The 144,179-nt window shown below is 39.1% G+C and overlaps 6 protein-coding genes across 16 annotated transcripts; 2 read left to right on the top strand and 4 right to left on the bottom strand.

Moving 5' to 3' along the window:
• Nucleotides 1–31,975: 31,975 nt before the first annotated feature.
• LOC119629893 (uncharacterized) lies at nucleotides 31,976–32,587 on the bottom strand. The gene has a single exon (XM_038017418.1). The coding sequence runs from the start codon at nucleotides 32,585–32,587 to the stop codon at nucleotides 31,976–31,978; it is 612 nt and encodes a 203-aa protein (XP_037873346.1).
• Nucleotides 32,588–63,250: 30,663 nt separating this feature from the next.
• Nucleotides 63,251–64,306, top strand: LOC101735796 (large ribosomal subunit protein uL14m). Its single transcript, XM_004928292.5, has 2 exons — nucleotides 63,251–63,761; nucleotides 63,999–64,306. The coding sequence occupies exons 1-2, from the start codon at nucleotides 63,578–63,580 to the stop codon at nucleotides 64,265–64,267; spliced, it is 453 nt and encodes a 150-aa protein (XP_004928349.1). The 5' UTR covers nucleotides 63,251–63,577; the 3' UTR covers nucleotides 64,268–64,306.
• A 1,412-nt stretch (nucleotides 64,307–65,718) lies between these two features.
• Cnb (calcineurin B) lies at nucleotides 65,719–85,225 on the bottom strand. 4 transcript variants are annotated; one of them, XM_062673526.1, is made up of 7 exons: nucleotides 85,039–85,225; nucleotides 84,473–84,512; nucleotides 84,187–84,222; nucleotides 74,099–74,262; nucleotides 70,663–70,797; nucleotides 70,048–70,173; nucleotides 65,719–66,897 (listed from the first exon to the last, which is right to left on the bottom strand). In XM_062673526.1, the coding sequence occupies exons 1-7, from the start codon at nucleotides 85,039–85,041 to the stop codon at nucleotides 66,874–66,876; spliced, it is 528 nt and encodes a 175-aa protein (XP_062529510.1). In that variant the 5' UTR covers nucleotides 85,042–85,225; the 3' UTR covers nucleotides 65,719–66,873.
• Nucleotides 85,226–85,580: 355 nt separating this feature from the next.
• Ef-1g (elongation factor 1 gamma) lies at nucleotides 85,581–92,092 on the top strand. Of its 3 annotated transcripts, none has more exons than XM_021349256.3 (11): nucleotides 85,581–86,048; nucleotides 86,519–86,616; nucleotides 86,730–86,879; nucleotides 86,964–87,030; nucleotides 87,451–87,593; nucleotides 88,077–88,217; nucleotides 88,767–88,940; nucleotides 89,504–89,637; nucleotides 90,160–90,329; nucleotides 90,591–90,733; nucleotides 91,642–92,092. In XM_021349256.3, the coding sequence occupies exons 1-11, from the start codon at nucleotides 86,000–86,002 to the stop codon at nucleotides 91,777–91,779; spliced, it is 1,407 nt and encodes a 468-aa protein (XP_021204931.1). In that variant the 5' UTR covers nucleotides 85,581–85,999; the 3' UTR covers nucleotides 91,780–92,092.
• A 1,183-nt stretch (nucleotides 92,093–93,275) lies between these two features.
• LOC101740102 (titin) lies at nucleotides 93,276–111,900 on the bottom strand. 6 transcript variants are annotated; one of them, XR_002430848.3, is made up of 7 exons: nucleotides 111,473–111,778; nucleotides 111,201–111,331; nucleotides 107,953–110,710; nucleotides 106,742–106,994; nucleotides 97,998–98,097; nucleotides 96,724–96,857; nucleotides 93,276–96,379 (listed from the first exon to the last, which is right to left on the bottom strand). XR_002430848.3 is itself a non-coding variant. In XM_012692242.4 (6 exons), exons 2-6 carry the CDS (start codon nucleotides 111,294–111,296, stop codon nucleotides 96,828–96,830), a joined length of 3,237 nt encoding a protein of 1,078 aa, XP_012547696.2. In that variant the 5' UTR covers nucleotides 111,297–111,331; nucleotides 111,798–111,900; the 3' UTR covers nucleotides 93,276–96,827. The 6 variants fall into 6 exon arrangements, 5 of the variants coding, with proteins under 5 accessions (XP_012547696.2, XP_037873289.1, XP_062529734.1 ...); XM_012692242.4 differs by lacking the exon at nucleotides 111,473–111,778 and adding an exon at nucleotides 111,798–111,900 and having other exon boundaries at nucleotides 93,276–96,857; XM_038017361.2 differs by lacking the exon at nucleotides 111,473–111,778 and adding an exon at nucleotides 111,798–111,900 and having other exon boundaries at nucleotides 93,276–96,857; nucleotides 111,213–111,331.
• A 4,972-nt stretch (nucleotides 111,901–116,872) lies between these two features.
• LOC101739970 (protein stoned-B) lies at nucleotides 116,873–143,220 on the bottom strand. Its single transcript, XM_004928393.5, has 16 exons — nucleotides 138,845–143,220; nucleotides 135,289–137,559; nucleotides 133,740–135,226; nucleotides 133,492–133,660; nucleotides 132,913–133,058; nucleotides 132,272–132,440; nucleotides 131,145–131,360; nucleotides 130,513–130,657; nucleotides 129,707–129,835; nucleotides 128,875–128,980; nucleotides 127,833–128,001; nucleotides 127,074–127,188; nucleotides 123,214–123,377; nucleotides 122,338–122,492; nucleotides 120,895–121,102; nucleotides 116,873–119,996 (listed from the first exon to the last, which is right to left on the bottom strand). The coding sequence occupies exons 2-16, from the start codon at nucleotides 137,526–137,528 to the stop codon at nucleotides 119,861–119,863; spliced, it is 5,754 nt and encodes a 1,917-aa protein (XP_004928450.1). The 5' UTR covers nucleotides 137,529–137,559; nucleotides 138,845–143,220; the 3' UTR covers nucleotides 116,873–119,860.
• Between the last annotated feature and the right edge of the window lie 959 nt (nucleotides 143,221–144,179).

Here is a 144,179-nt window from a genome sequence, read left to right as displayed (position 1 = left end):
GGTCGAAAGACGAAAGTCTATGACCATTATTTGTGTTGCCAATGATGACGATGATGCCATGATGATGATACGGCAATGAGACGTGGTTGCTCAGAATGAGCCTTAGCAGAAGACTTAAGGTCACCCAAAACATAATGGAGATAACTATAGGTACTCGGAGTTTCTTTGCGAAATCGAATCAGGAATGAGGAGATTCGCAGAAGAACTAAGGTAAATAAGCCCGAAGGATCGCAAGATTAAAGTGGCAGTGGTCAAGACACAATAATTAGATTGTACTCTTCTACCCACTTATGTAAAACTCTCCCTCTTTAAGAACGGCTAGCTGGTAGATAACTCAGTTGTTGAGTTAAGCTCGCCATTTTATAACTTTTCGCAATTATTGTATTGTATACAATAAAAAAAGAATAAAGAATACTCGTAGAAAAGATGGCCGCTGGGGCCAGAAAGTTCTCGAGTGATTACCGCATACAGGAAAGTGTACTTTGGGCAGTCCTTTCAGAAATTGGACGACCATCTAAAAGTCCCGGGAACCCACTGAATGCGGTGAAGGACCGGCTATTGTGGCAAACCTTGGAGGAGACCTATGTCCAGCAGTGGATGTCCGTGGGATAAAAAAAACAAATCTTTTTTCAATAGTCTCAAGTGAAAAGATGACCTATGCACTTCACCTATGACATATCATACAATATTCAAATTTCATTTTAGTACATTCTCGCCGAAGAGTCAGAATACTGTTACGGCACAATTTCACTACATCAACACGACCTGAGAGATACGTTCGTAGACTTCTTACCGTTTAAATAAAGTTTCGTGTGGATACTTTTAAATTTGACGTCATTTGTGGAGTGTACATATGTTTACGAAGCAAGAGTTGAATTATTTATGAACCGTGTTGAATAGTTTTGATGCAGTGCCTACATGCTATACAAAATTGTTTAGTTGGGTAACTGGTGAACTCACGACCCTGATGGTGTAAAGTTCTTACCGGAGTCTCTAAATATTAACACCGTAAATGCCGCCAATGGTAATTCTTTACTCATAATACCCAATTTTTGGTAATTATACAATAATTAAACAAAACCTATTCAACATGGGCGCCTAAAATCACGTGCTTCATAATGTTCTTCTTCTTTGTCCCATTCGGTGGGATCGACACAGGTAATTTTTCTATTCCATTCTCTTCTATCATCCGCTATCTCAACAGTCACTCCTCTGTCCCTTATATCGTGATTGCTTCGTGATATTGAGTTCACAATTTAGATGTCACTTATAACATATTCTTCAATCAGTATTTCGCAACCAATGCTCAATAGAGATCCTTTTTTTTCCTACCTATGTTGATAGCCTTGAGAGGCTATTTCAGCTTCACCCTAACGTGTGTAGGTGAGCTCACGGGGCTCAAACCGGACTGTTGCTAACACTGACCTTAGCAAGAGCAGTGCTTCGCAGAATCTACCACCGGATCGGAAACGCGACCCACTGAGAAGATCCGCGAGAAACTCAATGGGCTGTGTCTATGGGTTAATTCGCTCGTCGAGCTCTACGTCACAAGCGACGGGTTCAACGAGGACGGTGACAGGTGCTTATCGTAACTAAAAGCACCGTTAATGGATCAGGAGGATCTATAATGAAGTGCTTTGGGCGACGTCGACGGTTTACTATTGGGTCTACAGGATCGGGTATGTAGTTTCCAGCGGCCACGACAAGAGGGTTCTCATGTCGTGCCGCCTTCTCAAAATGGTGCAGCGATGCCGACTCTAGATACTTACTAACTGAATCGAGCTCCAGGTTATCGTGGAGATCCACGTTCCTCAGATATCATGGTGCTCCGACGGCTATCCTACAGAATCGTGATTGAATAACCTGAAGGGGCTTCTAGTTGGTACGGGCCACATAGAGATCCAGTGCATCAATTAACAAAACAGGAATTCTATATGCAATAAATTCGCGTAACATATGCTTGTTGCACACATGTGTAGGACCCTTCCAAAACTTCACAAACTTTCAACGAATATCGAATCGGTATCTTTGAATTTTTGATCAACATCGTACGTACGTCGTGATTTTCAATGGAAGTCGTTTGCCATGTATTTTTATTTATAAATATAGTATATATCGGCGCAACCCTGCTATTTAGTTAACTAGAATGGTTAGAGTTAACTGTTTCCTCAATGTTAATATGGTTGGATAACTGTTATAAGTCCAACGCATGTCAACAATTGTTTTAGGACTGTATTCAGGAAAATTAATGAACAACCTACCTCACTGTTGTATTATAAATACGATTGGCTGTTATCGCGCTACACAGTCCGATTTGAGTAGCCGAACCTCGCAGTTTTTATTATAGTACCGCAGAAATTTAATAAAAGGAATTGTTTGAAATAGTAAGTTTTAATTACTGTCACAATGGGTGGCAATGGCAATGATAAAGAGAATGACGTCAGCCACAATGACGTCATCATTTAAAAAAAAAAACAATATGAACCCAGTTTTTTCGTCATATACATACTTTATATAACACTAGTACTTAACTACCGTTTTTCTGGTGGCGGGACGTTTTGTGAGCTCGCATTGTACCACCACCTCTTCTATTTTTGCCGCAAGGCAATAACGCATCCCAATTTGAAGGCAAGGACTGTCTTTAGAAAATACCACTGAAACATCGACTTCATATCTTGGAGCTGAGCAGAATATCTTTCGACTACGGTCACAAAAACCTTCAAAGTGCATTAAAGAAGACTACCAATGTCAAAGGTTAATTTACCGTAGCCAATCGAAGGTAAACATAATAATATAAAAAAACTCCATTAATTTTACGAACAATATAAAGGATATAGATTGAATCCGCCGCCGAAGGCCATGACCAACGTACAGTGGTGTAATTTTTTTTTTAAACTGTAAAAGAAGTAAATAATAACACTAAAAGCATTTTCCGTCCTCCCACACTCCTAAAATTCACTATCTGATATTACAAAACGCTATTCATTTAAAACCCCTTAACTCTCTCCGCCATTTTCTCTAGTGTATGTAAAAATACTATTTCTATAGTTTGAGAGCTTGCTGATATTTTAATTCATCACTGCACTCAGTGACGGATTTAGGCTTGATGCCACCCTAGGCCCTATTTATCGCGCCGCCCTTAAAATTAAAATAAATTTTATTTAATTTTGATCCACTACTTTTATTTTAAATTTAAATTAATCTGAACTAATTTTCTAAGGAGGACTATCACAACTTTTTTGCGTCTCTGAAATTTAGACACTTCAAAAATTTTGCCGCCCCTTAAATCATACCTTACCAGGCCCTGGCGTGAGGCCTAGGCGTAACTCCATCCCTGACTACATTACATCAGATACCGATAAGCTCACATATGTGAGATTTGCGGCAACTACATTTCGCTACACTTCGAAATTAATCATTATGACAATGATGACTGAAACCTCAAGATTTATGTTGTGTCGTATGTCCCTTGGGGAGTGCTCTGTGGAAGTATTTGAGAAGATACCGTCATCAACGTTTTCAAGGTCGGACCACTCGCCACCGGAGCAGAGTTCGTCCTTAGGTGTCACTTGAACCGATTGTGCACATCCACAGTCCGTTATTAGAGGACTTTCCATTTTAAAAAAGCGGCACGACACGAGAACCCTCTCATCGCAGCTGCCGGTAACTGCATTCCCGATCCCGCGGATCGAATCGTGAACAGTCGACGTCGCCCAAAACACGTCATTTCGGATCCTGCCGATCCACTAACGATGCTTTTAGGTACCTCAAGCACCGGTCGTCGTTCTCTTCGAACCCGTCGCTTGCGACGAAGTTCTCGTTGAATAAATTAACTCATAGACACAGCCCACTGACTTTCTCGCCGGATTTTCTCAGTGGGTCGCGTTTCCGATCCGGTGGTAGATTCTGCGAAGCACTGCTCTTGCTAGGGTTAGTGTTAGCAAGATCATGAGGTTTGAGCCCCGTGAGCTCATCTACTTGTTAGTGTTTCGCTGAAATGGCCTGTTAAGACCATCAGACATCAAGAGTGACTGCTTTAGCACACAGTAAAAAAGTATATTCATTTTTATATATTTTATCTTTTCATTTTTTATATTTATCTTTGAGATTCTCATATTTTTTTTAATGACCCAGAACAACTTTGCTTGTCAACCGTTTTTGTTAGTAGCTATTACTGAACTGCTGTATTGTCGATATGTTACCTTGGAAATGGTAAATTTCTTTGTTTCAAAAATAAAAAGTGAAAGTAGGTATTACATAAAAGGAAATTAAATCTTACCACGATTATATGGAGCCATCAGAAGCCTTACATAATAGTATATATAATTATATCAAATTAAAAATACACTAGAAGAAGAAGCCTCTGAAACTACGCGTAATGTCATTGTTTTAAAACGAATGACGCTGCGATGGGAGGGAGTCATTACAGAGAGGAGATCATTACTGAGTTTCGTCGCCGGAACTACGGCTCTATAGACAAAGACCTATGTACGCGGCCATTTTTGTTTCAGCTTTTAATCCAAGAGCCGGGAATGATATTGTATATTTTTACTTCTATTTATTGCGTGGATATGTCAACCAGGTCCCGCATAGATAATACACATAAATTAGTTATAGATAAGCAACTCAAGCGCTCAACAAAAATGTTTACGGGCGTCGGCCACTAGATGGCTTCACTTCGATTAATTTCTCATTGCTCCTGTAAATGGTAGTAACATATGAACTATCCTATATTTTATTTTTATTAAAGAATTTTGTAAATTTTCATACACCACAAATTGATAAAATTTAATAAAGACTTGTATGATATATTAATTTTTTTATTTTCTGTCTTTAGTTAAACAATAATTAAATGCCTTAAGTTTAACAACATATAAGTTTAGGGGCGTCCGCTACAAGACGTCGATAGTTTCCATACAAAAAAAAATTGTCTTAAAGTATCGCTGTTTCAGGGCCTTGATATCCCGATCCATCTGGTGTTGAGAGTCCATAGTAACTACAAAGTTATTAAAGCAAGCTGAATTGGCAGTAGGCAGGCCACATAGCGCGAAGATCGGAAGTCCGATGGGGCAGATGGATCCTCGAGTGGAGACCACGTACTGACAAGCGCAGTGTCAGACGGCCTCCTACCAGATGGATCCATGACCTAGTGAGAATCGCTGGGTCACATTGGATACAGGTGGCAACGGACCGGCCGCACTGGATATCAGTTAGAGAGGCCTATGTTCAGCAGTGGACAGTGGACAGGCTGTGGTGATGATGATGATGAGTCATTACAAAATTTTAAGGGTCTGATTTTTTATTACACGATGCTATTCCTTCACTGTGGATATCGTTCGATAACAGTTTAGTTAACCTTATCAAGCGAATATTTGGTTAGAAAAATTAATATCTGTCTAAAGACATTGGAACACCGGCACTGTTGCATCGCTCGATACCAGTACACGGGACGTGTTATCCTTTAGACCACGATGACTGACCATCGAAGTTCGACAAAGTTGTTTTTTTTTTTCAAACAAGATCCGAAACTCTTATGAGATTACTGCGGCTAGGGGGCACGCGGGGTATGTGGAACATGACGGTCTGCAGATGTGGAAAGCAGAGCGCGTGCCCAAGGATATTTTTAGGGCCCTCCTCGGGCTATTTCAATTCGCGGCTACCACGACAGTATATCAGCAAAAAGCCAACTGATGCTCACAACATAAATATGTCGTAGTCGACCGTAAAATCTCATATGTCCTGTAAACACGAAATTGTTTGAATTCTTCCCAAAATAAAATTCAAAGCTCTCGTACCTACTGATGCTATGTAAACCGTAAGGCGCTTCCTTCGTTAGCAAATGCATTCAGTAATGAATGTTTTATGTACGAAAACGCGAAAAACTAAATGCACTGTGAATTAATGGAGATGCAAGTCGAAGGGGTCACACACTTCAGATTCTCTTGGGCTTATATCCAAAACGTTCGATAAATAATATCAGACGTTGTTGTAAGTTTTAATACGGCTCGATTTTGAATTAATAGATTCTTGTATTAGTGTTTTCATTTCAATATGTATTTACTGTATTTTTTTTAAATTATGTTCCGAAAGATATTACTCTATGCTCCGTAAAGATTTTAATGATGGTGGACAAGGGATACTCGGACTTAAAGTCAGTCGTTACTATTGACAGTGCCAATGAAATATTTGATAGAAATACCATCGGTGCTACTTATTCAGTTTGAGTTTCTAGCTTTTGTATCTAAAGTTCAAGTCGCCTTAACGGTTGGCGAATTTCGTGACTAAAGCTACTTTTGGGGTTTAAGCTCGCGTCTTTTATTCTCACGATGACCGGTCATCCGTGACCACGACAAAATGTAAAGTATACGAAACGTCGGAAGTAACGTATTGAAAGAAATATAAGTAAAATTTTAGCAACGGTAAACAGCAAAAGAGATGACAGTGTATTACCAACTTGGGCCTGCGACAACGTTTATTACTTATTACGAATACAAACATTTAAATAAACAAAAAAATTATAAATAATAACGCAAAAATCTTTGTCTACACGACACTATCACATACCTACAGATTTTTATTATTTCGTGCGAAGCTTTATATTATTTTTTTGCAAACACATCGTTCTTCACAAAGCAAGCAAGCATATACACCCCCACGCCGCTGATAATGAGCGCAGTAATCAACAGACCCTCATACATTCACTCCTCATATATATTACATACATTATTGTCTGCGTAGGCACATATCATCCATTGAAGTATGTTTTATTTAAGGAACCCTTTGCGTTTTTTCTAAGTTGTAATTTTTTTTTAAGGATGGCAATCAGCTTCATGCGACGCCATTATTTCCATCATTATAACATTAAATACATATAAATTATTAAATTTACAAGAGCGAAATGCCATGAGGTCGTTTCATTTAAGATTTAAATTAAATGGGATTAAATCGGAACTATTTCACTATCATTGACAGAGGAAGATATATTTCTAAATAAATAAAGCAAGACTTACATCAGGCTCAAATGTCCTTGGTTTTCAAAATATCGTTTTTTTTATTGCTTAAATGGGTGGACAAGCTCATGGCTCACCTGGTGTTATGCTGTTACCATCATGCATCAGTCGGATCCTGCGATACCGATGCTCTCACGATGCGACGCCATGTGGCACGGTGTTTCGCAGTGAGAGCAATCACTTATGTTGGAGTGAGTCACAGATTCTATGAGGTCAGTCCATCTTGTTGGAGATCGTCCGCGAGTTCTTTTGCCTTCGACTTTCCCTTGCACCACCAACCACTGCGCTGCGAAGTAAAGTAAAGAATATTAACGCCCACCTCTTTCCCACTGGCGCGGACGAACGCGCGATCTTGAAGAAAACCTCGGAAGGGCGCCAATCCAGTCCCCGGGCCCACCCTTATTATTGGTGTTTAGGTCTGCATTGGAATCCTACACAATAAAGTTACAGTAATCAATTCGAAAATTAATTAAAAACGTGATCCTAAAAACATAGCTGCCTAAGCTGTTGGAACTATTAAAAAAAATCATGGCTAAATACTAATAAATAAAGTCGAACGGTATTCCCCTAAACCGTTCGGCGTCTCCACTCCTCCATCCGCCCGATTGCAAGTGATTCAGACGACAAATAAATTGCCATTAGCAGTTGGATCGAAAGCCCCTTGCCCGCCCCGATTTATTGAGCACCGCTAAACAACAAGACTTAGATAAATGCATTTAGGAAGGTTGCCAAAGACGTGAAATTTATCGAAGCGCAAGAGATTGCGTTGGCGGTATTTCGAAAATGTTTTTGATTAGTCACTTAGGTAAAACGCTTTCCAGAACTACAGAGATTATTCGGTGCTTTCACTCATCAGGCTTTGCTTCTATGGGTCCATGACTAATAAGTCTTATAACTTCGATGGATTTAAAATATATTTTCCGTCTTTACAAATATCTGTCTCTATTCCTTCATGCAATTAACATTGCCTTCTACTCGATAGAAATATTATTTATTCTATTCAGTCCATTATAAATATAAATTGGCTGTATAAGCTAAAAGGCATAAGCCTTACATAGTGTCAAATTTATTAAGAATAGCTCTCACTGGCTGTCAAAACAATCTGTCACTTCCATAGATTATACACTTAATATGTCCATAGACCTATATAGTAAATATGTCACTTCCTTAACAATGAATTCGTAGGTAGCTCATAAAATGTGAATTTTCTAATCTTTTAATTTGATAATACTCTCAAAAAAATGTAAAGCATTTTCGCATTTATTCTGAAAATAAATTGCCACAAAATGTCATAGCGCGTTTGATTTTCAACGATCTGCACACTCGCCCATTCCCGAACTTCCATTGCCAGATCATATGCCATACCTTAATACTGCTCACTATTTATCCATTTGTAGTATCCACGCTGTATTGTTTTACTGAGGTGCCTATTGTTCTACTGTAGTTACTATCTGAGTACTAGTAGAGCACATTGTGAGTTAATATTTCCTGACGGTATTGTGAATACCATCTCCCTTCCTATCGCAGTGAACCAGCAACGTATCCCAATTTGAATAAGGAGTTCACTGTCGTCCTATAGGACTTTCTGTCTATAGACATCCATAGCCTTCCTCAAGGCTCAAAACAGTGACCGGTCCTGTTCTGCCGGCTTTCAGCTAATTTCTGCGACCTTCAACTGCCCATTGGTTCATCTAGTGGCAGATTCACCCACGCTGCATCTTCAGCTGCGCGGTGACCATTTCAGAACTTTTACGATCGTTTCCATTGAAGAATAGCATATTCCATATTCCTAGATGTTTTTACTAACAATAAACTTAACCTAATAGGTGCTCTAATAAAGAATGAAAAAAAATAGAGAATCGAAGCAAAACAGATAAAAAATAAATGAACATATAGAATATTTATGCAATATCAATTAGATTGCATTTATCGGTTTATGTTTTAAAAACTGCAATGAAGCTAGTACCTAATATTAGAAACTTTAATAGTGAATAAAATGGCGGACTGTAAGCGAATTATCGTATTAGACGCCGAACAAGGCACCCTAATACGTTAAGTGGAGTGTCAGGGCTGTGAAACTTTAATAAAAACGATACAATATTAACGTAATAATAATAAACATTGTTCCAATAGTTGTGTCAGTACACGGTTTGTAAGCGAAAAGTTTTGATCAACATCTTAAGAAACTTTCGTTATCCAGCTGGGTTAAGGGCCTCCTAATACAGAAAGCAGTTATCCTAGATACTGCACGCATTGTGAAGAGGTTTCTCACTCTGGAGTCCTAACCACTGATGGCTTGTGTCGTAGACACCGCCATCAGCGGCAGTCTATTTTAATAGGTATAGTGTTTTAAAAAAATTGTATTTTTAATATCTTTCTTAAAAAATATTATGTAATTAATAAGATTTTAAATAAATATAAATAAATAATAATAATACAGAATTAAAGGAAGAAATTACTAGAGTTAGGAAAATGAATAAAGTATATATTGTGCCACTGGTGCTTTCCAGCACTGGAGTCCAAATACCAATACCAAAGTACCTTCACCACTCCATCAAGCTATTAGATTTGCCCGAAAATATATTTTTTACCATTCAAAAAGCCATAATTTTAAATACGTAACGGATTGTTCGGAAGTTTTTGCAGGACGAAACATCAGACGAAACTAAAACTGGAAAATGAACACCACTTGGCGTAGGCCCGTGGTTTTTTGAGCATTTACCGAAATTTATAAAAATTCGAGAATAAAAACTTCGTACAGGATAATAAATAATGATAAAGCCTTTTATTCGGACCACAGATATACAATTATGTTTCTTAAGCTACTGTACTTAGAGTGATATATATGTATTTTACAAAATTAAAATTGTTCAAGTATTTGATGTTTCTTTACTTTCTGTGAGTCCATTTGCCAATTGGCAAAGGCCTCCTCTAACCTACTTCATTCTGATCTCTCTTTGGCTACTCTACTCTATCTTATGCCCACAACTTTCCTGATATCATCGTCCCGTCTTTTTTGTTGTCTGCCTCTTTTCCTCCTGCCTTCCTTTGGGTACCAATGTGTAGTTAATTTGCTCCATTTTTCCTTTCCTCTAACAACGTGCCCCGCCCACTTCCATACAATATTAACGTATATACTATAAAAACAATACAATATAGTTAATATTAACAAGCCGTATAAAATATCAACAGCTACTTGCACAGAGAGTGAGTCTGGCCGTCCAACGAGGTAACGTAGCCAGTATCTTGTGAACTGTGCCTCCTTCAAGCGCATTGGAAGACTTGTTCTGCTGTGCGAGTTGATATATGTTAAATTATTTTGATTAATTATATTATAAAATTATCGATAAAAAATCTAAAAATGCTTCAAATAAACGAGAGTACACAGCTAGTAGTCAACATGATTTATTTTCCTGCAATGAATTATGTACCGATATTAACGCGTATGACCATTGTCTTTGTCAAAATAAAATCTAATCTACTAGCACCCCTACTAGCAGTATGACTATTTTGCTATCTTTACAAAAAATTCTTAGCTAAACTAGTCGTTGTAGTCAAAAGTCGAAATGCCCACAGCAGATATTAATTTGACAACGACTATATGTTCCAATGACATCATTGCGATAAATAAAAGCCTAGATGATCAGTGACACGTCACCATAACACCTCTGGGAGATTTTATTGTCCTATAAGGAATACTCTCAATACGCTGCAACAGGGCATGTCCTTGGAATGAATTCCTTGCACCCTAAATTAAGGGAAGAATTCGGAATCTCCTTAAAGTATCTGGAATGTTTGCGCTCTGCTATAGTGAGCTATCAGTGGTATTGTCTTTAATATGAAAACCCTAAATATAACTCTTCTTCATGTATTTCCTGTAGAATATAACCTACTTCAATTGATCCCTTAGCAGGGTATACCGCTGTAATAAAATTTTAATTACTCGTAAACATGCTCGTGGTTACAACGTAATATGGAATCTGTGGACTCAATTAACCACTAACCAATTTGTGCAGCTTGGTACCAGAGCGTCTGTTTATCTTAGCTGGAAAAAAACAAGAGAAAGGCTTCTTCAACTTTTTCATTATCAGCCTCTTATCAATTATCTGCTGGCTGACTGTTTAATAAGTAATTGTGTTCCTTGTTTTCTGATGGCTCTGTCGTAATTGAAGATATGAGTGGATGAAGGGGATATGTCACAATTTGTTAATTTTGAGAAAACGGGCAACAAACTTCACTCAAGGCTATTTTTAGAGATTGCATTCGATCTCTAAAAATAGCCCTTAAACCCGGAGTTTTAAGGTCTTATATGGTTTATAGTCACATATAATCTTCATTCAATGTAAAAACTCAAAAATCTTCAAAATGGTATATATCCCCTTCATTAACTCGTGTCTTCAATTGTTGTTTAGCTATAGTCAATTTAACAGCGTGTAATAACTAGTTAGAGAATAAATATTTGTCTGTCGTTGTGCCTAGCTAGATTAATCGTCTGCTTTCGTGGAAAAAACAAAAGGCAGATTTTTTAAATTTTAGATTTATAATTATATCTAATAATAAAAATAAACGAATCTTACAACCCTAACACCAGAGCTAACAAGACCAAAAGTAATTTCCCCATCGACAGCCCTGCTGCGCTGTGCCACACAATATTAACAACCGCACATTATGAAAACCTTAACTCAAGTGAATAAAGTTTAATTTATTTGGAGCACTTGTTTTTATACTTGTGTAAGAAAATAGCACTTTACGTGATTATGGTAGATTATACGGAGCAGGGGAAATAACATTGATTCTATCTATTCAATAACATTTAACTTTTATCCCTGTTAAGTGAAAAATATGATGTAGCAATTGGGAGCTATGGAAATTAATTCAATTTTTTTTTTGTGAAACTTACGGGGCAACTATATTGTGGCTGGCCTTGTAATTATTGTCAAACTGATCATATCTACAACTCTAAACAAACATTGGGTTGCGATCTCTACCTAAAGAACATTCGAAGCAGGAAACATCGTAACCTTGAGGAAAATTCAGTTTGAAATTCATTCAAATTGATACAAGTCATCATGTACGAGACGAAGCTGAGTGAAGAAAATGCTGCAGACAGATAAGGAAATGAATGACAATATAAATGTGACACTAAAAAGAGATAAAGATATACGCCTACACGATTTAACCTGCGAGAGAATGAAATAGAATATTTTAGTCGACAATAGTCGGCAATCTGACTTTTGGACAATTATTGGTAAATCAGAAAAACGAATTATTGACTTTGTATTCCATTGGCAGTCACAAAACTCTTCGGAACGACATCTTAGATAAATAACAGGTTAACTATTAACCTTTATTTAATGCAGGTTTTGAACCGTATTCTTTGAAGGAGACGATTATATTCAAATCAATCTGTATTGACATATCAATTTTTTTTTTTTTTTTTGTCCAAATACACACCTTTGATAATAGACGACTCATTTGTACGTTTCCCCGGTACGACCCGTTAGCTGTGCACATTTTTTAAGTATTTTTTTTCGATAGTATTTGCTAGTGTTCACCGATAAATACGTGTTGATTGTATTTTTATTTCGGCTCGGTTAAGGTCCAAGAAATAACGATTGAACTCACATATTTCGTTTTAGAAATTAATACAAATTTCCTCATAGTTTTATGAATTCACGCAAACCTTTACACAGTACAATATCAATTATTTCTGACGTCATTATCCATTACGTCATCAAAACCCTAGAGCTAAACAAAAATTCGCCGCTAAACAAAAATGTTTTCTTATTTACATGTATAAAGATGCAAAGATATTCGCTTCAGAAAAATGTACACACAGCATAATGAGATAGTACGAATGATAATTACGGAGGTATATAAACCTGTGCGGAGACTCACCATTTAAAACAAGGGGAGGAGTCTGTAAGTACAGCCGGCAGAAAAATAATTTTGTTTCGTCTTAAATTAAGTTTTGTTTTGTGTAATGTTTAAATTAAACTATTTCAGAGCACAAAATATTCTCATTTAAATTAGGAAACGTCTAAAAATGAATAAATTCTTCTTCTATATTTAACCTACCTACCTAGAACCTACGCCATTTATGATAGTTAGTGCATAGCCCTGTTCAGTCATCAGTCAAGCCACTATCCTTTTCCTAATAGGTCCGAGCACTCAGACGTCCTTAACGAGGAAGATCAAATCAGAACCCAGTTGTAATAAGAGATCAAAACTTTTTTGAAGCTGTGGATGAACTCAACAACAGGTTAAGATGACCTCTACCCCGAACAGATGGAAACGGGTAATTAGTGTAGTACATGGATTAATGCGTTCATCCACAGTGCGCTTCCAGAGATCTTTTTTCCACGTACCATTCGGCTTTAGAATGAGCTCCCCTACACGGTGTTTCCCGAGTGCTATGACATATCCTTCTTCAAACGAGGCTTGTGGAGAGTACTTAACGGTAGGCAGCGGCTTGGCTCTGCCCCTGGCATTGCTGAAGTCCATGGGCCTAAGCGGGCAATAAAAATAAAGATGAAAAATGAAATAGTCTCAAATATTTCCTATTTCTACCCAGTAGAATGTCACGTACGAAGCACAGAGAAAACTTCTTCGTAGTCCGTAAGGCTATCAATAATACAATGCATAAGAGAATTTTAGAATTTTATTTGTCTAGATAATTTCTTATAATATTTGATGGGTTTTCAAGTATAGTTATTATATTATATTTATTGCACTATAATCTTTAATAATTAATAATGATAATAACTAACAAATCATGCAGGGTCATCCAGTCTCAATTTAGGATTCCCTGTGTTGTGGATACCAGAGTAGTGGTACATACTTATATACGCTTAAATATATATATTATATAGATAATAAGCACCCAGATAAAGAGCACGCAAACCTGTTTATCACAAGAATGCTTGCTCTATCTGGGAATCGAAGCCACGACAATCAGCGCAACGGTCAGGAGCGCTAACAACTGCATCACCTATAGTAGAATTATTTTGTCCGTGCAGTTTGGGTCATAAGACATAGCCCGACTAGGGCGGTGAGCATGTTGCGCGGGCGCAACGCCATTATCGATAAAAACAAATGAGTCATCGAAGGCAGGTACACGGTGGTGCCGGTGTGGTATACGAAGGGTGGTGAGAGATTGTTATGTTATGAGTCATTTGTACTTATCTGCAAATTATAGTACATTATGTTGAAGAGAAATGTGTTTTTATGCATTCGTTCTCTGAATTTCTTTAGTGACACAATGGCTACTCCTTTGTTTTGTATCAAAACTGCAGAATTTATTCAAAATAATATTTGCACGTGTTGTTATCAACAATGTGTTAAAAATTTTCACTGAAATAAGAATAGATCTCGAAAAGTTATAAAGTCTTAATTTCTGCCGTTCTTGTTAACTTGCTGCGGCGATATGTGGTGTAAGTGTTCGATTAGTGATTTTTCTTTCATTTTTATCACTAACCCACAAAATGACAAAACTAAATACACTATCGATAACGCTTATCGACAACAATAATGCGTATCACTATGCCCGTCCATAAGGCTCGTGAGTGGAAGAGGCTCGCTCCGATTTTTTATGACCCAAACTGCACGGACAAAATAATTCTACTATAGTCAGTCTGTTTTTACGATTTTATCTCGCGGTTTACATTTTGTTGCAGTGGTTGTACTAATATTACTGTTTAGAGTGTCTGTATTTTGATGGTAGCTTCAATAAAAACTAATTTCAGGGCGAAGCATTTTTTTTATTGTACGACACGTGCACGCACATCCAGAATTTTATTGTAACTCACACTAACTGTGTTGCCATACCTATTAGTGTGTTCCCACATTTAAAAACAATCATATAAGTTTTTATGTTTAGGATTGCCCTAAGCAATTACAAATAAAAAAACGCCAGTTTAAACCTTAAAACTAATTTTAATTGATTGATTGAAGCCAAATGAATGCTAATACTACTAGTAGGTACTTTAATTTGAATAAGTTTATCTGTAATAATTGTTGTATCGCTAATTATCGAAATTCCACCATTATTGGCGGCCCCCCAAAATTTAAATATAATATAAATATAAATAAAATAAATATAAATATTTACTAACAATCACGCCACGTTAACTGGTCCCGTGCGAAGTTCGTAAAGAACTTGTGTTACAAGTACCAGATAACGGAAATAAATATAATATTTTTATTATACACATACATATATTTAATATACACCCATAACCCTGGAAAGACATTTATATTTATCATACAAATATCTTACCTTGGCGGGATTCGAACCCGCGACCCCCTTGTGTAGTGACCATGCCACTTACCACTACACCAGACGGCCGTTAAATTTACATTAATATTATTTGTTACATTTTCTCTTTTATTTATCGGCCTCAATATGCCTGATGTAGGTACATCTATCCTCATATCTGTTCAAAATCGCATACTAATATTTCTAGCGGATACATGCGCTGAAGGAAATTCCATCGTGTAATAAAACATCAAACTGGCTAAGTTTATTTGCAAAATGGCTGGACCTAGGGCATATTGTAACCTTTCTTTCTTATTATGAAATTATCATTATTGTAACCCGCACGGATAAGTATTTACCACGATTCTGCCTATTTCTCATATTGTGGGCTCGTGTAAGCTAAGTCTTGATTCGGCCCGCCCGTAATAGGCCCGTCCATACACAGCGGCCCACTGAGTTTCTCGCCGTTCTCATTGGGTCGCGTTTCCGATCCGGTGGTAGATTCTGCGAAGCACTGCTCTTGCTAGGTCCAGTGTTAGCAACACTCCCGGTTTGAGCCGCGGAAGCTCACCTACACGCTAGGGTGAAGCTGAAATATCCTCTCAAGGCTATCAGCACAGATAGGAAAAAAAACATAAACAGCGTTCAACAAAAAACATATAAGTAATGTTTATTGATATTAGGACATGGGGTCAGAAATATACTAGATAAGAATAGTAAGTAAACTTTAAGAGGGATATTATAAATCTAAATGCAAAAGCATTTCTGGATAAAAAAAAATCGTTTTTTTTTTTATTGCTCAGATGGATGGACGAGCTCACAGTTTTAAGGGTGTTTACGAGTCACGAATAACCAAAGTAAAGGTATCATTTCACCCCCGATTACTTTCTTTAGACAACCCATACCCTGGGCCAGGAAGGTCAAGTACCTGGGCGTTACCCTGGATGCATCGATGACATTCCGCCCGCATATAAAATCAGTCCGTGACCGTGCCGCGTTTATTCTCGGTAGACTCTACCCCATGATCTGTAAGCGGAGTAAAATGTCCCTTCGCAACAAGGTGACACTTTACAAAACTTGCATAAGGCCCGTCATGACTTACGCGAGTGTGGTGTTCGATCACGCGGCCCGCACACACATAGACACCCTCCAATCTCTACAATCCCGCTTTTGCAGGTTAGCCGTCGGAGCTCCGTGGTTCGTGAGGAACGTTGACCTACACGACGACCTGGGCCTCGAATCTATCCAGAAATACATGAAGTCAGCGTCGGAACGGTACTTCGATAAGGCTATGCGTCATGATAATCGCCTTATCGTTGCCGCCGCTGACTACTCCCCGAATCCTGATCACGCAGGAGCCAGTCACCGTCGACGCCCTAGACACGTCCTTACGGATCCATCAGATCCAATAACCTTTGCATTAGACGCCTTCAGCTCTAACACTAGGAGCAGGCTTAGGGACCCCAGTAACCGTACTCGTCGAACTCGACAAAGAGTTCGCCGTGCAACCTAACCCATGAATCAGCTCGCTGAGTTTCTCGCCGGATCTTCTCAGCGGGTCGCGATTCCGATCCGGTAGTAGATTCATTCGCGAAGCAGCTGCTCTTGAGCTGTTAGGTCTCCTTCGAGGCGCTCGAGTAGCTGTTAGCAAATCCCACCCCTCCTGGCGGAGCCTTTGCTCGCCCATCTGTCCTGGTGAAACTGGAAAGGCCTCCGGCCACCAGTAATCCTTCAATCATAAAAAAAAAGGTATCATTTGTTTAAAATTGAAGTTTGGACACATTGAAAGTAATCGTTCTTATGCTTGGTAGAGACACCGGAATCATTCGGAAAAAGAAAATATGTAATATATAATCACATCGAGTGGACTTATATTTGAAAGCGATCTCGTTCAGATAACGAAATTTAGATTATTAATTGCGACCTTAGTTGCAATACAGACTTTGTAATTAAAGTAAATCAAAATACAAACATACATTAACTCACAAACACAACAATACACATAGTTTTTCTTTTTATTGCTTGGATATGTGGACGAGCTCACAGCCCACCTGATGTTAAGCGGCTACTGAAGCCCATAGACATCTACAACGTAAATGCGCCAACTACCTTGAGATATAAGTTCTTAGGTCTCATTATACTTACAACGGCTGCCCCACCCTTCAAACCGAAACGCATTACTGCTTCACGGCAGAAATGGGCGAGGTGGTGGTACCTACCCGCGCGGACTCACAAGAGGTCCTACCACAAGTAATTACGCAAATTATAATTTTGCGGGTTTCATTTTTATTACACGATGTTATTCCTTCACCGTGGAAGTCAATCGTGAACATTTGTTAAGTACGTAGGTATTTCATTAGAAAAATTGGTACGAATGCACCCGAACGTCTTATCCTATAGGCCACGACGACTTTTCTGTCTTCATCTTTCATAATATCGCACTCTCAGTTGTTTATAGTCATAAATATTCAAATATTTGTCCAAACAATTAGTGTAAAAGACAAAGTTAATCCAATACCAGATGCGATAAAAGTATTTATTTTCATATTATAAAGATCAATTTGGGACTACCAAATGTGCGTTAGAAATAAATTATAATTTTTTATTGCATTTATGGCTCACTATTTTGACGATATTGGCCTTCACATAAAAGATTGATGTATGGGTTTTTTGTAGAACTATATGAGATAAATATTTCCATAATACATTATGTACGTGTAACTCCAACGGTTTTTGCAGCCCACGCCAGAATAGCTCACAAATGCCAGATTTTTTCTTACTTACTTGACACTTATCGTTATATTTTAGGTAATTCACACTATATCTTTATAGCCTATCTCTTATTCTGATGTGTAAGCTATATTTTTTGTAAAGTTTCATCAAAATCCGTTCAGTAGTTTTTGCGTGAAAGAGTAACGAACATACATTCATACAACCTTTCACATTTATAATCTTAGTAGGAGGATATTTTAAGTTATAACGTGTTAAATTTAGAACATCTTACTATGATACAACAGAATAATTATTGCTTACTTCAATAAGTACACCATAAAAATTACAATTAATAGAAATTTACCATTAATTATTAGAGTATGGTCAAAAACTTCCAGTATTTCAGTGCGCTCTCACCATTAATAATATAATAAATATTATATATTTTTACTATGTCGGTTTGTATAGTACATTGATTATGACGTATCATGATTTTTTTTGTTTCTTCATAACTGCTTAGATTATAACCGTTTCTCAGGCTCTTTCTACGGAATCAAACTCTGATTATTAATCAAAACCACTATAGTCACTGAACCTATCATCGTATAGAAAAATTTGAATATTAATTGATGACAGTGAGAGTCTCATGTAATTGTTATACATTGGAAGCAATGGTTAGTTTACGAAATAAATCATAAAACGTGTCGTGTTCGCATGTATGATTTACTAAAAACCCATTTTTATCTTACTATGAAATTATCATTGCTGAAAATTAAAAAAGCGAAAATAGTTAGAGTTTCAAGAAAATAAAGAGCGTTTTTGTTTGTAGCGGAACTAAAAAATAGAAAAATAATTCCTGTAAGTTAAAAAAAAAAGAATTAAAAAAAAAAATATTTTTTATCTTGAACAAAACGTGGGGTGTGTTTTAAGATATTTTGTATAGGCTACGTTCCCTCTGACATAGCCCACTGAGCTTCTCGCCGGATCTTCTCAGCGGGTCGCGTTTCCGATCCGGTGATAGATTCTGCGAAGCACTAGGGTTAATGTTAGCAACGTCATCAGGCTTGAGCCCCGTGAGCTCACTTACTCGCCTGGTTACGCTAGCATAGCCTCCTAGATCATAGGCATAAGTAGGAAAAAAGTACATTGTCTCGTTTTTAAACTCTCATTTATATTAAGATATAACTCGCATACTGTAAAGTCGGACCGTTAAGTTCTTAAATCCCATAGACACCACAACGCCACGGCACAACAGTTCATCTTTAGACACGAGGCCGCTAAATCGGACACGATTTGTCTAACAGAATATCACAACTTCATCTCTTCCCGTGAACTTTGTGAAGGCGTCATAAAGATTTTTCGACGAACAGGTAGCGCTATTCCCTGTCTAAATAACCAGCATAATGTACTTGGCATTTACTAGTGCTGTTAAAGCCCATACACATCAAGACGTTAATACTTTTTTATTGCTCTTGTAGGCATACGAGCATACGTCCCACCTGGTGGTGAGTTATTTCCGTTGTCCAAGTACGTCAGCAGTGCCAGGTGCAAAGCCAAGCCTCTGCCTACCCTTAAGTACTCAAAATACCGCTCGAAGTCACTATTACGACTGGCCGATTCTCCAAGCCGGAGCGTAGTGGATTGTATAGCCTAAAAGCAGGTACATATATAGTTATTTATATAACCTTCCTTAGTATAATTTTCCACCAGAGATCCGCGGCATTTACGATGACTTGAATATCCACTAAGAGACGGCACTTTTACAGATTCTTATATCAATCACAAATATTCTTCAGCCACAATGCTCATACGTGCCCTCAATGCTCAAAATTTCTACTATTTTCCTGCTAATTTCTGTTGCGTTTCTTTTAAAAACATATTTACGTATTTCTATTCGTGTCCAAGCTTCAGCTCTATACAGACGAACGATGAAACAATTCAGTGACTTCGAAACACTTCATTGACACGTATAAACACTTCGTCAAAAATCTTTCATCCCGTTTCAAAAGCCTGCAAGCCCACTTATGCAAAAAACCTTTTCAGCACATAATTATGCCGTATTACCATATTCTCGATTCCTTTGGTGGGGACTCAACAGCCCGGAAGCACTCGGGAAACCTTCATTAAGCAGGTATATACCCGCAAAGCGAGTACATAAGATTAAAACCCGCTTTCAGATCTCTCAAGTAATATTGTAAACGCAATGAACCAGCCCTCTATACCCGTCCTTTTCTAACACCAAGAACGTTTATCACTGTCCCTCTCGGAAATTTAAGGAATGATTTAGATGAAAAAACGCAATAAATAGTTGCATTCTTAGAGTTAACGTTTTCCCGCGTATTTTTATGTCAAATGCAAGCGCGTAACTAGAGAGTTTTTTTTTTGTTAATGTTGCCGGGGTGGGTTTCATTACCGCGTCGCACATAATGGAGTGTTGCTATAATGACTCCACGTTTTAATCATTCATGGAATATCTCGCGTGCAATGAAAATACTCGTTTGCCGTTTCTATTTTTGTTTTCCCGAATATATTTGCGTGTAAAATGAAATTTCCTTTTTTTTTAGAGCAGTCGTGTCTTATTCGTGTCTGGTGTTTCGTGTTTATGAAGTGATTCTTTCACTAGTTTTGATTAGCTTGATCTATATATCAACATATCGGTGTCTTTCAAACTAATTTTCGCCAACTTCATAACGTTCGATAAACTTAAAAATTTGCACAATTTACACGTACCTACTAATGGTTGTCTGGTAGTCGACATTCGAATTCGACTATAATTAATTGAAATTATAAGTTTGAACATTATTATGGTTCTTTTGTACAAGACTTTAATACCTTTTCAATCACAGATTTCGCCAAGAATACGTTATTGACAAATATTATTTAAACAATATTTAATCTATTCTTAATTTGACCACAGTCTATATATACCTGTGTATAATAACAAAAGTTTGACAATAAACAAAAAGTATACATTTATGTAAATACATGGTAGTGTGTGTAATGATTTTTTTTATTCGCTTTATGTATTTTTATGCATAATAAAAAAACATATTAACATTCTGCACTCCTTCTCTATAATTGTGGGAAACTTCATACTCCTCCGTACGCGCAATTTTCGTAAAAAGACAATAAAATAATATAAGTTTGGCTTAAAAAGCGACCAGTATCACCAAGATAAAATACTTTAATTCCCCGCTTGCTACATGAACATGTCTAGAAACTATCTTTACTTATTTCTTCTTAGCTACCTAAATTCAATTCCATATTTGAGTTGCATAAAATGATTTCCGATAAAACCGATTTCCGATTATCACGACAGCTTAAAAGTGTCATTAAAAACGTCCAAACATACTTTAAAATTACTTTTACAGCTTAAGTGCCCTTATATTTTCAACTTTTCCGAAATTTTACAGTTGTAGTGATCACGGGCGACGAAGACAATAAAATCAAAACAAATTCGTAATTTGGTAAATCTTCAAATTAAATTTAAAATAAATATACTTGAACGCGAACATTTTAAAACTGGTAATTCCTGGTGGCAGGGTCTATGGACTCCATTGAACACTTTACAGCAGATGCCTCGAGCCATCCTTCACCAATCGAACCAGTACAATAGAAAATAGGTCATAGGTCAAGAACATTGTCTATTGAATCTCGGAGCAGAAAAAAACCGAGAATTTGTGATTTCCGTAACTGAATTTAAATAATTTAAGTAATTCTTGAATGTTGGTAACGGAAATAAAGCTAGTAGTACCCTTTGATATTATTGTTTAAAATAATCCCGCATCATTTTTGATACAAAGCGATTTAATGCCTTAGGGCCCCTATCGATGGGTAGGTACTACAAACATGTTGTTATCGTTTCGTCAAAATACTTTAATACTTAAAAATATATTTTCTTCCTTTTTTTTCAAATAACCCAAACTATTACTAAATTTGTTATTATTATATTTATTATTATTATTGTTATTATAAATGGATGTGGTTTTAGAGTAGTTTATCTATATATTAATACGTGAAGCAAAAACTTTGTACCCCTTTTTACGAAATATGCGCAGACGGAGGAGTATATTTCCCACACATATAGAGAATATGGAGAAAGAGTGCAGAATGCTAATTTTTTTTTTAATTATGCCTTAATAATAAATTAAATCAATAAAACAAACATTACACACACTACCACGTATTTGACACACACACACACATATATATTATACTAGCTTTTGCCCGCGACTTCGTCCGCGTGGAATAGTTACTTTGGCATAACGCTAAATTTTACCTGCGACTTCATTTACAGTACTCAGAATTGGAACTTCATTACTGAACCGGTAGATGGCGATGAAGAAGCTAGATTTTGAGATTTTTTGACAATTTTTTTTTTAAATTTTCGTAAAAAAAAAATTTTTTTTCTTAATAAAAAGTATCCTGTGTTACTTCTAATGCCTCCAAGAATGTGTGTATAAAGTTTCATGATGATCGGTTGAGTAGTTTTCGCGTGAAAGCGTAACAAACAAACTTACATTAACATTTGTATATTAGTAGGGATACCTACTCTTTCAAACTCTGTCAAACCTTTGTTATTGCTTAAAGTCTGTAGTGAAATTGAGAATAGGATAATATTGTTTATCTATAATATTATTTGTCTATAGTGTAGTCTTGGCGAAATCTGTGATTATAGAAGCTTAGTATATTGAGTCTTTGACAATAGAACCATAATAATGTTCAAACTTATAATTTCAATTCATTATAGTCGAATTTCGACTACTGCGGGACCACTAGTACTTTTAAATATCTATGATATTGGATCACTGTCGTTCGCGGATGACGTTGATATGGAAAGAGGACGCAAGGCGACGTCAGTTATAGCTAATATTATGGCTCGCAGGGCAGGTTTGCATGTTGTACGGTACATGTGAAGGCATGTGACATGTGTAGCTTGTAGGTTAAGCACATAAAATGTCATATGCTTTGGAAATCGCCGTGGCCTAAAGGATAAGACGTCTTGTGCATTCGTACGTAGCGATGAAACGGTGTTCGAATCCCGCAGGCGGGTACTAATTTTTCTAATGAAATACGTCCATAAGAAATTATTCACGATTGACTTCCACGGTGAAGGAATAACAACGTATAATAAAAATCAAACCCGCAAAATTATAATTCGGGTAATTACTGGTGGTAGGAACTCTTGTGAGTCCAGACGGGTAGGTACCACTATCCTACCTATTTCTGCCTCAAAACAGTAATGCGTTTCGGTTTGAAGGATGGGGTAGCCGTTGTAACTATACTGAGACCGTAGAACTCAATTTCAAGGTGAGTAGCGGCATTTACGTTTTAAATGTCTATGGGCTCCGGTAACCACTTTACATCTAAGTAATAAAAAATATTCTGCGCATAACAGTATAATAATGCCTTAAGGGCACTAATGGGGCTGTTATCATAGTGTAGCGTGTCAGAGATGTTTGCGGGCGCTTAGATAGACAGCTTTTCGGCGATTATACGCCAGGAAGTCGCGTCTCTGATGAGACATTTGCTCGGCGGCTTCAACTGCTGCCTTTTTCGGCTGGAGATTAGTTCTTTAGTGCTCATTAGTCAGGGCCGCGCCGCCCCGTGTGCAGAGTGTGTGATGCATACATGCACCAAGACAATAAGGGCTACGCCACCGAAATTATTTATGTTACACTTACACAACAAAATATTCTTTGTAGTAGAGTATCGTTATGTAAAGATTTATAATAGGTGTAACTTATGACTTGTAAATAACAAAACATATAAGTGTAAGTTTCCCAAAATTTACGTCAAAACATTAAGTTAACAAATAGTTAATAAAAAAAATACATTGAAACATGAAGATTCGTAAAAATAGGGGGCGCTTCATGGGTTTTGCACACAGGCGCTGCTGGGGGTCTGCGCGAGCCTGTCATTAGTGCATAACTGGACCGGACTGAATGTCAGATACTACGGATCGAAACCAAAATACGCATAGGAAATCCCAATCCAATATATTATTTTTCTTTGTCTCTTCGGTTTACTGTCAATAGATGATGTGCAAAGTTCACCTGGACACTTAGTGAAAATGAAAAACCTAACAACATCTACTGATACAGGCATAGTGCTTTTTATATTTAAAAAAAAACAATACATAATGTACAACTGGCTTTACTATTGAACACCATGTGATCTCGTAACGTACCAAAACACGTTTGATTTCTTTTTTTTTTCTATTCTGTTTCCGCTGGTTTGGCAGAGGTTTGGAGCTCACGCAGCTTAGTCTGAGAGAATTTGCTAACACTAACCATAGCAAAAGCAGTGCTTCGCTGGATCTACCCAGGGGACCAGAATCGCAGTCTACTGACAACATGGCGCAAGAAACTCAGGGGGCTGTGTCTATGGTGACCTTATTTATTTACGAGCCACCGCATTAACATAATACACCAAGTACGGTCGAAAACGTCACGGCAATGTCTAAGCTGAAATAAGTTACGTTATTTATTTATACATATATATTTTTATTGCCCTAGAAGGCAGACGTGCGTACGGCCCACCTGATGGTGAGTGGTGGAAATTCAGCAATGCCAGGGGCAGAGCCAAGCCGCTGCCTACCGTTAAGTATTGTCCACAAGGCTCATTTGAAGAAAGATATGTCATAGCGCTCGGGAAACACCGTGGAGGGGAGTTCATTCCAAAGCCGGATGGTACGTGGCCAAAAAGATCTCTGGAAACGCAGTGTGGATAAACGCAGTGGCTCCAGGATGGATGAACTCTACTCCAATGGCGGGCGGTGCGATGGTAAAACGAGATGATGTGATCATCTCAAACAATTCCTCAGAGCACTCACTATGGAGTTTTATTATATTCAAGGTCCAGACTCGAGGAATGTGAACAAACTCGCACTGGATTCTTCGTAGTTGCATTAAAAACTATTTACACGGGCTAATCTCGCATTTATTTATTATTTCATTTTATTATTTCGGACGTTTCGGATACTATGCAGTATTGGTGGTCACAAGACACTAAGATGTCACCCGTGATTTACATTTCTATCGGCCAGTGTGTTATAGAGTCAGACCTAAGCCGCAGTGGCCTAAAGGATCAGACACCCAGTGTCACCGTAGTAACCACTCCAGTGATGAAGCCGTCGCAGATAGGTTTTTTTTTTCGGTCTAACGGATATCGCCGGTCTTCTGCATTCCACTAGGGATGGCGGGCGGGGCATGTCGAAGTCGAACCAACTAAAACCTCCTGCTGCTCAACAACCCACGTCCGAACCTCGCATAAGACATAACTCATGAAAAGTCAAAGGGAGAAAGTGAGGCGTTTAGTGCGTCGCAGATAGGTGCCAGATTTTCTAATACGCACTTTTATTTATTTATATAATAAAAAAATACTATTTTAGTGAGGCGTTTAGTGCGTCGCAAATAGGTACCAGATTTTCTAATACGCACTTTTATTTATTTATATAATAAAAAAAATACTATTTTAAGGCTACTTATAAATAGAAAATCTGTGGTAGCTCACCGCTAGTTGGCAGCATCCCCCGAAGGCTGACAGCATTTCCACGCTGGATAGTAATGCTAATTATTTGTGCAAAATACGTACCAGCCTTCTGATCTCCCGAGGCCTTAAATAGTTTTTCTTAAGGTCCTTAAAAAAGCCCTAAGGCCCCAGGGGCCTAAAGTTTCTACCCCAAAAGGAACAAAAATGAAATCTTTGGAAAGATTTTCATATTTCCGCTATTTGACTTACCTACTTAACATCTACTCACAAACTACTATCACCATAAAACAATACACATCTATACTAATATTATAAAGCTGAAGAGTTTGTTTCTTTATTTGAACACGCTAATCTCAGAAACTGCTGGTCAGGTGTGAAAAATTATTTCAGTGTCAGATAGCTCATTTATTGAGAAAGGCTATAATGAGTAAGGCATATTTTAAGCTTAAACGGGTGTTACGTTCCATTCTGCATATTTCTGCCGCGAAGCAGGCACGCGTTCAGGTTTTAAGGGTAAAACAGTTTCTATACAGTATAACTGAGACTTCGATCTCTCAGGGCGTGATATCTATGGCGCCTCATTCATCCATCGATGCAAACGAAAAAAGATCCAAAAACAGCATTAGATATACGTCAATGTGATACGGCATCAGATAAACCAGAAAGAAGACACTCTTAGTTGGAAATTATAACTTATCTTTGACGATAAGCAGTATTGAGCGGAGATGAGATGTGTTTTTGGGATATTAAGACAGTCGTAGACACAATTAAAATTAATTTTACGGCTTAACCTAGATCTAATAAATTTTTTTAGTTTTTTATAGATTCCGACTTTTCGAATAGTTTACAATTATCATGGTCACAAACGAACCTTTTAGTCCTGGGCTTATTTTAACATATTTTGACGGAAAGGCTAAAAGGATTTTGGAAAATAAAAGTACCTTATAAAAATTTTAACTTAAAAAAAGAATGCAAAAATCAATGCTAATTAAATAAAATTGTTATTTATAAATGTTATTATAACTTATTAAAAGTTTTATACAATAACTACTAATACCTACAATCAAACTGCGCAATCGTCGATATAATGACTCTCCGCACTTTATACGCATTAATAGAGAGTCGATCTATCGACGGTTCGCACTCAAAGGATTAATAACGCTATAGCGAGATATAATAAACAGGAGATTGTACCTCAAAAGTTGTTTGAAATGTGAACGTACTGTAATGTGTGAATGTTCTGCTCGGGTCATTATGACCTCGTACCGCAGTCGACGCCTTGTGGTAACAACTTTATTTCTCAAAACAACTGATTAAGGAGCCACCAGGGCGAGAGGAGAAATGAACCTACCTAAATATATTGAAACAGCTGAAGTTGGATTAAAAAAATCAGTCACAACCAATTTTTTAAGATTTATAGGTAGACTAGCTGTAGCCGTCTGCTTCGCTGGGCATTTAAAATTAACATTATTATTTCTCAACCCCACAAAGATTCTCATCATTAACGCCACCGCAACTGGTGTAGGGAGTCCAACACCCATACAAATATCAGCCTATTCATTAAGTACATGTATTTTCTACATGGATACCAAGATTCAAGTCAATCGGATGCACGGTTCAGTAGTTATAACGGAACATCCGTAAAAACCACTGTAGATTTATATATTAGTATAGATGAAGTCCGCAATTGCACCTTATGTTGCCTTTTTTCCCTACCTATGCTGATAGCCTTCAGAGGCTATTTCAGCTTCTCCTTGATGTGCTCACGGGGCTCAAACCGGGAGTGTTACTAATACTAGCCCTAACAAGAGCAGTGCCTCGCAGAATCTACCACCGGATCGGAAACGCGACCCACTGAGAGGATCCGGCGAGAAACTCAGTGGGCTGTGTCTATGGGTTAATTTACTCGTCGAGCCTTTCGTCACAAGCGACGGGTTCGACGAAGACGATGACCGGATGTTGCCTTAGTTTATTGTTGGTGATGAAGCGGTCAGATCATCATCCACAGAGTGGTACAGCCAATATAAGTGCTATGCTTATTGCAATATAAACTGAAGGAGAATACCTTAGGCATTACGTCCGCCAATGCAGATAAATACATGAAGTGTAGGTAATTAATGAAAAAATGAAAATAAAACGTAGTTTTCCCTAACATTTATAGGAGTTAGTATTGTTTTTTTCTCTCTCGTGAATATTATATAGCCAAGATATCATTTATTCTATAATAAAATCAATTTTGTTCTGTAATTGATTTATGTCGATACGTGTTGATTCATAATTGAATCCCGAAACTAATATAAAACATCATCTTAAATGACATAAGTAACATAAAGTTGTGATTCTCAATATTTAAAAATTTTAAAAATACTTTTTTGTTTACACTACTAAACATTCGCGGCGTGCCTTTAAAATTATGCAATTTTAAATTTCAAACATTCAATAACAAGCCGCCTTAATCACGTAAATCGCCCTAAAGACCTCAATTACCAATTCATAATACGACCGAAATATCTTCAGAAGACAAATTTCGAGGAGCATTCAGACGAAATAAAACGAGATTTCAAACTTAAATGTAGTTCGTTAGGCGTAAAAATCGCGTTCCTACCGACGGCGATGGAGCTGTGTGCACAAATTATGCAATTTTATTTCAATTTGCCGGTCTTTAAGAAAGGAGCGGTGTGGGGAAGCAACCCCGTCTACCTATCGTACATACGCAACCACACACTTTTTTCATTCGCCCCCCCTTAACATAAAACAAACAAATATGCACCCTACCTCGTCGGGTTTGAGTCGAAAAATAAATGTAAACATTTTGATTAAATTATTTCACCATTATTTGATACCACCTCTTTCAAAATGGCGGCAAAAAAATTACGCACGCCTTATGATTTGAGATGCAGAAATTGCGCGCTGTTTCGATTAATTCGATGGATGGGGTAAGGGCGTGAAGTCTCCGCGATCCTGGCAGCACTGGAATCAGCCTCACGAGAAATCAAATTAACGACTTCACACTCGCTCACTCACATAATACAATGTCAATCACATAAGTAAATATGAATTTGTGAACATTTCGCCTTAGTTTTAAAGAGCATCAACAAAGAAAATTATTGTAAAGTTATCCCAATAATTCCTAATTACCTACCTCCAAAAAGTTTCGTAAATGCATTTTTATATTACCTACATCTAATTATTATTCTCATACATGAGATATGTGTCCATTGCACGCTGTAGAAAACTATAGAAAAACTTGATATATAAATAAAAAATTAAAATCCTAAGCAAAAAACAACTGGGTAGACAACCAATGAGGTGGACCGGCGATTTGGTCAAAAGGCTGGTCGGGACAGGACGCAAAAGGCAAGGGACTGAAAAGAATGAAGTGCATATGAAGAAACCCACACTTAGCATTATGTGGACACGGGTCGAAGAAGAAGAACAAGCAAAAAAGGCTACCTTTTTTTAGGATTGAAGGATTCCTGGTGGCCCGGAGGCCTTTCCAATTTCATCCATGCAGGTGGACGAGCAAAGGCTCAACCAGGAGGGGTGCGGTTTGCTAACAGCTGCCCGAGTGCCTCCGAACGAGACCTAACAACTCAAGAGTAGCTGCTTCGCGAATGAATCTACTACGGGATCGGAATCGTGACCCGCTGAGAAGATCCGGCGAGAAACTCATCGAGCTGATGAATGGGTTAGGTAACACGTCGACCTCGACCTCGAGTTCGACGAGTCGGATACCGGGGTCCCTAAGCCTGCTCCTAGTGTTAGATCTGAAGGCGTGAAAAGACTACCTGCTTCACTACGACAACCTTCAATCATATCACCAAATTCATAATTAAATTAATTAAAAGTATTTTGAAATTAAATAATTTGAAGTTTTAATGAATTGCATTCAATTCATTCGCTTCATTAAGTGAAGAGTTTTCTATATAAATATGTATTTTGAAATTGACGTTTTGTACAAAAACAATAATAATAACGATACAGTACAAAAACAATAATAAACCACTTATACTATTTAATCTCTCCATTACATAAAAAAATTTAATTAATTAAATTTTACATTAAACTTTTGACATTTCGTACGTTTCGTGTTTCAGACCTTTTTTTTTTTTTTTTTTTTTTTAACGCTGGGGAATCCATTTACGGATACCCGGTCGAGGGGGGTAACGGACCGGGTTATGTCGGACTCCGGCGCCTCCTGAGAGGAAGAAGGGGAGAAGAGAAGGACCGAGGTCCTTCACCTCCCCCAATTTCTCACAGGAGACTACGCCTTGAAAAAGGCGCGCGAAGCACTTGCCCCGCAGAACGACTACCGACTAAACCCCATCGAGCTCCACCACACCGACTACACGAAACTTACGGTACCGCGATGCGCGCCGAAAGTCTCGCCTTAGGCGGTACCCGTACTGATGTTAAGACGGGATTTCATCCCCGGGAAAATCCCGTAGAACCTCGTCTCGGGAGACACACCGTGAGCGGCGCACAGGAGCCACCTTGCACCGCTTCACCACCGGACCAACAGTCGAGTGCCGAGCGCCCCCGCACCCGGCACTCGATAGTCCCTACGAGGGCTGAGCGGCGGCCTCTCGCACGCGCCGTCCACCCCGCCTTCTGCGCTGAGGAGCCGAAGAGGGATCCCATTCCCTTTCGCGCTCCTCAGCCTCACGAAGCGCCATGACCAAGTCACAGAACCCAGCCATGGCCTCCCACGAACTCCGGTCCTCTACCATACGGGCGACGATAGCCCTCAAGGAGAGGTCCTGCCCCAACACCGCGACGAGGTTTCGCCGCGGGTGCTCCCACCGTGGGCACGCTTCTAGCGCGTGCTGGGCGTCATCGTTCGGGTGCCCGCACTGGTGGCAGCCCGGATGTGGCTCCCTTCCGCAGACTCTCCACAGATACCTCCCGAAGCATCCATGCCCCGAAAGGACCTGGGTGAGGCGAAAGGAGAGCTCACCGTGTCGCCGGTCCGACCATGCCTCCAGCACAGGCACCAGTGCCTCGAGCGTGCGCTGACGAGTGGCCGAAGTTCGGCCGAGCTCCTCCAGCAAGCGCTCTCTCCATTTGGCATACGCCAGACCACGCGCAGCACGCCTCCATCGATCGACAACCGACGGGCCGGGTGTCCGTTCCCGAGTCGAGGACTGTGTTCTCCGTCGGTATGTCGCGGCCAAGATTTCGGCCTCGAGGTCCCACGGTAAGGATCCGGCGAGGGCACAGGCCACATCCTGAGAGATGGTACGGTACCCCCTGATGACCCTCACCGCGAGCGCCCGCTGAGCTCTGAGCAGCAGAGCCGCGTTTCGCGCGGTAAGTGCGGGCGACCACACGGGAGCACCGTACAGGGCCATACTGCGCACCACCCCCAGGTACAGTCGCCGGATACCGGCGCTGCATCCACCGGTGTTGGGAAGAAGACGGGTCAGCGCACCCGCCGTCCCCATCAGCCCTGGAACCAGCATTTTGAAATGGTGGTCGAATCTCCATTTGCTGTCCAACACAAGGCCCAAATACTTGAGCTTCGGCTGGACAGCAATGGTGACACCCCCGACTACGAGATTCGCGCCTTGAGGCGGCCCCTCCCGAGCCGAGTGGAAGCACACTGCTTCGGATTTATGAAGGGCCACCTCGAGGCCGAGTCTCTTTATTCGACTCACCACAGTCGCTACACCTGCTACAGCTAGGATGGCTGCTGACCGGTAGTCGTCTCCGCGGGCCGTCACCAGCGTGTCGTCAGCGTAGCAAACCACTTCGACGCCACGCAGGTTAGCCCCACGGAGGACCCAGTCGAAGCCTATATCCCACAGGAGCGGACCCAGTACCGACCCCTGTGGAACTCCCCGCGACACTGTTTTCCGTCCCCACCCACTCCGCTCGGGGAAGATTACAGCCCGCCCTGAGAGATAATCTTCGATCAGATTGCGGAGACCGGTGGGCACGCGGTGAAATCGTAATGACTCCATGATAGTACTCCAGGGGATCGTGTTGAAGGCGTTGGCTATATCGATTGACACAGCCAATAGCACGCCTCCCCCAGAGCACGCCTGGTCGGTAAGGTCGCGGACGCGCAAGACCGCGTCCACGGTCGACCGACCTCTCCGGAAGCCAAATTGGTTGGACGCTAGATTCGGCCCAATATTCTCCAGGTGCTGAACAAGACGCTCGGCAACGATACGCTCAAGGAGCTTACCGGCCTCGTCCAACACGACTATCGGGCGATACCCGGAGGGCTCATCTCTAGGGCGACCGTCCTTTGGGATGAGCACCAGCCGGCCCGTACGCCACGGCTCCGGGAACCTGCCCTCTCGGAGGCACTTGCTAAAAAGCCTTCGAAGTGCAGGTCCCAAACCATCTTCAGTTAGGGCCAGAGCCCATGCCCTGCTCGACAGACCGTCAGGGCCGGGCGCTGTGCGCTTCAAGCGCATCTTCGCCACCACCGCCTTGAATTCCGCCTGGGACACACCTTCCAGCTCTCCGCCGTCAGCATCCTGCACCGCTGCCATTACAGGAGGGATGAAAGCCGTTCCGGATGAGTCCGGAAATAGACCCCCGACCACCCGGTACAAAGTCTCGGGCGGCAGTGTGCTGGTTGTAGGGGGAGCCCAAGGTCGAAGCGCATTGCGATGCGACACGCGACGTCCGGCGATGCGAACGTGACATCCACCACGGACCCGCCTAAACGTCTCACGCATGTGAATTCCGTGCCGCGGTTGAGTATGACGAGACCGCTTTCGACCAGCCACTCCTCCAGCGCCCTTCCTCTGGGGCACGTCCTCGAGGAACCCCAAGCCGATGATTTGGCATTGAGGTCCCCGAGAACAAGCATCTGCCGGGAGTGCGACCTCCTAGTGACGCGGCTGAGCTCAAGGAGGAGGCCTTCAAACTCAGCAAGTGTCCTGTTGGGGGAGAAGTATACTCCCACCACGATCATCTCGGCCCAGAGGACGGCGACGAAGCTGCGACCCCTCTCAACGACGGCGAACTCGGGCGGAGCGCCCACACAACCACGACGAATAATGGCAACCCGGCCGTCAAGGTCAGCTGCCCAATCGGGACCCGTAAGGACCCGGTATGGCTCTGCAACCACCGCAAGGTGGGTCAATCCCTCCACCATGCTCTGAAACAAAAGGTCTTGAGCCCTGGCTGAGTGATTGAGATTCCCCTGGAGAACACGAAGGACGTCTGTCATGACTGGGCGTCCATCGGTGTCGCCGAGGCCATACCGGGCCGACTCCGCGCGCTCTCAAGCGTGGCGAAATCCTGCCGTCGTTGTCTCTGTCTCGGGGGCTTGGCGCAAGCCTTGCCCCCGGAGACGTGGTCCGCCGGTCTGCCAGCAGAGACACAAACGGTGCAGTGCGGCGCCAGCGAGCAGCCAGAGGCCACGTGACCGGCCTGGCCGCACCGGTAGCAATCCCGGCTGCGGTCAACTGACGACGGGCAACGTGCGCTTACGTGGCCCAGCTCGTGGCACCGAAAGCACTGCAGCCTCCTAGCCTCCAACAAATGAGCGCGGAGTACGCTCCAGCCAATCCTCAGCTTGGGGACTGCTGCGATTTTCGCAGCTGTTGAGACCGGGCATCGAACTAAGACTTGGCCCATCCCGCCTGGACCGGACTTTATTTCCCTGACCTTGATACTCTCAGGCGGGCACCCCCCGATTTTGGCGAGCTCATCGGCGATCTCCTCACGCGACACCGAGTCGTCGAGGCCACTGATGCGCATCGCTGCAGTCACCGATGGCCTGGAGATCTCGACGCCCTCTGCGGGCAGAATTTCTTTCAGCCTATTCGCCAGGAGATCGGCCTTCTCCACTTGATCGCCTCCATCTACCACCAGGACCTTGGCACCGGTTAAAGAGGACCGAATCCTCTGGACCGGGATGCCTAACGATTCTAGGTCGATCTTTGCCCTCGCTTCCGCAAGGACGGACCGATATGTAAGGCCGCGGCTTGCGGCTTCTGGCTGTAGTTTTAATACCACAGCCTGAGAACGCGGAGCTCGAAGCCGCTTCTTCGTCCTCTTCTTTGAAGACGGTGCTTTCTCCTCCGGTGGAAAAGCTGCGACTGTTCTCACGGCCTCCCCCCTTGACTTAGCACCCCTACGGGTGACCGTGGACCAGCTTTCGGTTAAAACAACTGGAGCCGGAGGGAAGGCACCCAGTTCGGACAGGGGTGCTAGCACCGTGGTCTTGCGTCTAGGGCCTTGTGTCTTCTTATTCGCGGAGGGCGGCAATGCTGCTTGTACCGATGTTGATTCCAGCGTAGCATCAACGATGAGAGGAGGGTCTGGCGATTTCTCACAGGTCTTCCGTCTATCCGCCGCCAGGGGTGGCCTGATGCGAGGCTCCGGGGGCAGCCGCATCTCCAGACTCGCAAAGCGAGCGTCAACAAAAATTCGCCGCTAAACAAAAATGTTTTCTTATTTACATGTATAAAGATGCAAAGATATTCGCTTCAGAAAAATGTACACACAGCATAATGAGATAGTACGAATGATAATTACGGAGGTATATAAACCTGTGCGGAGACTCACCATTTAAAACAAGGGGAGGAGTCTGTAAGTACAGCCGGCAGAAAAATAATTTTGTTTCGTCTTAAATTAAGTTTTGTTTTGTGTAATGTTTAAATTAAACTATTTCAGAGCACAAAATATTCTCATTTAAATTAGGAAACGTCTAAAAATGAATAAATTCTTCTTCTATATTTAACCTACCTACCTAGAACCTACGCCATTTATGATAGTTAGTGCATAGCCCTGTTCAGTCATCAGTCAAGCCACTATCCTTTTCCTAATAGGTCCGAGCACTCAGACGTCCTTAACGAGGAAGATCAAATCAGAACCCAGTTGTAATAAGAGATCAAAACTTTTTTGAAGCTGTGGATGAACTCAACAACAGGTTAAGATGACCTCTACCCCGAACAGATGGAAACGGGTAATTAGTGTAGTACATGGATTAATGCGTTCATCCACAGTGCGCTTCCAGAGATCTTTTTTCCACGTACCATTCGGCTTTAGAATGAGCTCCCCTACACGGTGTTTCCCGAGTGCTATGACATATCCTTCTTCAAACGAGGCTTGTGGAGAGTACTTAACGGTAGGCAGCGGCTTGGCTCTGCCCCTGGCATTGCTGAAGTCCATGGGCCTAAGCGGGCAATAAAAATAAAGATGAAAAATGAAATAGTCTCAAATATTTCCTATTTCTACCCAGTAGAATGTCACGTACGAAGCACAGAGAAAACTTCTTCGTAGTCCGTAAGGCTATCAATAATACAATGCATAAGAGAATTTTAGAATTTTATTTGTCTAGATAATTTCTTATAATATTTGATGGGTTTTCAAGTATAGTTATTATATTATATTTATTGCACTATAATCTTTAATAATTAATAATGATAATAACTAACAAATCATGCAGGGTCATCCAGTCTCAATTTAGGATTCCCTGTGTTGTGGATACCAGAGTAGTGGTACATACTTATATACGCTTAAATATATATATTATATAGATAATAAGCACCCAGATAAAGAGCACGCAAACCTGTTTATCACAAGAATGCTTGCTCTATCTGGGAATCGAAGCCACGACAATCAGCGCAACGGTCAGGAGCGCTAACAACTGCATCACCTATAGTAGAATTATTTTGTCCGTGCAGTTTGGGTCATAAGACATAGCCCGACTAGGGCGGTGAGCATGTTGCGCGGGCGCAACGCCATTATCGATAAAAACAAATGAGTCATCGAAGGCAGGTACACGGTGGTGCCGGTGTGGTATACGAAGGGTGGTGAGAGATTGTTATGTTATGAGTCATTTGTACTTATCTGCAAATTATAGTACATTATGTTGAAGAGAAATGTGTTTTTATGCATTCGTTCTCTGAATTTCTTTAGTGACACAATGGCTACTCCTTTGTTTTGTATCAAAACTGCAGAATTTATTCAAAATAATATTTGCACGTGTTGTTATCAACAATGTGTTAAAAATTTTCACTGAAATAAGAATAGATCTCGAAAAGTTATAAAGTCTTAATTTCTGCCGTTCTTGTTAACTTGCTGCGGCGATATGTGGTGTAAGTGTTCGATTAGTGATTTTTCTTTCATTTTTATCACTAACCCACAAAATGACAAAACTAAATACACTATCGATAACGCTTATCGACAACAATAATGCGTATCACTATGCCCGTCCATAAGGCTCGTGAGTGGAAGAGGCTCGCTCCGATTTTTTATGACCCAAACTGCACGGACAAAATAATTCTACTATAGTCAGTCTGTTTTTACGATTTTATCTCGCGGTTTACATTTTGTTGCAGTGGTTGTACTAATATTACTGTTTAGAGTGTCTGTATTTTGATGGTAGCTTCAATAAAAACTAATTTCAGGGCGAAGCATTTTTTTTATTGTACGACACGTGCACGCACATCCAGAATTTTATTGTAACTCACACTAACTGTGTTGCCATACCTATTAGTGTGTTCCCACATTTAAAAACAATCATATAAGTTTTTATGTTTAGGATTGCCCTAAGCAATTACAAATAAAAAAACGCCAGTTTAAACCTTAAAACTAATTTTAATTGATTGATTGAAGCCAAATGAATGCTAATACTACTAGTAGGTACTTTAATTTGAATAAGTTTATCTGTAATAATTGTTGTATCGCTAATTATCGAAATTCCACCATTATTGGCGGCCCCCCAAAATTTAAATATAATATAAATATAAATAAAATAAATATAAATATTTACTAACAATCACGCCACGTTAACTGGTCCCGTGCGAAGTTCGTAAAGAACTTGTGTTACAAGTACCAGATAACGGAAATAAATATAATATTTTTATTATACACATACATATATTTAATATACACCCATAACCCTGGAAAGACATTTATATTTATCATACAAATATCTTACCTTGGCGGGATTCGAACCCGCGACCCCCTTGTGTAGTGACCATGCCACTTACCACTACACCAGACGGCCGTTAAATTTACATTAATATTATTTGTTACATTTTCTCTTTTATTTATCGGCCTCAATATGCCTGATGTAGGTACATCTATCCTCATATCTGTTCAAAATCGCATACTAATATTTCTAGCGGATACATGCACTGAAGGAAATTCCATCGTGTAATAAAACATCAAACTGGCTAAGTTTATTTGCAAAATGGCTGGACCTAGGGCATATTGTAACCTTTCTTTCTTATTATGAAATTATCATTATTGTAACCCGCACGGATAAGTATTTACCACGATTCTGCCTATTTCTCATATTGTGGGCTCGTGTAAGCTAAGTCTTGATTCGGCCCGCCCGTAATAGGCCCGTCCATACACAGCGGCCCACTGAGTTTCTCGCCGTTCTCATTGGGTCGCGTTTCCGATCCGGTGGTAGATTCTGCGAAGCACTGCTCTTGCTAGGTCCAGTGTTAGCAACACTCCCGGTTTGAGCCGCGGAAGCTCACCTACACGCTAGGGTGAAGCTGAAATATCCTCTCAAGGCTATCAGCACAGATAGGAAAAAAAACATAAACAGCGTTCAACAAAAAACATATAAGTAATGTTTATTGATATTAGGACATGGGGTCAGAAATATACTAGATAAGAATAGTAAGTAAACTTTAAGAGGGATATTATAAATCTAAATGCAAAAGCATTTCTGGATAAAAAAAAATCGTTTTTTTTTTTATTGCTCAGATGGATGGACGAGCTCACAGTTTTAAGGGTGTTTACGAGTCACGAATAACCAAAGTAAAGGTATCATTTCACCCCCGATTACTTTCTTTAGACAACCCATACCCTGGGCCAGGAAGGTCAAGTACCTGGGCGTTACCCTGGATGCATCGATGACATTCCGCCCGCATATAAAATCAGTCCGTGACCGTGCCGCGTTTATTCTCGGTAGACTCTACCCCATGATCTGTAAGCGGAGTAAAATGTCCCTTCGCAACAAGGTGACACTTTACAAAACTTGCATAAGGCCCGTCATGACTTACGCGAGTGTGGTGTTCGATCACGCGGCCCGCACACACATAGACACCCTCCAATCTCTACAATCCCGCTTTTGCAGGTTAGCCGTCGGAGCTCCGTGGTTCGTGAGGAACGTTGACCTACACGACGACCTGGGCCTCGAATCTATCCAGAAATACATGAAGTCAGCGTCGGAACGGTACTTCGATAAGGCTATGCGTCATGATAATCGCCTTATCGTTGCCGCCGCTGACTACTCCCCGAATCCTGATCACGCAGGAGCCAGTCACCGTCGACGCCCTAGACACGTCCTTACGGATCCATCAGATCCAATAACCTTTGCATTAGACGCCTTCAGCTCTAACACTAGGAGCAGGCTTAGGGACCCCAGTAACCGTACTCGTCGAACTCGACAAAGAGTTCGCCGTGCAACCTAACCCATGAATCAGCTCGCTGAGTTTCTCGCCGGATCTTCTCAGCGGGTCGCGATTCCGATCCGGTAGTAGATTCATTCGCGAAGCAGCTGCTCTTGAGCTGTTAGGTCTCCTTCGAGGCGCTCGAGTAGCTGTTAGCAAATCCCACCCCTCCTGGCGGAGCCTTTGCTCGCCCATCTGTCCTGGTGAAACTGGAAAGGCCTCCGGCCACCAGTAATCCTTCAATCATAAAAAAAAAGGTATCATTTGTTTAAAATTGAAGTTTGGACACATTGAAAGTAATCGTTCTTATGCTTGGTAGAGACACCGGAATCATTCGGAAAAAGAAAATATGTAATATATAATCACATCGAGTGGACTTATATTTGAAAGCGATCTCGTTCAGATAACGAAATTTAGATTATTAATTGCGACCTTAGTTGCAATACAGACTTTGTAATTAAAGTAAATCAAAATACAAACATACATTAACTCACAAACACAACAATACACATAGTTTTTCTTTTTATTGCTTGGATATGTGGACGAGCTCACAGCCCACCTGATGTTAAGCGGCTACTGAAGCCCATAGACATCTACAACGTAAATGCGCCAACTACCTTGAGATATAAGTTCTTAGGTCTCATTATACTTACAACGGCTGCCCCACCCTTCAAACCGAAACGCATTACTGCTTCACGGCAGAAATGGGCGAGGTGGTGGTACCTACCCGCGCGGACTCACAAGAGGTCCTACCACAAGTAATTACGCAAATTATAATTTTGCGGGTTTCATTTTTATTACACGATGTTATTCCTTCACCGTGGAAGTCAATCGTGAACATTTGTTAAGTACGTAGGTATTTCATTAGAAAAATTGGTACGAATGCACCCGAACGTCTTATCCTATAGGCCACGACGACTTTTCTGTCTTCATCTTTCATAATATCGCACTCTCAGTTGTTTATAGTCATAAATATTCAAATATTTGTCCAAACAATTAGTGTAAAAGACAAAGTTAATCCAATACCAGATGCGATAAAAGTATTTATTTTCATATTATAAAGATCAATTTGGGACTACCAAATGTGCGTTAGAAATAAATTATAATTTTTTATTGCATTTATGGCTCACTATTTTGACGATATTGGCCTTCACATAAAAGATTGATGTATGGGTTTTTTGTAGAACTATATGAGATAAATATTTCCATAATACATTATGTACGTGTAACTCCAACGGTTTTTGCAGCCCACGCCAGAATAGCTCACAAATGCCAGATTTTTTCTTACTTACTTGACACTTATCGTTATATTTTAGGTAATTCACACTATATCTTTATAGCCTATCTCTTATTCTGATGTGTAAGCTATATTTTTTGTAAAGTTTCATCAAAATCCGTTCAGTAGTTTTTGCGTGAAAGAGTAACGAACATACATTCATACAACCTTTCACATTTATAATCTTAGTAGGAGGATATTTTAAGTTATAACGTGTTAAATTTAGAACATCTTACTATGATACAACAGAATAATTATTGCTTACTTCAATAAGTACACCATAAAAATTACAATTAATAGAAATTTACCATTAATTATTAGAGTATGGTCAAAAACTTCCAGTATTTCAGTGCGCTCTCACCATTAATAATATAATAAATATTATATATTTTTACTATGTCGGTTTGTATAGTACATTGATTATGACGTATCATGATTTTTTTTGTTTCTTCATAACTGCTTAGATTATAACCGTTTCTCAGGCTCTTTCTACGGAATCAAACTCTGATTATTAATCAAAACCACTATAGTCACTGAACCTATCATCGTATAGAAAAATTTGAATATTAATTGATGACAGTGAGAGTCTCATGTAATTGTTATACATTGGAAGCAATGGTTAGTTTACGAAATAAATCATAAAACGTGTCGTGTTCGCATGTATGATTTACTAAAAACCCATTTTTATCTTACTATGAAATTATCATTGCTGAAAATTAAAAAAGCGAAAATAGTTAGAGTTTCAAGAAAATAAAGAGCGTTTTTGTTTGTAGCGGAACTAAAAAATAGAAAAATAATTCCTGTAAGTTAAAAAAAAAAGAATTAAAAAAAAAAATATTTTTTATCTTGAACAAAACGTGGGGTGTGTTTTAAGATATTTTGTATAGGCTACGTTCCCTCTGACATAGCCCACTGAGCTTCTCGCCGGATCTTCTCAGCGGGTCGCGTTTCCGATCCGGTGATAGATTCTGCGAAGCACTAGGGTTAATGTTAGCAACGTCATCAGGCTTGAGCCCCGTGAGCTCACTTACTCGCCTGGTTACGCTAGCATAGCCTCCTAGATCATAGGCATAAGTAGGAAAAAAGTACATTGTCTCGTTTTTAAACTCTCATTTATATTAAGATATAACTCGCATACTGTAAAGTCGGACCGTTAAGTTCTTAAATCCCATAGACACCACAACGCCACGGCACAACAGTTCATCTTTAGACACGAGGCCGCTAAATCGGACACGATTTGTCTAACAGAATATCACAACTTCATCTCTTCCCGTGAACTTTGTGAAGGCGTCATAAAGATTTTTCGACGAACAGGTAGCGCTATTCCCTGTCTAAATAACCAGCATAATGTACTTGGCATTTACTAGTGCTGTTAAAGCCCATACACATCAAGACGTTAATACTTTTTTATTGCTCTTGTAGGCATACGAGCATACGTCCCACCTGGTGGTGAGTTATTTCCGTTGTCCAAGTACGTCAGCAGTGCCAGGTGCAAAGCCAAGCCTCTGCCTACCCTTAAGTACTCAAAATACCGCTCGAAGTCACTATTACGACTGGCCGATTCTCCAAGCCGGAGCGTAGTGGATTGTATAGCCTAAAAGCAGGTACATATATAGTTATTTATATAACCTTCCTTAGTATAATTTTCCACCAGAGATCCGCGGCATTTACGATGACTTGAATATCCACTAAGAGACGGCACTTTTACAGATTCTTATATCAATCACAAATATTCTTCAGCCACAATGCTCATACGTGCCCTCAATGCTCAAAATTTCTACTATTTTCCTGCTAATTTCTGTTGCGTTTCTTTTAAAAACATATTTACGTATTTCTATTCGTGTCCAAGCTTCAGCTCTATACAGACGAACGATGAAACAATTCAGTGACTTCGAAACACTTCATTGACACGTATAAACACTTCGTCAAAAATCTTTCATCCCGTTTCAAAAGCCTGCAAGCCCACTTATGCAAAAAACCTTTTCAGCACATAATTATGCCGTATTACCATATTCTCGATTCCTTTGGTGGGGACTCAACAGCCCGGAAGCACTCGGGAAACCTTCATTAAGCAGGTATATACCCGCAAAGCGAGTACATAAGATTAAAACCCGCTTTCAGATCTCTCAAGTAATATTGTAAACGCAATGAACCAGCCCTCTATACCCGTCCTTTTCTAACACCAAGAACGTTTATCACTGTCCCTCTCGGAAATTTAAGGAATGATTTAGATGAAAAAACGCAATAAATAGTTGCATTCTTAGAGTTAACGTTTTCCCGCGTATTTTTATGTCAAATGCAAGCGCGTAACTAGAGAGTTTTTTTTTTGTTAATGTTGCCGGGGTGGGTTTCATTACCGCGTCGCACATAATGGAGTGTTGCTATAATGACTCCACGTTTTAATCATTCATGGAATATCTCGCGTGCAATGAAAATACTCGTTTGCCGTTTCTATTTTTGTTTTCCCGAATATATTTGCGTGTAAAATGAAATTTCCTTTTTTTTTAGAGCAGTCGTGTCTTATTCGTGTCTGGTGTTTCGTGTTTATGAAGTGATTCTTTCACTAGTTTTGATTAGCTTGATCTATATATCAACATATCGGTGTCTTTCAAACTAATTTTCGCCAACTTCATAACGTTCGATAAACTTAAAAATTTGCACAATTTACACGTACCTACTAATGGTTGTCTGGTAGTCGACATTCGAATTCGACTATAATTAATTGAAATTATAAGTTTGAACATTATTATGGTTCTTTTGTACAAGACTTTAATACCTTTTCAATCACAGATTTCGCCAAGAATACGTTATTGACAAATATTATTTAAACAATATTTAATCTATTCTTAATTTGACCACAGTCTATATATACCTGTGTATAATAACAAAAGTTTGACAATAAACAAAAAGTATACATTTATGTAAATACATGGTAGTGTGTGTAATGATTTTTTTTATTCGCTTTATGTATTTTTATGCATAATAAAAAAACATATTAACATTCTGCACTCCTTCTCTATAATTGTGGGAAACTTCATACTCCTCCGTACGCGCAATTTTCGTAAAAAGACAATAAAATAATATAAGTTTGGCTTAAAAAGCGACCAGTATCACCAAGATAAAATACTTTAATTCCCCGCTTGCTACATGAACATGTCTAGAAACTATCTTTACTTATTTCTTCTTAGCTACCTAAATTCAATTCCATATTTGAGTTGCATAAAATGATTTCCGATAAAACCGATTTCCGATTATCACGACAGCTTAAAAGTGTCATTAAAAACGTCCAAACATACTTTAAAATTACTTTTACAGCTTAAGTGCCCTTATATTTTCAACTTTTCCGAAATTTTACAGTTGTAGTGATCACGGGCGACGAAGACAATAAAATCAAAACAAATTCGTAATTTGGTAAATCTTCAAATTAAATTTAAAATAAATATACTTGAACGCGAACATTTTAAAACTGGTAATTCCTGGTGGCAGGGTCTATGGACTCCATTGAACACTTTACAGCAGATGCCTCGAGCCATCCTTCACCAATCGAACCAGTACAATAGAAAATAGGTCATAGGTCAAGAACATTGTCTATTGAATCTCGGAGCAGAAAAAAACCGAGAATTTGTGATTTCCGTAACTGAATTTAAATAATTTAAGTAATTCTTGAATGTTGGTAACGGAAATAAAGCTAGTAGTACCCTTTGATATTATTGTTTAAAATAATCCCGCATCATTTTTGATACAAAGCGATTTAATGCCTTAGGGCCCCTATCGATGGGTAGGTACTACAAACATGTTGTTATCGTTTCGTCAAAATACTTTAATACTTAAAAATATATTTTCTTCCTTTTTTTTCAAATAACCCAAACTATTACTAAATTTGTTATTATTATATTTATTATTATTATTGTTATTATAAATGGATGTGGTTTTAGAGTAGTTTATCTATATATTAATACGTGAAGCAAAAACTTTGTACCCCTTTTTACGAAATATGCGCAGACGGAGGAGTATATTTCCCACACATATAGAGAATATGGAGAAAGAGTGCAGAATGCTAATTTTTTTTTTAATTATGCCTTAATAATAAATTAAATCAATAAAACAAACATTACACACACTACCACGTATTTGACACACACACACACATATATATTATACTAGCTTTTGCCCGCGACTTCGTCCGCGTGGAATAGTTACTTTGGCATAACGCTAAATTTTACCTGCGACTTCATTTACAGTACTCAGAATTGGAACTTCATTACTGAACCGGTAGATGGCGATGAAGAAGCTAGATTTTGAGATTTTTTGACAATTTTTTTTTTAAATTTTCGTAAAAAAAAAATTTTTTTTCTTAATAAAAAGTATCCTGTGTTACTTCTAATGCCTCCAAGAATGTGTGTATAAAGTTTCATGATGATCGGTTGAGTAGTTTTCGCGTGAAAGCGTAACAAACAAACTTACATTAACATTTGTATATTAGTAGGGATACCTACTCTTTCAAACTCTGTCAAACCTTTGTTATTGCTTAAAGTCTGTAGTGAAATTGAGAATAGGATAATATTGTTTATCTATAATATTATTTGTCTATAGTGTAGTCTTGGCGAAATCTGTGATTATAGAAGCTTAGTATATTGAGTCTTTGACAATAGAACCATAATAATGTTCAAACTTATAATTTCAATTCATTATAGTCGAATTTCGACTACTGCGGGACCACTAGTACTTTTAAATATCTATGATATTGGATCACTGTCGTTCGCGGATGACGTTGATATGGAAAGAGGACGCAAGGCGACGTCAGTTATAGCTAATATTATGGCTCGCAGGGCAGGTTTGCATGTTGTACGGTACATGTGAAGGCATGTGACATGTGTAGCTTGTAGGTTAAGCACATAAAATGTCATATGCTTTGGAAATCGCCGTGGCCTAAAGGATAAGACGTCTTGTGCATTCGTACGTAGCGATGAAACGGTGTTCGAATCCCGCAGGCGGGTACTAATTTTTCTAATGAAATACGTCCATAAGAAATTATTCACGATTGACTTCCACGGTGAAGGAATAACAACGTATAATAAAAATCAAACCCGCAAAATTATAATTCGGGTAATTACTGGTGGTAGGAACTCTTGTGAGTCCAGACGGGTAGGTACCACTATCCTACCTATTTCTGCCTCAAAACAGTAATGCGTTTCGGTTTGAAGGATGGGGTAGCCGTTGTAACTATACTGAGACCGTAGAACTCAATTTCAAGGTGAGTAGCGGCATTTACGTTTTAAATGTCTATGGGCTCCGGTAACCACTTTACATCTAAGTAATAAAAAATATTCTGCGCATAACAGTATAATAATGCCTTAAGGGCACTAATGGGGCTGTTATCATAGTGTAGCGTGTCAGAGATGTTTGCGGGCGCTTAGATAGACAGCTTTTCGGCGATTATACGCCAGGAAGTCGCGTCTCTGATGAGACATTTGCTCGGCGGCTTCAACTGCTGCCTTTTTCGGCTGGAGATTAGTTCTTTAGTGCTCATTAGTCAGGGCCGCGCCGCCCCGTGTGCAGAGTGTGTGATGCATACATGCACCAAGACAATAAGGGCTACGCCACCGAAATTATTTATGTTACACTTACACAACAAAATATTCTTTGTAGTAGAGTATCGTTATGTAAAGATTTATAATAGGTGTAACTTATGACTTGTAAATAACAAAACATATAAGTGTAAGTTTCCCAAAATTTACGTCAAAACATTAAGTTAACAAATAGTTAATAAAAAAAATACATTGAAACATGAAGATTCGTAAAAATAGGGGGCGCTTCATGGGTTTTGCACACAGGCGCTGCTGGGGGTCTGCGCGAGCCTGTCATTAGTGCATAACTGGACCGGACTGAATGTCAGATACTACGGATCGAAACCAAAATACGCATAGGAAATCCCAATCCAATATATTATTTTTCTTTGTCTCTTCGGTTTACTGTCAATAGATGATGTGCAAAGTTCACCTGGACACTTAGTGAAAATGAAAAACCTAACAACATCTACTGATACAGGCATAGTGCTTTTTATATTTAAAAAAAAACAATACATAATGTACAACTGGCTTTACTATTGAACACCATGTGATCTCGTAACGTACCAAAACACGTTTGATTTCTTTTTTTTTTTCTATTCTGTTTCCGCTGGTTTGGCAGAGGTTTGGAGCTCACGCAGCTTAGTCTGAGAGAATTTGCTAACACTAACCATAGCAAAAGCAGTGCTTCGCTGGATCTACCCAGGGGACCAGAATCGCAGTCTACTGACAACATGGCGCAAGAAACTCAGGGGGCTGTGTCTATGGTGACCTTATTTATTTACGAGCCACCGCATTAACATAATACACCAAGTACGGTCGAAAACGTCACGGCAATGTCTAAGCTGAAATAAGTTACGTTATTTATTTATACATATATATTTTTATTGCCCTAGAAGGCAGACGTGCGTACGGCCCACCTGATGGTGAGTGGTGGAAATTCAGCAATGCCAGGGGCAGAGCCAAGCCGCTGCCTACCGTTAAGTATTGTCCACAAGGCTCATTTGAAGAAAGATATGTCATAGCGCTCGGGAAACACCGTGGAGGGGAGTTCATTCCAAAGCCGGATGGTACGTGGCCAAAAAGATCTCTGGAAACGCAGTGTGGATAAACGCAGTGGCTCCAGGATGGATGAACTCTACTCCAATGGCGGGCGGTGCGATGGTAAAACGAGATGATGTGATCATCTCAAACAATTCCTCAGAGCACTCACTATGGAGTTTTATTATATTCAAGGTCCAGACTCGAGGAATGTGAACAAACTCGCACTGGATTCTTCGTAGTTGCATTAAAAACTATTTACACGGGCTAATCTCGCATTTATTTATTATTTCATTTTATTATTTTTTTTTTTTTTTTTTTTTTTTATTTTTTTTTATTATTATTTATTTATATATATATATATATATATTATAATATATATATATTATAAATATATATATAATATATATATATATAATAAATATATATATATATATATATATATATATATTTATTATTATTTCGGACGTTTCGGATACTATGCAGTATTGGTGGTCACAAGACACTAAGATGTCACCCGTGATTTACATTTCTATCGGCCAGTGTGTTATAGAGTCAGACCTAAGCCGCAGTGGCCTAAAGGATCAGACACCCAGTGTCACCGTAGTAACCACTCCAGTGATGAAGCCGTCGCAGATAGGTTTTTTTTTTCGGTCTAACGGATATCGCCGGTCTTCTGCATTCCACTAGGGATGGCGGGCGGGGCATGTCGAAGTCGAACCAACTAAAACCTCCTGCTGCTCAACAACCCACGTCCGAACCTCGCATAAGACATAACTCATGAAAAGTCAAAGGGAGAAAGTGAGGCGTTTAGTGCGTCGCAGATAGGTGCCAGATTTTCTAATACGCACTTTTATTTATTTATATAATAAAAAAATACTATTTTAGTGAGGCGTTTAGTGCGTCGCAAATAGGTACCAGATTTTCTAATACGCACTTTTATTTATTTATATAATAAAAAAAATACTATTTTAAGGCTACTTATAAATAGAAAATCTGTGGTAGCTCACCGCTAGTTGGCAGCATCCCCCGAAGGCTGACAGCATTTCCACGCTGGATAGTAATGCTAATTATTTGTGCAAAATACGTACCAGCCTTCTGATCTCCCGAGGCCTTAAATAGTTTTTCTTAAGGTCCTTAAAAAAGCCCTAAGGCCCCAGGGGCCTAAAGTTTCTACCCCAAAAGGAACAAAAATGAAATCTTTGGAAAGATTTTCATATTTCCGCTATTTGACTTACCTACTTAACATCTACTCACAAACTACTATCACCATAAAACAATACACATCTATACTAATATTATAAAGCTGAAGAGTTTGTTTCTTTATTTGAACACGCTAATCTCAGAAACTGCTGGTCAGGTGTGAAAAATTATTTCAGTGTCAGATAGCTCATTTATTGAGAAAGGCTATAATGAGTAAGGCATATTTTAAGCTTAAACGGGTGTTACGTTCCATTCTGCATATTTCTGCCGCGAAGCAGGCACGCGTTCAGGTTTTAAGGGTAAAACAGTTTCTATACAGTATAACTGAGACTTCGATCTCTCAGGGCGTGATATCTATGGCGCCTCATTCATCCATCGATGCAAACGAAAAAAGATCCAAAAACAGCATTAGATATACGTCAATGTGATACGGCATCAGATAAACCAGAAAGAAGACACTCTTAGTTGGAAATTATAACTTATCTTTGACGATAAGCAGTATTGAGCGGAGATGAGATGTGTTTTTGGGATATTAAGACAGTCGTAGACACAATTAAAATTAATTTTACGGCTTAACCTAGATCTAATAAATTTTTTTAGTTTTTTATAGATTCCGACTTTTCGAATAGTTTACAATTATCATGGTCACAAACGAACCTTTTAGTCCTGGGCTTATTTTAACATATTTTGACGGAAAGGCTAAAAGGATTTTGGAAAATAAAAGTACCTTATAAAAATTTTAACTTAAAAAAAGAATGCAAAAATCAATGCTAATTAAATAAAATTGTTATTTATAAATGTTATTATAACTTATTAAAAGTTTTATACAATAACTACTAATACCTACAATCAAACTGCGCAATCGTCGATATAATGACTCTCCGCACTTTATACGCATTAATAGAGAGTCGATCTATCGACGGTTCGCACTCAAAGGATTAATAACGCTATAGCGAGATATAATAAACAGGAGATTGTACCTCAAAAGTTGTTTGAAATGTGAACGTACTGTAATGTGTGAATGTTCTGCTCGGGTCATTATGACCTCGTACCGCAGTCGACGCCTTGTGGTAACAACTTTATTTCTCAAAACAACTGATTAAGGAGCCACCAGGGCGAGAGGAGAAATGAACCTACCTAAATATATTGAAACAGCTGAAGTTGGATTAAAAAAATCAGTCACAACCAATTTTTTAAGATTTATAGGTAGACTAGCTGTAGCCGTCTGCTTCGCTGGGCATTTAAAATTAACATTATTATTTCTCAACCCCACAAAGATTCTCATCATTAACGCCACCGCAACTGGTGTAGGGAGTCCAACACCCATACAAATATCAGCCTATTCATTAAGTACATGTATTTTCTACATGGATACCAAGATTCAAGTCAATCGGATGCACGGTTCAGTAGTTATAACGGAACATCCGTAAAAACCACTGTAGATTTATATATTAGTATAGATGAAGTCCGCAATTGCACCTTATGTTGCCTTTTTTCCCTACCTATGCTGATAGCCTTCAGAGGCTATTTCAGCTTCTCCTTGATGTGCTCACGGGGCTCAAACCGGGAGTGTTACTAATACTAGCCCTAACAAGAGCAGTGCCTCGCAGAATCTACCACCGGATCGGAAACGCGACCCACTGAGAGGATCCGGCGAGAAACTCAGTGGGCTGTGTCTATGGGTTAATTTACTCGTCGAGCCTTTCGTCACAAGCGACGGGTTCGACGAAGACGATGACCGGATGTTGCCTTAGTTTATTGTTGGTGATGAAGCGGTCAGATCATCATCCACAGAGTGGTACAGCCAATATAAGTGCTATGCTTATTGCAATATAAACTGAAGGAGAATACCTTAGGCATTACGTCCGCCAATGCAGATAAATACATGAAGTGTAGGTAATTAATGAAAAAATGAAAATAAAACGTAGTTTTCCCTAACATTTATAGGAGTTAGTATTGTTTTTTTCTCTCTCGTGAATATTATATAGCCAAGATATCATTTATTCTATAATAAAATCAATTTTGTTCTGTAATTGATTTATGTCGATACGTGTTGATTCATAATTGAATCCCGAAACTAATATAAAACATCATCTTAAATGACATAAGTAACATAAAGTTGTGATTCTCAATATTTAAAAATTTTAAAAATACTTTTTTGTTTACACTACTAAACATTCGCGGCGTGCCTTTAAAATTATGCAATTTTAAATTTCAAACATTCAATAACAAGCCGCCTTAATCACGTAAATCGCCCTAAAGACCTCAATTACCAATTCATAATACGACCGAAATATCTTCAGAAGACAAATTTCGAGGAGCATTCAGACGAAATAAAACGAGATTTCAAACTTAAATGTAGTTCGTTAGGCGTAAAAATCGCGTTCCTACCGACGGCGATGGAGCTGTGTGCACAAATTATGCAATTTTATTTCAATTTGCCGGTCTTTAAGAAAGGAGCGGTGTGGGGAAGCAACCCCGTCTACCTATCGTACATACGCAACCACACACTTTTTTCATTCGCCCCCCCTTAACATAAAACAAACAAATATGCACCCTACCTCGTCGGGTTTGAGTCGAAAAATAAATGTAAACATTTTGATTAAATTATTTCACCATTATTTGATACCACCTCTTTCAAAATGGCGGCAAAAAAATTACGCACGCCTTATGATTTGAGATGCAGAAATTGCGCGCTGTTTCGATTAATTCGATGGATGGGGTAAGGGCGTGAAGTCTCCGCGATCCTGGCAGCACTGGAATCAGCCTCACGAGAAATCAAATTAACGACTTCACACTCGCTCACTCACATAATACAATGTCAATCACATAAGTAAATATGAATTTGTGAACATTTCGCCTTAGTTTTAAAGAGCATCAACAAAGAAAATTATTGTAAAGTTATCCCAATAATTCCTAATTACCTACCTCCAAAAAGTTTCGTAAATGCATTTTTATATTACCTACATCTAATTATTATTCTCATACATGAGATATGTGTCCATTGCACGCTGTAGAAAACTATAGAAAAACTTGATATATAAATAAAAAATTAAAATCCTAAGCAAAAAACAACTGGGTAGACAACCAATGAGGTGGACCGGCGATTTGGTCAAAAGGCTGGTCGGGACAGGACGCAAAAGGCAAGGGACTGAAAAGAATGAAGTGCATATGAAGAAACCCACACTTAGCATTATGTGGACACGGGTCGAAGAAGAAGAACAAGCAAAAAAGGCTACCTTTTTTTAGGATTGAAGGATTCCTGGTGGCCCGGAGGCCTTTCCAATTTCATCCATGCAGGTGGACGAGCAAAGGCTCAACCAGGAGGGGTGCGGTTTGCTAACAGCTGCCCGAGTGCCTCCGAACGAGACCTAACAACTCAAGAGTAGCTGCTTCGCGAATGAATCTACTACGGGATCGGAATCGTGACCCGCTGAGAAGATCCGGCGAGAAACTCATCGAGCTGATGAATGGGTTAGGTAACACGTCGACCTCGACCTCGAGTTCGACGAGTCGGATACCGGGGTCCCTAAGCCTGCTCCTAGTGTTAGATCTGAAGGCGTGAAAAGACTACCTGCTTCACTACGACAACCTTCAATCATATCACCAAATTCATAATTAAATTAATTAAAAGTATTTTGAAATTAAATAATTTGAAGTTTTAATGAATTGCATTCAATTCATTCGCTTCATTAAGTGAAGAGTTTTCTATATAAATATGTATTTTGAAATTGACGTTTTGTACAAAAACAATAATAATAACGATACAGTACAAAAACAATAATAAACCACTTATACTATTTAATCTCTCCATTACATAAAAAAATTTAATTAATTAAATTTTACATTAAACTTTTGACATTTCGTACGTTTCGTGTTTCAGACCTACACAGAAACTATTCGAAAAGTAATATTTAATAAATTATCCGTAAAATTTGTCTTAATTGTGTTTACGGCTCGCGAGAATCTACAAAAAATAATTTAGTTCCAAAACTAAAAACTAATTAGCCTTAATAAAAAAAGGAACCCGAACTAGAAAATTCAAGTACATTTATCCGGTTATCCTGATAAGTTTATTAGCCAAAGTAATAAAAAGATTATATTATAATACATTGTCGTCGCTCCTTATTGCGGGTGAAAATTAATTAGGTACTTTGAAAGGTTCCGTTAAATATTTAGATAAATATAGAACAAGGGAAAGTCGATTTTCTTTTTTATCTTAATCTTTCCTTTTTATTTTATATTAACCGAAGTATTTAGCTATGTTATCGATACATATTTGATGATGCAGTATCTAGTCATTTAGATTATACTTAAGTTATTCAAATTCTGAAAATAGATTTATGAAGAAAGAAGATATTTGTGACTTAATTTACTTTAGACGCCGTTCTTCTACTTCTAATCGTTACTTCTAATCTCGTTTACCCGTCTGGATAGATACTACCATTCTATCTGCCTATCGCCAAGGACCTACCCTTAGGTTTCGCTTTGAGGGACACTTTGACCCGGTGTCTCAAGGTGAACGGCACACACAGATTATCTTGCCTATGAACTCCAATAACCACTTTAGACCGGATTCATGAATTCATTCCCGACACATACAAGAAAAAATACTATGAAAAATATTCAAATGTCATGAAAACTAAACACTATTAAAAATATATATGATTATTCTGGATTTCATTTAAAAAAAAGCTATTATATTATTGGCTATGCTAACCGTTTTTTTTCCTTTACTTATTCGTTGGTAGCCTAAGGGGCTATTCCAGTTACGCTGTGACTGGTAGGTAAGCTAACAGGCATCAACCTGATCGTTCTAGCCATAGCAATGCTTCGCAAAATCTACCATCGATTGGAATTACGCCAGACTGAGAAAATCCGGTGAGAAACTCAGTGAGTTAAACGCTACACTGATTAATGTTTTGTGTTCTAGAAAAAAATGTATCCTTCTAACAAATGTGTATCAATACGTATCATGTGAACAATTAGAAAAACTGTTTGTTATCCGTGTAGGATATTCTAATCTCTTTTACCTTCGATTTTGTGCTCCTGGTATTGCTAACGTTCTTAAGTGTTCTTGAGCGACAGTAACCATTATTAACCTTTAGGTGTGCCGTATGATCCTCTGACTATGAAAAAAAATTTTTTTCTTTCATCAATTAAAATATGTGTTTCTCTAATCATAAGCGTACATGCCTACAAGACAATACCTACCTAATAATAATAGACTAATGCCTGTAATAATTTGTATTACATTACATATAGTTTCAGTAAAGAACATTAGTTTAGTGCGGTGACAAAACCCTTTGAGTCAACGTCATTAAGCTTACTTCAAAATTTTTTATTTATTTCGAATATAATTTACATTGGTATTATTAAACAAATAACCTACAAAAAAAAGGTTTTTTTTTAACAGCTATGTCATAGATACGACGGTTCCGAAATAAGGAGATGGCGTGTTTGGACAACAAGACAATGGAAACAGGAAACGAACGTAAAAACGAACCCATTATCCCGTGATAAAGGACTTAAACGTCTTTAAAAGGTTCGAGGTGTCGCACAGTGGGTCGATACTGTGATTTTAGTGACTTAGGGACCAACTTTGTTTTTTTATATTTTTTTTTATGTAGATAGATAGAGCTCATTAATCTCAATAATAATTGTTTTGGGAAAAAATTACAAAAACTTTATAGTTTGGTCAGAAAAATGTGTTTTGTGATTTTTTTGTATGGAGCGGGTCACATTAAATTAAACTCCTGCTAAGTACCGCGAGGTCCCGCTTTGAAACTTTATTTTCCTTATACCTTGTCTAGTCTACTATCATTTGATGCTATGAACACGTGCATAAAGTTGCAACTCTGCCAAATAAATGGATCGAAAAAAATTAATAAATACATAGAATAAAAACCTTTATATTTTTTTTCGTAAGTGCTTTTAAGTTAAATTTGATATGGATTAGTAAGTAAAAGCACGTAATGATACCCATAATTACATAATACCTAACAACAATACATTTAGTAGGTCTCTAATTAAGCAATCTCTCTAATTATTAGGATAGTTAACATTATTTAATGAGGATAATTAGTTAAGCAGCCATTACCGGGTAGTAGAAAATATAGTAAGCATTTGTTTGTCTCTGGAAGTATAAAGTGACCATGCTTATTATATACTAACTAGTGTTCGTTTATTCGTACTACTACTAACATCTCGTGATTGTCGTTGTGATCTTGCTGTTTCCGTTATAATTGATAATTTTGTTAACAATTTAGAATTAAGATTTTAAGAGAGCAACTACAGTCATCATCATCATCATCATCATCATCAGCCTTTATCTGCCCACTGCTGGACATAGGCCTTCCTACAACTACAGTCGCTGTTTGATAATAAAAAAACTCTTTCAATTCCTACAAAATCAAATAAACGTGACCGAAGAGAAAAGTGTTGAGCTCCAAAAATTCTGTACGCAATTTTGTTCAAATATAAGTGCAATATGGAAACGAAGTAGTCGCATGTTAGCACAGTTTATAAGAAAAAAATGTGATTGGTTAGAATGTGCAATAAACTGGCCCGAAGGAATGATACCTGAAGCTATCAACACTGCACATGAAAGGCTCGAGATTTCTAATACTGAAGATGTTGAAAATGTACCACCCTCAAATGTACTACAGAAGCCTCGACATCTATTTTTGCACCTCGAAAACCTTTTGAAGAATTGGGATCCAGGCAAAAACGAAGACGCATTGAACAAATTTACCAATCGCTTTCGTTATCCCCGGATGAAATGACATCATCATTCATCATTCTTTCCTATTACCCTCTGCTGGGGTGTAGGGCTCGAATCAAATTTTTCCATTTATATCGGTCTTGGGCAGTCTGTTCTAACTCCTCCCACGTCATGCCCAAGAACCCTAGCTCCTGCTCCACCGAGCGACGCCAAGTTGTTCTGGGGCGGCCTCTCTTCCTTTTGCCAGACACTTTCCAGGTCAGTGCTCTCTTTGATAGGTGGGTATCGAGCTTTCTCAAAGTGTGACCAATCCAATGCCACTTCCGCGTAAGGATCTCCTTCTCCATTGGTGTCTGCTTAGTGATGAGATGCATGAGATGCGGATAAAATGAAAGCTACTACAATTGCTAGTTTGAGAAACACTAGAAATGAAGATGTAGGAGAAATAATGAACCACTTGTCAAATCACCCCGAAGATCTAGAAAAAGTTAAGGAGTATTTAATTACAAGTAAAGTGAAAAGTAGTACATATTCTCCCGATGAGGCAATATTAGTTTCACTTAAATTAAGTGGCAGTATATAAACCTAAGAGAAGCAGCAAGTGAAAATGGGTCTGATTTATACCCTTCTTAATATAAAATTAAGCAAGAAAAGACCAAATGTTATCCAGGGAAAGACGAGGTAATTATTACTGAAGAAGGAGCTGCTATTAAAATGTAAGCATTACTAAACTTGGCGCTATATAGGCTTTTAGATGTGATTACTTCGGATTTGGACTCTGCAAGAGAGCTACTGCTTATAAGCAAATAGGCTTTGATAGAGCCCCAGGTCAAAGTAATTATAAACAAAAAACTGAAACAGAGTTTGATGATTCATCTATTTTCATGGTCAGTCTAGTTCCTATAAGGCTTCAGAAATTTGATGGAACAATTGTTTGGGAAAACGACCTACCCTCATCAACTTTTTATTGCCGTCCAATAATGTTTAAATTTACAAAAGAAACGCAGTCAACAGTGACAATTATAAAAGCTAGCATAACAGAAGAAATAGAAAGACTTCAGCCATCAAAAATTAAACAAGTTGAAGTTAAGCATCAATTGCACATGATGATGATAGACGGCAAAATAACCTCATATTTGTCAGAAACATTTTCTGCTGTCTGTGATATTTGCAAAGCAAAACCGTCAGAGTTTTTTGGAGTGACTTGCTTATCAAAGAGAAAATAATGAAGAAATATTCCAGTATGGAATGCCATCTTTACATGCCTGGATAAGATGCATGGAGTGCTTACTTCATATCGGTAAATATAATTTTATTACTTCACAATTTTTTCATCGTATTTAGTTTCCTGTGAGATAATTTTTTAAATGACACTTTTTTGTTTACGTCTTATCGTTTGGACTTCAAGAAATGGAGTTGCAAGGGGCGATGACAAAGAAAAAATAACAAACAAAAAAAGTGCTATACAGCAAGCGTTTAGAAAGGAATGCGGTTTACTTATAGATGTTGTCAATCAAGGAGTAAGAACAATCAATGATGGCAATACTGCTAGAAGATTTTTCAGGGATGCAGAAGAAACAGCCCGCATAAAGGAATACGTAAAGATTTAATAGAGAGGTTTCACGTGATTCTTCAGACTGTTGCATCTGGAGAGCGCGTTTCCAATTTTTCCGAATTTTTTAGATATACTGCAGTATTGTATGTTAATTTATATCCCTGGTATTATATATGCCTTCCAGTATCCATAAATTGTTGGCACATGGCAGTGATACACAATAATGACGAACTTTGGTGCCATTCGTATAGGTAAACTCTCGGAAGAGGCAGCGGAAGCTCACAATAAAGATTTTCGGAAATATACAGAGAGTTTTTATTCAAGAATGAGAAGTAGAACTTCGAATAATGAGGATATTTTACAAAATCTTCTTTCGTCTTCTGACCCGATGATGACTGATCGAAAGGTGAAACAAAATATATCATATTTAGAGAGATTGCATAATTAGAGACCTACTAAATGTATTGTTGTTAGGTATTATGTAATTATGGGTATCATTACGTGCTTTTACTTAATAATCCATATCAAATTTAACTTAAAAGCACTTACGAAAAAAAATATAAAGGTTTTTATTCTATGTATTTATTAATTTTCTTCGATCCATTTATTTGGCAGAGTTGCAACTTTATGCACATGTTCATAGCATCAAGTGATAGTAGACTAGACAAGGTATAAGGAAAATAAAGTTTCAAAGCGGGACCTCGCGGTACTTAGCAGAATTTTAATTTAATGTGACCCGCTCCATACAAAAAAATCACAAAACACATTTTTCTGACCAAACTATAAAGTTTTTGTAATTTTTGCCCAAAACAATTATTATTGAGATTAACGAGCTCTATCTATCTACATAAAAAAAATTATAAAAAAACAAAGTTGGTCCCTAAGTCACTAAAATCATAAATCGACCCACTGTGTGTCGTCGCGGCCGCGGACGTGCCAGCCGCGCCCCTAATGACGTAAATCGAGCCACCTTGATAGAGACGAACTTGGATCTTCACTTCGACTTAGGCGATCAAATCGAAAAACTGTCATTTGTTTGATTATATCGCTTTGGTACTAGAAAAAAAAATCATATTATATAAAAAAAAACCATTCCCGCTGAGGGAACCACTTCACACCATGTGAGCAGTGATACAATGAGCCAGAAGCACGTTCACTCATTTAAGCAATAAAAGAATTACAGTTAGGAGATTACGCAAACATTGTTAGCATTATTCCGTAAAGATTCTATTTAGTTAATGAAGATTTAAATTTTAATATAAGTTTATTTTTATTATTACATATATTAAATATCGCAATTCTAAGTTAAAAAATATTTTGTACATAAGAAACTAGAATATTATGAGTTTTTTTATTTCGAAATTAACTCCAGTCCAACCAAATAAAATACCCAATTACGGCTCTGGCCAGATACTCTTTTGTTTTGTTTCCAATAACCGCCTGCAATCCGCACCTTATTGGGTTACCGCCTTTAATCATTGACGCCGTTTCAAGATGAACCCTAACGAGTTTCAATCAATACAAAGCCAGAGACGCGTAATCAATACTCTTTTGATTCAATAAATAATAATAATAAAAAAAATGTGTAATTGAAACCTATTCCGCAAGTCTTCGATTTCTAAGTTCGTCGTAATGATACCGTTGTGCCTGTTGTTTATTTGTACCTTGACATTAATATTTGCTTTGACATTTTATATTAGTCACCAATTTAATATAGAAATTTTACCTTCCAATAAAATTTGTATTATGTTTCCTAAGACGTCCGAAGTCCATTATGAGAGAGTACATCGTATGATTTCCACTGCAGGTCGCTAAATTTGACTACTTCCGTTTCCTAAGTCCCATCTACAGCGCCCTCTATAACGTCTGGAACCGAACCAACAAGCAAAGACAAGCCGCCACATTTGTCATTGTTCGGCTCATAATGATGGATGTAGCCCCAGGAAGACATTATCTGGACTTCGGACGTCTTAGGAAACATAATACAAATTTTATTGGAAGGTAAAATTTCTATATTATGTGTTCCGTTTGACGTCCGAAGTCCATTATGAGAGACTGTTTGTTATCTCCTGGTGGCTTGTATTTGAAATAAAATAATATTTATTTAAAAAGCAACAATGTGACTTATTGTGTTTAATTAAGCAAAGCTTAAATTAAGCACGTAATTTAAATTAATTGAAGGTAACCGTATAATATTACCCACTTAATTCAAATCGACCTAATAAGATTTAAGACGAAAATACTGAGAAAGATTTCTCAGAATTTATATCAGTGTTTGATGCATTAATAATAAGTTTTTGATAGAACTTTCTAAAAGTATGCTCATGTTGTCAGTTATCTTTAGCTGAAATATCATTAATTTGGTAATTTCCTACCCAGTTTAAAGTTTTCACCACCGCTCTACAGCTTCCAACTGAGGCCTGAATACCTGAGTCTCCTAAAAGACTTTTTACCCAACTACTAATCCTCGCTGCAGTAGCTGGCTTAGTGGAGCCTTTAGTTGCTAAGAATAGATTAAATATTCCCACTGGTTTGCTGTGTCATATTCACTAAATTGCGTAGCCAGTATACTGCATCGATGATCAATTGGTCAGGAGCAGCCACGAATGTCCAACTGGACTGTTGGTGTGAAGATCAATTAGTTTTCGACCCAAATATCAGTAATTTAGAAGGTGCAGGCTTTGTCAAGGAAATAGATTTCAGTATGTTTCACTGTCGGGCTCGAAGCTATTTTTTATATCCGATAGAGTTTCACAAACGGACGCTATATAACAGACTTATAAACTAGAATGGTCCGGTAGGAGAGACCATGAGATAAATACAGATAACAGAGAAATCTAGCTACATTTTCTAATTCGGGTACACGAGAATTAATACATTTTCTTGACAAAACCTTACCCCTTATTCCAAATAGGGGCGTATGTTCTTATCGTAGACTCTCTCCAGCACGATAATAGTAAGTTTCTCTCCTGCCGATGTCCATGTCCCTGTCAGCGTGTCCCACCCAAAATGAACCAAGCTTCCAGGTGTAGATTGCTGACAGCCTGGCGGTAGCATTGTCAGTGTCCACCAGACTGATGTTCAGATCTCTGAGCTTCTTGAGTCGCTTGAGGGCAGGTGATTTCAGGTCTGGCCTCCACAGGGGCTTCTTGCACTTGGGTACCACTAGTATGTACCGACCTGAGGTTGAGTTGAGGTGGTCCAGCACTCTGGATATCTGACTGAGCGGCGGAAACGGCCATGCTAGTCAGTGATGCCACGATCTGCTGAACGCGTTGTAGAGGCAGGCGTTCGAGTTTTGCTTTGATGGGTGGACGAGCTCACAGCTCACCTGGTATTAAGTGGTCACTGGAGCCCATAGACGTCTAGAACGTAAATGCGCCACCCACCTTGAGATATAAGATCTAAGGTCTCAAGTATAGTTACAACGGCTGCCCCACCCTTCAAACCGAGACGCACCACTGCTTCAGGGCAAAATACCTACTCGCGCGGACTCACAAGAGGTAAACATAGTTTTTTATCCATGAGCGGTCCGAGACGCGAACAAGTTCCCCACAGGCTGAATAGCCTAGTAGTTGCTTTTTCTGTGAGATACCACTCCAAGCCGCCGCGATTGCGTAAGAGGTGATCGGCTTCAGTGTTGTACAGTCCCGGTAGGTGGTGAGGGAGAAGTACAACTTTGAGGTGGTCTATTAAGTTAAGCAATTTTCCAGTCAGATCTAGCAATTATCGTGACCGGGTGCCTCCCTCGTTCTTTATGTAGGAAAATTCTGTTCTGTTGTTACAAGGGCTCCCCACTGAATGTCCGACGCGTCAGTGATGACGTGGTTCGTGGCCATTCTCTGTGGATGAATTGGTGTGCTCCGACTGACTTTCTCTAACCACCAATCCAGCTCTGTACGTACCTCGTCCGAATACTGCTTTGGTAAATGAGGATACCTCCTGAGCTTGTTGCTGTGGTACTGCAAGGACTCGGCAAAGCAACTTTCCCCGGTGGGTGATGAAAGTCGCACAGTTGAGATATCCTAAGAGGCTTTGCGCCTGCTTTAGGTTCCAACCGCCGGCAGTAAGTCGCACGAGCAAATTCTTGGGCAGGGACTTTGTCTTGGATTTGGTGTCCCATACGATTCCCAGAAAGTCTATCAAGCTCGTCAGTGTCATAACCGGTTGCTTAGATGGGTGGAAGAGTTTACAGCTTACCTGGTGTGAAGTGGTTACTGGAGGCCATAGACATCTACAGCGTAAATGCCGCCACCCACCTTGAGATATGAGTTCTAAGGTCTCAGTATAGTTACTTGAGATTTCAACAAGTCTTTTGCCCTTGTAGGCAGACGAGCATACGGCCCACCTGAAGGTGAATAGTTACAGTCGCCGATGGACTTCAGCAACGCCAGGGGCAGAGCCAAGCCGCTGCCTACTGCTTAATTCTCTCCACAAGCCTCGTTTGAAGAAGGACATGTCATAGCGCTCGGGAAACACCGTGGAGGGAGCTCATTCCATAGCCAGCTGGTACGTGGCAAAAAAGACCTCTGGAAACGCACTGTCAATGAACGCAGCGGTTCCAGATAATATGGATAAGCTTTGCTCCGATGGCGGGAGATGTTCTGCCCTGGTGTACAAGCAGATAACCACTAGTCGCAGACCCTTCTGGCGAAGTATTTCGGCTATTTAGTTTGTCACTGAAGCAAAAATCCGCGGTGGTGCAGCTAAGCCGAATGGCAGACATATCATCTGAAGTAGACGACCCTGATAACTGATCCCGAGAAACGTCATTGATAGATGATAATAGGCCTGGCTTAAATCCAGTTTGACATTCCAATCTGTTATAAAACCTAGGAACTCGATGGTGGAAAAGGTGAAAAAGACTGTTTCATGTACTTGTTCAATGCCTTGAGGTTGAAAATTGTTCGATTTTTTATTGGTCTTGGGAAGTATGAAAAGAGGAAATCTGAAAGACGGTGTCGGGGGTGCGGGTTCTAAAGCTCTATTGAATTAAATTTTGGATTTTGATTGACATCAAGTTATTATTAATTTCAATATTACGTTTGGTGGATCGAGTCCAGGTGTTTCGATATAGTCTTAGACATCCGCCTGAAAATGCTGTTGAGTAATTTATTTTTATTTCCTGGTTTTCGTTGCACTTTGTACTTGTTCCCCCCTCCCCCCGTTTTTCTTGCTGAGGAATTATTTGGATAGCATCGCTCAGAATATCTGTTTTCGGCCTCTTTAGATGTATTGGAATGTGGCCTACCTCGACATGGCTTTGCATTGGCAGTACAAGCCGAGGGTTCCGGCGATGCGGGCCGGATGCGAGTAGCAGACGGTGCCGCTTTTGTAATTTATCAATACCACCAATTTTCTGTATATATGCCAAAAACAATCACAAGAAGAAGATATTTTCTCTATATCTTCCCTGATATATCTATCCTTTAATTTCTTTATGAGGTATCTACGACGTTATCGTATAACCTCGGCTCGCTTACCGAAAATTATTTGAAGGATATCGTTAGAAACTTTTATAGGCGAAATCGTTACCGAATAGCGGTTTAAACTTTTCGTAAAAGGCGGAAGTATTAAGCTGAACATTCTCTGAATTTGACCCGTCGGCAAGGTTTTGTATGGCAGCATAACGCATTCGTTCTGTGCCAAAAGAGCATTAGATAACGCAGGAAAACATTTTTTTTGAACCTCCTAATACTGCTCCGCCTTCCAAGTCGGCTAGTCAAATCTTTGCATATCTGGTTCTTTTATAGAAATGCTCAAATTTCAAAACCTACCCGCTTCTGGTAACGGACGGTCTGGTGGCAGACGTAAAAACTATTCGTCGTTGTCTATTTTCGATTGGAAGTTGAAACCAGATCAGACATTATTATTATAAGATGTTGGTATTTGTAAGTGTAAAGGCGGGACCACTGGTGCACGACCAGCAATAGCATGATTCTAAGTTAAAATATTATTCACATGACTCACCCATTATTGCGACAGTAAGTCAAACCTTTTATTCAGATCTCGAGACCAGTCACTTTTTTGAAGTTTTCTTGCTGGACCCTAGTCTTTATTTTCCGACGAACCCGAAGAAATATCCGAAGAAATCGAAGAACTATCCTCACTTAAATTTTACTTTGAAAGGCGCGATAACCTCGTCACTCATTGTAGAGCCTTGGAGGTTTTCACGAAACGGAAGATAATCATAAAACTTGTTTGAAACAAACTTTCTACTTCAAATCTCGAAAGTTGCTTATAACATTTTAAATTACTAACTCCTTAAAATATTAACGACTGCACGTGGGAAAAAACGACGCAACAATGACAAATGTGGCGGCTTGTCTTTGCTTGTTGGTTCGGTTCCAGACGTTATAGAGGGCGCTGTAGATGGGACTTAGGAAACGGAAGTAGTCAAATTTAGCGACCTGCAGTGGAAATCATACGATGTACTCTCTCATAATGGACTTCGGACGTCAAACGGAACACATAATAAGCTTTCATAACCTATCGATCATAACTTTAGCGTATCTATTCTAAAAATAATTTTATTCAAAAAGCTTGTATTACAACATTAGTAGAATGCTAGGAGACAAATAAAGACTGAAAAATTAGGTACATTAACAAATGTTCAAAAATTACAATTGTATGTCAATACCTACTAAATCGAAAAACTCAAATCACATACCTACCTACATAATATTTCTTAGAATGACTTTCATCATTCAAACTTTATTTGAAAGGTTCCTTAATATTATTTATTTCATTAAAAGTAAGTACCTGCTTTTACGGTAAATTGCAATAAACACGAAATTTTATTTCGAATAAAATTAGAGTTTTCAATTTATAGGTTTAAACGTTTCTTTGCACATATTTATCGATAATCTTTTTTTTTTTTAAATTGGTAAATTGATAAGTGAAATTATCTAATAAGCTATTTTTGAATGAATCACCAAATTTCCAAAGCCAAAGAAAACGCTTTTAGGTAAAGGTACCGTATTAGGTACATACCTATATATACAATAACATTCATAATAGTAGTAAATTATTAATAAGTTATTAAAGAAATGCTTAAAATATATTATAAATATTTCTATCATGAGCATTTTCTTTTGATTTATTAAAATATTAAAAGTAGGTATGTAGTAATGTTTTGAGAGTATGCTCAGGTCAAACAATGTTGCAATGTTTGATTAATAAGGTTTAAATTCTGATGCAACTTCCTATTATAACCGTTATCAGTCTTAAACGGTCAGTTCGTGAACTATGAATACACCGTTCTACTAAAAAAACCTTTCGGTAGGCCATTAAATCAACTAATGAAATTTTATAAAGGACTGTAGTTGCTACTTGTTATGTTATGAATCTTTCTGAAGATTAGCCCAGGAAACTAATTACATTTTTTGTAGTGACTACATCACTATAATCATATGATGAAGTAAACGAAAATTTGGCACTCGGTTTGGCTTGTTAATTTTCTTTAGTCGTGATAAGGAAACTACTGTTAAACCCATGTCATCGACTTGCTAGAATTTCTTTAATTGATCTTGTTTTGTAAAACAAACCTTAATCAGAAAATCTTATCCTTTTTTAACTACCTACTAGTACCTAGCATTAGTAGTTAAAATAGTCTTAAATGTCAAGACCACCAAAAATAAGTTTTGAACCATTTGACGATAATTTAATTTTGTGATCTTATTTTGATATCGAAAAGAAAAAGAACGGCCACACGCACTCGTACTATGCAACAACTATATCATGGAAGATCAGTAGTTGTCTTGGCACAAAAATTTGCTAAATGACGAGAAAGCAATTAAAGAGCATTAGCTAATTTAATTTGGTTGGTTCAAATATTAAGTAATATTGTCAAAATTTATTAATCAGTCATATTGTTTGAAATGTGACATAATGTATTTTCATTCTTTGAGACATTGTCGGTGTCGAGAACATTTTGTCGGGAACGCGAGTTGCGAAGATGTGTGATTTGTTTTATTTTGTTATTTACGGTGCTTTATTAACTGCTTAGTACTTATAAAAGTGTAGAAATGTGGAAAAATTAAACAAAGCCGCTGGATGTAGCTCCTTGGGATGTTCCAAAAATCCAATGAAAAGTGTCAGTACATAAGAGGTTATTTACTGAGACTTTATTACATTTCATACCTATCTCATTTCATTTAATTTCATCATTTTACTTCATATTGTTTTTCATAAAACAGAATATAAATAAGATTCGACTATAAGCTGTGATACCTTCGTGTTTCCCGTTAAAAAAACGGAACAGCTACTACTATCAATGTCAAAACTAAGCAACCTCAAAATTTGGTTTTCATACCATTTCTAACTTCATATAAACCAAAAAATCTGAATCAAATTATGTTTAGAACTATATTAAATAAATTAAATCCAGTCGAGTTAACATGCGGATTCCACACTACAGCCTGCTTGAATGAAGTTAGGCTACTTACAAGGCTTCGTGTTGTTGATAACTCTGAAATCGGAATGCGAGCCATGGCCGAAGGAAAACCTCCGAAAGTAATTTGTGTATACAACAAACAACGTAAGTAACTCAAAATAATTAATAAAAAGACTTTGAATAATAATGAAATAACAAAATTAACTATTAGGACAAATATAAAATGTAAAATTTTTAAACATCAACAAACAAAAAACAACAGTCAATTTTTAAACCTGTTTCATTTTCCGAACATTTAACTTCATCCTTGTGGACTAACCAGCAACCTACAGAAACAACAAACAACTGAAAGCTAACTAGATACATGGATATTTCTTCCAGGTGTCGGCTTTATTGGTGACAGAGTAATGGTAGCTATCAAAGGGCAAAAGAAGAAAGGCATTCTTGTAGGTCTCAAGCAAACACAAAAGGTCAAAGTACCAAAGTTCGACAGCAACAACATAGTTTTAATAGATGACAACGGAACACCTCTAGGAACCAGAATACATGTACCCATACCAACTATCCTCCGAACAATTTTGAAAGAGAAAACTCATTCTAAAGGAGCTGATTACACAAAACTACTGGCCATAGCCACCAAATTTGTTTAATTTCTAGGTACATAGTTAATAAATTAGTGTATATAGATAGCTATTTTTGTTTTTTTACACCTTGTTTCAGTATTGGAAAACAACTAGGGCCTGCACAGTTAAACCTTACTATTTTACTATCTATACATATAAATAAGATTAGTCTGTAGTATTGAAATAACTGCTTTTTACTACATGCTTAAGAATATATATACGGTACATACACCAAAATATTTTTTTTTACAATTTTTGTCTGTCTGTTTATTCCGGCTAATCTCTGGAACGGCTGGACCGATTTTGATGAGACTTTCACTAATAGGTAGCTGATAATATAAGGAGTAACTTAGGCTACTTTTTTTAGACTAGCATCGCCCCGCGGCGTCACCCTCAGTTATTGTCGTACGCGAAACATGGTGGGCTCCGCCTATCAATCAATCATAAAATTTAATGTTTCCGAAGCGAAGCGAGGGCGGATCGCTAGTAATACATAAAATGAGACAGCATAATAAAATATACAACAATCTATTGAACTGGAGCACAAATGGACGGATCATACGTGGTCACAATCCTCATTATTGAGCGAACAACAACGAAGAAGGCTTAACACAAAACAGACCTATTTCAGTTTGAAGGGTGGCTTAATCATAATACATGTGAAATTTCAACCTCTTGGTGGACAGCAGTACTAGGCAGAACTAGTATGATGAAGTTTGGAATTTGAGTAGTGTAATTCTCAACTAGTGTGGTTCAGAGACATTCTAATATTCCAGACGGCGGGCCCAAAGACGTTTTAGGGACCTACTGCAATAAATGACTCTCCTGCACTTTCACACGTCGTCCGATTTATATTGTAATGATCCAAATTATCATCCACATAATATGTTTTGACAACAAATTTTATTAAAAAAACTAGAGAAACAGACTGAGGAAGCCTAAGTTTGTCAAAGGTGTCAAATGTTGAAATGCTTGCAGTAAAATTATAATAAGGTAAGGCATTCAATTTGCGCATCCAATTTCTGCCAACTTCTTCTTCTTATGAGGCAAGTATTCCAGTTAGAATTATTCTAGATGCTAGCAATCTGGACTGTGTTGAGAAGCAATTTATTTTCTACATCTCTAGTCTTGTAATTTTTGCTGTAGCATATACATATATCATTCTCCTTGCTTAAAGGAGTTTTAAATATTTATTACTAGCACAATCCCCTGCCAAATAAGCCAGATCAGCATAATGAAATATATATAATTATGAAGAATGTTATGTGTTAAGAAATAAAGAATAGCAATCCATATAGATACTGCAGGTAGGTGAAACAGCATCTCATGTTAACTTGGAGTTATAGACTAACAGCATTGGCACTCCAAAATTATCAGCATTTTTAACAATGGAGAGCGGCAATTTTTTTTAAATAATACTTATCGTCAAAGCCTCTACTGAAGTTTACTGGGTTTAAGATTTAAAAAAAACAAAAAAATTGCGATCGAAAATTGAAATTTTATTAAAACTTATCTCCACATTCCAGTAGACTATGACGCGCTACCTACCGATGGTGACCAGCAGACGACATCGAGATTATACGCATTACACCTAGTCGTTATAACCACAAATACAAGTATAGTATCATAAATAGCATAGTTCTGAACTTACCACGTGCTTCACTTATTATTTAACTTTTTTTAAATTAAATGAAGCACGTGATTATTCTCTTTAATAAGGCTTTAGAATCATAGTATTGCTAATTTAACATTTAATGTTAAAGCTGCGAAAGATACTTAAACATACTTGTTCAAATATTCACAATATAAAATGTTAACAACGACGCACGTATGCGGACGACGTTACGCGTAAGGCAATCAACGCATCGAGTATCAATGAAATCGAGATCAGTGTTGCCATAAAATAAAAGTCCCAATAAATAAGGAAATCTAGTCGACAAATATACAGTTCACTGGTAATAAATCAATCAATACACATTATCATTGCAATGTGAAGGATTATAATTATAAATCATATACATATAAACAAAATACTAACATAATAAATCTGACTACAATTTTTCCGCCAGGCAATAAATTTGTTTAATTCAGCTTAAACTGGCAACAATGATCAAGACACTTTTCTTTCGAGTTGAAAAATTGTCTGCGATTGATATTGGGGCACACGTCAATCTCGAATATACAAAACATTTGTATAACGCACAGCGGCTGTGACTAGATACTTATGTAGATTCTCGTGCAATCAATTCTACTGTGTCGTGAGGTGCCGCCCAATAACTCAGTAAAATACATTGTGAATTAAAATTTATCTAATATTAACAATACACGACGACAAAAACTATTTACTAAAGTTAGAATTTCAACCGATCCGGAAGTTATAGAGTTTTCAAATCAATATTAATTGAACATCATCAACTCATCAATCTACAAACAACGGTTATATATTTTAAACATTCCCTTAACTACAGACAAAAACGTTCAATGATTCAACGTAAAAATAAAAATATATTTAAATAATTATTTTGTACAATTTGTTGACATACAATGATGACTAAATACAAATATTGCGATGGCTTGAATAGTGTACACAGGTTTTGGGCCATAAGTTTTGGCACCGTTGTGGAGGCCTTGAATTAACTACTAAGGGCCGTGAGGACCTGTGGAAAAGGAAGGATAAAACGATGAGGTAAATTGGGATATACAGGAAGTAGGTACGGACAAAGAAAACATTCCCACAGTTTTTTTTTTAAAGCTGGCAATCTAGTGATTGTATAAAATCCTGTGAGATCTTAATAAACTCTAGGAATGTTTTAATGATCCGTTATCATGTATTTACAAATATATTGGATTTATTTAAAATTAATTCAATTTACAACTTATGAATGAGCAATCAATCAAAATTACATAATTATAAGGAGACCGCTGTGGTAACGATTAGGCTACACGAGACAGTACACAGCATATAAACTACAATATATTTGCTAAACCGTGTAAAATATATAAAAGTGTGATTTAAATTTCATATTTTGTGCACTGGTCTTTAATGATATCAAAATTCGAGAATAATTTATGAAATACAGAACATAAAACTTAATTCAAAACCACGCTACGGATGTTCAAGTAGTAACGATGAGATGTTTATATTTACTTATAGGGCCCAGTTTCGATTTTAATATAACATTATGTACGCAGTTATTATAAATAACTTTGTATCTTCATATTAAAATATAGTCGCAGAAAATATATTACAATAAGAATTTATAAATAACATTTTTATTATTATATTTAAAATTGATGTAGATATTCTCAGAAGTGTTGAAGGCTCCATTTCCCCAATGTTAGTATCTACTGTTAGCAAGTTCTTTTCAATAATAATTTTTCATATCATTAAAAACATTACATAAATAGCCTTCCGGTAACAACATACGTCTTTCGATCAATCTACTTATTGACTTTCAGATGTCTTTTATACATTTCGTTAAGTGAAATTTTCCTGCGACTATATACGGGGTGTAGCAAAAATGTTCATATCAGAGATGGCCATTTAATTTTATTGATATTTGCGAGATACCTTACTATAATTAACTTCCTACGACTTGTCTTTCAACATACTTAGCGTTTTATAAACTATATTATGCAATTAACGAAAACGAAATGCTAATATTATTAATATGATAATTCATTTGAAATCTCCGTAATTTTCCCTAAAATAAGGAAATCCTCAAATTGGTATCCCCGCTTCTAAGACAGAATATTCTGGGTTGCCATTACCATGATGAGTTGCCAAACATGATCTGCACTTAAAGACTGTGTCACCAGTGATAGTAAGTTTTTGTCGTCTCAACATACGACCAAGCATGCAGTCCTCTTGTTAGTCACTGCCGCCCATGGACACTGACTATTCTCAGAGTACAGGCACGCCGAGGTCTACCATGAAATGCTCTAATTAAGCCATTTTTAAAGAGAGAAACGTTTCGAATATCTAAGCAGACGAGCACAGGTCACACCTCATTGACGTCAGCAGTGCCAGAATCGCCTAGCCGCTGTAGTGCAAGCAAAAATGTACCGTAGATTTTTTAAATCGTATGTCATCACTGGACTGTTTTCCTTAACAAAGGCACGTTATAAAAGACTATCCGCATACCGATGTGCACGTTGCCCAACTGGCCTCATTATTCAGCAGTTAAAGTATCAACGCCACCCTATGACTACAAGTCGAAATTTTCTTAAGGGCTTGGTTATTCTTTATTGCATTATAGGTTGCGATCACACTGTCCTTCCGATGTCGAATAAAATAAAGACTTGGATTGAACTAAGGAACCAGTAATCAGTATTTTTTGTGTATTAGTTCAGTTAGATCAGTTTATTTAGAGTATTTTTTTTATATATTCCCTACTTATTCGCTGGTAGCATTACAGGTTATTCTAGCTAGAGAGTAATCAATCCCTATTAGAAGAACTAGCGACGGCATCATAGTTTGAGAAAAATGGTAGAATTTTCTTCGGGTACCTTTTTGAAGTCAATAATTATGTGAATTTGAATCTATTCAATAAATTAGCCGACTGATTTGACAGTTTTGCTACACCCCGTCGATGCTTGAGAAATTAAATTTATTTTAATATACTTGTACTTACAAATACAAATCTACACGATATGGACATCTGGGTAAATGCAGAGTGTTTTCTGAATTTAATTACAGTACACTATAATTTTCTACTGTCGAATGCACCACCAAAAGATTTAAAAAAATAAATCAAAGCAATAAATTTACTAACTGTCAAAGGTCAAATATGTGATTTTCATATTTTTTTTATTGCAAATAAAAATAACATTAAAATGTTAAAAGTCATCAACCTCATCCATGTTACTACGCCATTATTTAAAACGTAACCACCACTCCGTGAAACATAAAAACCAAACCCAACATTACATACAGGCGCAAAGGTAATGACACAATCCCAAAAAAAAACTTAATTTGAATTTTTTACGTACTTAATTTATGTTTGTTATCAAAACCCAGAAAACATTAAGCATCACCATTGTGAAACATAATGAAACGTCTACGGATATGGACCATATGAAAAAGGAATCCATTATAAAATACTAAATAACAAACAAAATAATGATTAAACATACCGCAACAAACGAAAATATTTATATAAAAATCTAAGTTCGATTCGACTACATTAAAATTCTAAATGTTTTTAATAACTACAATAAATTCTTACATTTAAATAGAATTTAAATATTAAATGAATTAAAGATAGGGCGAACGTTGGCTGCGCGGTTCGAATACCCTTTGCTGTAACTTGTACCAGGGCGTTAAATATTTTTTAAACACGATTAGTATGAAATCTATAGCCTCTTTTAAAATTTCCATATACTTTTTTATCGACTTATAATCAATACGAGCTCCTCATTTCGTGGTATATATTTTTGTTTTCACGAATGAGTTTGGAGTAGATTACTATTTAGGATATATATATTTTTTAAAGTAAACATTTTATTTTTTAATGGCACTATTTCACAGCAACGTTTCAAGTGAGTAGACAAATAACATTTTCAAAACATTTTTTTCTTTTTTTTTATACATACCTATATTTATTGATATATGTACAAACTGGCCGGTATCCTGCATGTAATAATGAATCTATGCACAGTATCCGTTTAGCACTTTTTTTTTTTAAATGAAACCGCGCGCAGCCAACGGGAAAATTTGAATAGTGTTCTAGCTAGATCGAGAGAGATAATACGTGTGACGTTTAAACGTCAACGACCATTTTCTTATGAATGTCAGTGTTGCCAACCACATTGCAAAACTCCTCGAATGATATTTTCCCGTCCTCGTCCTTGTCGGCGAAAAGTATCGTCTTATCGACGATCTGCTGGAGCTGTGTGTCCTTTAGATTGTTGCCTACCATCATTTTGAGTACCTGAATACGTTTACAAAACATTTAATGTACATAAGTGATTGACTCGGTGCTGTGGTAGTTAGAAGTTCAGACTGGTGCGCCGAGAGTCGTGGGTTCGATCCCCACATCGAGTAAGCATTGTTTGATGAACAGGTTTATTAAACCTTTGTCCCCATAACACAAGGAATCCTAAAAAGGGGCCGAATGATCGTGCGTGATCTGTTTCCAGTTATAAGTTTTTTTTTACCCCACATAATCGGCAGTAGCTTCTAGGGGCTATTACCAATGCCAAAGGGCTATGTCCAAAGCGACACACATAAGATTCGGCGAGAATATCAGTACCATTTCTGTGGGCATACATAGTTAGCAAGGACGTAATAGCTTCACAGTTATTTACGTCAATGACTCACCAACTAAGGTCACATGTGAAACTGTAATCTTTGCACAAAAGCTGATTAATTTCGAGCGAAGCGAATGCTTTTCTCGCTCGCACATTTTTTTTTATCTCACCTGAAACAATTCGCCGTTGGATATGAACCCATCGTTGTCCATGTCGTATATGCGGAAAGCGAATCGTAATTTGGACAGTTTATCCCCTTTCACACTAAACTGAGACACGCCCTGGATGAACTCCTTGAAGTCGACCTGTAAAAAACGCACGACAACAAAATAATATCTACATCTACTATCTATAAAATACACAAAAAAAGATGTATGGTGTCGTGGGACACCGGATAGGAACGAAGTTCCGTATTATAAAAATATTAATTTTAAATTCTATTCGAGGTATAAAGAAAATAAAACTGGAGGTTTCGCAACAACCCACGGTCATTCGGTAACGTGCGAACTTATTGTGGTACACTTCATTCACGGCTGTTTGCATAAGAGTTTGTGTATTGCGCAAACGAAGGCTCTGAGATCGTGGTCAATGTATGATAAAAAAATATGTTATTTTTTGTACGTTATTACAAAGTTAAGTCGTACACTGTGTGCATTAATAATAAAAATCTTACGTTACGGATGTTTTTTCCCGGTTAGGGCACCTCTTCGAATCGTACCACACGGAAATTCGTTCCAAAAAATATGTTGACAAAAATAATGATAATCAGTAAACAGACTATTATAATCTTGTTTCCTTTGATCACGAATTACAAGCACTAAAAAACTAAGTAGCAATAAAGTCGCAATGAAAAATTTCACACATCATCACTACATACGGACGCTTAATAAAAATTCAGCTTGTATGTTGTACGCTTATAAATAAGGGTTCTGTATATTATGAATAGCCTCAAAGAAAAATAAAAGCTTTTGATATATATTCTCGTGTGTGACAATAAGACGAAACAAAGTAGATCTCGGCCAAGACTGGAATAGACCACGACAGTTTATTTACAGAATTAAACCCCGCCCAGCAGGACCGTATTCGGGAAACAAATGATCTATTTTTTATTAAAAAAACTGCTACTGCTACAGCATGGGTCTAGTTTTATCCCAATAAAATTTGTGTCTACGGACTATGGTAACCCTAATAGTTGTGAGACGGGGTGCAATAAAAAAAAATCACATCCCATAAGACATTATATAGAAGTAGTCGTGGCCCGAAGGATAAGACGTCCGATGCATTCGTGTTGAGCGACGCATCGGTGTTCGAATCCCGCAGGCGGGTACCAATTTTTCTAATGAAATACGTACTCAACAAATGTTCACGATTGACTTCCACGGTGAAGGAATAACATCGTGTAATAAAAATCAAACCCGCAAAATTATAATTTGCGTAATTACTGGTGGTAGGACCTCTTGTGAGTCCGCACGGGTAGGCACCGCCGCCCTGCCTATTCCTGCCGTGAAGCAGTAATGCGTTTCGGTTTGAAGGGTGGGGCAGCCGTTGTAACTATATTTAAGACCCTAGAACTTATATCTCAAGGTGGGTGGTGCATTTACGTTATATATGTCTATGGGCTCCAGTAACCACTTAACACCAGGTGGGTTGTGAGATCGTCCAACCATTTCAGCAATAAAAAAAACTTTTTTTTTCGGACATACAAATATGCACGGATATAATCTCGCTTCAATACTAAATACCACAATCGATAAGTTTAATTGAATGTTAGCTTCGCGATCTGGAGATCGTTAACATGAATCTACAACGCGTATTTTATTTAAAAATGTTGTCATTTTTGTCATAATGCGACGAATACTCGCGTATCAATCACATGTTGTCAAATTACGCGACTTTATCGTGGTTTTTTATCTAAATAACTTTATACGTTGAATGACTTTGTGGCAGTGATTTTAGAACACACATCACTGGGGGCAATTTAAGAAAGAATTCGATAAAGTCCTGTGAATAAATCAACGTTGCTATATTACAAGTAATTTCGTTCGGGTCGATACGGGCTTGCGATTTATTAAACGCGTCACAGAAACTCGCTTTAGTAACCTTATCTCGTGTGAGTTCACAAATTGTTCACGATTCGATGGCAGTGATGGGGACGTGAGACACGTTAGCAAATCACTATGTCTGCCTGCATAGAGGCGATACATTATATAGGTTTTTTTTACTGGTGGTAGAACCTCTTGTGAGTCCGCGCAGGTAGGTACCACCGCCCTGCCTATTTCTGCCGCGAAGCAGTAATGCGTTACGGTATGAGGGGTGGGGCAACCGTTGTAACTATACTTGAGACCTTAGAACTTATATATCTCAAGATGGGTGGCGCATTTATTTGTAGATTTCTAGCCCATAGACCACTTAAGACCAGGTGGGCTGTGAACTTGTCCACCCACATAGGCAATAAAAAAAAAGTTTTATTATGATTTTTACATGAACTAAACCATAGACACATTAACGTGACATTAATTGACCAAAGTCTCAATTGTTTTACACAACAGCTGTTCCACAATTCAATTTGGAACGCAGAAATACGACTCGAATTATGATACCAACCCGGGTGGTCTCAAAATACGCCCTAACACCAGTAACACCGGTTTTAACAACCCATATAGTTAGGAAACGAATGCACTAAGAGTAACAGCAAACAGCGGAAAACTGTGTGCTTAGTGCGAGTGTTTTAACGTTCTCGATAGCGTAAAAGTTAACTCAAATTTGTATGGAGTTGGAACGTTTACCTACGTTTGCCTCTATGGGCGCTGTTCCAACAGCATACAAAATTGAGTTAACTTTTACGCTATCGACAACGATAAAAAACTGGCACTAAGCACACTGGTGAAACGATACGGATCGAGGCCCCCGATTGCTATTAGTTTGCGCACTCAAACTTGTAAATAAATGACTGTGAATTAATAATTACATTTATTTTCTTCTTTTTTTATGACAACCCTTGCATATTTGCGACTGATAACGTAAGTACCTAGACGGGCGGTGGCGTCGTCGAACATCAAAGGCGTTTCTCAACTGTATGGATTGAATAAACCAGAAATACTTTGTTAAAATAATATCATTGCCCTAAATTTTTTCGTATTTTTTATTAGATATAGTCACGATATGTGCTGCTATTGACTGTGAAACAAGAAATAAACCAGAGACAACATAAAAAATATACAAATTGTTTTTTGTTTGGGAGATTACTTTTCAGTTTTACCAGGGCAGGTGGGCGAGCAAGGGTTCAGCCAGGAAGGGTGGGATTTGCTAACAGCTACCCGAGCGCCTCCAAAGGAGACCTAGCAACTCAAGAGTAGCTGCTTCGCGAATGAATCTACTACCGGATCGGAATCACGACCCACTGAGAAGAGCCGGCGATAAACTCAGCGGACTGATGTTTAGGTTAGCATAAGTACGGTTACCGGGGCCTTACTCTTAATAATTACTGTCTAATGCAAAGGTCGTTGAATCTGATGGATCCGTAGGGATGTGTCTACGGGCGTCGACGTTGACTAGCTCCTGCGTGATCAGGATTATAGACTTTGTAATAAGGTTCGTTTCCCTTACCTCTCCGTTCCCGTCTGCGTCGAATATATCGATGACGCGTTGGACAAGTGGATTTTGCTGCAGCTCAGGTAGAGACATGAACTCATCGATGGACAGCGCCCCGGAATTGTCCAAGTCCAGTTTCCGGAAACGCTTGCCGAGACGACGGATCTCATCCGCATCGACTGTCGCAGAATGAATCTATTATCACGATGCACCATTCCACAACATATTTTATATTAACAGCTACATTCGCCTTTTTGGGTGCACCACAAAATAAAATGATATTGAGAAAAATCCACTTCTTCCCTTTGGCCTTATCAAAACAATACTGAACCCTGACCTTAAATTATATTTTATTTATCAATATTATTTCGTTTGTGTTGATTCCCAAAATGAACGTACTATTTGTTTTTCGTGCGTTTTATTTTTTTCATCTAATCTTTTTACGATATTATATGAGTCGTCTATTATCAAAGGCGGCAATCTGTACATTTGGACAAAAATTTTTTATTGATATGTCAATACAGATTTATTTGAATATAATCGTCTCCTTCAAAGAATACGGTTCAAAACCTGCATTAAATAAAGGTTAATAGTTAACCTGTTATTTATCTAAGATGTCGTTCAGAAGAGTTTTGTGACTGCCAATGGAATACAAAGTCAATAATTCGTTTTTCTGATTTACCAATCATTGTCCAAAAGTCAGATTGCCGCCTTTGATAATAGTCGACTCATATATGCTATACAACTAAGATTCTTTTTACGATCTTATATATGCTATACAACTAAGATTTCCAAACTATGATATTTCAGGTCATTAAAATAAAGTAGTTCTAGTTTTTTTTTTGTTTAATGTCACAGAACTTTGCCTTCAGACATTCCAAAAACAAATATTTAAGAATTACGAGAAATAGGAACACATATTCAATAAATATAAAATCAATGAGACATTTAAATTCATCAAATTGTATTAGATCAATACGAAATCCAATTAGGCATACGTTTTTGAACGCGTTTCATATGAAACAATAATCAAATTAAGTCGTTTTTTTTTTGTTTTTGAGAGATCGAAGTTTCTAACGTGATGCTCGTTATCGATTTTAATCGATATGAATATTCACAACAAAATCGATTACGGTTCAATTAACGTTTCATTGTCGATTGATTAATACGTTATAGATTTTACATTAATATTTCCCTTACAATCGATTACTATTGACACAGCTGCAATTTTTTTTTTTCTCTCAATCGAAATTAAACATGTGAACCATTACAATAACATGTAAATCAGACGGTTTCCGGCCTTCATAAAGTATACCGTATCATTAACTATGTAATCCTCATCTAATAAACCCTCTAAATAACACATACATCTCATACAAAGCGTAATTCAACAAGAAAAAAAAAACACCTAATAATAATTCTATACCTACACAAACATGCATTTCACATTTTAATAAAAAAAACACACAAACACTATTGTATATATTTTTTTTGTATAGTATACTATTATCGCAAACAGCGTGATAAAGAAAAAAAAGACATATGACGTCACTCCGTTTACAGATATAACGCTAAACGCTAAAGCTAAGTAATTAAACATTATTCATATTTTACAAGCTAAATTTGTATGAACTCGGGACGAACGAGGTCTCATAAATATTCATCTCCAGTATTTCATATCCTTTTACGAGTCAGAAAGAGTGTATTATAACATTTGCATTGTAATGTGAGATTGCGCGGGCCCAATTGGTTTGAATATTAAATGTTCCAATGCTTTTTTTTTTGTTCGCATCTCTAACTCCGTGCGTCCTAGTGACCTAGTTGCCGGTCGCTCGATCGCGAAAGAAAGGAAAGGATAATCGCCAGTGTGTCTATATTATATACTAATATTATAAAAAGGAAAGATTTGTTTGTTTGTTTGTATTGAATAGGCTCCGAAACTACTGAACCGATTTGAAAAATTCTTTCACTGTTTGGAAGCTACACTATTCCCGAGTGACATAGGCTATATTCTTTTTTGAAAAAAAATCAGGGCTCCTTACTAAAACTCCAATAATGTAACCCAAGGTGTAAAAAAATTACCTAAAATATTTTATACATCGCGTGTCCTGCGAAAACTATTGATGATAGAATAAAATAATGTACTGCGACTTTGTAGAGCACATTATTATTTACAAAAAGTGTCGCGACAGCATATTATGTCTAACTATTATAGTTATGCCGCAATAAGTGTTCTTTTATTTTTAAAAATAAAACAACGTCAATATATATCGTTGAAATTTTTGTTAAAGACCCGAGCGGAGCCGAAGCGGGCCGCTAGTAGCTAAAGAAAATCGCTCTTTGAATAATGATTTGGGATACTCTAGAGAAACATTTTGGTTGGAATTCAAGAAAAAATAATTTCCGATGACCCCGATTATTTTTTTTGACACAATTTACGTTTTACTTCCACTGCAATTTTAAATCCATCCTCCGACTCGATGATCCCTAGAGGATACTGAGCGTAACTATCATAACAATATACATAATATTTTTTTAGAATCACCTATCAGAAACCCCAAAGGAATTTGAATTCAGAAATTCCAGCACCAGAGAATTTATAGGCTAATTCGTGCTTTATAACCACGCTCGGAACAGTCAAATATTTGACAAACAAATATGTCTGGCAACAAAGTTTTTAATCTCGTTAAATTTTAGCGAAACCCGTTAAACACACAATGACTTAATCGGTATTAATAGGTACAGTCGTATTTGTAACACGAAAACAAAACTGAACCGCTATGTGCCTATTGTATGAAACCGATTGTGACGTCATGACATCATTACAGTTTTTATTATTATCACAGAAGGACTAGTATAGAGACGAGATCACGAGCAGTCAAGACTAATACGCGGATGCGGAGAATTTCGAAAAAACAGACTTTTAAAATTCCATTGCTGACTTCTCGCTTAGAACAGAGCACGAATGATATAGACACAGACGAAACCAACCATGTGGATTTTCTTGAAGCACTTTTTGTAAAATTACTTTATCATTTTATTTTAATACGTTTGCTGTAATAAAATGGCAATTGTTGTCGTTTAAAAACTTCCCAATTTAACTTAGAATGAATTTTTGAAAATAACCGTGGAAATGGTGGTAGGACCTCTTGTGAGTCCGCGCGGGTAGGTACCACCACCCTGCCTATTTCTGCCGTGAAGCAGTAATGCGTTTCGGTCTGAAGGGTAGGGCAGTCGTTGTAACTATACTTGAGACCTTAGAACTTGTATCTCGAGGTAGGTGGCGCATTTACGTTGTGGATGTCTATGGGCTCCAGTAACCACTTAACACCAGGTGGGCTGTGAGCTCGTCCACCCATCTAAGCAATAAAAAAAATTGGCAACTGTAGAATTAGACCATACGGTATATTCGTTCTGTGGTCAGGAGAAAACAAAATTGAATGTTGTCGATCCCATTAAAAGTCTCGGCGACTTCGACACTAATAATTACTGCTTTGCGACAGGATTAGGTCGTTGGGTAGTATACCAACACACCTTACCACAAATAGATTATTTCTCCTCAATTCTGTCTATACCTATATTTTCGAATGAAATGCGGGTATTCAAACATCGATCATATAAACAGTAATTTTAGTTTACATTTTGATTTTAAAAGAACGAATCGTACCAAATAACCACGATCCATATGTATACGGATAGATGTAAAAGTGCACAGAGATACTTAAAAAACGGAGACAACGTTTGACAGAATATAAATGACAAATGAATCTTTATCTCAGTCACATAAGTCGTAAATTCGTTCAACATTTGTAAGAAAAATCATATATCTTAATAAAAGGCGTCTTTATCACAAACGCACCGTATGGAGAGATGATAATGCTTTTTAGACTTGTAAAGCGATAGAGACGGAATGCTCTGTGACTGATATGAACAGTTGACAATGAGATGAAGATATATGAAAAATGAAAAAACGGAGACAATTAGCCAGGAAGTTAGAATGGGAGGAATAAATAATTTTGTTTCCGTGAGTTTGCGAGATCTATATAGTATCAAATGTACAGGCAGAGTAGGTACATTAGATACTAAAGATTAGACCTTCCGATGTGACATAGAAAGGCATTTGTTTGCATTATAATAAATATAAGATGCTGGTAAATTACATAATTTTAAATAAATTAATTCCTTCCCTTTTTTTGCACCTTTTCACGGAACAGGTTAGTACCGCGACTCATCTTAGCGCAACAAACGTGCGACTGGTAGGTTAAAAAAAGGTTTTATTTTTAACCCCGATTTTGGACTGGTTTAGGTAGGACGGACCTTTTAGCCGCGTATAAGTACCTAAAAAAATGCATAGTTTGTCGTACCTACCTAGAACCTAGAAACGTATTACTGCTTCACGGCAGAAATAGGCGGGGTGGTGGTACCTACCCGTGCGGACTCACAAGAGGTCCTACTACCAGTAAAAATCCCATTACCCAAATTATAAAGTGATGTTTTTGTATTAGTATAATTTTAGCTATAAAGTTTTTTTAAATGAATTCACAGAAAGAAAGCACACTGCCTTGTATATTTACAATAGCGATTTTAATTAGCGGGTCCGGCAGACACTTGAGTCTTGACTTGCAAAAACTTAAAAAAAAGCAGCATTTACGTTGTAGACTTCTAACTGCTACGGTAACTACTTAACACCAGGTGGGCCATGAGTTCGTCCACACAAATAAGCAATAAAAAAATTATATAACAAAAGAAAAACAGACCTATCTATTCTACATTTTAATTGAAATTGACAAAAGTAGCCGTTCTCGATAAACAATGATGAAATAAGACATAAAACCTTCTTCTAATAATTTTTTTAACAATGATTTGTTACATGCGGCGTTGTTGTAAAAAAAAAATACCTCAAGAATACTCCTTTATTCCGGATGAAAAGTAACATGCCCTTTTTCGTACCCGTAACAACGTGCACGCAAAATTTTACACCGACTTAAGAACGTAACAAACAAACTTACATATTTTCGCATTTAAATATGTATATACATAATTTCGTATTTACTTTCGTCTCACAATACCGACGAAGGATTTATTCAAGTCTTTTATTACGAACATTCATGATTACGGTACAAAATTAAATGATATATTACCACGATAATAAATTAGTGAACTTTATTGCTGTAGTAATTCTGAACTATAATAACTCGTCGCTCGACTCGGTTTTGAAATATTGAAATCTACAAGCCTGTTCTCGTTGCTTCCGAGACGGATCTACTGCGGCATCTAGCGGTGAGCGAAGGGTGTATATAGTAAGTTATATTAGTAAACCTTTTTATAATGATTCAATCAATCTATAATCTATATATTAATACGTGAAGAAAAACTTTTTATTTTATTTTATTGCTTTTAGATGGGTGGACGAGCTCACAGCCCACCTGGTGTTAAGTGGTTACTGGAGCCCATAGACATCTATAACATAAATGCGCCACCCACCGTAAGATATAAGTTCTAAGGTCTCAAGTATAGTTTACAACGGCTGCCCCGCCCTTCAAACCGAAACGCATTACTGCTTCAGGGCAGAAATAGGCGGGGTGATGGTACGTATCCGTGCGGACTCAAAAGAGGTCCTACCACAAGTAATTACGCAACTTATAATTTTGCGTGTTTGATTTTTATTATTGAAGAAGGAAGATTGACTTCCACGGTGAACGAATAACGTGAACATTTGTTAAGTACGTATTTCATTAGAAAAATGGTACCCGCCTGCGGGATTCGAACACCGGTGCATCGCTAGATACGAATGTACCGGACGGACGTCTTATCCTTTGAGCCATGACGACTCCGAATATAATATGTATATTCTATGTCTCAAACCCGAATTTTTTCGAAGTCAAAACTTATTTAGCGTCCTGATTCGAAAGTCAATGAGACAAAAAAAAAGAGACAGACACATAAATTCATAAGATTTAACGTGATGACAACGTCGCGTCGATCAGGTCCGCTAGTTTTCATCATATTATTTCCGAGGTGGGCTGTACTTTACCGTTTTAGAAACGCGGGACAATTTACCTATATAAAGACGGTAAAAACGCGAGATTAGATTTAAAAAAAACTTTTTTTTTTTTTTTATATAAATAAATAAATATTTCCTAACAATCACGCCACGTTAACTGGTCCCGTGGTAAGTTCGTAAAGAACTTGTGTTACAGGTACCAGATAACGGAAATAAATGTAATATTTTTATTATACACATACATATATTTAATATACATCCATAACCCGGGAAAAGACATTTTTATATTTATCATACAAATATCCTCTCTTGGCGGGATTCGAACCCGCGACCTCCTGTGTAGTGACCATGTCACTTACCACTACACCAGACGGCCGTTAATGTCGGTTCAATGTTTTTTTTTGTTACATTATTTAAAAACGGAATATGTGTAATGCGATGAAGACCGACACAATTTATGTACATGTCATTAAAGGCACCTTTGTCTGGGATCGACTATAAATAGCATGAATACACTATAGCATTAGCTGTCAACATTGATAGCGTCATTAATATTTATATATTTATTTAGTTAAATCATTTATCGTTCGTCTTACAAGCTTATACGGGGAGTTATAATTAACTCAGATTGTTATCTTTTCTCTATCACTTGTTTTGATCGAATTGATAGAAGACATTATTTTTAAGGGATTTTATGACCTGGTAACTAAGACCTTTAAGTCATGTCTTATTTTAATTTACATTCATATTTTTATGAAAAATGATATTATGGAGTGAAATGAAGATGATTATTTTGAGACATTAAAAGACATTATTATCGTATAAGATATAGATTATTTAATAGACGGATATATGAAAATCAAAGGTACACACGGGTATCTCAGTTTGAGATTTTATAGAGAATTCGCAACTTGATAAATGTATTATAATTAACTAATTTAAATGGAGATGGCTTTTCTTTTTTCTATAGTGTCTCTTTTTGGAGGCGGTGGTTGGAGGTGATTGCAACAATGACTTTCAAAGAATGCCATACGCAAAAACTTATCAACTTTCAAATACTATTTTCATTGGTGTATGATTTGAAGACTGTCTTTACCGTTTCATAAATAAAATAACCACACAATTGACGAATTAAAATCAGTTCCGGGACAAAGAAGTTACGAGCTATTTTACGACAAATTCTATGTCCTTTTCTACATAATCGACGGTAGCCTAAAAAGCTATCCTATTTACGGCCGGTTTGGTCGATGAGCTCACGAGGCTCGACCTGGAAGGACTTGCTAACATTAGCAAGGCTTAGCAAGGGCAGTGCTTCGCTGAATCTACCACCGGATCAGAATCGTGACCCACTTGGAGGATTCGGCGAGAAACTCAGTAGACATTCTATAGCCACAATCACTTTACCCGTAAAGGACTGCGCATACATCTCCATCCCCAGTAATAACATGACACGCAGAGTTTTCCTAAAAATTTAACTTCATCAGAGAATAATAAGATATGACAACAATAAGACAAGACATGGCTTCGGCCTTACGATCAAGAACAATGAAGACGCGGCTTCGGCCTTTAAAACTATAGACCTAGACTAAAGACCTGGCTATATGGACTAAAGTCCTTTGCCTTTCCCATTAGGGATAAATTAATATCATCATCATTTAACTTCATCAACAAACAATATTGAATCATTCTAGTCAACACTGTTTTAACAAATACATCAAGACAACTAACTACCCGCTTTTATCTTTTACCGATTTACATGAAATAATAAACCCGTACTTCTTAAACAAAATCATTCGAATTCAACCAGCACAAAGAAACATATACAACATTCAAAAAGAAGAGAGTTGTCTCATTCCTTATTCATTATACGTGTACCGAGAATGTACCTACTAAATAAATGATGATAATGTGGATATGTACATCAACATCACAACAAATAAATTATCTGATAATCCTACATGAAAAATTTAACCTTTCGATTTTGTACGTATAAGAAGTGTAGGACTTGTCCGATACGAGCATACTAACTGTCTTCTGCAAAGCCATTCCGGTTTGTAGATTAGGATAGGATAGCCGATAGGATGAGATTTCAATGTAACTGATACTTTATCTCGAGGTAGGAGGCAGTATTGATGTTGTGGAGCTTATGGCTAGTGTTCACCACTTCGAATTGTTCGTCTAATAATCCAATTTTTCATCGTTACTAAATTATTTATGACGTCTTTCTAACTATATACATTTTAAGGCTTTTGTTAGTTGCACATGTGTTTATATAACGCACCTTTATGTATTTCAAGGGTAGCCTTATTTTTGTAATATTCGAGTTATAAAATGTATCCAAAAGGGGTTAATTTGTATTTCAACAAAAAAAAAACATAATGATGATTGCAGCAAGCTAGCAATTGGGAACTCCGAGACCTTTAAACAATCGATAGAATATTAATCGTTAACCAAGTTTCCGACGATGTTATTCGATTCGTTTTTAATTAATATATCTCGTTCTAGTGACCATCGATACATCGACTCACCACGCAACTTCTGTTGTTTAAACGTCGGCAAATGCGCGACCATCGACTCGTATTTCAAAATCGATATGTTGTAATCATTATTGACCCTAACTCTATTCTAGAAGACCTCGAACAATCAGCATAATTTAACTACCAAAAGAATGGACTTGAACATTTGTTTATGCGAATCTATTTCCTTAATTGGAACTAGCTTTATCCTTACTGCATATATCAATAATGTAAAATTTCAAGCAATCTAGATGGGTTGGTTAGTGGTCTATTACGGCTGTTCTAATAAACTATACTGTTAGAACAATTAATTATTGAACAAACATTTCTATGTAACATGTGTTTACGAAAGAAGTTCATGATGCACCAGTAACATCCTATAGTGAAATTAAAACCCAAAAAGTATACAGGGTGTCCCACACTTGTTATAATCGTCTCTTCTAAATGCCAAAATTTAAATGAATTATATTTCATAATTTATACATACTATATTTAGGCTTCCTTCCTACATGTGCAGTAATGGTTTTCCTCAAACTAACCTCAATATTCAAATAAAATAAAAATATCAAAAATAACAGTTGCTATTATAAGCTTTGAGAAACTTGACCAATAAAGTATTTATTTAATAATAAAATAAGTTTTCACTGTATTTATATTACCTTTAAAATTTTAAGCTAATCTTTACTAATAATTACACACAGTTAAATATAAACCACCCTTTACTTAAGATGCTAATTTTATCTCAGCCTTTTAGGCAATTCATGGAGCACCCTATATATTTGAGTCATATTATGATGTGTTTTGGGCTATCAGACGTCAGATGCTTCTGATTTGCTTATTTCTGTAGTGAAGCAATGTTTAAAAACAGAACAGGCATTATTTCATTACATAGACCTCAAATGACCAGTGTCTCAAATTGGGCAGCACTATTAAAGTTGTAATGACAATGGTAACGACTTAACATTAGACAGGGCAAAATAATGTCTGCCCAGCTTAGCCATAATAAATCTATACACACAAAGCAACACCTAACATTCGGTACAAATTGCCCAAACAAAGGATAGTACCTGTAATGATACTTTTTAATATTGCTCTTTCACTATGCTTTGTTTGTTTGCAATTTCTTTTCTGTACCCTATGCCACATAAATACACGACATATAGATGTGACATGAATGCTTTAGCGGAATGCATGAATATTTATTTATCCAGAACAATTTTTTTTTACAGAATGAAGAGAAGCAGAAAGCAATAGTATTTTTATATATATGATATAAAGCACAGATGATATAGATACAGATATACATATATTGCACGATAGATATTTAGGAATGCAATTTATGTTATTATTTTAGTTTTAGTTTTTCAGGGCATTTTTTAGTCGCAATCGATTTCTATAACCATTTCAGTTTATTTTTATTGAATACATTTTATTTTACAATCATCTATTATAATAATTTTTCTGAACTATTTCTTTTTCATTTCATTATTGAAACGAACACCAAAAATTGTTCTGGAACAATAATGCGTGTGCAATCTAACATGGAGATGGATATTATACGCGAGTGACTCTACAACACTCACAGTTTTCCACCTTAAAATCAATGCAGTTAACACGCGCTGAAACACAAACTTTCTGTTATGTCTTATTTAAATGCCCTATTACCATTTAAACTAACCATTGTTAGAATTTTCATGCATTATCTATAGTTTTTAAACTGTGATATTTTTTAATACTTTTTTTATCTCTACAATTTTATTTTATTTTCTTTATAAAGTTGAAGAAATGCAACTGTTAAGCTATGATTATATATTGTATCATATTGAAATAAAAAACGTATAGAAGAAATTAATTTAATTTATTACTTACAGTTTGAACATAGTTCCATGGGAATAGAGTTTTCGTTACCCTGAAAATGGTTACACATTTTATAAATACTTTATTTATGATTAATATAATCAATAGCGTAATAGTAAAGTGTTTTTTGTTAGTTTAAGATTTTAAACTAGTTCAAAACTTTGTTTTTGTCATCAAATTTTAAGATTCAACTTTTATAGTTCACATCTAGACTATTAAGAATTAATATATATAATGTTACTGAATATTTTGGTAGTTTACCTTTTTAGTTAATTTGCAGATCAATGATAAAAAGAATAACAAAGGAAATGAAAATTTATTTACTACCCAGAATTTTAGTATTGTGACAACCCACTGCATTTTCCATAATAGAATTAAAAACTAATTTCGAAGTGCAAACCTTTTATTCTTGTATCAATTTTCGCAGTCAAGTAGATAACCATATGACTCTAAGGTCTAAATTAAAAAAATCATATCATATAGACCGGTTTTTTTTCCAGGCATTGGGCTAAACTCTTAAAAATTTGTGACTAGCTACAGAACGTTAATCGAGTAAATAACAATGTTTTGCCACTTACCATTCTAAAGTTTTACTACACCACACTCAATCAGAGATAAATGTGCGTCTGACTGTTTGTAATCACAAACTGATTCCGATAAAATTAAATCAGAAGCAACAAAAATACCACAGCAGATTCACAGTTACCTACCATCGATGACCATCGATCTAAATTACGCACGGATTGTATTGTTGCCATGAATTGTATGAAGCTGCTCAAGGGAGGACCATTAAAATGAATTAGGTCAATATTTCATAGGTTCAATAATCAATCCAAAAAGTTCATTAGAAGTAATACTAATATATAAATTCATTTCCGTATGTTTTAATTTTATGGGTCTCGATATATATTTAGTCTATTGTAAATTCGTTAATAATAGTCAGGAGAACGTGAGTAGCGCCACCTACCTTGAGATATATTGTTTTGTACAATTGTATCAGCTACCTATAAGAAATAAGTTAAAACTAAATTTAGAGCAGAACTATCTACACAAATCTGTATTAGTTCCAAATTCAAAAGCTAGATTAGGCTAGACTCTTGAGCTTCAACTATTTTCTTCTGTTCTGCAAAAAACATTAGTAATAGTGGTAAAACAACTACGATTGCATTAAAAGAATCAGTAGCAGTGAAATGTAAAAGTTAATACACGGTTAATGTTTCAAAAAAATCATGAAATATTCAGTTCCAATAAAGTTACTAATACTTAAAGTGTATAAGCTCGTCCATGATAGTATTAGACAAATAGCGTTTTTAATCATTTAAATTGTGATGTGGCCATATTACGAGGTTTAACAGAAAAGTTAGCTAATACTTTATTCGATAAACTACTTTAGTCCACTTAAAAGAAGAACACAGCAACATAAATCATTCAATTCTCCTAGCAAAAACTAATTGCAGAAGTTGACTTTGTTCTATAAAATCATTCATTTAATTGCTCGCTTAGGAAGAAGCTAACCCACAAAATGAGCCACTGATCAGCATGGATGACATAAGACGTGCTGCTAGCATCACACAAATAAACTTCGCAGGTCAGACGATATTAAATTGTTGTCAAATATTAATTTGTGCCCAAGACATGGCCATAATAAATGTGTTTCAATCCTTCACGTCAGCTTGAAGACTTTTGAAAGATACAAAGACAGCCAGACACAGACATTCTCATTCAGCGTTTTGTTACAATGATAAAGAGCTACACAAGACTATATTCTTTAACATACGGTGTTTCTGATCGAGTGATGTATAGACTAGCTGTACGGACCGTGAGAGAGAATTAATAATATAACGTCCCGTGGTATTGGTAGTTTCATTAGCCCGAAAATAAGGACCTAAACTACAGTATGTACAGTCACTTGGAAATAGGCTTTTGGTTGCAAGGCATTTCCAATATTAGTCTAATTCTAATCTAATTAAAGAAAGAAAAAGGGATTTTTTTAATAAACTAAAAAATTGATTAACAGATAACCGTGTGTATGCAATTTTCACTTAATTTCTATTTCAGCTGTCACAGAATGTCAATGTCAAAGGGCAAAATCCTCCCTCGCCAATATTTCCTCGGCCCCCCTTCTCTTTCCGAAAACTCCAACCATGGCGGCCGGGGTAGGTGTAATTTACCTTGAAATATCTTGTTAATCCAGTCATTGATAGAAAACTTATTAATAAAACCCAATGATAATGAAAGTATTAATAATATTACGCATTTATTTTTTCAGGTACTTTACACTTATCCGGAAAACTTCCGCGCTTATAAAGCGTTGATCGCCGCACAATATTCCGGGACTGATGTGAAAGTAGCACCGAATTTCGTATTTGGCGAGACCAACAAGTCCGAAGACTTCTTGAAGAAGTTTCCTGCCGGAAAAGTGAGTTTAAACCGGCGTATTGTGCATAGTAATATTTCGGCATATGTTGAGTGTTGTGACGTGTAATATCGGTGTATATTTTAGGTGCCTGCATTCGAAAGTGCCGATGGAAAGGTGCTTCTAACTGAAAGCAATGCCATCGCTTACTACGGTGAGTTTTTTTATTTTCAAATACACCTACAAAACTAACTTAAATAAATCTAACCTAACTAACTAGAAGAATACCTAATAAACCAAAGTTAAAAAAAGATAAGGTTGTAAATACCTCTTGCGAAGTTATTTCAAATAAATTTAACTATATAATTCGTCGATGGTACAAGTATGAAAGCGTTTTTCTACTTAATCTGATTTAAAAACTCATAAAATCGACGAATCATGACTTTTCCTTGATGAAACAATACTCATAATTTCCGTTAAATATAATTATAGAGGACACTCACAAATCACTAATAATATTTAATTATTGCATAATATTTTATAATCCCAATCATACACCCTTTCACTTCAAGTAGTATCAGAAGTTAAAAGAAAAATACAACATTTAACTTGAATTAAAAAAGGAACTTTACAGTTGCCAATGAAAGTCTCCGCGGAGGAGATCTGGCTACCCAAGCCCGTGTCTGGCAGTGGGCATCATGGTCTGACAGCGAACTACTGCCTGCTTCCTGCGCTTGGGTCTTCCCTTACCTTGGTATCATGCAATTCAACAAACAGGTAATTGAAGAATTTGTGATATTAAAATATATATGTGTTAGTCTACTGATATAAGTGATTACATAAAAATATATGAATATTATCATTATTCAGAATTAAACTTTTTTTTTGCTTAGATATATGGCTCACGGCCCTACCTGATGTTAAGTGGTTATCGGACCCCATAGATATCTACAACGTAAATGCTGCCACCCACCTTGAGACATGAGTTGTAAGGTCTCACTCTTAACTGTACAACGGTTGCCCTGCCTTTCAAACCGAAACTCATTACTGCTTCAGGGCAGAAATAGGCAGGGTGGTGGTACCTACTCGTGCAGACTCACAAGACTTCCTACCATCAATAAAAATTTAGTAATATTAAACATAGGATCTTGTACGTTTTCTCTAATTTATTATATTGTCATGGTGCTTAATAAGCTACTCAATATTACAATTATAAGCCACAAACTACTGGCAACTGATATAAGGATTAAATAATTCCAGAATGTTGAACGTGCAAAGTCTGACCTACTGGCCGCCTTAAAAGTACTGGACGGACATCTTCTCACACGCACCTTCCTTGTTACCGAGAGAATCACACTTGCCGATGTCATTGTCTTCAGTACACTGCTGCATGCTTTCCAGGTGAGGATAAGGAAGTTATCCTATGAACTACTGAAAACTTTCTTTTAAGATTTGAATTGATTTTCTTCACCACTTGGAGTAAGCACAGTTAATAAAGTGATACTTCAGAGAATCATTAAACAATACATTACTAAATACATAAAAGTGTTTGTAAAGCAAATAGGAGAACAATAAAAAAGCATAAGACTAAAAAAAGCAAATTGTTATCGAAAATTAAATAGTACCTTAATAATAATAATGAATTTTTTTTTTATTGCTTAGATGGGTGGACGAGCTCACAGCCCACCTGGTGTTAAGTGGTTACTTGAGCGTATAGACAACGTAAATGCGACACCCACCTTGAGATATAAGTTCTAAGGTCTCAAGTATAGCTACACAACGGCTGCCCCACCCTTCAACCCAAAACACATTACTGCTTCACGGCAGAAATAGGCGCGGTGGTGTTACCTACCCGCGCGGACTCACATGGTCCTCCCACCAGTTTTTCAAGAAAGCAAGTCACAATCGATTGGGTTTGAATAGAATGCCATAAAAGCTATTTTACTTCAGCACGTGCTAGACCCGAGCGTCCGTTCGTCGCTGATAAACGTTCAGCGTTGGTTCCTGACCGTCGCCCACCAGCCGCAAGTGTCGGCCGTCGTCGGCTCGCTCACGCTCTGTGCGGCTCCTCCTACATACGACCCTAAAAAGTACCAGGAGTTAGCTGGTGCACAGAACAAGAAGGTACTGTAACTGTTACAGTTTTTTTATCAAAAAATATAATTTAATTATGTTTGTTCAAATTTTAATAGTAATAAGAAAGCAATTATCGAATAAGAACAGCTAAACAGCATTACATATCGTCTTTCCGCATTAAAAGTGTACAATTTCCAAAAATATTCGAAATTGAGTTAATATGCGGAATCATTTGGTATCACCAGTATTTTTCTCAAAATACCGTCAAGAGATCGTAGTTTAGTTTAACTTTTTAGTTTACCTATGTTACTACTATTAATAAAATTAATACATAATTTTAGCTTGCCTTTAAAAGGCAGATAATGTAACTGCTAAAAAATAAAAAATAAATGTTGCAAAGATGATTAATATTAAAAATATCACATGTTAAACCTTAGTAATAACCATATAACCATAAAATTAGTAAGTTTTGAGATTATACAGTTTTATTACGGGAATGCTATGCCAAGGAAATTTTGTTACTTGCAATATATACCATTAAAAATATACTTTTGAATATAGATAGAAAAAAATGTTGCTTAAACTAAAACTTCCCAAAATTGAATTAATAGGAGGGCAAAAAAGATAAGAAGTGTGAAAAGAAAGAGCAACCCAAGAAGAAGGAGGAAGTTGTTCCTGACCTTGAAGAGGAGGAGCTTGAAAAGCCTAAGGAGTCCAAGGACCCCTTCGACTCTATGCCTAAAGGGTAAATAACTGTTATTCACTGAAATGAAAAACAATTCACAAACAAGCAAGCCCTGTTGTTTGATTGTTTAGTGAAAGTGCTTATATACCATGTGTTCTGGTTCATTTTCCAGACTGACCTTTTTTTCTGAAAGATATTTGGTATGTGCATGATCTGATTTTTTATGTATTTTTTGTACTTGAAAAAATCCCAGTTGTGGTTCTTTGAATGTTAAATGAAAGTTTTGGTTTAGTTGGTCATTCAAGAAGGAATCCGTAGTATATAATAAGGGTTTCGGTTAGCCATTAAAATAGTCAGTTCATGAAACTCACATATTGATTAGTATGTTTGCTTAGTCTTGTAATTCAGTTAATTAAAGAAATAAAAATAATAGTTGTGACTAAGAGGGAGGGAATCCCCTTCCAAAGTTTCTGAACGACACTAAAAATATTAATACAGTCAAGGTGTTAAAAATGATACCTTCATTAGAACAATTAACATTTAATAAAAGAGATATCAAACTTTGTTACATTTTTATTTCAGTACCTTCAACATGGATGATTTCAAGCGTGTCTACTCCAACGAAGACGAAGCTAAATCTATTCCTTACTTCTGGGAGAAGTTTGACCCCGAGAACTATTCCATTTGGTATGCTGAATACAAATACCCCGAGGAACTCGCTAAAGTGTTCATGAGCTGTAACCTTATTACGGGTAAGTTTTTTTTTTAATACTTATACAGGTGAATGAGCTCATTACTAGTGCATTTATGGAATAGACAGGATGGTACTACTGAATTGCATTGACACACCTCTCAGAATAATTTTATAAATTGTACGAGTTTTCTTTTATCATAGAATGTCCCTATTGATCATCAAGGGTCTATGAGGATAAAACAAGCAGAAATTGCATAGCAGCCCAGAACTTACAAGTGGACTTTTATGTTTTTACATATAATTTTCGTCTATTCACCAGGTATGTTCCAGAGGTTAGACAAAATGCGCAAACAGGCTTTCGCATCCGTCTGCCTGTTTGGTGAAGACAACAATTCCACCATCTCTGGAGTGTGGGTGTGGCGCGGAAAGGAGCTCGTGTTCCCGCTGTCGTCTGATTGGCAGGTTTGTATACAAATGACATAGTTGCAAAGTAGCATAAAAGCAACCGTGCTGACCGATACAATATATATATATATATATATATATAATGTACTAGCTGACCCTGCAAACTTCGTAGTGCCTGAACCGATATTATAAAAGACCTAAACTTCTGTATAAACTTAAAACAACAAAAGGAATCTGATGGACAGGGGACACATCAATGGAAAAATAAAATTGTTATTTTTGTTTAATTCCGAGCATTTGCATATTTATCTACTTTTTAAACCTTCTCTGGACTTTCACAAATAATTCAAGACCAAAATTAGCCAAATCTGTCCAGCTGTTCTTGAGTTTTAACGAGACTAACGAACAGCAATTCATTTAGTAGTGTAGTTTACCATTCTAAAAGCCAAAAAGTTAATAATATTCATAGGAAAACAAAATTGATTCACAAAACTTAGTTAATTGCTCTTTTAGTAAGTTTATATTTTGAGTGCAATATGTGTAATGATGAGGGGTATCTGATGAGAATTGCTGCCCTGACTAATGTTTAATGGTGTGTGTGTGCATGCAGGGTAGACAACAATAGTGCAGTTACAGTATTTTTCAACAGACATGGCTTTAGAAATAATGTCATTTGTGTGTATTGATTTTATATCGCCGGGCATTTAAAATTAACATTATTATATTCACCCCCACAAAGATTCTCATCTTAACGCCCCCACAACTGCTGTAGAGAATCCAACACTCATATAAATATTATCCTATCCATTAAGTACATGTATTTTCTACATGGATACCAAGTTTCAAGTCAATCGGATGCATGGTTTAGTAGTTATAACGGAACATCCGTAAAAACCACTGTAGATTTATATATTAGTATAGATAACAACCAATCTACAGAAACTAATGAAATAATCGTTTTACAGGTGGACTACGAGTCCTACGACTGGAAGAAACTGGATCCTTCGAGCGAGGAGACCAAGAAACTTGTCCAGGACTACTTCTCGTGGAACGGAACCGACAAAGACGGTAGAAAGTTCAACCAGGGCAAGATATTCAAGTGAATGCCGACCAACGTCCAGCCAATGTATACACATTTCATACAATAACTATAAAAAACTTTACAAAAAAGAAACATTCAAATGTAAATAGGTGGATGTTGGCAATTTTCGGAACTGTCCTCAATTTATACAATTTTTATTAAAACATCAGTAATAAATGATTTTCAATCGCCGTGTAGTGCAGTGCCGAAAACGACGCGGCGTTGCATGAAAAAATGATAATACTTGCATTTATTCAGTGTCGTTCCCGTGATCGATATCTCATCTCAACAAGTCAAATGTGTAATTAAACATGTTTTTTTTATTTATGAGTAAACGGTGGTTTTATTTCTCCTGCCTTAAAATTTATCCTTAGCTTTATTTGTTAGGAAAAGAAACGTGCCGTCCAGTAAGTGCGGAGTGTCGTGAACTGTACGCTTTATGTGTGACAAACAGCGCATTGGTTTTGTCTGTTTATTGGACAAATTGGAAATTGAAACATAAAGACAAAAAAAAATGTTTTTTGTTGTCTAGACAATACTGGGGCCAGTGCGACACGTCCTTTTTTTTTTTTCCTACCTTAGGTGAGCTCACGGGGCTCCAACCTGACGACGTTGCTAACACGAGCCCTAGCAAGATCCGTGCTTCGCAGAATCTACCACCGGATCGGCAACGCGACCCACTGAGAAGATCCGGCGAGAAACTCAGTGGGCTGTCTGAGAGTTAGTTTGCTCGTCGAGCCCTTCGTCGCAAGCGACGGGTCCGACGAGAACGGTGACCAGTGCTTGAAGTACGTAGAAGCACCGTTAGTGGATCGGGAGGATCCGCGATGACGTGTTTTGGGCGACGTCGACTGCTTTCCATTCTTTCTGCAGGATCGGGAATGCGACACGTGCTACTTCGTCGCGTTTAAACTGACAATTTATTCAGTAACTGAATTTAGAACAGTGTAATCAGGAACTTCTAAATTTGCTTCTGAATTCAGTCGACTAAATTTAACCAAGTGTAATAAGCCTTTTAAATGAATCCATATTTGACTATTCAGAAAATTGCCTTGATTACTTTAGGATGGTTACTTTTTAGGATTTTAAATTAATCCGCATAATTAATTTTCTGTGGAATTACGAAGGACGTCTATATCAACCAGTGGGGTTTTAAAAATACCAGCCAAAGAAATTTCTCTTGAAATTTCAAAACATCGATAATAAGAATAAATATACCTATATATTTTGTAGGTAACTATGTAATTAGCCTAATAATGTATAGGTAATTAAATTATGAATAAGTGCGCTGCGAGCCCCTGTGCTCGTGAAAAAAGTTTTTTTACTTGATCTAATTTGGAAATAGTGTATGATGTACATAAAGTTTAATATTACCAGTTTGAGGTTTAGAAATATTACACATACTTTTGATATTACTTGCCCATTTTTAATAAAATTGCTTTAATATTTTCTTAGTAGACTAACTTTAATTTTAAGTGTAATTTCTCATCGCTACCAATAAATGAAATAAAACACACGTTATGAAAGCAAAATTCATATTTTTTTTCTCACATATCAGACTTTTGTCTAAATCGATAGAATTTTTAAACGTTTAGGTACATTTTCTTACAGGATATTATTGCGTTACGTAAATTATTTCTATGAAACTATTCGCTAAGTAAACATGCGAAGTAACAATAGTATAGAGCAAAAGCAGTAATAATTAGTTTAGTATTAAAATGAGGAAAATAGATATGAAACCATGGTAAAGTCGAACGATTAAGAGCTATGAAGTACCATGTATCCACGTTGAGAAGTCTTAAGACTGAAAAAATATGCTCTAAATTAGAATCTTTTTTTTTTATTGCTTAAATGGGTGGACGAGCTCACAGCCCGCCTGGTATTAACCGGCTACTGGAGCCCTTAGAAATCTACAACGTAAATGCGCACACCCATTTCAAGCAAAGGTCTCAGTATAGTTACAACGGCTGCCCCACCCTTCAAACCGAAGCGCATTACTGTTTCACGGCAGATTAAGCGAGGTGGTGGTACCTACGCGTGCGGACTCACAAGAAGTCCTACCACCAGTGCAAATTATAATTTTGCGGGCTTAATTTATTAGCGATTGTAGTTAACAAAACTCACAGGTCACCTTATTTTAAGATGGGGGTTGTAACTTGTAATGATACCTGTAACTCATGTGCTAATCTTAGACATTATTTTGAAAATTAAATCAGATTAATGAAGTTCACTCGGATAATATGAACCGAAAAGTAAATATGTTTTAAAATGGATTTTATATCACGTTTATGATATGATTTTCGAACAATTTACATCAGTTATCATGGTACCTTACCATGGCTTCAGAATATAAGAAAAATCTCGAGGTACACAAGAATAAGAATAAATAAATGCATAACTTTGCGCTGTTCTTATTACATTCATACACGCCATGTCTCTATGTAAATAGATAAAATACTAATAAAATTTTGCTAAATGGCAGCATTTGAAATTTTGAGCCTTGAGAATAAAACCCCATCACAATTTATTATTTAACCTAATTCTATTTAAATATTTGATTTGTTATGTGCTTGTAACAATATGTAGTATTTTGAACATTTTAACGTCTTCGATAAAATTCAGAAGTTTAGAAATTACTCCACTTGGCAAAGGGACGAGGTTTCTATCTTAAATAGCCTATGTAGGAAATACTCTTTTATATAGACAATAGTTATCGTTGACGATATATATAAACTATTGGAACTTGATTCACAACTTTATCCTAAATAATTGATTTACAGGATTACAATTTAAAACATTCATTTAAATTGGGATCTATTTCCAACGCAACAATTTACATTTTTCAAATATAAAATTTTCCACGTAGTTTTAACATTCACTTTCCCGCTAAAACTTTTGATGTTGTCATTTGGATTTTAATTAGAGTTCCGAGAAAAATCACTAGTAGAATTAATATTCTCAGGCAAGCTGCGCAATAATGAGTAATAGCATTCCGATTTAATATTGAATACAGAAATTTTATCGAAATCGCCATGTTGCCGAAGTTGCCAGTTATTAATGTCACTAAAAATCATTGATAAAAAATTGTATTTTACCGAATCTTTTTCATTGCATTCAATATAGATTATTTATTGGTATGCTTCAGGGGACTTAGACAACGCTACATTTTACTAATTTTAATGCGTGTACAGAAAATTGGTGGGATTGACCATAAGACAACGAAAAATTACTTCGAGGGTTGAATGAGTATTTGGTTCAAGCGACATTTCTCTACGCTACATTTATCTTTGTAATTAACGGTGCGTTTTATTTGGTATTACCATCGGTTCGCTGGTGTTAACCGAACTTCAATTATGTTTACTCCATTCAAATAGATGGAGTAGTTTTTTTGTGATGGCAATTTTTCCAAATTTTAAACTTCAAATGGCTTTCCTGTAAAGTTGCAAAAATGTCGCTTAAAGCCAAATACGCTTTCACCCCCGGATTTGGTATACCTTACGTCATCCAATACAGCTGTGTACATTGTAAAAGTTTTACCACTATCCGAATGTATGTGTAGGCTCTTGGTGACGTGCAGGGTTTAGTTTTGTTTAACACGGATGGCGCCAGTGTGCTTAGTTCGAGTTTTTAACTTTCTCGATAACGTAAAAGTTAACTCAAATTTGTATGGAGTTGGAACGTTTGCCTACGTTTGCCGCTAGGTTAAAAAACTCGCACTAAGCGCAGTGAGCGCTACTTACGTTTTTATTTGTGGTTTACGGGTTCGCCATTTCGGAATTTAATAAAAACAATTTAGATTCAGCAAATAGTTATTGTTTTCAATTACGGCTCCGGGAGCGGGCCTTTTCACCATGCACGTCAAAGGATTTTGTGATATATATAGCGTATACGATTTTTTGTTGTGAAATTTGCGTAAATTTTATAATATCGTCAGATGCAGTATTCAACATATTGTACAGGTATTGAACGATCGAAACTATGAACGTCTATGGAAGTGGTCATTTCTAACAATAATCAATACGCTTTCAATTCTTTAACGTGACTGACTACCTAAACATCACAAAAATATTGGCTAATTTGAAACTAGGTACAAGTAAAGGTACGCGTCCATTGGCCCGCGCTGGATGCACCGCGCGCACGTGACGCAACAGATTTTATTTTGGTTTGTATTTTTAGATTTAGATTTTAGAATTTATTTTGCTCATAAATGCCGGCATTGCGTGCGGGCGGCACGGATAGTGGACGCAGCATTGTGTGATATCATCAGCTTTGTATGATTAATGTTTTTAAATAAAACTTTGTAAAATTAAATCCGTTGAGTGCGGTGCGGGCCAATGGACGCCTGCCTTATGGTACATAAACAATTACGTATTTCCGACACACTAAAACATTAGAAGAAAAAAAAACTGAGAAATATAAAGTACTTAAATACAATTTAAATAGGCAGAAAAAAAATGTTATTTCGTTTTTGACTTTTTTTTTCTTTTTCAGTTCATTAAAAACATCGATTTAAGATGAAAAATACCAATGTACTTTTAAGTTTTATAGAGTCTATTTAAGTAGGTAGTAGTTTAGCTGTTCCGGGCAATATCAATGTCTGAGCGATAGTTCCTTGCATGAGACTAAAAAGAAACAATATTTAGGTGAAATATTAAAAAAATAAATATCACAATATAGATAAGGAACACTGCAAGGCAGTTTTTTGACTGTGTACCTACCTATAACATTTTTTTTTACTTTACAAAACTGAATACAATAAAATTACGTTCATTCATAAAACGCACCTAACTCGGATACATTAAACATTAGAAAATGCAAAAATCCAACGCTGGCTAATAGGAGAGAGTTAGTTATAAACGATGCTATAAATAGGTATATCTAATGAACCGGGTAAATTTACATCTCAAAAATGATAACATCTCTTACGAGTCAATAGAGAGTATAATTTATAAAACATTCAATATACTTTTTGGTGCATAGGAATGCGCTGTGTTTTCATGAGCGTTCGACATCCGATCAGTGGCCGAGCATGTTGGCCGACATGTGTGAATGCGCGCCACGTTTGCGTCGTCATTGCCGTATAGATCCCGATGGAGTCTCCTGTTGATTACAGATAAATTAACCTCAAGAAATTTTGTTAGTATAATAATTAGGTATATTGACTAAAGAACTACATTTGGATTGAATTGGACTGGTCAATGTATCGAGCAAGAACTCTGAGAAAGATCTTGCCTTATTAACGTTTCCACGAAATTACACATATTTACAAAACATTCTACCTTAACTGAGATACAAATTATGACGCTTATAATAGATTTAAGGGAATTGACATTATATAAAACCAACAAATTTTTGCAGTGATTTTTGAGACACATCCCGATCTGCTAGGATACAGAAGTTTTTGTCTATCGATTCAGCTTGCAATCAACTTTGAGAACATGTATAAGTAAATATTTTACAAATTTGTAATAAGTAAATAAGTATGATATATTTTTTTCTAATATTCCCGAAATTTATCTGCAATACCAACTTTTTTCGCATTTATTCACATTTTATTATTATTATTTCATTTATATCAGATAAAATTTCACATGGAATATTTGTTGTTATTAATTTATTTATTAATTTTTCCATGTTTAGTTTTTTTTTAGTTTAATTTTAAAGTTTTAGTTAACAATTTCGGAATAATCAATTTCTGAAGTCGTCGTGGCCTAACGGATAAGACGTCCGGTGCATTTGTGTTGAGCGATGCACCGGTGTTCGAATCTCAGGCGGGTACCAATTTTTCTAATGAAATACGTACCCAACAAATGTTCACGATTGACTTCCACGGTGAAGGAATAACATCGTGTAATAAAAATGAAACCCGCAAAATTATAATTTGCGTAATTACTGGTGGTAGGACCTCTTGTGAGTCCGGGCGGGTGGGTACCACCGCCCTGCCTATTTCTGCCGTGAAGCAGTAATGCGTTTCGGTTTGAAGGGCGGGGCAGCCGTTGTAACTATACTGAGACCTTAGAACTTATATCTCAAGGTGGGTGGCGCATTTACGTTGTGGATGTCTATGGGCTCCAGTAACCACTTAACACCAGGTGGGCTGTGAGCTCGTCCACCCATCGAAGCAATAAAAAAAAAAATGTAAAATTAATGTCATAAAAGTTACATATTAAAAAATATGTCAAAATCGCCAAAAACCGAGGAAAACTGTTTATTTTGAAATAATTTAAGTAAGAAACTTACTCTATTTAAGTTTTGCTCACGATGCAAGTCGAGAACAACGTCGAACGGCGCCATCTGGAGACTCAGCCCCACCTGCGCCTCGTGGTCTACCGGGGAGGTACTGAAACATTTATATGTAACCAAGGGCGGATCCAGCTTTGGCGCCAGGAGGGGGTCACATAGTCGTGGTCAAGTCAAGAACTTATAATTTAATTTTGATAACAATAGATACAAGTAAAAATCATTATGTTCAATTAGTGGTCCACCTAAGTCCTGGAACCAGCTCGGGGGGGAGGGTGGGGGAATCATGACCTCCATGACCCTCCCACAATGACACAATGTTCCTTAAAACTATAGGACAAGACAGCATGATAACGAAAACCAATCTATTTTTTAATGTAAGTAACAATAAATCACAAGTACAAAGGAAATCACATTAAACAATTACACTACCTAATCTATTCCGATAGAGGCACCCGTCACGCGCGGACGTGCTCATCGACCACTCGATCGCCCGGCCTTTGTTCGCCCGGCTTTTGTTAGCCCGGCCATTGTTCGCGCGGCCTGTGTTCGTGGTACATCTGCCGACTAAGTGCTCTTCCTGGAAGTTTTTATTTGTATTGTTTCCTTTTGTTATTTCTGTGTTCGTGGTACATCTGCCGACAAACTGTCTTCCTGGAAGTGTTTAATTGTTTTGTTTCTTTTTGTTATTTCCGTTTTGTTGTGATTTTTCTTTGTCCTGCAGTAATCGTGCCGCATCGCCACCTGTGTTCAATAGAACCGCTCAGGTCCGAGAAGTTGGGGCCTCGCCGCAAGGCGAGTGTTTTCTAAGACCCAGGGTAGCCCCACCTGGGCACGTAGACATCATGGACGCTGTATTTGCGGAATTTCTCCGGCTTCGCTACCCAAAGCTCACTTCCGAGTTTCAGGCCTTCAAGGCCGATCACACTGCGAGCCCTCTCGTGGACTCCACCGAGCTCGCTGCTCCTGCGTCGCCTGTACCTGCGTGCAAAGCTTCTGCATCGAGCACCGCAGCCTCCGTCGTGCCTGCCGTTCCCGCGTCGCCTATACTGGCGAGTAAAACTGCTGCGTCGTCCGCCGTGGTCACCGTTCCAGCAGCGCGATCATCCGCGGCCTCCGTCGCGCCGTCCAAAACACCTACTCGTAGGTCACCTGCGCCCGCCTCCTCGTCCTCCGACTCTGACTCGGAGATGGAGGTCGACCTCGCTCCCGCCTCATCGACGGATGGATTCACCCTGGTGCAAAAGGGTAAGAAGCGTGCCGCGGAGTCTCGAGCTCCCGCGGCCGCTAAAATTAGCAAAGCCGCGAACGCGTCGCGCCCCCGCCCTCAGACTCCCGTTGCGCCTCCAGCCCGTGCCACTCCGTCGCCGCGTCCGGTGGCACAAAATAAAGCCCAGACCCCTCCCCCGGTAATCCTTCAAGAGAAGGCAGCTTGGGAACGAGTTTCCCTGGCCCTTAAGGCCAAAAATATCAATTTTACGAATGCCCGTAACCTCGCGAACGGCATTCAAATTAAGGTTCGAACATCCGACGACCATAGGGCCCTCTCTTCTTACCTCCGTAAGGAGCGTATAAGTTTCCACACATATACGCTCCAGGAGGAGCGCGAACTCCGTGCCGTTATACGTGGCATCCCTAAAGAGTTGGATGCCGAGCTCGTCAAGGCCGACCTTCTCGAACAAGGCCTACCGGTTAACTCCGTACACCGCATGCACACAGGCCGCGGAAGGGAGCCATATAATATGGTTCTCGTCGCCCTCCAGCCTACCCCCGAGGGTAAGCAAATATTCAACATCCGAACGGTCTGTAGCCTTTCCGGAATCGCAGTCGAAACCCCACACAAGAAAGGCACACCTAGCCAGTGCCATAACTGCCAATTATACGGGCATTCTTCCCGTAACTGTCACGCGCGCCCCCGATGCGTCAAGTGCTTAGGCGATCACGCCACGGCCCTATGCACTCGCGATCAAAAAACCGCGACAGAACCGCCTAGCTGCGTCCTGTGTCGAACACAGGGTCACCCCGCAAATTACCGCGGATGCCCCCGAGCCCCGAAAATAAATCGCCGCGTCGCCCGCCAAAACCGCCTCCGAGCTTCCGGCCCAGACATCAAAGCCTCGGCACCCTCTGTGTCGCAGGCTAAGCCAGCGTTCGTTCCGGCGCCGGTGCCCAGTGTCTCGGCCTGGGCGAAACCGCTGCCGTACATGAACACGGCTACAACTCCCTCCTCCGCGATTCGTCCCGCCCCCGCGACTCGTCCCTCTCCCGCGACTTGCCCTCCGACCGCGTCCGACAATCTCGCTTTAGCGATCGACTTCTTTCAGTCGATCAACTTTGAGCGCGTTAACGCTTTGGGCGACGCCATTCGCTCTGCCTCCACTGCACAACACTTTATCGCCGTTGTGCAAGAATACGCCGACGTATACGCGTCATTAAATACGTACGTCCTCCCCTCACTCCGCCGGTAATCAATGGCGTATATAAGTAGAATAAAGCCCCTATCCGTGACGATAGGATTTTTTAACGCTTACGGTCTCGCAAATCAGCGTGATCAGGTTTCTGACTTTTTGCGTGACCATCAAATTGATATATTTTTAGTGCAGGAGACCCTACTTAAGCCCGCGCGCCGTGACCCTAAAATCGCGAACTATAACATGGTCAGGAACGACAGGCTCTCTGCTCGTGGTGGTGGTACCGTCATTTACTATAGAAGAGCCCTGCATTGCGTCCCGCTCGATCCTCCCGCGCTCGCTAATATCGAAGCATCAGTGTGCCGAATCTCACTGACGGGACACGCGCCGATCGTTATCGCGTCCGTTTATCTTCCACCGGATAAGATCGTTCTAAGCAGTGATATCGAGGCGCTGCTCGGCATGGGGAGCTCTGTCATTCTGGCGGGCGACCTAAATTGTAAACACATTAGGTGGAACTCACACACCACAACCCCGAATGGCAGGCGGCTTGACGCGTTAGTCGATAATCTCGCCTTCGATATCGTCGCTCCGCTAATCCCGACTCACTACCCGCTAAATATCGCGCATCGCCCGGATATACTCGACATAGCGTTATTAAAAAACGTAACTCTGCGCTTACACTCGATCGAAGTAGTTTCAGAGTTAGATTCAGACCACCGTCCCGTCGTTATGAAGCTCGGTCGCGCTCCCGATTCCGTTCCCGTCACGAGGACTGTGGTGGATTGGCACACGCTGGGCATCAGCCTGGCTGAATCTGATCCACCATCGCTACCGTTTAGCCCGGACTCTACCCCGTCTCCTCAGGATACCGCTGAAGCCATAGACATCTTAACGTCACACATCACCTCGACATTAGATAGGTCATCGAAACAAGTTGTAGCGGAGGACTTCCTTCACCGCTTCAAATTGTCCGACGATATTAGGGAACTCCTTAGAGCTAAGAACGCCTCGATACGCGCCTACGACAGGTATCCTACCGCGGAAAATCGTATTCGAATGCGTGCCCTACAACGCGACGTAAAGTCTCGCATCGCCGAAGTCCGAGATGCCAGATGGTCTGATTTCTTAGAAGGACTCGCGCCCTCCCAAAGGTCTTACTACCGCTTAGCTCGTACTCTCAAATCGGATACGGTAATAACTATGCCCCCCCTCGTAGGCCCCTCAGGCCGACTCACGGCGTTCGATGATGACGAAAAAGCAGAGCTGCTGGCCGATACATTGCAAACCCAGTGCACGCCCAGCACTCAATCCGTGGACCCTGTGCATGTAGAATTAGTAGACAGTGAGGTAGAACGCAGAGCTTCCTTGCCACCCTCTGATGTGTTACCACCCGTCACCCCGATGGAAGTTAAAGACTTGATCAAAGACCTACGTCCTCGCAAGGCTCCCGGTTCCGACGGTATATCCAACCGCGTTATTAAACTTCTACCCGTCCAACTCATCGTGATGTTGGCATCTATTTTCAATGCCGCTATGGCGAACTGTATCTTTCCCGCGGTGTGGAAAGAAGCGGACGTTATCGGCATACATAAACCCGGTAAACCAAAAAATCATCCGACGAGCTACCGCCCGATTAGCCTCCTCATGTCTCTAGGCAAACTGTATGAGCGTCTGCTCTACAAACGCCTCAGAGACTTCGTCTCATCCAAGGGCATTCTGATCGATGAACAATTCGGATTCCGTACAAATCACTCATGCGTTCAACAGGTGCACCGCCTCACGGAGCACATTCTTGTGGGGCTTAATCGACCAAAACCGTTATACACGGGAGCTCTCTTCTTCGACGTCGCAAAAGCGTTCGACAAAGTCTGGCACAATGGTTTGATTTTCAAACTATTCAACATGGGCGTGCCGGATAGTCTCGTGCTCATCATACGGGACTTCTTGTCGAACCGCTCTTTTCGATATCGAGTCGAGGGAACCCGCTCCTCCCCACGACCTCTCACAGCTGGAGTCCCGCAAGGCTCTGTCCTCTCACCCCTCCTATTTAGCTTATTCGTTAACGATATTCCCCGGTCGCCGCCGACCCATTTAGCTTTATTCGCCGACGACACGACTGTTTACTATTCCAGTAGAAACAAGTCCCTAATCGCGAAGAAGCTTCAGAGCGCAGCCCTAGCCCTAGGACAGTGGTTCCGAAAATGGCGCATAGACATCAACCCAGCGAAAAGTACTGCGGTGCTCTTTCAGAGGGGAAGCTCCACACGGATTTCCTCCCGTATTAGGAGGAGGAATCTCACACCCCCGATTACTCTCTTTAGTCAATCCATACCCTGGGCCAGGAAGGTCAAGTACCTGGGCGTTACCCTGGATGCATCGATGACATTCCGCCCGCATATAAAATCAGTCCGTGACCGTGCCGCGTTTATTCTCGGTAGACTCTACCCCATGATTTGTAAGCGGAGTAAAATGTCCCTTCGGAACAAGGTGACACTTTACAAAACTTGCATAAGGCCCGTCATGACTTACGCGAGTGTGGTGTTCGCTCACGCGGCCCGCACGCACATAGACACCCTTCAATCTCTACAATCCCGCTTTTGCAGGTTAGCCGTCGGAGCTCCGTGGTTCGTGAGGAACGTTGACCTACACGACGACCTGGGCCTCGAATCTATACAGAAATACATGAAGTCAGCGTCGGAACGGTACTTCGATAAGGCTATGCGTCATGATAATCGCCTTATCGTAGCCGCCGCTGACTACTCCCCGAATCCTGATCATGCAGGAGCCAGTCACCGTCGACGCCCTAGACACGTCCTTACGGATCCATCAGATCCAATAACCTTCGCACTAGACGCCTTCAGCTCTAGGAGCAGGCTTAGGGACCTCGGTAACCGTACTCGTCGAACTCGACAAAGAGTTCGCCGTGCAACCTAACCCATGAATCAGCTCGCTGAGTTTCTCGCCGGATCTTCTCAGCGGGTCGCGATTCCGATCCGGTAGTAGATTCATTCGCGAAGCAGCTGCTCTTGAGCTGTTAGGTCTCCTTCGGAGGCGCTCGGGTAGCTGTTAGCAAATCCCACCCCTCCTGGCTGAGCCTTTGCTCGCCCACCTGTCCTGGTGAAACTGGAAAGGCCTCCGGGCCACCAGTAATCCTTCAATCATAAAAAAAAAAAAAAAAAAAAACTACCTAATCTACTATAACCATGGAGGATGCCCTTGAACTTTTTTATAAACATCGCTAATTTATATGTAAAAACTAGCTGACCCGGCAAACGTTGTTTTGCCATCTATAAGATTTCTAGAGAATTTCTAGTGTAGAAAAAAAAACTTATTGTAAGCGTGTAAGGTTGCGGTAAATGAGTGAAAGAGGCATGTAGCGCTGTGAATGATGAGGGAATATAAAAATAACAAAACTTCATTCAACCACATAACGCCTCATTACACCAAAAAGTAATTGCCTTAGAAATAAAAAATAAATGTTAGGGGTGGACAACCCTTATTATCACTTAGGGGTATGAAAAATAGATAGTAGCCGATTCTCAGATCACTGAACATGCGTATAAAATTTCATAAAAAGCGGTCATACCGTTTCAGAGGAGTATGGTAACTAACATTGTGACACGAGAATTTTATATTATCAAATTCAGTTGACGACTTTGCCAGTTCGGTAAGGGTGCGAGATGTTCGGGTAATTTGATTATAATAGGATATGTTATTATTGTAACTCAATAATGCATAGATATTGCCGATGTTAAGTGGTTGCGGGAATCCCCAGAAATAGAACACAGCATAAGTGGCAACACCTCCTCGGAGACGCGAGTGCAAAGTTACGATCTCATTTCTTATATACCCGTTCCCTGGCTGTCCCACGCTTCAAAATGGAACACAGGATTGTTGTGCGACAGAAAAACTCAGGCCAGTGTTATCTACTCATTAGTTATCGGTGGTAGATCGTATTTGCATCACGCATTTTTTACTTTTTACTGGTGGTAGGACCTCTTGTGAGTCCGCATGGGTAGGTACCACCACCCTGCCTATTTCAGCCGTGAAGCAGTAATGCGTTTCGGTTTGAAGGGCGGGGCAGCCGTTGTAACTATACTTGGGACCTTAGAACTGATATCTCAGATGGGTGGCGCATTTACGTTGTAGATGTCTATGGACTCCAGTAACCATTTAACACCAGGTGGGCTGTGAGCTCGTCCACCCGTCTAAGCAATAGAAAAAAAGAATCGCATTACGCATTTTTATAACTGGCGCGGATTTAATTAAATATCTTTAATAATTCAGACGGTACTCAAAAATAGCATGCGATTGTGAGCAATTTGCGAATAGCGCTTTCTCAGCAGCTACTTAGGCCAAATCGTGAGAAGTGGAGACGAATGCTTGAAGAGGTTCTTTAAGAAGCTTGAGTCGTTGGAAATTCAAAAGGCAAAAGCTCAAGTGGCCGAGATCAGATCAGCGCAAAGGCGAAAAAACATCTTAAAAATTCCATGCCTCAAAGATTTACCGCAATCATTACCATGACGGACACGGAAGAAGAAAGATTCAAATCTACACAATATTGGTACTTCATGCTGAAGGCCGAGTATTTACTTGGAAAAATGTACAAGCTAGCGGCATATGACAGATCAATAGTCTAATGGTCTCTGAATGAGCCTACAGAATCGTATGTCACGAGTTCAAATCCTCTCGGGGACTTTAATGAGTTTGTGTTTTTTAACCTACAGACACAACCCGCTGTGTTTCTGGCTAGATCTTTTCAGTGGGTCGCGTTTCCGGTCCGGCGGTAGATTCTGCGAAGCACTGCACTTGCTAGGGCTAGTGTTAGTAACGTCTCAAGTTAGAGCCCCGTGAGCTCACCTATTCGCTCGGTGACGCTAGCATAACCCTCTAAGATTACCAGCTTAGGTAGCAAAAAAAAAAGCGTTTTTTTTTTTTTTATTGCTTAGTTGGGTGGACGAGCTCGCAGCCCACCTGGTGTTAAGTGGTTACTGGAGCCCATAGACATCTATAATGTAAATGCGCCACCCACCTTGAGATACAAGTTCTAAGGTCTCAGTATAGTTACAACAGCTACCCCACCCTTCAAACCGAAACGCATTACTGCTTCACGGCAGAAATAGGCGGGGTGGTGGTACCTACCCGTACCTACCCATCCGTGGTAAGAGGTCCTACCACCAGTGATTACGCAAATTATAATTATGCGGGTTTGATTTTTATTACACGATGTTATTCCTTCACCGTGGAAGTCAACCGTGAACATTTGTTAAGTACGTATTTCATCAGAAAAATTGGTACCCGCCTGCGGGATTCGAACACCGGTGCATCGCTACATACGAATGCACCGGACGTCTTATCCTTTAGGCCACGACGACGGTATTTGAACACTAACATAGTCGCATCGATTGATACGAGCTTAACTAGCGCCTTATCTTTAAGGCCACGTTTTAAGTGTCCTGTGTGCTCAGTGCGAGCTTCTTAACGTTCTCGATAGCGTAAAAGTTAAGCTAATTTTGTATGCAGTTGGAACAGCGCCCGTAGCGGCAAACGTACGCAAAGGATCCCATTCCATACAAATCGCACCTTTAGAATTGGAGTGGCTTAACAAAAATTTATAAGAAAATGAGTTTTATACTTTGAACGATTAATAAACATGTCTTCTATCAGTTTATAAAATTAAACAGTCTCTTTTAGTCTAGAGAAAGACAAAGTACTCTTAAAGTTAAAGTATTAAAATCGAAACACTAAAAAAATTCAATTATTTAATTAGATTTTTAGCGTTTACCACAAAGCGAGAATTTTAGATTTAGTCACTAGTCAATTCTAAAGATGCGAAATATAAGTTAACTTTTACGCTATCGAGAATGTTAAAAAAACACGTGAGGCACTCGGAGACTGCCGCTGTAAAGCTATTGCATAGCATTTTTTTCAACTTATGCAATTATAAATCGTCAATAATAATTTAATATTAAAATAAGAATAAAATAAGACCACGCTATATTTATCAACATTAACAAAAGCAAAACGTGAATTGTCCCCTTCACACTCATAACTTAGACCGCGCGAGGGAGAGATGGGCAGACTTTTCATGATGTTCATGCGGCAGTGCGACGTCACGCCGCGCACTTATTCACAAACAATACACAAGCGCAACGTGTGAATGTGTTTAACGCGAGCTACATAGTAGGCGTAGTGGGGGTGTCAGGTTATTTTCGTTACGGAATTTCTTGATTCAGTCGCCGCGCTCAAGGCCCGCGATAGAAGCTATGCAATAGCTTAAAAACTCGCACTAAACACACTGAATATATACAATTGTTGATTTCTGCTCACCTAATTTCAGTTGTCTGCTGTTGGTCATGCAACAAAGGTAGTTGGTCATCGGCGCGCGCGTGTCCGTGGCACTCACAGCGGCAGTGCTCGGGCTCCACGTAGCTGAAGACGAGACCGCCCGTGGAGCCCGGCGTCTCCTCCGAAGGCGTCGTGGCCACCGCCCCGGCGGGCAGGGTCTGTATACGCTTCGGCTGCTTCCGTCGCTCGGGAACGTCCTCGAAGTCAATCCATTCTTTTGGACGTAAATCTGTTCCTATTCCATATTTATAATCGTTTATAATCGATGTGTTAGTATTGCTCCGATAGAGTAAGCATCTCGAAGCGTTCGTGACTTAACGTTTTTTTTATTATTGCTTAGATTGGTGGACGAGCTCACAGCCCACCTGGTGTTAAGTGGTTACAGGAGCTCAGAGATATCAACCCTACCTTTTAAACCGAAACGCATTACTGCTTCACGGCAGAAATAGGTAGATTGCTGGTACCTACCCGTACCCAACTTACCTTGATATGCCTTTCCGCTAGCAAGGACGATGTTTTTAATATGCGTAAGTAACGGAATCTTTGAACGTCACATCGCCACGGGATAGCTTCCAATTGACTTGAGAATTTGCACAGGCGACAAGGACTGATGATAATACAATCTTTATAAACTTCGCTCTAATAAGTATCCTGACTACGGTTAAGCAAAATGTGAAATTAATTGTTAGTTCGGTTTGCTATTAAAGCACGTTTTTGTTTTTGTTTTTGAACTACTATTATTTTGAAGATGGCTCACGTAATACGAACACGCTAAACCTTCTTATTGATGTTTTCATTTTTAGTTTTCCGTTTATGTTCAGATAGTTGATTATCGTTATTTCCCTTACTAATAATATGTCAGATTAAAATTAACTAGACGATGACGATGAGCTTTGCTCGGTTTTTTTTTGATAACGCCATCTTGTTGTGTCTTTAAAACAGTTAGTTGCCCTCAATTAAGAAAAATAGCATTATTATTCGGTAATAGATGTCGGGAAGAGTTGATTATTGAAGACAGGAATGAAACAACATTTTCTGAAAATAAATCGTAGCTAGATCGATTTATCGCCCCCGAAATCCCCTGTGTACTAAATTTTATGAAAATCGTTGGAGCCGTTTCCGAGATTCAGATTATATAGATATATATTAATATACAAGAATTGCTCGTATAAAGGTATACGATAATTACTCACCATCTCCTCCACTACGAGTTCTCGGTCGTGAAATTCTCGCGGTTGGGGCGGCTGAAACTGTTCTAGAACGACGCGGGAGTCTAATTCGTAGCTTGTCGGCCGGCGGTGGGTCGCGGGCCGGAACCGGCGGAGGAGGCGGCATCCGCGGGCGCGGGGTCGGTGGGGGCGCCGCCCGCGGTCGCTCTACTGCCGACACGTGCACTCCAGCGCGTTCCCGCACCGGTATCATGGGTAACGCGACCGGCCGCTCCATCGGTAGCGTCGTCGGTACGTAAGGCAGTTCCTCTTCAAATGACTCTTGCACTACAAGTCCGCGCCGCTCCACCTCACTACCGCCTTGTGGAGGAGCTGTTTCAGAGCTCGGCTCTGACTCTGAAGAATCGCGGGGTGCGTCAACTGCGTCATGTGGGGTCGTCACACTAGACCCGCTCGGCTTAGGTATCTCGTCACAATTTCCGTTTTCCGTCACAGGTGCAACGTCTTTCACGGTCGGCAGTCGAGTATCTTCAACGTCGTGGAAGCTCGGAAATGAGCCGGATATTTCACTTGTTACGCTCGGCGTCTTTGTTATGCTGAATTGCGTACTAAAAACTTGTTCTCGGCTACCGACATGAGTTGTGAATACGATTCGCTCTTTCCTTTTTCGGTGGCCCTCATCTATCACGTGTTTCGGATCAACCGGTGTGCTGATTTGCACTTTTTCAATGCTTTGCTCTTTTGTTAAGCTTGCTTCGGATCTGTCGGCTGCGTCTCTGTCCTCTGTGAATGATATTCCGTTCGATGTAGATACAGGAGTATCGTGTTGAGCAACGGCATCCTGAGTAAGTTCAATAGAAATGGGAGTTGAATAATCAATTTCGTAACTTTTCTCGGTGGGCGAATGTAGGGGTATTATGATACTTCCGTCGGGTAGAACTTGTCTATGAATTGGTTTGGACGGAGTTCGCGCTGGCCCCGGAACAGAGTCTGGTAAGGTACGAGCGACGGGTGCTGAAGCAGGTCTCACAGGCTCTCTGTGTACCGTTGCCTCTATTGCTTTCGGTTCAACATCCGAATTACAGCGAGCGGCACTTGAACTCGGCCTTTCGTCCGGCGGTGTTCGCAATGGAATGTGAATAATTCCGTCTCTTGTGTCTTCGTAATATTTAAGACGTTCGACAGGACGCGTGCGCTCCATTTGTAAAGAAGTAGCAAGGGGCCGCTGTTGATGTACGATCGGCGATCCCTCTCGAGAGCTAGGAGATGGAGATGCAGCGCTTCGTCTTGGGGTCCGAAATAGGGAGAGCACTGATCCACGAATCTTGCTCGCAGAGGTCGGTGTTGCTGAACGATCGCGACTTTTACTGCGTGATCGGCCGTCTGTTAAGCTTCGTTTACGTCTCAAAGCATCCGACGGAGAGTCAGGTGATGCTATTGTCTCTCGAGATTTAAAAAGTGAACAAAAAGATGATTTCCGTGATACGGGTGGTCCCACTGGTGAAGGCGTGCGGCTTTCGCGATGTGAACGACGCTGATGGGGTGCCGGGCTTGGCGGAGCCCGGCCGACCAACTCGGTCGGCCGAATAGCTCGTGAAGAACCAGCATCGACTTCTAAAATCGCCGGTTTGTAATCACCTGAAGATTTATCCGGTTCGTAACTTAGTGTCAGTTCCGTTCCAGGTTCTTCTTCATATTCATCGTCTGGTTTTAATTTTATTCTAATGATATTCTTTGATCTATTTTTACTTTTGTAAACCTCGGGTTCGGAGGGCTCGCGCCGCAGTCTGGGTCTAGCGCGCCGCTCTTCAGCTCTAGCTCTATTATTCGTTTCCTTCCGACGTTTTTCTTCCTCTGTCGGTAGAGGTGAGGTAACTGAAGCAGGTTCAGTGGATTCTATAGGTGGCTTTTCTTCGGGTACAATCACTTTAGGTGTCGTGGTGTGTGTAGCTGTGACTGTGGAAACAGACACGGTGATTGCCACTGGGGTGGAAGCTAATGAAACTGTTGCCGATGATGGTGAAGACCGAATCACTGTCTTTTCCACTGTAGCTTCGGTGCGGATTTCTCTATGGTCTCGGGCATCTACTGGTGTCGGAGGAGGAACCGTCATTTTGGCGATTTCAAGGAGATGCTCTTCGACTACAGCTGCACAAATTTCTGGATCGTTTTCAATTGGGCGAGGCCCGCAGAATGATGTTTCTAACAACATTCTGTGAGGTGAAGGTGAACGTGAAACTCCAGACACTACCGATAAGCGCGACGTGCGACTCAAGCCGGATAGGGCTGAGTGTGCTGAGCATTGAGAGCCGATGCTAGATAATCGACTGGTGCGTCCAGAAACGGCCAAGAGCGCAGCTTCCGAGCTCTGGCTGTCTTTGCGGGAATGTCGGCGCTCAACGGCAGGAGGTGGTGCACGGGGCTCTCCAGGAGCACCCTCTAGAAAAGCAAGCTCCTCAGTTGAAGACCGAAGATCTAGAGCGCCGTCTTCGCGAAAACCTAATTCAAGTTTGGCTCTTCCGTCTTCACTCCCGCCGTTTCCCGCGAACAAAGCTAATTCAGGTGAACTATCTCGCGAATCGTGGTGGCTCGAGCTAGAAGCACGAGATATATCGATACGCGGTGTGGCCGGCGTAATCAGCCCCCCTGCTGCTGGCGTGGAATGCGAACGGGCACGCTGTTCTGGAGGTGCGAGAGATTCGCCACCAGTGACTCGTGGGGAGCCTGCGGGGTCCTCTCTGATCTCGGGCAGGCGAAATGATTGCTTTGTTTCTGGACTTGACTGTAAGCGAAACGAAAATATCGATAGAAAATAAATAAGTATTCTCGTCTACGTTCTAAACACAACAAAGAGACGTAAGCAATCTATCTATCTATATATATAAAAATGAATTGCTGTTCGTTAGTCTCGCTAAAACTCGAGAGCGGCTGGACCGATTTGGCTAATTTTGGTCTTGAATTATTTGTGGAGGTCCAGAGAAGGTTCAAAAGGTTAGATAAATATGAAAATTCTCGGAATGAAATAAAAATAACAATTTTGTTTTTCCTTTGATGTGTCCCCCGTCGGACGGATTCCTTTTGTTTGTTTTAAGTATATTTTATACAAAAGTTTAGGTCTTTTATTTATCGATTCAGGCACTACGAAGTCTACCGGGTCAGCTAGTTTAAAATAAATTCGAGTACTCATAGCAAATATAATGTTAAATACTGATTAGTATAATTCATGAAACGAAAATAAATAAAGCTAGAAAGAGACAGTGAAAGATACATACTGGCGGTCTCACCTCGTCAGAGACGTCGTGGTCGAAGGAGGCGATGGGCGCTGGACCGCGGCGCGGCTGGCGCACCGGGGCGCCGCTCGCCGCCATGGGCCGCCCCTACTGCCGCATTCTGCCTCGCGCCTCTGCAACCACCACGAGTAAACCTCCACCTCACGGCCTATTCACTAGCCACATCAATCTCTAGAAATCTCCTACTCTGATACTCAATAAACCGGCCTTATGTTATGTAATTCTACACAAAACTCAAGATTAACAGCACTTACGTTGGCGATGTCACGAAGCGGTACTATCGTCCAATCTCGGGACTGAATAATAACGATGAGCCACTAACATTTATCGGGCCACAATACGGACAAGAACATCTTAGATTACATTTCGATTTAGCGATCCACGTAGCTTGAGACGAAACTTTCGGCGCCCTTATAAACACACCATTTTGACACGACGCATCGCAATCACCGAATCGAATTTCGATACACTTTTATAAAGTAACCATTATGTTATTCCGTTGCAAACGCAATTTTCTACAGTATTCGCGTGGCTTAACTGTTAAAGCTTATGCTTGGCTGACTTTGGCCAGGAACGTACCTGGTCTTCAAGGGTTCATCGCGCGTGATGTCAGATACCATCGATAACCTACGGGGCGCATGCGCTATCGGCGCGCAAGCGTGCAGGCCGCGCCCTAATTCTCACAGCTCGGGTACAAGGCAATCGAATGGTCAACTAGACCTTACAATAATCTCTATTCCAATTATCATTGGTATTTTTTAAATGATGATTTACGACCATGAACAAAAAGTGATTATTATTTCTAATTAAGCGAAACGGGCAGAGTTATGTTCCAAGATGTGTCAAAAGGGACTTCGTAATTGGAATAGAATATAAGTTTGTTTTTTTGTATAATAGTCGCGCTGTTTGCTTGAAACATAATAAGATTTGTTTAATTAATTACGCTGATTCTGTATTGACTAAATCACGCCATAAAATTTGTACAAATAACTCAAATGTCAAAGTTAAATTATAATATTAATACGTATATATGGCTCCCATAACGTCAAGATCATCTCTCGACGAGCGCATGGTCGTTTTGTAGTTAGTAATTGAGTGGTCCCGGAAGTCCAAAGACTATGATGCCCACTTTCAATGGCATTTAACTAACGGATTTTCTATCTATCTATCTAGTATTTCCCGTAAATCGCTAATAAACTATACCCTACGTATAAAATGCGAAAGAACTTAAGCAAACTTTTATCTAAACTGACGAATAATAATATTAAGTAAAAATTACTGTGAATTAAAATTGGGTAATAAGGTTTTTAAGAAATAAACAGAACTGAACTTTTAACTGGAATAAATAATAATTTAAAAAAACTAACAAAATACGCTTTTAATAAATTTTAATAAACTTGAATTAAAAATAGTGTAAGAAAAAAGGATTCTATTGTAAAAAAGCGTGGACCTAAGGACGCGGGATTGCATCATTCGCTGGGATCATATGTGGATGAGGGTCGTGTGTGCAATAACCATACTCGCATAAATTATAATATTTGATTTTTGTTTTATCATTATTATTATTATTATTTGTTTTTGTGTTTTTATTATTATTGCTTTTGTTTTAGTCCGAGATTGTAGTTATTATTTTTATTTAATTCTAGTATAAATAAAATTTTAATGAGTGTAATATGGATGCAAAATCTGAAGTAAATGTAATAAAAAAATCAAAAAAATAGCACATGCAAGTTTTGTAGTGCCAAGTAATTTTGAGGGGACAGTTTTCTACGCTTCGAGGTCACGATTGAGGACTGAGTTTGTGTGAGAACTAAAGGTCGTGTGGTTCTGGTTATCTCACTCCGGCTTATTGTTGTAGCTCTTTAAGCTCTATTTGTTCATAGCCCACTCTACTACCTAAGCCTAGAAACTAAGCTTAATAACTCTTAAGAGTATTTATTGTGCAACCAAAAAGGCCACTTTCACATCTAGGGAAGAAAGACTAACTTTTTTGGAGGAAATCGAAAAAGAAAAGGAAGAATGACAGACGACAGTGACCAAATTAGGGGAGAAGAAAAAACCTCTGGAAAAACCTCTAACCTCCAAATATGTCGTCTAGTTCATTATTTTTCCCTTTCTACACAACTAAAAATTCTATTTCATATTTTTATATCGTCGGTATTGTTCCATCTCAGAATTATTGCGGGATCGTCCAAGATACTTATAAACTTACTCATAAGCTATTTTTAAGAAAACCGATAGCTGCTTCTTGATTCGACCCTCGGTATACTTATAACAAGCGTCGTATAACATGCATCAGGTGTCGAGCCCGTGTGCTCTCATTTATCGTCATACATCCATACTTTGTATAACTTTATTTTCATATTATATTTTTGTAAGAGTGTTCGTTTATTTATCCTTCTTTCATCGTAACGAAGCAACGTATTGACATTATTCTTTTAAAACTGAAAGTAGACCTAAGTCTGTGGCACGCTACTGACATGGGCTACCGTTTATCCCGAAAAAACATTTAATTCCCACGGGAAACTACACTGACACTTACCATTGACCACATTTTGTAGTCGTCGTGGCCTAACGGATAAGACGTCCGGTGCATTCGTGTTGAGCGATGCACCCACGGAATAGTTAAATAAGGTTGGAAAGGCCTTTGCTCTAATTTTGTATTAGAACCAGTGTCGCCGTTTCATCCCCACTATTTTAATTTCTACACATACACATACTGTGATTACAAGTATTTCGCACACAACAAAAACACCCACACATAAATCTCAGGACAGATATTCGTTCGCAAACTAGCACAAAACACCCGTAGGCATACACACTCACACACGCAAAAAGGCAATAAAATGTTCATACACGCTAGTGCTTGATAAAATCGATATTCTTTGTCGACAAATTATCTGATGAATGAATGGAGAAAATGAACATGAAATAAATATTGAAAAAGAAAACTATTTTACTTTTATTAATTACAAATAGTCACTGTCCCTGGAATAAAACGTATTTGTTAAGCAGTTGGTGCTTGCTATTAATTGCGAATGAATTTTTCAAAACTAAGTGTATTCTGATTTTTTTATGGTAAAATCATTTTCAGTAAAATGTTTAGAGCAAATAGTACTCGTCTTTGTCTCCAGTTTCCTCTACCTGTCACGTCAATCCATTGTTCGCTGGCGTTAGGTTCTTTAGGAAACCTAAAATTTTTAATTAACTGCATAAGTCAAATAGCATTTTACTTAGATTTTAATACGTCTAAAACAATATAGTAAATACCCGTAAATGAGAGGTCTACATGTCCCTTTATATTATACCTTCACATTAATTCAATGATAATAATTCAATAATAATAATACATATTTATTTTACTCAAAATACGTCTCACTAAGAATATACTAGGTATCATTAATTAAATATAAAATAATGCAAAAATTATCCATGTCAAATATAAATATAGTCGAGAATTATGTCGATGATCTTATTTCACCACATGGTCACCTCACTATCGACAACTGCACCACGGCCAATCAGGGCAAACGCCGAAATTTCAAAGATTGAAGTGTAGAGAACGCAATGCATGTAGTACATTGGAAGGTGACTTGGTCATTGCGTTCATTGGGCGAGTACAGATCGCGCAATGTATGCTATTTATAACTTGCTGCAATAATATTGTTAATGTTTGGAATTTCATAATGCTCAGTATATTTTTATGTTTTAGACAAATAATATTGTAATTAAATGGTAATTTCGACTTACCGATCGAAAGATATAGCTCCTCGCTCTATACTTGAGGTCTGTTTTTTTGTTTTACAAGTTATAATTGCACAACACGGCCCTATAAAGCGGAGATCTGTTCACCAAGTAGTCCGAAGCGCACTAAACGCGGTGAATGAAAGAATCGGTCGAGTTATGTTTGTACAAACATAACTTTGGCACGCTTGCCCCGCCTACATTACCATTCCAACCTTATTTATCTATTCCGTGGATGCACCGGTGTTCGAATCCCGCAGGCGGGTACAAATTTTTCTAATGAAATACGTACTCATCAAATTGTTCACGATTGACTTCCACGGTGAAGGAATAACATCGTGTAATAAAAATGAAACCCGCAAAATTATAATTTGCGTAATTACTGGTGGTAGGACCTCTTGTGAGTCCGCGCGGGTGGGTACCACCACCCTGCCTATTTCTGCCGTGAAGCAGTAATGCGTTTCGGTTTGAAGGGTGGGGCAGCCGTTGTAACTATACTTGAGACCTTAGAACTTGTATCTCAAGGTGGGTGGCGCATTTACGTTGTGGATGTCTATGGGCTCCAGTAACCACTTAACACCAGGTGGGCTGTGAGCTCGTCCACCCATCTAAGCAATAAAAAAAAAACACGGATAGCCGCGGTAATATCTACATACTTTAATGCGTATATTAATGCAATCTGGAGTTATGTAGTGTGTAAGTATAATTTAAATGCTAAAAATGTATTATTATTGTTAATACCTTGGATGTGGCAAGTAAAATCTGATGCGGTGGCGGGTCGAAATGTGTCCCCAACGAAATGTCCACCAGTGCGTGGCAGGTCATTTTCGACCCACCAGCATAAGGGTGGATTAAAATGTTAAAACATTGCGAAAATATTCTGTATAAAATTTATCTATATAATAATACGTGAAGCAAAAACTTTCTACCCCTTTTTACGAAAATTGCGCGTATGAAATTTTTCACACTTATAGAGAATATAGAGGAGTGCAGAGTGCTATTTTTTAATTATGTATAAAAAATACATTAAATAAATGAAAAAAACACATTACACCCACTCACTACCATGTATTAGATGCATATTATATATACTCTTTTGTTTATTATAAAGTCTGTAGTCAAATTGAGAATAAATTAATATTGTTTATCTTGAATATTATTTGTCGATAGCGTAGCCTTGGTGAAATCTGTGATTATAGTCTTGACAAGAGACCCATAATAATGTTCAAACTTATAATTTTAATTATGGTCCAATTTCGACCGCTGGAGGACCACTAGTAGTATTTTTTTTTATTGATTAGATGGGTGAACGATCTCACAGCCCACCTGGTGTTAAGTGGTTATTGGAGCACATAGACATCTACAACGTAAATGCGCCACCCACCTTAAGATATAAGTTCTAAGATCTCAGTATAGTTACAACGGCCGCCCTACCCTTCAAACCGAAACGCATTGCTGCTTCACGGTAGAAATCAGAAATAGGTAGGGCGGTGGTACCTACCCGCGCGGACTCATGAGAGGTCCTACCACCAATAATAAGAGGTCCTACTGTCACTGTCGAATTTATACAAACACCTGAAATAATCGGTCCGTACCAGCGAGGGGGACATAGTTTTCTTCGTCCGCACCGTAAGTACCGCGAGGAGCCGATATGGTCCTGTTCCGAAATGAAGGTGTTCATCATCATCATTCTTTCCTATTACTCTCTGCTGGGGTGTAGGGCTCGAATCAAATCCTTCCATTTACATCGGTCTTGAGGAGTATGTTCTAGCTTCTCCCGCGTCATGACCAAGACTCCTAACTCTTGCTCCACCGAGCGACGCCAAGTTGTGAATGAAGTTGCGATGAAGGCGTCAACGAATGACAATTACATCGTAATTTTACCAGTTTTATTTGACGAAATAAAAGACTTATACGCGAACATAATTAACTTTATTTCACAACAAAATGTAGGTTCCATATACGGAATACATTGGTAGTATCGCTACCGGGTACTTTACGATGTAACAGGTTTCAAACGAGATCTAGTATCTGTTTAAATATACTTATATATATTTTTTCCTAAGCGCGTTAAAACATATTCTTTGAAATGTTTTTTTTTTTTTTAAATCAGCCACTACTCAATGCGTATAGCTTTGATGTTCGTATTTTACAAATGCTCTACTGTGTATATGATGATATTTACTACGCCAATTTGAGTAACATACTTATTCTACTTAACTCTTCGTAACAATAATACTATCAAATGTAATATTATATTGAACATGTGTTAAGTTATGGGAATACACATTGATTTTCAACGCTAAAAAGCCCTTCAACACTAATAGCGCATTTTATTAACCGTAAACACATTAACTATGCACGATTTTGTGCTATCTAAATATATGATGGTACTTTCATAGTTATATCTAAATATTGCTTAGGATTCTAAGTATACAATAACTAAACGTGTTATATATCACAAACAGATCAATCGCTTGGCCAAAGATGCCTTTAGAACCTTCCTACAACAGATCAAACAAATAATACTTTTGATTAAATTTCATAGACAAATGGATCACCAAATTACTATTATAGAATTAAAAGTATACACATCGGTTAAAATATGTGATTTAATAGCATTTTGTTAATTATATGAAATCTACAGAGTGATGGTCAATATCTCAATTTGCGTTTACCATCCACTTAAAGTTTTATAGAACTTTAATGAGCTTTCATTAACAAGTAGAAAAAAAATACATAAGAAGATCAATTATATAATTCTTATTATACTCAGAATTTTAATATTAAAAGGTATAGCTTGGACAGAATTATGTTTGTTGATATGAATTTTATTGTTTGTTGATTGAATGTACATTAAATTAATATTAAAGGCCGAATATCTGCAATCCATAGTGTGGTGTGTTTTTAATATTAGGTACATATACTAGGTAGGATTAGGTAGTATTTATTTTAATCCAATTACGGCTTTATGCAGCATAACAACGTGCGTTCATACATTTGCATTTCAATTTATCTAATACAACAACGTATGTACAGAATTTCTCTTATATTTAAACCAAATGACTAGAAATCGGTGGGTATATGTCCGAAGATTAAAAATAAAATGACGCACTTATTAAGTGTACATATTTTGATTATAAATTTACATATTATTTTTATTTAATTAATACTGAATATGGATATTTGTTTGACGATTTTTTATACATAAAGCATTTATTTCTTTTGCATCCCATATATAATATTGCTGCATAATATTATGTAATATTTAGTTTTCATTTTCCTTACATTTATGGTAGCCATATTATTTATTAAAATGTCGAATACTGAATTTTCAATATTTATAATATGTTTAATGCTATCGTGATATTTTCATTATTTGACATTTTACGTGCCGAATAAGTAATTGATTTTTGAAATACATCTTTCAATCAATAGAGAGATATTTATAGTTACATAGCCCGTGGATACGAAAGATATGTTTATACAAGAAGCTATATAAACGCACTGTTTGTGCAAAACTAGCAATTTTTTTTGGTAAAGTATTTCTTCTTTAAAACCAGTGATTAATACTAGGTATTGATATATACTATACTGGTATTCTATTAAATAAATATATAAATTATACTATGAAAATACGTATGGTGTATTGTCTATTCATAAGAAACCAAAGTTATTACAATGTACAAAAGGAACTTAGAATTAACAGTTTTTATTATATTCACGAACTTAAGGTAATCTGCGTACCAATTGTTACTCGTCATTGAAAAATGCAAATCTATGATAAAACCACAGATAATATAATATATAAATATATAGTAATACGCTAAAACCTAAAGGTATTTTAAGCTCGAGGAAGGGAGAAAGATACTTTTCTATTATCATTAATTAATATGTGTAGAAAATCTATGAATACGTCTTAGATTACTGCATTTTTTTGCATTCATTCGGAAAATAAAGATAGAATGAGTTTTTCTTTTATTTTTAATATCCTATTTGGAATATTCAGAGACACATAGGTAGATAGCTTTGTTAGTATATACCTGTTTTAATTATCTGAAGCCTTGAACGAATTGAAATGATGATTTTTAGTGTTATATACGCAATTGTGCACGTATGATCGAAATTTTACTATAGGTCTTTTTTTTGTTACATAGATGGGTGGACGAGCTCACAGCCCATCTGGTGTTAAGCGGTTACTGGAGCCCATAGACATCTGCAACGTAAATGCGCCACCCACCTTGAGATAGAAATTCTAAGGTCTCAGTAGGTATAGTTACAACGGCTGCCCCACCCTTCAAACCGATACGCATTACTGCTTTTCGGCAGAAATAGGCAGAGCGATGGTACCTACCCGTGCGGACTCATAAGAGATCCTACCGCCAGTAATTAAGGTCTATATGATTATGTAAAAAGAGATTGGAGCTATTGTGAGATTGCGTATTAGATGTTATGGAGTAGGCCAAGAGTTCGCTCATTGTATTGATACTATTTCTGTTATCAGTGGCTAGCTCCTGTGCTACTTATTGTAGAGATATTAAAGGTTATTTTTTGTCACCGGAGTCGGTTTTTTGCTGTCCTTGAGACAAAAGATCGAAGTTCAATCGTAAAATCAAATCAGAATCGGGAAATCCCGTGCTGACCGACAAACATTTCCATGAAATGTGCGAACACTTGAAGTGATAATTTTTTTTTGTCAACAAACCAAACTGATAATGACCCATATGACCGATTCGAGCTTTATTATTATTTTCCGATCATGTTTTTATTTTTAAACATTTACTTATAGTTAAATACTGCTTAAGATCACCGTTAATAAGACATGCGATTTTGAACTTTACGCTAAGGGGTCGTGGTCCGAGATTCATTGCTAATTACACAGTGCCTTAAGTCAAATTTCAATCCGAGTCGGAGTCTGAAGAGGGCGGTTGCGGCTGGGCTACGGGCGCGGGAGGCTCCGGTTCGGTTCGTTCAACGGTCGTCGCCAAGGAGTACGCCGGTGCGGCCTGACCGCTCGTACGTTCGATGCCCACTCTGTATAATTACAAAAAAAAACTGTAATGGCTGATGTATCAAATCGTATCTGCTCAGCCATAAATTAATTTAGATAAAAGATTAGGCTGTATGGTATGATACCTTCGCCTTTCCAGCTCGAAAAATGGAACTACTACTACTGTCAAACTGTCAAATCTTAATGAGCTTTTTGGCGGGAACGCCAACAGTGAGTTGTCTGAAATGCTTTAATCTGTTATTTTGTACATTACCTTCAGTTTTATAACGGTGGTTTATTAATTGTTGTAAAATTTAACTCCACTGAAGTGTCAGTAACGTGTGTAAATAAAAATTAATTTCTTTCTTATCTTCTATAAAGTATTGCTTCGTCATTTATAAATGCATTTTCATGTTATATCCATCTCTCTCATTGACACACGACTGAACTCTTGACTATATTAGTATATCCTACTCTTACGAATATCCTACTCTTCAATTGAGTAGACTACTTGTGTGAGGTTATAATAGGCTGTACTACCAGATAAAAAATATATATTTCGCAAGGTGAAAGGCTAGGTATATCGTTTAAGCGACTTTTTTGCAACTGGACTGGAGAACCATTTAGAGTTTAAAATCTGTAAAAATATCATAATGAAAAAAACTTCTTCAGCTATTTGATTGGTGTAAACTTAATTGAAGTTCAATTAAAACATCGAATTGTTTATGCGAATACCAAATGACTAGGACCATTAATTACAAAGATTGCGTATTAAGCGAATTATCGCTTAAACCAAATGGGCCTTTCTCCCCTTGATTTCATTATTTTAATAGAAAAAAATGTCCGGACGTGAACCGGCTTGGTATAAGCGTACAATATGCGTTCGAGTTAAACTGTAAAACTGTCTTCCACCAAAGAAACAAGTAATGGAGAAATACTCACGTGTACTCATGCCTTGCCAGGTACCGAACGTATTTTTCTGGTGGGTCTCCGTCGTGCTCTTGAAGCGAGACGGACCTCACGGTCACGTGGCTGACCTGCGTGGCCGGCATCGTGAACTCCACGTAGGCGAACTTGGCGAGCTCCGCGGGTATTTGGTCGTATGACGTCAGAGCCATGCGACAAACGAGATTGTGGGTTGTGTATGCACCTGTAAATATTTAAAATGTTAGTACTAAAAATCGTGAGCACACATGAACATTCGTGAGTACCCGTGAGCATAAGCGCAACATGACATTCAGAAGTGGAAACATAGTGGTGCTCTGTATTCAGGTTTAGCAGCAGGATTACGATTTGAATTCGTGTTTATGGCATCCATTTAAAAATTTCCGAAAACTTAGTTTCTGTATTAAAAAAACGTATTGATAAATTTCGAAATCAGATATAAAGTGAATGTGTCGTCGTGGCCTAAAGGATAAGACGTCCGGTGCATTCGTATCTAGCGATGCAATGGTGATCGAATCTCGCAGGCGGGTTACCAAATTTTTCTATAGAAATACGTTCGTAACAAATTATCACGATTGACTTTCACGGTGAAGGAATAACATCGTGTAATAAAAATCAAACCCGCAAAATTATAATTTGCGTAATCACTGGTGGTAGGACCTCTTGTGAGTCCGCACGGGTAGGTACCACCTTAGAACTCATATCCCAAAGTAAGTGGCGGCAAGCACGTTCCAGTTATATATGGGCTCCGGTAACCAATTAACACCAGGTGGGCCGTAAGCTCGTCCACCCATCTAAGCAAAAAAAAAAAAACAAAAAGAAAAAGACCTTTTACTGCTGACGTCGAGGATTACGGTATTATTATCGCGAGTCTTTCAATTAATTATCATCAAACTGAAGCAGCTGCCCATGAGCTCTTACATTGGCCCCGGGCAGCTGTTAGCAAATCCCACCCTTCCTGGCAGAGCCCTTGTTCGCCCACTTCGTCTGCGGAGGGACTTCGGTTCCCTCTGTATTTTGTACCTTGCATGTTCCATGGGGAGTGCTCTGAGGAATTGTTCGAGATGATACCAACGTCTCGTTTTTACCATCACACCGCCCGCCACCGGAGTAGAATTCATCCATACTACCTGGAGCCACTGCGGTCATCCACAGTGCGTTTCCAGAGGTCTTTTTTGCCACGCACCATCCGGCTATGGAATGAGCTCCCCTCCACGGTGTTTCCCGAGCGCTATGACATGTTCTTCTTCAAACGAGGCTTGTGGAGAGTATTAAGCGGTAGGCAGCGGCTTGGCTCTGCCCCTGGCATTGCTGAGATCCATGGGCGACGGTAACCACTCACCATCAGGTGGGCCGTATGCTCCTCTGCCTACAGAGGCAATAAAAAAAAAAAACTTGTCCTGGTGAAACCGGAGAAAAAACAACTATCGTTACTCGAACCTTGTCCTTCTTTGGGGAGTCTCGGCATCCTCCAGACGATAGCGCGATGCTGATGTTCGTACTTGGCTTGTCCTGACGTCACTTCTATCAGCGACTCCTGGAGGGTGTCCACGGCGCCAAGGAAACGCTCTATTCCTTTGATCTTACCAGTGCGCCTGCTCAAACATAATCCAACGGCTTTAACAAGAGTACCTTATAACACAAATGCAATGACGTAACAGTACCTAGAGAATGTAGCAACGCAAAAAAAATCCATCAAACACAATCGAATAATTTTATTGTGAATATTTATCAAGTTGCCCAGAACAAAAGCACAAATTCCCAACTCGATCGGGTAAAAGACACGCGAACGCACCCTTCTCGAACGAGAAACCCCTCATTTTATATCAGATAGGTGTAAAATAGGGGACCAAGTTCATGGCGTGGCCAGCGCTATAACAGTACCCGGCGATAAATATTGTACATCGACTTTTGGAATTGGAGACAATCGGCTAATTTCGGTTTCGGGACAACTTCCAAAATCAACAAAATGGAAAAGATAATTTTAAACAATAAGATATATGACTCGACATTAGGATCATAAAGTTGGTGTAAATCCTCAAATTAACGTTTAGGGAAGTTTCAAATTTCAATTACTTTGAATAACATCTATGGCCATAGCTATCATAAAACAAAAAAGATATTTGACATATACCCTAATGCCCTAATATACAAGTACCGAACAATAACATTCGGACCGTCGGTGCGCCGAGCAATTTCACCCATTTGGTGAAAGTTCTTGCCTTCAGCAACTCCAAAAAGCTAATTTTGTGATAATTTGTGCCCTCTTTATGATTCTGTTGTCGAGATATATGTATGTACGTCCACATTGAATACCTATGAGCAGATTTAACGGATCCATATCGAAAATGTTTCTCAACGCGGAACAGATAAATCCAGCATTCCGGTATCGGGAATCGTATGGCGACGTCTTCGCAAGGAACCTGCCCCAGCTTCCGAGACGCGAATCCCGGCACCAACACGTCAGCGCGGAGTTCCACCTGTTACCAAACATTCCTTATGAACTTTTTATTTATTTATTGCTTACATGGGTGGACGAGCTCACAGCCCACCTGGTGTTAAGTGGTGACTGAAGCCCATAGACATCTACAACGTAAATGCGCCACCCTCCTTGAAATATACGTTCTAAGGTCTCAATTATAATTACAACGGCTGCCTCCCACCCTTTAAACCGAAACGCATTACTGCTTCACGGCAGAAATAGGCAGGTTGGTAGAACCTACCCGTGCGGACTCACAAGAGGTCCTACCACCAGTAATTACGCAAATTATAATTTTGCGGCTTTGATTTTTATTACACGATGTTATTCTTTCACCGTGGAAGTCAATCGTGAACATTTTTTGAGTACGTATTTCATTAGAAAAATTGGCACCCGCCTGGGATTCGAACACCGGTGCATCGCTCAACACGAATGCACCGGACGTCTTATCCTTTAGGCCACGACGACTTATAACTCCCCTGTTCATTAGTATAGGACGGGCAGACGAGGTGCTTACACCTCGGAGAACGGTTACCGTCGATAATAGGCATTGACTGCCTCCTATCGATTCTAAACAGGGTTTGGGAAGCTAATCGATAGCATATAAGATCTGAATGCATGTAATATAATTATTTTTAACCAGCAATCTATAGTGTAGATGTGACGTAAGCCGCGTCCTAAGCGATCGTTGACCCGCGCGATTAGCTGACTTACATTGCGTAGTATAATAAGCCTTAGTTAATTACAATGTTTATGTGAACAATTCCTTTTCTTTTTATAGAAACAGTTAATAATCAAATCGCAGAAATACTTTGCGTATGTTTGTCTCTAAACGCCACAATAGCTGGATCGATTTCTACGTAGTTTTCAGGGACAAATTGAAGTTTGAACTAAGTTTAATTGTTGATCTTATTTAGGCTGCCCTCAAATGATATTCCCAAAGCACGCATGTCAATACTCCTCGTACATGACGGCGTTAACAATGTTTCTAATAAACATCACGTGCAACAGGCGTGACTCACACAAGCCGGGTGCGCCGGCCGTGTCGTTCCACTCGTGCAACAGAAGTGACTCATAAGCCAGCTGCGCCGGCTAGTATAAAAAGGCGGTGCGTGCCTTGCGAGAAACAACGATGACAAGGCAGAGTTGCTGGCCGATGCACTGCAAGAGCAGTGCACCACCAGCACTCAATACGCGGACCCCGAACACACCGAGGCAGTCGACAGGGAGGTCGAGCGCAGAGCTTCCCTGCCACCCTCGGACGCGTTACCCCCCATTACCTCTGACGAAGTTAGAGAAGTAATAGACAACCTTCAACCTAAGAAGGCACCCGGCTCCGACGGCATCCGCAACCGCGCGTTAAAACTCTTACCAGTCCAACTGATAACAATGTTGGCTACCATCTTAAATGCTGCTATGACGCACTGCATCTTTCCGGCGGTATGGAAAGAAGCAGACGTTATCGGTATACACAAGCCGGGCAAACCGAATAATGAAACCGCTAGTTACCGACCGATTAGTCTCCTCCCAGCGATAGGCAAAATTTACGAACGGCTCCTTCGGAAACGCCTCTGGGACTTCGTTACCGCGAATAAAATTCTAATAGACGAGCAGTTTGGATTCCGCGCCAAACACTCGTGCGTACAACAAGTGCACCGCCTCACGGAGCACATCTTAATAGGGCTAAATAGGCGTAAACAAATCCCGACCGGCGCCCTCTTCTTCGATGTAGCGAAGGCGTTCGACAAAGTCTGGCACAACGGTTTGATCTACAAACTGTACAACATGGGAGTGCCAGACAGACTCGTGCTCATCATACGAGACTTCTTGTCGAACCGTTCGTTTCGATATCGAGTAGAGGGAACTCGTTCTCGTCCCCGTCATCTGACTGCCGGAGTCCCGCAAGGCTCCGCACTCTCCCCGTTACTATTTAGTTTGTATATCAACGATATACCCCGGTCTCCGGAGACCCATCTAGCGCTCTTCGCCGATGACACGGCTATCTACTACTCGTGTAGGAAGATGTCGTTGCTTCATCGGCGACTCCAGACCGCAGTAACCACCATGGGACAGTGGTTCCGGAAGTGGCGAATAGACATTAACCCCACGAAAAGCACAGCGGTGCTATTCAAAAGGGGTCGCCCTCCGAATACCACTTCGAGCACCCCACTCCCCAGTAGGCGCGTAAACACCTCCGCCGTTAGCCCCATCACTCTCTTTGACCAGCCCATACCGTGGGCCCCGAAGGTCAAATACCTAGGCGTCACCCTCGACAGAGGGATGACATTCCGTCCCCACGTAAAAACGGTACGCGATCGCGCCGCGTTTATACTAGGACGACTCTACCCAATGCTTTGTAGACGAAGCAAACTGTCCCTCCGTAACAAGGTAACCCTCTACAAAACTTGCATACGCCCCGTCATGACGTATGCAAGCGTAGTGTTCGCTCACGCGGCCCGCACCAACTTGAAACCCCTTCAGGTAATACAATCCCGATTCTGCAGGATAGCCGTCGGAGCACCATGGTTCCAGAGGAACGTGGACCTCCACGATGACCTGGAGCTCGACCCCGTCAGTAAGTATCTACAGTCGGCATCGCTGCGCCACTTTGAGAAGGCGGCACGACATGAGAACCCTCTTGTCGTGGCCGCCGGAAACTACATACCCGATCCTGTAGACCGTTTGGTAAACCGTCGACGTCGCCCAAAGCACGTCATCACGGATCCTCCTGATCCACTAACGGTGCTTTTAGGCAATACAAGCACCGGTCACCGTCCTCGCCGAACCCGTCGCTTGCGACGAAGGGCTCGACGAGCGAATTAACCCACAGACACAGCCCACTGAGTTTCTCGCCGGATCTTCTCAGTGGGTCGCGCTTCCGATCCGGTGGTAGATTCTGCGAAGCACTGCTCTTGCTAGGGCGGTGTTAGCAATTCTCCGGTTTGAGCCCCGCGAGCTCACCTACACAAGCTAGGGTAAGCTGAAATAGCCTCTCAAGGCTATCAGCATAGGTAGGAAAAAAAAAAAAAAAAAAAAAAAAATGCGAGAAACATTCGTTGGACTGCGCTTGCCTGGTGCACTTACTATATCCTCGTTACGTTGTGTGATTCAGTGACTGTTGTACGTACTGGTTAAAGTTGGACAAGTGTTAAAGTGAATTGTTAAGATAACATATTGTTAATTAAATCAGGAATCAAATAGTGACATCGTTTTACTTGGTGTTCAACAAGATAATGTCTACCCTCAAGCTTACATACATTTAATAGAAAAACTTAATAAATAAATATTAGTACGATAAAAATAATATTAGACAAAAAAACATTATATCCTGATCAAACAGAATAGAAATAAGTAATTAACCCTTAGAAGTGCTTCCTACTACCTATTTATATAGACATTAATATTATTTACAGAAATTATATTAAGTAAATAAATAAATATTTACTAACAATCACGCCACGTTAACTGATCCCGTGCTAAGTTAGTAAAGAACTTGTGTTACAGGTACCAAATGTAAGATTTTTATTATACACATACATATATTTAATATACATCCATAACCCTGAGAAAGACATTTTATATTTATCATACACATATCTTCCTTTGGCGGGATTCGAACCCGTGACCCCTTTGTGTAGTGACCAAGTTACTTATCACTACACCAGACGGCCGTATGTTTAAGTGAATATTCACCCACCTTGTTACCGGTGACGCACCAAACCGCTTTCAGCTGTAGAGGCAGCTCGCGGTTCTTGGGGGGGCGCACTCTGAACCTCATCAGCTCGATGTAGCAAGCGTCCGGTGGCTTGAACCTGGTTTTGTTTATAACTCAGCGATGTTAGACACCGGCCAGTCGATCAGATGTCATTTGGTTCAACGACAGTGGACAGAATCAAGTGAAGGGCAATTCAATGAATGCCTCCCAATTTGGAATTTAGTTTTTATTTCTTATTTTTTGACTAATTAGACTTCTATAGTTACATTGGTCAAGGTTGTAACGGATTATCGTCTACACGTAAGCATCAGACGCGCAGCCAGATCAGAGGAGTAGGGCCCAGGTAATCCGTCTACCACCGACAGCGACGCTACAAGTCGTTTTCCGTAATAAAGAATTAGAGGAAGAAAAACTTTGAATTTTTTTTTTATTGCTTAGATGGGTGGACGAGCTCACAGCCCGCCTCGTTTTAAGTGGCTCCTGGAGCCCATTGACATCTACAACGTAAATGCGCCACCCACCTTGAGTTATAAGTTCTAAGGTCTCAGTATACTTACAGTTACTGCGGCCGCCCCACCCTTCAAATCGAAACGCATTACTGCTTCACGGCAGAAATAGGCGGAATAGAAATAATCACTGTCGTAATCATCATGGAGGGCGTGATGTCTCCCGAAAGGACAGTATCTAACGGCGGCTTTTAATGTACAAAGAGTTGCACTGTTTAAACTCATCACAACTCACTTGATGATTTGGCACTTGGTAAACTCCTCGGCCTGGACGCACGCATGGAACTCGGTGTCCTCCACACGGATCCACTCCTCGGTGACGACCGGTATGATGTCGTGTCTGCCGACAACCTCCTTGCCCTGACGTCGCAGATCGTTCACTCCCAGCTCAACATCAGGCATTCCTTGTGAAAGTTAAAGAGAATCGAAAAACTTCCAATCCAAGAATCCAAACTAGAATAGTCTCGAAAAAGATTCAAGAGAGCCAAAAGATCGGATTAAGTTCGTATTTTTTTTGTAGAGAGAGGTATTAGGTACTTGTGTCCTAAGCCTTGACAGTTTTAACAACGGGGGTGGCATTTGCTAACAGCTACCTAAGCGCATCCGAAGTAGAATAAACAGTTAAGGGCAGCTAGCTGCTTCGCGAACGAATCTACTATTGGATCGGAATCGCGACCCGCTGCAAATATTCGATGAGTACTCAGTGGGTATGGGTTAGGCTTCTCAGTCGAATTCTGGCGAGTTCCACGAGTATGGTTACTAGGGTCCCTAGGCCTGCCCCTACTGCTAGAGCTGCAGGCGTCTAATGAGATGAGAATGTTAATGGGGCAGGTGGCTTTGTATGAGCAAGTTCGTCTAAATAAGTCGCCCGTCGTATAACAATGAGTACGCGATGACATCCTGCTTCTATTCCGGATACACATGCCGTAAATAATTATATGCCTAACATTAGCGATGGTGGGTCTACTCGTTCGCTCGTCTTTACTGCGTCCTGCCTGTTTTCACCACAAGGTCACACGCTCCATTTCAAAAGGTGGAACCACCATTGTGAGTGAAAATTGAGACTTCAAGTAAAATAAATGACGTCATTTCCGCCATCATATCCATGTCCTGATGCCCAAACCCCAAACGGGCCTTGATTGTACCAATGTCATTTCTACGTGAAATTCTCAGGCGCTATTCTGATTGTATTAGGACAGTCGTTCCGTAAACGAAGTACGCGTAAAGAAGTTTATTGTAAAACATAAATTCGATATGAAGATAGCTATTAAACTCACCACTCAGAAATCCCAGGAAGAACAATCTCACCCGAGCGATTTGCTTGAGGACCGAACCTTCGGCGTCTTGCTCCACGTACAGTTCGTCTACAGCGGTTATTTGCACCTGAGTCGATTGAAAACGACGCTCGTGAATTACAAAATTACTGTTGATGCGGGGATCACACTCGACTTTTCGGTAAATGAGGTATGCATTGTACCGTTGGGTGAGTGAAATTGCGGATGGGCTCACGGCCCACCGTTTAAATCTTCTTTGTCGTATCACTCTTGTCAGAGCGGTCGTGGTCGTCATCCAGTGTCATTGCTGTGGGCAGATATTATGTGCCTCACGAGAAATGCGTCACTTCTTGCCTGGTTTGTGGTGAGCCTGGTGCACTCATGTAAGCAGCCGCCATCTGCCGACTTGACTTCGTCGGTCCCAGTGGCGGATTAAAGGTCCAGAGCGCCCTAGGCAATCACTTTATCGGCGCCCCTGTACCGCCCATAAATGGCCATCATAATACTATAAATTTTAACTAGTTGTTTTTGCAATTATGATAACGTTGTATCATCAAACCCTAGACCTTAGTAGTTCAGGCATTTCGTTCTTAATCGTCAATTTGTTATTTTCTTTATTTATTTAAAAATTCTGAGCTCGCGCGTCCCTTGTAACTACACGCTCCTAAGCACGTGCCTAGTTGGCCTTACGGATAATCCGCCTCTGGTCGGTCCATCGCATGGGCAACCTTCCAACAACATTAACACAGTACTGCTTCTCGGCTGACTCGCGTACACAAGACTAGCAGTTTGGTACATATAATGTTATGAAAGCCCATTGTGATCAAACACATACCTCTTCCATTTTGTATGTAAGCGCTCGATCTCTGTGCGCGTGTAGCCTGAACAGATTCTCCTCGATACAGCACGAGAACTGCTTCACATCCTCGTACGACAGCGACCCGATTTTGAAGAGTTGTGACACCTACGGAAACGTCAACAAAGATCATTTTGCACTGTCCATGTTTCGAACTTCCGAATTTAAGTAACTTTACCTAATTGTAAATTAGTAATATGGGAGGGCTGGTTGTGCACTGAATTAGTTTGTGTTAATTGCTTTAAGCGCCGAGGACTCGTCTCAAATATTGCCAGTAAGGGATCTGTAAGCTGGTAGGTCATTCAAAGTCCGGATGCTACGTGTCAAGAAAGATGGGAACTAGCTGAGCATAATGTTTCGAGTGTATGCTCCAGAGACAGATATCAGTTTCAATGTTTTTTCATTTTGTTTTACAGATTATCTTAAAATAGAATATTCTAGAATCCTACAGTAAGAGAACCGTTTCCAAGCTCGAAGGTAGGTAGGTAGGTAAGTATTAAACTTTGTTAACATTTTTTACGACACGCAATGGAACACAACCAAAAACCAATTGACGTTAGGGGTCATCGCTCTCGATCGCGTATGATACCCTAATTTTCATCGCTTTAAAGATAGGTACATGAAACAAAAACTAGGTACTCATGTTGAGCTTAGCTAAACGAGTATTATTTTTTATCCAGATATATCGATCAGGGCTTAGGATCGATTACTTAACACCCTGTATATATCTAATACCACGTTTAAGTACACGATGTTATTCATAAGGACGTATATTGAGCGTATACCTGTGGCGCGTGTTCCACCGGCAGTCCAAGCTTACGTAGATCGCTGCCAAACTCCTTAACTCCTTGATAATCGCCTTGTATAGCGTAGGCCGCGAACTGAGACAGCTTGTTGGTGATCCTCTCGGCTTTTGTGACTTGTCCGGGCCTGTGACGAGAAAAATATGATACGATTTATACTAACTAGACCTAGTTGACCCGGCAAACGTTGTTTTTCTATGTTTGTCGATGTTTATTCCCGGTGCCATTTTTTTTATTGCTTTGATGGGTGGACGAGCTCACAGCCCACCTGGTGTTAAGTGGTTACTGGAGCCCATAGACATCTACAACGTAAATGCGCCACCCACCTTAAGACATATGTTCTAAGGTCTCAGGTATAGTTACAACGGCTGTCCCACCCTTCAAACCGAAACGCATTACTGCTTCCCGGCAGAAATAAGGAGGGAGGGTGGGTACCTACCCGCGCGGACTCTCAAGAAGTCCTACCACCATTAAATCGAGTTTATCGCGAGACACATTTTGTCTTTCTGAACAATAATTTTTTTTTGGGACAAACGTGGATATGATTTCTCTTAGAACAGCTCATACTGAAAGAAAAACGATTAATGCGACAAAAATAATGTTCCATTCATTACCTGACCCCTGGCCGTTCCTTGTAGAACACGTACTGCAGTTTCACGGTGAAGATCTTCCCGTACTGGTCGTATTGTTGGGCGCCAATCTCCGAGACCGAGTAGCAAGCTTGGAGGGGTAGCTCTTGGAACGGTTCCTTGTCTCCGGCCGAGTTGAACAACTGTACTACAGGATTGTCCCCTTGGAGCGCTAGTTTCACGAAGATTTTTTTCCAGAACCTTTCGAATTGCACACAAAACTAGTTAAATCTTTGGAAAGTACATTTTTTTTAAAGTTTTTAATAGATTGTGACCGACCTTTAATGTAACTAAAACTAAAAGCTAGGCAGGTAAAAGGTAGACAGCGGCTTGGCTCTGCCTCCGGCATTGTTGAAGTCCATGGGCGACGGTAACCGCTCACAATCAGGAGGGCCGTAGAAACGTCTGCCTTCAAAGGCAATAAAAAAAAACTTTATCAAAAACCAAGGTGAACATTTTTTTTCCTACCTATTCTAGTAGCCTAGTAGGGTTATATACTAGATTCGTCGGGCGAGTAGGTGAGCTCACGGGACTCTAAACTGGGGTGACCATTAAGAGCCAATCTATAGATACATATGCTATAAAATATGGCCTAGTTCCTAACAGTTGCTTAGTCCACTGAGTTTCTCGCCGGTTCTTCTCAGTGGGTTGCGATTCCGATCCGGTAGTAGATTAAGCGAAGCACTGCTCTTGCATTGCATGCATTTGATGTGGTTAACTTATATTAACTTTATAAATGCAGGATAATTATTTATGAAAGAATGAATAAGTATGCCTAAGAAATAGCACTTTTTTAAAACCACTTTTAGGTTTTTTACAATTTACAGTGTTCGTTATTTATAAAGTATTCGAAACATTGGCAATGATATAATGGTAATAAAAAAATGCGAGATTCTTTTAGAATAGTCTTAATTATGTTTTTGACGTCCGAAAAACCGACAAAATAAGATAGTCATTTATTTATTAAACATACCCTACCCTGCTTTCTGTATTGACCCCTGACAATGTTTGTGCACAACTTCAAGATGATCAGTCCAGTAGTTAAGTTTGTAACATAACATCCATTTGAAATGTTAGTACAAAAACTTTTCTTTTTTTCTTTAATCAGCTACCTTTGTCCGGTTATCTTCTTCTTGTTCGGTTGCCGTAGTTGCATTTCCCATCCGGGTCCAGTATACTTTGTACGGGGGAAGTCCTCCAGCGGCATAGACACGTCGTCGTCAAAGAGCGGAGTCGGTGGTCCCTCGCCATCACTGCCGGAGTCTCGACGTTGTTCGTCCGCTGAACACAAGTTACAAAGAACTTTTAAATGGGTATTAAAAAAAAAATCGGTTTTATGTAAATTCGGTTTACTGACGATAGTTGAACGTGACAACGTCATAAGAAAATACTGATGGAATGGTTTCATTTTTCAATTACCGCAATTATCGTTGCTATAAACAATTGACACCACATTCACTTTTCACTGAACTTCATACTTGACGAAAACATGTAAATGTATTATTGTATAGCAGCTGTCCACGCGGATGCATCGCTCACTCAAGTAGGAGAGAGACAGATGTCAAACGTTGCCGAACGCGGAGGCCGATGGTGCCTCTTTGTCGCTCGTTGCGCGCTCTCGCTTGCACTTCAAGCCTTAAATGGAACGCCTCAATGAGTCATGTTTTTTCGTGCGTGCAGCCGGCTCCATCGAATTATAAGACGTTGTCACGTCAATAACGGTTTTTTAAATCGTATTCATGAATAAACTAACCTTGTTGAGGTTCAAATCGTTGCACTTCAAACTCGCCTTTGTCGAATGGATTCGTTCGTGGTGATTCGGGAAGAACTTGGGGCCGTGGTGGTGGAGCCAACACGGGAACCGCAGCCTCCTCGGTGCCATTGTCTGTTTCCTTCGGCCTAGTATAATAAATTACCGATATCTTAGTAGACTATGATGGATTATTAATATAACTCATCATAGAGAAATAGAAGTTAATGAGATAAGAGATCGCGGTCTTGAAGCTAAAGTAATACGACCACTGGATTTAAAATAGCAGAACTGTGATATTACCATATTATGTGACGTGAAAGCTGACTAGACATTCACTGCTATCATGTCCATTTCTGCAACTAAGCAGTCTTGTGTTTGACCTTTGAAGGGTGGACAATTGTTGTAAAGTACAACCGAGAGTTCGACGTCATATCTTTGTGGGTGGCGGCATTCACGTTGCGACATCTATGGACCCCGCTAACGACTTTAAGCCAGTTAAGGTAAGTTCACACATTCACCTGTGCAATAAAAAGGGTTTTCTCTATTTATAGGTACTTATATTATGACATAATCACATACCTTATGAAGACAGTGAAAGTATCATCTGTAGAATCCCGTGAACCTTGGTGGTCGAGTCGTGGGGTAGCAGCAGGAGGTGGTGGTGCACCCATGCTTAAGAACGGATCGAAAGCTTCAGCCTCAAACCCTGCAGGACCAACATCTGCGGGGACTTCATCCCCCCACACATCTAAGGAACATATAATACACATTCAATATCATTGCTTGTTTTTTAAGAATCAATTCAAATCTTGGTACCTGCCACTCACCCGTGGTTTCTCGATTCGAGGCAGTAGAGTCAAATTTGGCTGAAAAAGCGTCAAAAGCATCTGAAGTAACTGGAACGGATTCCTGCATTACAGTATCTGATGTATTTCCCCAGGGCGAATCAGGTGTCTGTTGCATTTGTGAATCGAAAGCGTCCATTGCATTACCACCAAATAAATCGGCTTTGTCATTTGCGGTAGTGACTTCAGTTGTTCCGAATACGTCCGATGTTGCGACGTCCATGTCCGTTGGAATTGTTCCACCAAATGTGTCATCTTGGATAGCCTCGCCAAATATGTTATCGCAAGCTACCGGTGTAACTGATGATTCTTCCACTTTAGCATCGAACACATTTTGGGCTGTATTCGAAAACATAACATCGGAGGCCCCAAAGCTTTCGAATGGATTCATCTCGATTTCTTTTGTTGGCGCCTCTTGGAAGTCCTCATTTATCATATCTGTGAATGGTGAAGTATTCGCAGTGGCGGAGGTAGAGTTTGGTGCTGGTTCGGAACAGTCCATTGGTACGGAAGTTTCGAGTGTTGTTGAGAATATGTTAGATTCAACAGGCTCAGCCAAAGTAATGCTTTCTTTTACTTCCTCAGTCGCGAATGGTCCCGTTTCGTTTGTTGGTGCTGTAAATTCTGCTGCAGTTGGTTGCGGCATATCTACCGGAACTTCTTCGAGTATATCATCGCTCAGGAAGTCTATTTGTTTTTCTTCTTTCTTCGGTGCCGAATATAAACTAAGTATATCCTCTTTTGTTGGTTTCACAATTGGCGCTGGTATTGGCGCATCGAATAGATTAATATCATCTGTCGTCTGTGGTGGTGGGGGACGCGTAATAGGTGGTTGTGCGGGAGGTGCTGGACGCGGAGGTGGTGGACGCGCAACTGGTGGTGGTCGAGCTGGCGGTGGCCGTGATGGTTTGCTACGGCTTACATCGAATATATCCGTATTCCGAGATTCTTCCTGAAGTTCTGGCTCAGGTGTAGGACTTGGTGAGTGTATATCACGAACTGAAACGGGGCTTGGTGTTCGAGTTGGTGGAATTCTGTCTAGTAGATGAGAACTTGTAAATTCCATTTGTCCAGTGACTGTCAGAATTAGATTTTGTGTTTCAGGTGGTAAAGGATGGGAAGGGATCGTTACATCGTCATCCGGTGCTTGCATAATGTCAGTGGTCGTGGAGCCCAGATCAAGATCTGTTGGCTTAACGAGCTTATCGTGGGCGGAATGTTGATTTGGAAATATATCATCCGTGAAGTCATCAAAATGTTTGGCCTCAACGCCTGAGGGATCTGCACCAAAAATATCAACAGGGACTGTGTCACCCACTGGAGGCTCGTAGCCATCCCCGAAGTCTGAAAATGGGTTGCTAGTAGCAAATGGATTGTCTCCTGAGAATGTTGTACTCTCATTTGAATCTCCTGACATCATGAACGGATTCAGTACTTCAGTAGTGACAGGTGCGACGGGCTCGCCCATACTTAAGAAGGGGTTGTACGCCATTGTTATTGTCTGTTATCAGTTTATTTTAAAAATTCAGACTCAAGTAATTTTAGCTCTGTTTTTCCTGGGTTTAAATCTCCCGCAAAAGATGTATCGAACGGATCAAAATCCTCTTGACTTTGTCTTGTTTCTGATGGCTCGGGAGTGAGAGCTTTGACCTGAAATATATCGTCTGAAGGTTCCAGTAAATCTAACTCGCCCTTTTTTTCTTCTTCTTCACATGAAAACTCTTTGGCCAACAACTTCAACTCAGTTTTACTGGGAGCTATTACTGCAAATGAAGTATAAAACGGATCTACCTCTACTGTCTCGAGATTGCTAGAATCTCCAGGACCCGAAGGCGTTAAAACTTTAGTTTCGATTCTGCTTGAACGAGTCTTAAGTTCTTTTGTTTTCACGTTTATCTTAGACTGGTATGTTTGAGAAAACTCCGAATATCGTCGCTTTGCCTCGTAGTTAATTTTTGGTGCTAAGTCTTCATCCGAGCGAGTTCTAGTGAGTGTTTCAGAGAATGTGTCTGCTGCCTCTGCTTCTAGGTCTTCGGTAATAGAGACTTCACGAGTATAATAGGGAGTTAAAGGCTTAATTAGCTTTGGTTTTGAGTCTAAGCTTAACGGTTCCTGATCATCAACATTAAAAATGACACTTTTACTAACTGTCAAATTCTCAGGTCGAGATGCTCGTCTTTCTCCTATTTTGGGTTCGTCAGCACGTGGATCAAAGTCTGGATCACTTGGGACACGATACAACGTTGCAGAGTTTGTGCCGATAAGTTCCTGTTCGAGGATCTTTAATTCAATTTTCCCCGGTGCTGAAATTTTATCAACTATCGTCGTATCGAATGGGTCTATTTCAGCTTCATTTACGTCAACTGGGTCTAAAGGCGAATCACCTAACTGAGTTAAGTCTGTTGTACTTCCTCCTAATAAATCCCGAGAAAACCTTTCATCTTTCTCTCCAATATCATCAGAGGTAATCGATTCGCGGACACCGGAAGGATCAGTCAAGTGTATACGAACTGAGGATTTTCTCCTATTATTTAATTTAACTCTGATTTCTTCAGCTCGCGGATCGAAGTCGTCGTCGTCTTCTAAGATCGGCTCTTTTTCGATGTCTCGAAGAGAAGTCGATGGTATAACTGCATCGGCAAAGCTTGTATCAAACGGATCGTTTTGGTCACCGTACGGATCTGCGACGTCGAGCTGATCTTCGACAATACTCTCAGCAAAAACAGATTTATTTTTGTCGGCTTCGAATGCAGACCATGATTCTTGGACGACTGGTTCTAATTTAATTTCCTTTTCTTGTAGTTTTGTTACTTCAGTACTCGCTTCTAACGACTCTGCCGCTAGTAAAGTAAATTCGTCAATTTCTTCCGTGTGAGTATCTTCAGCATTTAGTTTTTCACTGTTAAGCGGGCTTTCTTGTTTCTTTTGCTGTATGAATGATGTATGTAGAGAGACACTCAGATCAATGGGAGTCGTTACTGGTATGTCTGCATCAAGATCTAAGATACTTTTTTCAACTGGGTCACTTGCAGTTACCTTGCTGATAGCAGGGGTTTCATCTGTAGTATTTTCTAAGAGTAAGTCGCCAGGTATTACTCTCTTTGGTCGTTTTGTGGTAATAGTCAGGTTATCGATACGCCCGGTTAGAACTTCAACAGCAACGCCAATGTCTAACGTTTTCTTTCCTTTAGAAGCTTTTACTTCGTGGCCTTTGATTAAAGCGTCTACGTGTGACGTATCAAATATATCATCATCTTGAAAGTCTTCTGGTGAATCAGGAACATAAGCAAGTTTTACTTCACCTCGTTCAACTGCATCTACGTATGAAGTATCAAAAATGTCGTCTTGATCCTCTTCTTCAGATTCGTCGTCAGTAACTCCGTATTCACTTTTATCTGCTTCTTCTTCTGCGACTGCTTGAACTAATTTAGGAAAATCAGCTTCCGTCACCTCAACTACAGGTCTGTTTGGTGCTGCTTTCGGTGCAGACTGCTCTTTGGCCTTCGCTGGAACTCTTTGAAAGAAAGATGTGGATTTTATACGATCTAAATCTCCTTGAGTTTTCTTAAGTACTGAGTCGACCCCTGTAGTTAAATCTTTGAATTTGGACCATTCTTCATTTTCTTTGGTTGATCCCTCACCAGTTTCAGAGTTTTGATGTTCTCTTCTGTACTTTTCAAGTTCTTCTTCGGTAAAAAGCTCCTCTTCTCCTTTGCGCTTTGACTTTTTTCCCTTTTTCTTCTTCTTAAGGCCTTTTGGTAGTTTTAGCATTATACGTTTTTTCGTCTAGATTTTTGAGTTGCTGAAACAAAATATCGTAACTAATAAAAAAAACACTCATTCGTGTATTTGCAATGTTCTAAATAGGGAGTCCATCAGGCGTTAACTAGTAAGCTGGAGCCCATAGTGATCATAAAGTGATTGCAAGCTCATCTTGAGTCACGAGGCGGAAGTCTAAGGTTAAAATAGAAAAAAAATGGACTGTCTTAGACAATGGGAACACGTGTACATATTTATAAGGGGTGTGAGTTGGTATTATCGCACATGAGTCGGGCCCAAAGCATAACTGCTCGCTTTGAGACACTAGACCTAACTCTCAATTCCACTAGGATAATTGTGCTGCTACTCTTCGTACCGGAATATAGGCATGACGGTATCAATGCTTACCGACGAGCTTACCGACTCAAGTTAACGAATTAAGTACAACCCTTGCGGATCTTAAGTTGTAAAATGGTTGAGGATGCTCACTACTACGAATGGATGATAGACAAGTAGTAGTAGCTAAAAGAAATTTAAATCACGGATATCCTTATTTATTTCCGTACATATGGTTACCGTGTAAGATTTTTTCACGTCAAAGAGAAAAATAGCATAAGGTTAAATCAAGTATTTAACAAATATCGTTTCTGAGTAAAATACTTACCGTTTCCATGATATAATAAACTAGAATTCGGTTCAAAACAAGTAACTAACTACCAAACGTACACGTTTGAAATCTAAGAAGCTCTGAACTTTATTACAGGTTTACACGTCGATAGCAGAATATAATATCATAATGAACATTTTTAGGCAGATGGGGGCGCTTTTCATTGTATTGATCGTGTTATGCGACGGGAATTGATGTAGGTTACGGCGTCTTCCTGGTAACAGGTTGCTCGAATAGTTGCAGGACACACTCACAATAAATACTATAATATATTACAATTACCAATCATTTATATAGTCTTTAAATTAAAATATCAACATATTTGCATAAATTTGATTACGAATAAAAATTAAGGGAAGAGAAAAAAAACTATAGTTTTGTACACACCAAATAAGAACGAAGGGTACACATTGAGAAAATGAGATACACAAAAGCAAGAATGAGGAAGAAATTCGAGATATTGTCGAATGGAAATGACAGTGCAAATGGGTGAGACACAAAGTGAAGGTCGGTGGTGGAGATGAGAAACGAGGCCGCGTCGTGGGCCGCGGCGGCACGGAGACACACAGCGGCTAGCTACGGGCACGTACCGGGACTCCAGCCGCCGTTACCTACAGCTAAGGGCATAGGCTACCGCGCTACGGACAAAGGGTCTCTATACCTTCATCGCAACGCGGAGACGAGGGGACAGTACGCGAGGCGAGCACTCTGCTGAAGGCGCCTGCCGGACACTGGCGGCGCGGCTCGCTCCAGAACCCACTTCCCTGATATCGATCTGCGAACAGTTCGCGCATGCTCCGACCACCCGCCTACGAGCGTCACCGCTCAATCCTCCTCAGGACATCGTGTTATGCAATACTTGAGCGGTGCGTGGGCTTAAGTATGCGCCCTTTTCCAGATATAATCGAATAATTACATGGCGTAATCGAAAATCGAAATTGAAAAATATATTTCTCAGATTTTTTTCATTTTTCTTACTGATAACTTTTTTTTGCATTGATGAGTAACCGAGCTAATATTAAATGGTTTTTTCGAGCCCATAGATATAACAACGATGGAGGTATCCTCGGAGTTTACCCCTGCCCACTCACTGATGAATCCTTTAGTCGACTTTTACGACACCCACGAAAAGAAAAGGGATGATGCTATTTTAGTCCGACACGCCATATTCGAAGCTGAGCTTAAAGTGTTAGTAAGCGGTTATTGGAGCAATTAGACACGACGACGCTGTCCACCTTAAGCCGCGATTTCGGACTCTCAAGTTATAAAAGAATGGAGTACGTTTGAAGAGACCTACACTCAGCAGTAGGTGAACACGTGTTGAAAGAAGAATTCATAACAACGGTCTTCGTGCATAAGTGCTTTGTGCTTCTAGGCAAAAGCAGAAACTCTGCATTTTCTTATTGTAAAGCTTTACGCTAATCGGTGTGAAGTGCAGGATCGTTATTTTGTCAAAAATACCTATTGTAACAGTTGACGTATGGAGGTATATATTATTTATAGAGGTAGGTATATTATTCTAAAAATTCAACTTCTTTTAACGAAATAAAAATATGAATAATACAATTTCCTGATTACGAAACAGAAGATGTTTAATTTTTTTGTTTGTCAGTATTTACTGAAACCGTTATGTGAGAATAATTTTATGATAATGAAGTTTGATGTTTAATTAAAGTTTTTATTTTTTAGGTTATATATCCTACTTTTTAATTTCATAATATGATAAACCTTTAGCACTTATACGCTAACGTCAATCTAAGAGTAGCTTTATCCAAGAAAAACTATCTTTTGAAGAAAGAAACTATCTTTTGTTTCTCTACCTAATAGTTGGTAGCTTACGGGTATATGCAAAACTACGCGCGGAGCGGTAGATGAGCTTACGGACTCAACCTGAGAGAAATGCTAACTCTAGCCCTAGCGAGGGCAGTGCTTCGCTGAATCTACCACCGTATCGAAATCGCGACCCACTGAGAAGATCCGGCAAGAAACTCAGTGACTATAACTGTCGTTAAGTAGCTACTATTTTCTAGGAACAATACATTTTTTACAAACTCTACAAACAAACATAAGCTAGTATTTTAAGTAGGTTTTAAGATTTATGTAATACCGTATTTTTCTTTTTTTTTTACTTTGGATTATATTCAATGAAGCCCTCAAAATTTATAATGCAAACGCACTATAGCCACAAGCGATATTTAATTTAAATGAGAGGCCGGTTAATGTGTATAGTATTTATTATCTATGGTGCATAATTTCTTTGAAATTTTTCGTCACCAGTGCGCTCAGTGCGAGTTGGAACAACGCCCCTAGCGGCAAATGCAAGGGCGCTGTTCCAAGTCCCCATACAAATTTGAGTTAGTTTTTTTATTTATTGCTTAGATGGTGGACGAGCTCACAGCCCATCTGGTGTTAAGTGGTTAGTGGAGCCCATATACATCTAAATCGTAAATGCGCCACCCACCTTGAGATATATGTTCTAAGGTCTCAGTATAGTTAAAAAACTCGCACTAAGCACATAGGCAAAAGTCTTAAAAAAAAAAAACTGAAATCGCGATTAGACGGTGCCGTACTAATATTGGCAGCTACTTTTAAAACTATAACTGTTTTCTTTTATCTACTTTGGTAGGCAAAGGGAACGTTCAAATTTTTATTCAAGTTGAATGTACAAGCCATAATGTATTTTAAGTGAACTGGAAGCCCAGAAGAGCAATAAATTAATGCTTGTCTTTCATGGCTCCCAATATGTATTGCTAACAGCTGATTTTACCCCCTTTTTTTTCTTGTGTCTGTTGCCCTTCTCCTACGAGGTCCCCGCGCTTAGGGGGCGCTCGGGGTATGTAGGACTGGTCCGGACCCACCTACAAACGACTCCCTTGCAGTCTTCGCCCAAGCGTCCTATCCCCTCCGAGGTCAGAACCCGGATGAGGTAAGGGGGTTACCGCGATCAACACTACAACCAGACGGTGCAGCTCACCCCAAGGACACCCGGTCGACGAAGCTTTCGAAGCGAATCGAAGGTTCCGAAACGTCAGCCGTCTCGGTACGGCATGGGCAGCTCGTCAGGCCGCCCAGACGGTGCCGCCGATACCCCGAGATACTCCGCTGGACCAGAACCAGCCTGCTAGGTCGGGATGCAGTACACCGTCAACCGGTTGCTCTTTTACCTCGAAGATATTCCTGCTTGGCAGCGCGCTAGAGTGCTGGTAATGCGCCACGCTGCCTCGACCGCCTCATGTTGCCCCGTGACCTTCACCGGGGGGGCTGATCTTTCCCATGGATTTGTTTTTTTTTGTTTCCAACAAACGTGATTACGTGGACAAACAAGATTACGTGGATACGAGGCCTTTTCAGTTTTACAGGACAAGAAGACATTCATAGAGTGTGTATTGCATGGTTTCACTTCTTACACGAAAAATCTACAGGTACAGTGCTCCAAACAGGTATGCATACGTATGCGAAAATTTATTTCAGAACATAAATTTGGAAAGTCTAATTTGCTTTGTCTGGATTAGTTTCACATAGAAACTGTTTTACTTATGTGTGTCTGATACTCCACAATTCCAGTGCACCTACACTATCCTTACTGGCACTCTTATCCAATCCAATCCCATTTTTGGCATTTATTCATCCCTAGCGTCAACTCGGATTATATCTTATAGCCCATTAGTGCTTTAAGAACAACATGGATCTCGCTGAGTATGTAAGTATTTATATCTTCGTGTTTCCTTACTATCTCAGCAGCGCATTTTGAACGGGGAGCCGAACGTCCTACGAGGTCCCCGTGCCTGGGGGGCAGACGGGGTATGTGGACTGGACGGTCCGCAGATGCTAGGAGTAGCCCGCGGGCCCAAGGGATAGAATTTATGCCCCTACCCACTAAATGACTCCCCTGCACTTTCGCACAATGGTCCGATACCTCGAGATCAAAACCCGGGTGGGGTAAGGGGATTACCGCGATTAACATTGTAACCAGACGCGCAGCTCACCCCAGGGACGCCCGGCCGACGGAGGGATCGGAGGCTCTGGACGTTGGCAGTCTATGCGCAGGTGTGCCGCTGGTGTTCCAGAATATCCTACTGACAGAACGAAGCTGTCAAGTCAAGATGCGATACACCACCAACCGGTCGCTCTTATGATGTTACTCGAACATACATACGTATGCCCAATTTTTTTTTAAGGGAATTTATGACCTGGTAACTAAACTGAGACCTTTAAGTCATGTCTTATTTTAATCTATAAGCACATTTTTATGAAAAATGATATTATGGAGTGAAATGAAATGAAGATGATTAATTTGAGACATTAATCAACTGGGATGAAATGAAATGAGTTAATATGAGATGAAATATTATTATAATCTCAGTAAAATGGTGGTCATTTAAAAAGATTTTTTCAGTGGACTTTTTGGAGGATCCCAAGAAGTTACGTCCAGCGGCTTTGTTTCATTTTCCCATATTTGTGCACTTTGACAGATATTAAACAGTTAATAAACCACCATTATTACACATTTAAATCCAAAGAAACACTAAATAGACAAAATAAAACAACTTCACTCCACGCGTTCCCGCCAAAAAGTCCCGCGTATGCCCAATTTATTTAAGAGATTTTATGACCTGGTATCTGAGACCTTTAAGTCATGTCTTATTTTAATTTATATTCATATTTTTATGAAAAATGATATTATGGAGTTAAATGAAATGAGGATGATTAATTTGAGACATTAATCAGCTGGGATGAAATTAAATGAAATGAAATGAGATGATATGGGATGAAATACAATCTCAGTAAAATGGTGGTCATTTACTAAGATTTTTTCAGTGGACTTATTGGAGGATCCCGGGAAGTTACGTCCAGCGGCTTTATTTCATTTTCCCACATTTGTGCACTTTCACAGATATTAAACAGTTAATAAACCACCATTATTACACATTTAAACCTGAAGAAACACTAAATAGACAAAATAAAACAAATCACACAACTTCACTCCTCGCGTTCCCGCCAAAAAGTCCGCGTATGCCCAAGATATTTTTTTCAAGTAGATTACAAAAAAATGTATAAAGTGACAGCTGCACGATTCTATGATTAATTTGTTTTCCGTTTTCGTCGCCTTTGAACTTTGAAGTGTGAAATAGGATTGAAACTTTTTGAAGTAAAGTTTCTACCCTATCTCTAAGTTTATCTCTTTAACTAATATCTTTAATGTGCTAATTTTTTTTTATAAAGACTTCGATTCAGTGCTGTTATTTAGATTGTTAGTCTGTGGCAAAGCTTGAGAGCAATTGTTAAAGACTCACCACATATGTGAGTGTCCTTTTGGTAAAGCAAATTATACATTATAGGGAGTATCAACCTATCAACATTTGAGCAATTTATTTTTGTACGAGATTAAGATTAATGCTTGTCCTACCTATTTTTGTACCTATTTTTTTGTAATTTAGCTGGGACTTATTTGTGCCCGCATCAAATTTGTGTGTGTGCACTAGGGATGTAAACCGGTTCGAAGAAAACCGGAGAAAAACCGGTTTTTATACATACCGACAAATACCGGTTTTTATTTAAAAATACCGGTTTTTTACGCTTTACATTCACAGTTCACACCAGTGCTACCAGATCAAATATACAAGCTACAAATATTAAAAAAACCGTGTTTCAGAACCAAATTGCCGTGCATTACATTTAAAAACTACAGTGCAATAACCACAATATGGTTGGTAGACTTTTAGCGTACGAAATGAGGACCGTGACCCAAATAACCACATATCTGCACCCAACGATCAGAAATGGCTTTCGCCTACCAGAGCACATGTTGTCTGCAAAAGAGATGGTGCATCGTGAACTGGGGAATCTTCTTGAAGAATTTTCAACTCTCGCTTTATCATCGGAACAGCCAGAAAAAACCACAAACAATTTTAAAAAGCCTGGTATTCTGGATTTTTTGCATTCGCGAAAACGGGATATTCCGAACGCCATGGCGGCCGCAGTGAATATAGTGCGAA

The sequence above is a fragment of the Bombyx mori genome, chromosome 18, assembly GCF_030269925.1.
Source record: "Bombyx mori chromosome 18, ASM3026992v2".
Taxonomy (NCBI): domain Eukaryota; kingdom Metazoa; phylum Arthropoda; class Insecta; order Lepidoptera; family Bombycidae; genus Bombyx; species Bombyx mori.
This window is presented reverse-complemented; position numbering and strand designations above follow the sequence as displayed.

Excerpts from the sequence above, each read along its gene's own strand:
- Ef-1g (XM_021349256.3), top strand. The coding sequence starts at position 86,000 with ATGGATGACATAAGACGTGCTGCTAGCATCACACAAATAAACTTCGCA. Across the intron at positions 86,049-86,518 it reads CACACAAATAAACTTCGCAG|CTGTCACAGAATGTCAATGT; the intron begins GTCAGACGATAT and ends TTTCTATTTCAG. Across the intron at positions 90,734-91,641 it reads CGCTGTCGTCTGATTGGCAG|GTGGACTACGAGTCCTACGA; the intron begins GTTTGTATACAA and ends ATCGTTTTACAG.
- Cnb (XM_012691992.4), bottom strand. Across the intron at positions 84,223-84,472 it reads CATGGAACTATGTTCAAACT|CGCGTGTTAACTGCATTGAT; the intron begins GTAAGTAATAAA and ends TTTGTGTTTCAG. Across the intron at positions 74,263-84,186 it reads TGATTTTAAGGTGGAAAACT|TCGATGCGGATGAGATCCGT; the intron begins GTGAGTGTTGTA and ends ATTCTGCGACAG.
- LOC101740102 (XM_012692242.4), bottom strand. The coding sequence starts at position 111,296 with ATGGCGGCGAGCGGCGCCCCGGTGCGCCAGCCGCGCCGCGGTCCAGCG. Across the intron at positions 110,711-111,200 it reads CTGACGAGGTGAGACCGCCA|TCAAGTCCAGAAACAAAGCA; the intron begins GTATGTATCTTT and ends TTTCGCTTACAG. Across the intron at positions 96,858-97,997 it reads GTGAGCAAAACTTAAATAGA|GAGACTCCATCGGGATCTAT; the intron begins GTAAGTTTCTTA and ends TGTAATCAACAG.
- LOC101739970 (XM_004928393.5), bottom strand. The coding sequence starts at position 137,528 with ATGCTAAAACTACCAAAAGGCCTTAAGAAGAAGAAAAAGGGAAAAAAG. Across the intron at positions 133,059-133,491 it reads ACTTTCACTGTCTTCATAAG|GCCGAAGGAAACAGACAATG; the intron begins GTATGTGATTAT and ends TTATTATACTAG. Across the intron at positions 128,981-129,706 it reads TTACATACAAAATGGAAGAG|GTGCAAATAACCGCTGTAGA; the intron begins GTATGTGTTTGA and ends CAATCGACTCAG.
- LOC119629893 (XM_038017418.1), bottom strand. The coding sequence starts at position 32,587 with ATGGTGGAGGGATTGACCCACCTTGCGGTGGTTGCAGAGCCATACCGG.
- LOC101735796 (XM_004928292.5), top strand. The coding sequence starts at position 63,578 with ATGTTTAGAACTATATTAAATAAATTAAATCCAGTCGAGTTAACATGC. Across the intron at positions 63,762-63,998 it reads TTGTGTATACAACAAACAAC|GTGTCGGCTTTATTGGTGAC; the intron begins GTAAGTAACTCA and ends TATTTCTTCCAG.